General features: G+C 42.5%; 1 protein-coding gene and 1 non-coding gene across 2 annotated transcripts; both read right to left on the reverse strand.

Annotated features, from left to right (window-relative positions):
- Positions 1-33348: 33348 nt before the first annotated feature.
- On the reverse strand, positions 33349-92093 carry LOC145404955 (U-scoloptoxin(11)-Ssd2a-like). The gene is made up of 6 exons (XM_080276460.1): positions 91962-92093; positions 89251-89379; positions 60119-60346; positions 51767-51991; positions 39768-39989; positions 33349-33544 (listed from the first exon to the last, which is right to left on the reverse strand). Exons 1-6 carry the CDS (start codon positions 92091-92093, stop codon positions 33353-33355), a joined length of 1128 nt encoding a protein of 375 aa, XP_080132586.1. The 3' UTR covers positions 33349-33352.
- Positions 41732-41847, reverse strand: LOC145405206 (5S ribosomal RNA). The gene has a single exon (XR_013898306.1). It is a non-coding gene; the product is annotated as a 5S ribosomal RNA (ribosomal RNA).
- Positions 92094-135825: the final 43732 nt, after the last annotated feature.

Here is a 135825-nt window from a genome sequence, read left to right on the forward strand (position 1 = left end):
TGTGGTGTGGTGGTGGTGAGGTATGGTGGTGTGGTGTGGTGTGGTGTGGTGTTGTGTAGTATTTTTTTTTTTTTTATGCGAGGAAGAAGGAACCAAAGGCCATGAGCCCGCAGTAACAGTTCCCTCCAAGAGAAAAACATAATACAATAGAGAGCCAAATTCAAGATCCGATCATTTCGAGATGCCTGGACACACTGCGTTTGAAAGACTGGAGATCATAGGCAGCAGGAAATACAGACAGAGGGAGACAGTTCCAGAGTTGACCTGTTGCATAAATGAAAGACTGGGAGTAACGGTTAACTCTTGCATTAGAGAGTTGGACAGAAAAGAGATGAGAGTTTGCTGCCAGACGGGTGCTACGCGCCCGTCGTAGAGGTGGAGGAATGCAAGCAGACAGTTCAGAAGAGCAGTGACCATTAAAGTAGCGATAGAAAAGAGATAAAGATGCAACAGTGCGGCGAAGAGACAGAGGTTGAAGGAAGTCAGTAAGAGGAGGAGAGTTAATGAGACGAAAAGCCTTTGACTCCACCCTATTGAGAAGAGCTGTATGTGGGGCGCCTCTCCACACATGAGAGTTGTACTCCACACAGGGGCAGATAAAACCCCTGTATAGAGTCAACAATTGTGCAGGGGTAAAGAAAGAGTGGAGTCGGCTTAGCACACCCAATCCCTTGGAAGCAGATTTTACAAGAGATGTAATATGATCTTTCCAAGATAAGTCCCGAATAAATGAAACCCCAAGCATGTTCAAGGATGATGCAGGATTAAGCTGAATATTATTAAACATTAGTGGGTATACCTGTGGAAGATTTTGTCGGGTTGATAGGTGTAAGAACTGAGTCTTGGATGCATTAAAAACAACCAGATTATTTTTACCCCAGTCAGAGATACGAGCCAAGTCAGACATTAGGTGTGCCATAGCCTCATCCCTTGTTTGTTGAAGTAACTATTGAGATGGGCGTTGCAGGAACCGAATGGAAAGGTGAAGGGTGGGGTCATCAGCATATGAGTGGATAGAGTTAGATGTACAGTTTAGAAGATCATTGATGAATAAAAGGAAGAGAGTTGGTGATAGGACAGAGCCCTGAGGAACACCACTGTTTGATAGATCTAGGAGAAGAACGATGGCCGTCTACAACAGTGGCTATAGAACGACCAGAAAGGAAGCTAGTGATGAAGGCACAGACAGAAAGATAGAAACCATAGGAGGGCAGTTTGGAAATTAAAGATTTATGCCAGACTCGATCGAAAACCTTTGAGATGTCAAGTGCAATGGCAAAGCTTTCGCCAAAGTCCCGAAAGGAGGATGACCAGGAGTCTGAAAGGTAGGTGAGAAGATCGCCAGTGGAGCGTCCCTGACGGAACCCGTACTGACGTTCGGAAAGAAGGTTGTGATAGGAAAGATGCCTTAAAATTTTTCTATTGAGAATAGACTCGAAGACTTTTGAAATACAGGATGTTAAAGCAATTGGACGATAGTTGGAGGGTTGGGAGTGGTCACCCTTCTTTGGGACTGGCTGAATGAGAGCAAACTTCCAGCAAGAAGGAAAGGTACAAGTTGACAGACAAAGGCGAAAGAGTTTGCCTAGGCAGGGTGTAAGCACAGAAGCACAGTTCTTGAGAACAACAGGAGGGACCCCATCAGGCCCATATGCCTTGTTAGTACCGAGGCCAGTGATGGCAGAAAATACATCAGCTGAAGAAATTTTAATGTCAGCCATGAGGAAGTCAGAGGGGGGAAGTGATGGAGGAACAGCACCGGAATCGTCTAAGGTGGAATTGGAGGAGAAAGTCTGTGCGAAGAGATCTGCTTTATCAGTAGAAGAAATAGCTACAGAACCATCAGAGTAGAAAAGAGGAGGGAAGGATGATGAGGTAAAGCTGTTAGAAAGGTTTTTGGCAAGGTGCCAGAAGGAGCGGGAAGAATTCGAGTTGGAGAGTTGAGAGCATTTAGTATGGATGAAATTATTTTTAGCAGAGCGAAGAACAGACTTAGCACGATTCCAGGCAGAAACGTAAAGATGATGTGAATCAGGGGTGGGTTGGCTCCGGTACCTTTTGTAGGCCTTCTCCTTGTTGTGGACAGCATTAGAACAAGCGTGATTAAACCAAGGCTTTCTTGTGTTAGTCAAAGGATATGAGAAAGGAATGTATGCTTCCATGCCCAAGAGAATAACCTCCGTAATGTGCAAGGCACACTCAGATGGTCACAGCCATGGAAGCAATAATCATTCCAGGGAAAATCAAAGAAGTACTGCCTGAGGGCCTCCCAGTCCTCGGCTCCAAAATGCCACAGACGACGTTTCCCTGGAGGGTCCATAGGCCGTACCGGAGTGATAGGACAGGTTAAGGTGATAAGGTTGTGATCGGAGGAGCCCAACGGAGAGAAAAGATTAACAGAGTAAGCAGAAGGATTAGTTGTGAGGAAGAGGTCAAGTATGTTGGAGCTCTCTCCAAGGCAGTCAGGGATACAGGTAGGGTGCTGTACAAGCTGCTCTAGGTCATTAAGGATAGAAAAGATGTACGCTTGTTCACCAGGTGGATCAGTGAAAGGAGAGGAGAGCCAAAGGTGGTGGTGAACATTGAAATCTCCTAGAATGGAGATTTCTGAGAAAGGAGAAATGGATAGAATGTGTTCCATCGTAGAAGTAAGATAGTCGAAGAATTTTTGATGGTCAGTAGAATTAGGGGATAAGTAAACAGCACAGATATATTTAGTCAGAGAATGACAGGAAAACCGAAGCCAGAGTGTAGAGAATTCAGAAGAATTGACTTCAGGAACACGAGAGTAAGATAAGTCGTTGCGTATATATACACAACAGCCACCTTTGGCTTTGAAATGAGTATAGAGAAAGTAGGAGGATACAGAAAAGGGTTTGCTGTCAGTTGCCTCAGACAGCTGAGTCTCAGTTAGAAAAAGAAGGTGAGGTTTAGAGGAGGAGAGGTGGTGCTCAACAGAGCGAAAGTTAGAGGAAAGGCCGCGAATGTTGCAGAAATGAAGAAGAAGTGAGTCAGACAGTGGTTCCAGGCACCTCGAGTCGTCACCGGGAGAGGGGCGGATGGTGGGGGCATTTATGGTCCCCCCCCCCCGGGGACTCCGAGGCTTGGTGATGAGACGCCATAATTACATTTTGGAAAAGGAGGTGTAGTGTGTACTGTGCATGTAGTTTGGTGTAGTTAGAGAAATTTGTACTGGAGAGCATGCTGGCCTACTCTCTGTGTAACTGAGACACTAAAAAAGTTCAGCAAAGGGGGATGGTCAGGAACTAGTCCTGAGGGCTGATGAAACGGGAGCTCCAGCACTCCCTGACATCAGCTTTCCATCCACCTCGGGAGTACTGCCCTGCTCGACTGGTGCTACAGTCTACTCCTCACAGTGGTGGTGTGGTGTGGTGTAGCATGGCGGTATGTAGTGGTGTGATGTGGTATGGTATGGTGGTGTGGTGTGGTATGGTGGTGTGGTGTGGTGTGGCTTTGCTAAATCTACGGGTACGCGGCACCTTCCATCCAAAAGTAGTTAGTGAATGACAGGCGGAGTCAACCCAATAAAGATGCCCCCACAACGAAACACGGCCTCTAGTTAATGGCGTAACACTCATAATTAATACTTCTTGCAATGCACGCAACATTTTACAGGAATTGGTGGAAGAGGAAAATTTTATCTTGAAGATTCCTTTCAGGAAATAACCGTGTGAAATTATTATGAGGTCTGGTGAAAATAATAATAAATAAAATAAACCATACTGAGTTAAGACTTTAATCCCTTTCAAAGAATACCCACTGGGACTCAACACACGTAGCCCAGTGGTCCTTTCATTGCTGGAAACATTTCGAAAAGTCTGTTTTTGGGATCGCCATTAAAATCTTTGTCGCAGTTGTCTCTATCTCATTTGTGTCCTCAAATCCCGACCCCTTCAGCAGTATCTTCAGTTTAGGAAGAAGCCAAAGTTCAGAGAGCCGTATCAGGAGAGTAGGGAACCTACAGGACCTGTGTGATCCTGTGTTAGGCAAAAACGAAAAAAATTCTGGATGAGATGGGCGAGTGGGCTGGAGCATTGTTGTGGTGATGCCAATTCTCCACCACACAACTCTCATCTTTTGCAACGCACTGCATTCCGCAGGCGAAGAACTCCCAGGTAGTACTCCTTCTTGACTCTATGGCCTTCTGGAGCGTATGCGTAATGAACAACACCCTGGTAGTCAAAAAAAAAAAAAAAAAAAAAAACATGACCTTCACATTGCTCCGAACCTTCCATGCGTAACATTCACATCTTCATCGCCAAGAACCTGCTGAAGCTTTCTGGTGGTTTCAGATTGCATTTTAGTAAGTTTTTGATAAATTGGATGCAATAACTTTGCGCAGTTCGCTCGGTCATCGCGGCACAAACGAAAATGCGACGAGCAACAACTCGTCCTGAAACACGAGCTGTTCGGAAGTGACTGGGCTGGGCGGCAGCGCCGAACATACGCTAACATGCGCACAGGGATTCAAGGTCACGCTGCACTGAGCCATCCCCTTGCTCCTCCTGGTTTTTGAGAGGGTAAAAGAGAGAGAGAGAGAGAGGGAGAGGGAGAAAATGGTCAGATACATTTCGATCAGACTTCGTAGATCGCTCGAAGAGAGAGAGAGAGAGAGAGAGAGAGAGAGAGGCCAAATCACGCCTTTAATAAACTAGCATCTCTCTCTCTCTCTCTCTCTCTCTCTCTCTCTCTCTCTCTCTCTCTCTCTCTCTCTCTCTCTCTCTCTCTCTCTCTCTCTTCCATGAATACTTAACTAAACGATAAAGCCACACAGAGATACCGGCCGAGCAGCAGCGCTGAAACACAAATTAGGCCGAATTAAACATTCTTATCGCCTTACCAGTCCACACAATTCGCCCGCCAACTGTCCTGGTTAATTCGCCAAACTTTTGCGCTCGGGCTATTTATACTTATCATTTGTCTGGGAAGTACTGTAATTTAACTCTTGGTGGAAGTCTTGTATGGGATCATTGAGAGTCTTTTGTATTTATTTTTTATTATCATTTTTCGTTCCTTATTTAGTTTTGTATCAATATATACTTTTTTCCGAAAACATTTTGATGCAGCTTTTGCGAATGTGCGGCAGGATCGAATTAACTGACAGAAGATCGAGTTAGGTGAATGATACACAAGTGAAGCAACATATGATAAGGTTTCGGTATCCCATTTCAATTTGATAGTAACCGGAATGATTGGCTGGCCGGAAGATGTGAAACGCATTTATTTAAATTAAATAAAATAAAATAAAGAGAACCCAGAGAGGGTAACCTCCACGTCCACCAAATGATGTAAAAGTTCAACATTTGGCTTTACCCCCTGACCTTAACCTTGGATCGACTGCTCTCAAAAGTGAATTACTTCGATCTTGTCTGGCACGTAACACATTCACCTAGTTTGGTCGAAATCATCAAAACTGTGTGAGTTAACCTTGCTTTATGACCTTGGCTTTGACTCTGTAACCTGACTGTTCTAAAAACTGAGTCCCTCAAGTCTTTATTAACCCTGAAAACATTCACAAAATTTGCTGTAAATTGGATACAAACTTCAGGTTGACTCTGCCGTGTGACCTTGGCTTTTGACCTAGTGTTCACAAAAAAAAAGCAAGTCAACTCCTTAGCTAATCCTCAACCCAACCTTCTACCAAGTTTGATCAAAATCAGATCAAAACAGTTTTAGTTAGTTTGTTCACACACAGACACTTGGTTCAAAAATTGACCTAGCTCTGTGACCTTGACCTCTGACATCTTGTTCTCAAAATTGAAACCCGTTGTTTTTGCATTACCCTCAACTCTTCCACTAAACTTGGGCGAAATCATGTGAGGACTATAAGTTGATCTTGCCAGGTCAAACTTTTACCTAACCCTCTGACCTTGACCTTTGACCTATTGTTCTCAGAAACACAAGGTCAGTACCTTGGCTGTCCCTTGGATGGTGGTACAGTAAGTGGTGTTGACCATCATCCACTCACATGATGTAGTGCTGCCAACTTCTTCCATCGCCTTCATCATTCTCTGTCTGTATCTGCCTTCTCGTCCTGTTTCCCTCTTTCCTTTTCTGTCACATTTTATTACTTTTCCTTCTTCTTCAAGAGTCTCTGCACTAACAAGCCCACTGGTTTCCTGTAACCCGGGAAATCATTTACAAAGCTGGGTGGTAACCATATAGCCAAATAACAGGGTAACCCGGAGCCTACTATGGTGCCCCTGTTAACTGGGTACAGACGTCCACCCAGGAACCAAACTTCCACACTAATCCCCGAGCCTCGCTGCGGTGTTGCGTTGACAGCCTCATGGGAACGTCACCGGTTCCCTCCACGGGACGATCCTACAGCGGCGGTTGCTTTCCTGCAGCTGATGGGACTGCTTGGCCAGACAGACTAGGTCTGATCAATAGCAACAACCAAATTTCGTTAAAATAAATAAAAATTATTTGGGTCACTTTATTTACACACACACACACACACACACACACACACACACACACACACACACACACACACAAAGAGATCGTCCAGTCTAAAAACTTAAACGAGTTTAAAGTTAAATTCGACTTATTGAGAAACAGCGACGGAAACCCACGAGCATAGTACATTCCGTGTATATCACAATTAGGTATATTCTTAAATATTTGGAACGACTTAGACAAAGAGGTGGTGCATGAGAAAAACATTCATGTGTGTAAAGGTAGACTTGATAAATGTGGATATGGAGACAGGACAACACGAGCATTGCTCAATTCCTGTATACTACAAATAGGTAAATAGGTAAATACACACACACACACACACACACACACACACACACACACACACACACACACACACACACACGCACGCACGCACGCACGCACGCACGCACGCACGCGCGCGAGCGGCAATCAAACGATAACATGCTGTTGGTTCACAAAGTCGCTGGTGTAATAATACATATTATGTAAATGACCATGGTAATATCAGTATGGTTGTAGGGTGCGCTCCGACAAATGAGGCTCCTGATGAAATGAAGGATGACTTTTATGAGAACCTGCAGGATGCAGTGAATAGAGTGGCAAGACATGATGTGTTAGTTTGCATTGGTGATTTTAATGCGATTGTTGGCAATAGTAGGGATGGCTTTGAAGATTGTATGGGTAAGGAGGGTGTTGGTATAAGAAACGAAAATGGGGTGCGATTTGGAAGCTTTTGTTTGGCAAATGACCTTATAATTGGTGGAACTATCTTTGAGCATAGAAAAATACATAAGACTACTTGGATTTCACCATGTGGTAAATATTGTAATCAGATTGACCACATTGCAATTAACAGAAGGCATAGGAGTTATTTGCAAGATGTCTGTGTAAGGAGGGGGGGCAGATATAGGTAGTGACCATCAACTTTTTGTGTCAAAGATTAAAATAAAACTTAAGAGAAATGTTAATGGTAATTGTACAGGAGGTAATAATTACGATTTTGATGAGCTGAAAAATGATGAGAACACGAAGGAAAAGTTTCGGTTGGAATGTAGGAACAGGTTTCAGTCCTACAGACTTTGATGGAATCTGAAGACAATGATATTAATCAAATGTGGAGAGAGGTAAAAGAGGTTTTGCATGAGAGTGCTAAGGTTACTATTAAGAAAAAGGGAAAAGCGAGAATTACTATTAAGAAAAAGGGAAAAGCGAGAAGGAAAAAGTGGATGTCAGATGAAACATGGAAAGCAATTCAGAAAAGGAAAGAGGCTAAGTTAAGAAATGAAGAACAACTTGTTGATGGCCAGGTAGTTGAAGTACTTAGAGTAAAGTACTGAAGTTTACATTCTGAAGTAAAAAGACTCGTTAGACGTGATGAAAGGAGGTTATATGATGAAAAGGCAACAGAGACAGAAATTAAATTAAGTAAAAATGACGGTCAGAGCACAAGAGCAGCGTATCAGGCCATAAAGGAGTTAACTGGGACTGAAAAGAGAAGGAAGGAAATACTGTACGAGATAGAAATGGTAATTTGATGACTAAAGATTTGGATATAAAAGGAAGGTGGAAAGAGCATTTTGAATCAGTTCTAAACAAACCAATGCCAGCTGAAGAGGACATTTTGCCAGCCGAGAGAGATTTGCAGATAGAAACAGGGGATATAACCTTGGAAGAGGTAGCAAAATCTATAAAGGAGTTAAAGAATTTTAAGGCCCCAGGAGAGGATGGAATATTTCCTAAAATGCTTAAGGTGGAAAATGATGAGTTGATGAATGCACTTTTGAAACTTTTTAATGTGGCTTGAGATAATCGTGCAATTCCGGAAGAGTGGAAAAATGGAGTGATTATAAAAATACCACAAAAGGGAGGTTTAAGTGTGTGTGGCAATTGGAGGGGGATAACTTTGACACCTGTAGTTGCAAAAGTCTTTTCCAAAATCTTGTTGAACAGAATAGAGCCAGTAATTGATAAAATTTTAAGAGAAGAACAAGCGGGATTTAGAAAGGGTCGCGGTTGTAATGATCAGATTTTTATTGTAAGGCATCTAATGCAACAAGCTAATGAGATGAAAATGCCACTTAGGGTGTGTTTTGTGGATTTTGAAAAGGCGTTTGATAGTGTTTCACGTGGAGCTATGTTGAAAATTATGAGATTCTATGGTATACCAGAAAAGTTTGTAAATATTATTAGGAGCCTGCTTGAAGGTACTTTTTGTACGGTAATGGTGGGTGGTTCTTTGAGTGATCCATTTCAAGTTAGGTCAGGAGTGATTCAAGGAGGAGTTCTTTCGCCATTGCTGTTTGTTTTGGTTATGGATTATGTTATGGGAAAAGTTGTAAGGATAACAGGTGCAGGAATTAACTGGAAAGAAAATATGAAGCTGATGGATTTGGACTATGCTGATGATATTGTACTGATTTGTGGAAGTATTTACGAGATGCAGAGGGTGCTTGATTGTCTGGTGGAGGAAGGAGAAAAAGTGGGATTGGTAATAAATTGTGGAAAGACTGAAATTATTAATATGAACGTGGAGAACCAAATCGATTGTGTAATTGGGACTAATGTGGTGAAGAATGTAGAAAATTTTAAATATCTGGGAACGATTGTATCATCTAATGGATCATTAAACAATGAAATTGAGGAGAGGATTAGACAGGCTTGGCGAGCTGTTGGAATGTTGAAATCTGTTTGGAATAATAATATGTTTTCGGTACATACTAAAGTGAAAATTTACAAGTCCATGGTTAGACCAACTTTAATTTATGGGCATGAGTCATGGTACAGTACAATTGCAACAGATCAGAAAGTATTAGGATTTGAGAATAAAATACTGAGAAGGATTCTTGGGGTAAAGTGGCAAGACAGAGTTACAAATGAAAGAGTTAGGGATATTACGAGAGTGGAACCAGTTAACAAATATGTGAGACTGTCTCGCTGGAAGTGGTTGGGGCACATATACAGAAATGAAGACAGTTTAATACAGGATGTGCCAGAGTGGACTGCTAGAGGAAGAAGAGGTAGAGGTAGGCCGAGGGAAACCTGGTTGAGGACAATGAAAAGAGAAGCAGGAGAGGAGTGTTGGTGGGACCTGAAGGAGATGGCAAGAGACAAATATTGGCGGAGAGAGTTCATCGAGGCCCTATGCATCCCGTGGGGTGCCACAGGAAATGATTGATTGATTGACTGATTGATTATGTTTGCGAGGTGGTACCACAATTCCGAGGGCTTAAATGACGTGTGAATGCGTATGTGGCCCATTCCGCTGGGTGTGATGTTGATTGTTCTCTCACCGCCATACGTTCCATTTCATGTCTGGATCCTGCCTCATCACCTGGCTGAAACAAGGGGAGAGATTATCATGACAGATAACGAGGTTTTTGTTATGGTGGTTGCGAGAAGTTGGTAACTGAAGCTTGTTATGACTTTTTCAATGGAAAGCTTTCAGTGTACTTATTGATGAGAAGTTTAAGTTGAGCTTTTGTGGAATTTCGAAAAGTAGTTTATGATGGATTACAGTAGTTTTGTTAAGGGAATTTTTAATATAAGCTCTCAGAAATAATTATGTTGTGCCTTCCTCTTAAGTTATAGGTAGGTTTTTGGAGCAGGATTTGAATGGAAGAGTTTTCATGGATTTTATTTGTCTGGAAAGTTGGTCTTTCATTTCTATGAGAAGTATGTCATGGATGTTATTGAGATTTTTTATTAGAATTTCAATAGGGACTTCATTATAATTTTGAAATGAAGAACTTAAGATGCTAATCTCTGATTCTTTATGACAGCCCACCCCATCTTAACCCTATAGGGACGTGGCGATGGGGGTGGGAGGGGGAAGAGGCTTGGCTACCGTAATCCGGATCATTAAACTCATTGAATCCGGGCGACATCATTCTAAGCTTATATTTGCTGCCACCGGACGATTTATTCACCTTAGTAAAGGCTTCGTATTGAAGGAGTTTATTAAAGCTATAGTCTCTAACCCAATCATTCAGAAAGTCTCTCCAGATCTGGATAAAAATTATGTGGATATATTACCCCAAGTAAGTGTTAAAGATGTGCCCAAAGTCCACTGAGTATCTGAAGACTTTATTGTGGACCAGAATACTAGAGATGAGCCGTTCTTGATGTCTAAGTATGAACTGAGGCGGTTAACCGGCGCGCACCATAGACACGAATCAGCATAACTCTGGTATGGCGCCACATAACTCAGCATACATTCTCTCACGTAGGCCCCTAACGGTTATATATAGTGATACAGGACTATACCTATGCAAGGCTATTCATTATACGTCACATAATACATACGCTAATATTAATCAGTATATAAAGTTAAGTTTATAATAGCTGGTTTATAAGGAATCATCCAATCACCTGCCTGTAACAGATATGCCAAGACTAAAATTAATGGAAGTCCTCGGGAGAGGCGACTGGCATAATTCTCAGGCAGCATTGTACATAGTGATGGTTAGGTACTCTGGCTAATGTGGAAATTAGCAATTGGATTAATAACAGCAGCTAATTCGTACAGAACTCACCTGTAATCCCAAAGAAAGGAAGTTCTTCAGAGCCCTCCAATTACAGACGCATAGTTATCACATCTTCTCTTGATAAACTCTTGAGACTGTCATTAACAAGCACACTGTTAAGCATCTTGAATCAAAAAACGTAATATATGACAGACAGTACGGTTGTCGCCGCGAAAGATCCACCGATGAAATACTTAATCGCTTTGTTCACACAGTCGATCAAACTGCCTATATGGAGAAACCCATGCAGTGGCCCTTGATTTTTCTAAACTACCTTGCCCCCGCCAACCATCTTTTGTCCTCTTGATTTCCTTATATCTTAGCAACAGAAAGATAAAAAGCTAAGGTTGATGATGCATATTCCAATTTCCACTCGGTTAATGCCGGCGTGCCACAACGATCAGTCCTGACTCCAACCCTGCTCCTCATTCATATTAATGATCTCTTGTCTGTCACTCATAATCCCAATCACATATTCAGATGACAACACTTCACAGTTCCTTCACACTTAACCACCCGTTCACAAAGTCTGATATCACTTACTCACAACTAAGCACAGCAATCTCCATAAATCAAGACTTATCTAAGATCACTGAATGGGGACAGAATAGCATTGTCTCATTTAATATTAGGAAAATCAGATATTTCAAGCTTGCTTACAGACAGCTATTGCCTAATTCCTATACTACCTTCAACGCAATCAGTATTCCTCGCTCAAAAAATATTGATATTTTTAATTCTTGTTTAACAGTATCCTTACTTGGAGGTGTCATGTTAAATCACTTGCTAAAATCCCTCAAAGAAACTTGGATTATTATAGAGAATCCTTAACTTCTTCACTGACGAGCAGTTAGCTATAATTTACGTGAATCATGTGCGCCCTCATTGTGAATATTGTTTACCCCCGTCGTGTGGATGTGGGAAGGCTGCACTAAAACAACTGGACAAAATTCAGAACAAACCTATAACAATAATTAACAACCCAGGGTTGCAAATAAACTGCCTTCTCTATAGATATGAAGTGTTGCCTCCCTTGAATTATCTGTCTATCTATCTATCTATCTATCTATCTATCTACCTATCAATATATATATGTAGAGAGAGAGAGAGAGAGAGATTTATAAAAAGGCAGTCATACGCAGAAATTTTATGGAAAGATGAATAGTAGAAAATGATAACCAGTGCCTAGATGGATGGCTAGATAAGTAGATAGATATACCGACTGATATACAGACTGCCTGACGGATGGTTTGACAAAGAGATAGATAGGTAAAGAGAAAGATTAAATATAGAATGATGCATACATGAACTGATAAAGGTAAACGAGTGCATGGAGAAGGAGAGAAAAATTAACATATAGATAATGGAGATAAACTCATTGGCAAAGATAATACAGAACCAAAGAGAACGAAACACACACACACACATTATATATATATATATATATATATATATATATATATATATATATATATATATATATATATATATATATATTGTGGTAGGTGGGGGCGCTCACCATCTACTCACTCGATGTAGTGCTACTCTCGGGTATCTGCCCTTTCCTCTCCTCCATCTTTCTTTCCTTCCATCCTCTTCTTTCTTTCTCTCCTTCATTCTTTCCTCGTCCTTCTGCCTACAGGCGACTTTACACTCCCTCTTCTGTCTTTCTTTCCTTCATTCTTTCCTCTTCCTTCTGCCTGTAAGTTACTCTACACTGAGTGACAAGCCAAATGGTTTCCTGTACAACAGGAAACCATTTACTATGCTGGATAGTAACCATATAACCAAATTTTGGCGCCTGGTGGTTTAGTGCGTAATTACGGAGCTCCAGTCGGATTGAGCAGGTGAAGGTTTATATCCAAGGGTTGGTTGGGGTCTATTGCTAACGTACTGCCACTCAGGGATGAGTGAGGCTGGTCACTCTCATCGTAAATGTCAGGACCAACTTGCCTAGCCCCGGGCTCCCACGCTCCTCATGGGGCAATGTAGGATTGGATGATGGATGAATGAATGAATGAAATTATATATATATATATATATATATATATATATATATATATATATATATATATATATATATATATATATATATATATATATATATATATACGCGTATATGCACGCAGAGAGAGAGAGAGAGAGAGAGAGAGAGAGACCGGAAGAGACATTAAAACGTAGCCGGACAGATATATTAATAATACAAACTTACAAGTAAACACCTAAACTGATAGACAGGTAGACAGAAAGATTAGAAGTGGTTTCTCTTTTAATAGGATGGATTGCCTTGTACACCTGGGGTCAGAGAGAGAGAGAGAGAGAGAGTGGGGGGGAGGGGGCTGATTAAGTAGAGGAAGAGGAGGAGGAGGAGGAGGTATAAAAATAAGACACTGGAAATGAAGGATGATGAAGATGATGGCTAAGCGACTCCTGCATCCATTTATCATCCACTGCTTTATTGCTCCCATCCAGAGCGTAGGGGCCCGTGGCTAGGCTGATTAGGATATTTAAGGGGGGAGTGACATGCAAGTGGCTAATTTGTGTGACATTATGTGAACCCCAACCCTCCCTCGGGTGTAAACTCTTTTGAGGTCATGTCAGGTTGAAGCGCCTTAACCTCAATATCACCAGGCGCCTGTTTCGTGATATGGTTACCACCCAGTGTACCAATTGGTTTCCTCAGTTACAGAAAACGATTTCGTCTAATGTTCGGTGAAGAGTCACGTAAGAATATTATAAAGAGTGGAAAAAGTGTATTAAAAATGCACTTAACTGTTTCCCTACAGTGACCAATTCATTTTCGGAAATTCACCCTGTACCGTTGCGCGAGATTCACCCTGTGTGTGTGTGTGTGTGTGTGTGTGTGTGTGTGTGTGTGTGTGTGTGTGTGTGTGTGTGTGTGTGTGTGTGTGTGTGTGTGTGTGTGTGTGTGTGTGTGGTGTGTGTGTGTGTGTGTGTGTGTGTGTGTGTGTGTGTGTGAGAGAGAGAGAACTCCTCCTAGGTTATTAGATGGATTTGAGTGAAACTTCCCAGGTGAGTTCGTTTGGTTACTCCAAAGGTCTTCCACTACATACAATTTTCCAACCATGAAATATGGGAAGGGTCAGCCCACTCACCAAATTAAAAATTCTCAGAAATAGTGGAAAGAGGGCTTATATGGTTTTGATATCTTGGTACTGTTGTACAATGGACTCTCACTTGTTATGTGATATTTTGGGAGAGTGACCCCGCTCCCCACGATGCTTGGAGGGTCAGCCCCCTCCCAAAAATAAAAACAATCAGAAATTGGAGAAAGTGAGCAGATGGATTTCAACGAAACTTCTCAGGTCTGTTCTTCTGGTTCCTTGATAATGTATTCCACTGATATTTCCTATCACTATTTTTAGGAGGTCAGACCCCCTCCAAAAATTATAAAGAACGCAAAATAGGGGAAGGAAGGCAGATAACACTTTGATATCTTAGTTGTAGAATGACCTCCCATCTGTTAACTACTTCTTTACTACTACTACTACTACTATACTACAACTACTACTACTACTACCACGACCACAATTACTGCTACTGCTACTACTACAACAACTACTACTCCTACTACTCGTACCACTACTACCACTACTGTTTTGTACTTCTTTCAAATCGGTATGCATATCACAAGATTGGGTAGGCAGTTTCCGTGTTTTCTCTGATTGCACAGGAAGAAACTGAACATCTACTTAATCATTTAATTTTGTATATATAGACACTTTTGTTTTATATTCAGACATTTTTATATATTCAGACTTTTTTTATATATTCAGACATTTTTATATATTCAGACATTTTTATATATTCAGACATTTTTATATATTCAGACATTTTTATATATTCAGACACCTTTTTTATATATTTAGACTTTTTTTTATATTTTCAAAAACATTTTTTTATATATTCAGACACTTTTTTTTATATATTCAGACAGTGAGGCGGTTTGTGGAGTGAGGAGGAGATGCAAGGGTGTGCAAGGGACAGCATGGTGGAATGATGAGGTGAAACGAGCTGTGGAACAAAAGAAGAAGGCATATGGTGAATGGCTGGCGAGTAGAGGTAGGGGAGAAGATGAGAGAGAGAAGAGAGAGGTATATGTGAGCAGGAGAAGGGAGGTTAAGAGACTGGTGAAGGAGAGTAAGAAGAAAGTGGATGAAGAGTTTGGGAGGAATCTGAGTGTGAAATGGAGGGAGAGTAAGAAATTGTTTTGGAGGGAGATAAAGAAAGTAAGGCAGTGTGAAAGGGGAAATAGTAGGGGAGTGAAAGATAGGAATAATAGATTGTTGGTGGAGAAGAGAGAGAAATTGAGGAGATGGAAGGAGCACTTTGAGGATTTGTTGAATGTAGAGAGTGAGAGCAGTATGAGTATAAGTGGTTGGGGAATGGCTGGGAGAAGAAGAGATGAGAGGAGGGAGGAAGAGATCAGTAGGTCGGAAGTAGTGGAAGCGATGAAGAAGATTAAGCTGGGAAAGGCCCCAGGAATTGATGGAGTGTGTGGTGAAATGCTTAAGTATGGGGGTGAGATTGTTGTGGAGTGGATATGGAAGTTGTGTAGATTGGCTTGGGAAGAGGGAAGGGTTCCAGAGGACTGGAAATCAGGTATAATTGTTCCTCTGTACAAAGGAAAAGGGGAGAGAGAAGTATGTGGTAACCATAGGGGTATTTGCCTTCTTAGTGTGACTGGTAAAATATATGGTAGAATACTCATTGATAGGGTTAGGCATATGAAAGGAGCTAGTTGGAGAAGAACAAGGGGGATTTAGGAAGGGAAAAGGGTGTGTAGATCAGATATTTGTTCTAAGATGTTTAGTGGAGAAGTATCTAGAGAAGAGAAGGAAAGTGTATGCTGCCTTCATGGACTTGGAGAAAGCTTATGACAGAATAGATAGGCAAGGTATGGAAGGTATTAAGAATGTATGGAGTGGAGGGGAAATTGTTGAGTGCTGTGAAGAGTATGTACGAGGGAGCTAGGGCTACGGTGCGAGTGGATGGTGAGCTGAGTGAGTTCTTTGATCTCAATGTGGGACTGAAACAGGGGTGTGTGATGTCTCCATGGCTGTTTAATATATACATGGATGGGGTTGTAAAGGAGGTGCAAGGTAGGGCAGTGGATGTGGGGGTGGCCCTAATGAATGAGGGTGAGATTTGGAAGCTTCCGGTGTTGCTGTTTGCTGATGATACAGTATTGTTGAGTGAAGATGAATGGGAGTTGCAAGGTTTGGTGAATGAATTTGGGACAGTGTGTAGGAGGAGGAAGCTGAAAGTTAATGTGAACAAAAGTAAAGTTATGGTGTTTGAGAGGAATGAAGTCACAGAGTGTGCAGTGAGGTTGGATGGTGAGGATATGGAGAATGTGAGTCCATGCAAGTACTTGGGTAGTGTGATGAGTAAGGATGGAACTTTGGGGGATGAAGTATGTGAAAGGGTACAGCAGGGAAGAAAGGTTGTTGGTACACTGAAAGCAGTGATGAGAAATAGGGAGGTGAGTATGGAAGTTAAGAAGTCGCTGCATGATGGTATTGTGATCCCTACCCTGACGTATGGAAGCGAGGCGTGGACCTTGCAAGAGGGGAACAAGTCAAGAGTGAGAGCAATGGAAATGAGTTACTTGAGAGGAGCATGTGGAGTGACGTGGAGGAACGGGTTGATGAATGAAGAAGTGAAGGAACGTTGTGGGGTGGATGTGGATGTGGTTGAGAAGATTAGAAGAAATACACTGAGGTGGTTTGGACATGTGGAGAGAATGGAGAATGAAAGACTGACTAAGAGGGTGTATGTAGGTGAGGTGGAGGGAGGGAGAGGGAGGGGTAGACCGAGGATGAGGTGGAGGGATGGAGTTGAGAGGTATATGAGGGAGGGGGGGGTGAGTTGGGGGGAGGGTAGTCAAATGGTGGGTGACAGAGCGACTTGGAGGCGTTTTGTCTGCGGCCACCCTTTGCGGGATTAAGGCGTCGGGCTATAGATAGATAGAGATAGATAGACAGTTTTTTATATATTCAGACAGTTTTTTATATTTTCAGACTTTTTTTAATATATTCAGACACTTTTTTTATATTTTCAGACTTTTTTATATATTCAGACTTTTTTATATATTCAGACACTTTTTTATATATTCAGACACTTTTTAAAATATATTCAGACACTTTTTTATATATTCAGACACTTTTATTCAGCCTGGAAGGACGTTTTCAAATTGTCTATAGCCCCAGCAGTGTGGGAGGTCTTATCTGAGATGGGTAATATTTTCTCAGGCAATAATGGATAAAATAGAAAATGTGAAGCGATGACTGTTTCCGTAAGAGGTAGTAGTAGTAGGAGAGAGAGAGAGAGAGAGAGAGAGAGAGAGAGAGAGAGAGAGAAAGAGAGAGAGTATAAGTGTGATAGTACAGCAAAGGGTTTAGTATATGCCCTGTAACCCCTTGACTACTGCACAATGTTTCTCTCCTATGCTGGTTAAAATTGCCTGCTGTTACCCAGTTAAAGCAAGAGAAGACAAGACCTGACTTCGCCACTCGGTTTTGTTTCTCTCTCTCTCTCTCTCTCTCAAAATAAAAATAAAATATGATCCAAAGGTGTAAAGAAGACCATAATCCTGCAAGAATTTCACCAGAAGTTTTTATCTTTATTTGGCCGGCGGGATGATGCCACGGTGACGTCACAAGGATGCCGATGACGTCAACATGGCTGCTGACGACAACACTACAAATCTCCATGACGCTGAGACTCGTTGTATGTATATCTAACCTTCATTTCCTTATCTGGTATTTTTATATCTTTCTTACGAGTTATACATATGCGCATTCGTCCCTCAAACATGAAATTACGGTCAATAGTATCTTTACGTCGTCTGAATGTTAGAAACCATTGAGACTACTGGAATACTTTACCCTCTCAGTACGAAGGGGTCTTTTTCTAGTTTATTTATGCTATCCCTAGACGATTTTATGCGACAATGGGAAACCTTTTGAACAGGAGGGGTTAACTAGAGTCTTAATCAACCCCTTCACTACTAGAGATTCAAGAAAATAATCGTCTGTGGAGAAGAAGATAAGATTATCGAATACGTCATTGGACTGAAAGGGTTAACAATGGAGTACCAGGCTTGTCCGAATCATGAGAGGGTTAATGGTATCAACACTGACACACTCGTCCTCCTGTGCTAACCTGCAGCTACACATGAATCGCCTGCCACCAGCTGGAATACATTACTGGAGTTACCCCGACCGTAAGAAGGTTAAACTACTCACTGACAAACAGCTTAGAATCTCATTCCTTGTAAATGAACTACAGACCGAAACTATTTATAAATTTTGCGTTGGTCATGTATCTCTTTAAAGATGTGTGGCAGATATTTCCAGGGCGTATGCAGGATTACAGGCGGGGAGGGAGGGGATTTGTGCTGTTTAAACATCCTTGGCCCAGAATGTTGAGAGAGAGGGGAGGGACGGGGTAAAAAACAAAGAGAGGAAAAAACTAAATGAAAATGGTATTATGATCCTGCAGGGACCCTCTCGAAAAATCATTAATACGTGGAATGATTCGTGACGTCGTCTATGCCCTCATTTGTGTGTGGTCCATTGAAGCGGAGGGAAGGGCGGTGCCTGAGGAAAAAAGGTGATACACTGCTGTGGGAAGCTGCTCTGGATACGATTTTTGATATGAAATTTTTTAATCATATATGAGGGGCCACCATTCACTTACTAAATGTAGTTCATCCTTCAGGGATTCTACACTGAATGACGAGGGTAAATTGTGTCCTATTATCCAGGAATTCATTAACTATACTGGACGGTAACCATAGAACCAGACGGACGCTAGGTGGTCTAGTGGGTTAAGGCACCCCACCCGAAAGATGTATATGTAAGTTTCCATCTCTTGGGTGGCTGGGGATTGTTGCTCACATAATGCAACTAAGGGAAGAGCGAGACTGGTCAGCCTGGTCTTAAAAGTTGGGACTGAGTTTCCGCCTCGGAGCCCTGTGCTCCTGATGGGATAAAAGAAACTGGACGATAAATAGATACTGTTGATAGGTAAAACACTGGGAAAGAATTAGATATGATGGAACAGAGAGACCGGCGTTGTGAAAAGTATCAGGGTGGATATAGATGTGGTTGAGAAGATTAGGAGAAATACAATGAGGTGGTTTGGACATGTGAAGAGAATGGAGAATGAAAGACTGACTAAGAGGGTGTATGTAGGTGAGGCGGAGGGAGGGAGAGGGAGAGGTAGACCGAGGATGAGGTGGAGGGATGGAGTTGAGAGGTATATGAGGGAGGGGGGGGTGAGTTGGGGGGAGGGTAGTCAAATGGTGGGTGACAGAGCGACTTGGAGGCGTTTTGTCTGTGGCCACCCTTTGCGGGATTAGGGCGTCGGGCTATAGATAGATAGATAGATAGAAAATCATCCTTACCACACCAAATGCTTGCTGGCGTGGGCGGTAGCTTTGCAACACTGTAACCGATATAGATTTTCGCCCGCACCCACTTGCGTCCAGTGGGGACACCCGCAGCCGCCTGCACCAGTAAGCATTTGGTGTGGACGCAGCCACAGTTCGTGTCATGAAGCAACTGCCAAGGTCAAAAGAAGTAACAGGTTAGTCCACGCGCACCTAGCCGGGCCCGTGATGACGTCACGAGGCCCGTTGATAACTGGTCTCTTTCATTCATTCTCTCTCTCTCTCTCTCTCTCTCTCTCTCTCTCTCTCTCTCTCTCTCTCTCTCTTCCCTGACCCATTCTCCCATACACTTTCCCTCTCTTCTCCCTTCACCTATATCTATGCTCTCTTCATTGTTCATTCCTTTCCCTTACTCTGGTTTCTTCATTCCTTCACATCTCTTCCTTCATTCTCACCTCCCATCTATTCCTTATTCTTCTCTTCTCAGTATTTTCTTATCCTTACTAAAAGTTCTGTGTTTTTAAAATTCTGTTTTGCGAAAAAAAAGTTGGTGTTATTAGTGTTGTCACTGTTAGTGATGTCACTGTTAATGTTGTCAGTGTGTTAGTACCATCAGTTTTATTGCTGTCACTATACTAGCTATTTCAATGTGTTAGTGTTGTCAGTGTGTCATGAGTTGTCAGGGCGTTAGTATTGTCACTTATAGCTGTCACCATGTTGTGCTGATGTTAGGGATGTCAGTGCTACCGTGGTCACTGTTACAGTTCTCAGACGTCTGTGCTGTCACTTAACTAAAGTTGCAAGTGTTAGTGTTGTCAGCGATAGCGCTGTCACTGTTAGTGTTAGTGTGTCAGTAATGTCAGTGTGTTAGTGTTATCGGTGTGTTAGTGTTGTCAGTGTATTAGTGTTGTCAGTGTATTAGTGTTGCCAGTGTTAGTGCTGTCAGTGCGTTAGTATTGTCAGTGTGTTAGTGTTGTCATAGTGTTAGTGTTGTCATAGTGTTAGTGTTTTCAGGGTGTTAATGTTTTCAGGGTGTTAATGTTGTCAGTATGTTAGTGTTGTCAGTATGTTAGTGTTGTCAGTGTGTTAAGTGATGTTAGTGTGTGTGTGCTGTCAGTATGTTGGTGTTGTCAGTATGTTGGTGTTGTCAGTATGTTGGTGTTGTCAGTGTAATAGTGTTATCTGTGTTACTGTTGTCAGTGTGTTATTATTGCTAGTGTGTTAGTGTTGTCAGTGTATTAGTGTTGTCAGTGTATTAGTGTTGTCAGTGTGTTAGTGTTGTCAGTGTGCTAGTGTTGTCAGTGTAAATGTTAGTGTGTTAGTGTTGTTAGTGTGTTAGTGTTGTCAGTGTTAGTGATGCCAGTGTTTTAGTGTTATCAATATGCTGGTGCTGTCAGTGCGTTAGTGTTGCCAATATGCTGGTGCTGTCAGTGCGTTAGTGTTGTCAGTGCGTCAGTTGTCAGTGTTAGTGATGCATTAGTGTGTTAGTTATGTCAGTGTGTTAGTGTTGTTAGTATTAGTGTTGTCAGTGTGTTAGTGTTGTCAACGTGTTAGTGATGCATTAATGTGTTAGTATTGTCAGTGTGTTAGTATTGTCAGTGTGTTAGTATTGTCAGTGTGTTAGTATTGTCAGTGTGTTAGTATTGTCAGTGTGTTAGTGTTGTCAGTGTGTTAGTGTTGTCAGTGTTAATGATGTTAGTGTTAGTGATGTCAGTATGCTAGTGTTGTCAGTGTATTAGTGTTGTCAGTGTTAGTCACGGCGCACGACTCTGAGGTTGTCATTATCGTACCCTGGCACCCTACCATTCAAAAGTGCGTCCGATTTCGTATGTAATACACGAATCATATTATCATACACGAATATATTATACACAAGTATTATTATACACGAATCACATGCATCACATATTATACACGAAATCGGACTCACTGTTGAAGGGTAGGTTTGCCAGGGCACGATAATGCGCCGCGACTATAGTGATGCATCAGTGTGTTAGTGTTGTCAGTGTTAGTGATGTCAGTGTGTCAGCATTGTCAGTGTTATAGTGTCGTCAGTGTTAGTGATCCCAGTGTCTTCATGCTGTCAGTGTCAGTGTTGTTAGTGTGTTGGTGTTGTCAGTGCTAGTGTTAGCAGTATGTTAGTGTTGTCACTGTGTTAGTGTCAGCGTTGGTGTTATCAGGGTTAGTGTTGTCATTGTGTTATCGTTGCCAGTTTAATTGTTTTCATTTTTGGTGGTGTCAGTATTAGTGTTGTCAGTTTTTAATGTCATAGTGCTAGCGTTGTCCCTGTGTTAGTGATGTAAGTGTTAGTGCTGTTTGTGTGTTGCTGTTGTCATTGTGTAAGTGTTGGCAATGTGGTAGTGGTGTCATTGTGTTAGTGTTGCCAGTGTGTTTGAGTTGTTACTGTGTTAAAATTGTCAGTATGGTAACGATGTCGCTGTTTGTGTCATCATTGTGTAAGTGTTGTCAGTGTTTGTGTTGTCAGTGTGTTTCCGTTGTCACCGTGTTAGGGTCGCCAGCGTTGTACTGGTGTCACTGTTAGTGCTGCCCGTAAGTGCCTTCACTGTTCGAATTTGTCAGTGTTAGTGCTGTTACTACTTTAGTGTTGCCTTTGTTAGTGTTGTCAGTGTTAGTGTTGTCAGTGTCGGTGTTGTCAGTGTCGGTGTTGTCAGTGTCGGTGTTGTCAGTGTCGGTGTTGTCAGTGTCAGTGTTGTCAGTGTCAGTGTTGCCAGTGTTAGTGTTGCCATTGTTAGTGTTGCCATTGTTAATGTTGCCATTGTTAGTGTTGTCAGTGTCGGTGTTGTCAGTGTTGGTGTTGTCAGTGTCGGTGTTGTCAGTGTCAGTGTTGTCAGTGTTGCCAGTGTCGGTGTTGCCAGTGTTAGTGTTGCCATTGTTAGTGTTGCCATTGTTAGTGTTGCCATTGTTAGTGTTGCCATTGTTAGTGTTGTCAGTGTCGGTGTTGTCAGTGTCAGTGTTGTCAGTGTCAGTGTTGTCAGTGTTAGTGTTGCCAGTGTTAGTGTTGCCAGTGTTAGTGTTGCCAGTGTTAGTGTTGTCAGTGTTAGTGTTGTCAGTGTTAGTGTTGTCAGTGTTAGTGTTGCCAGTGTTAGTGTTGTCAGTGTTAGTGTTGCCAGTGTTAGTGTTGTCAGTGTTAGTGTTGTCAGTGTTAGTGTGTTCAGTGTTAGTGTTGCCATTGTTAGTGTTGCCAGTGTTAATGTCAGTGTTAGTGTTGCCAGTGTTTGTGTTGCCAGTGTTAGTGTGTTCAGTGTTAGTGTTGCCATTGTTAGTGTTGCCAGTGTTAATGTCAGTGTTAGTGTTGCCAGTGTTAGTGTTGTCAGTGTTCCTGCTGTCTTTGTGTTAGTGTTGTCAGTGTTCCTGCTGTCTTTGTGTTAGTGTTGTCAGTGTTAGAGTTGTCAGTACTGGTGCAGTCACTGCTTTGATGTTGTCCGTACTTGTTTTGTTACCGAGATGATTGTTATTATTAATGTTTCTGCCTGAGTTGTCAATGTGTTGGTGTTAGAGACGTCATTGTGTTAGTGTTGTCAGTGTTTGATTCTTCTGGAAAATATGACACCACAAACAATCCTTTAAAGAGAATGTTGGTGGTTTAAAGAGAATGTTGGTGGTGTCTCCTTACGCACTGACCCCCCCCCCTTCCACCACTCCTCACAAAATCCAGACAACAAATCCGTGCAGTCTTGGCATAGATATTCTGTTACAAAGATGACCCACTGTCTTTCTGAGCTCGTCATCTCGTTGAAATCAAGGTAAAGAATAATACCGTTTATGCGTGTAGGCTAAATCACATTGATAAACTACACACTATTCGTCAGTTCCAGCTCTCAGTAAGGCGACAGTCTGTGCTAAAAACTGAGACAGGCCGCGTGCCGTCATGAGCGGGAAAGTACCAATTTTTTACTCCCCGCGGGCTGACGGGCAGGTTCTATGAGAATGGTGGGCGCGATGAGTGAGAAGTTTGAAAAGCATTCTCTCTCTCTCTCTCTCTCTCTCTCTCTCTCTCTCTCTCTCTCTCTCTCTCTCTCTCTCTCTCTCTCTCTCTCTCTCTCTCCTTATCACGTGCAACTCCTTTTTTTTAGTTTAATGGAGACGTCTGGTAGTGAAGGGGGGGTAATAAGAAGCATACTAACCCTTGTAGCCCGAAAAGTGTCGGTAAACTAAATAAAATCGTCAAAAGCCAGCAAGATCAAAATAGACAGGATGTTCCCTATCAGAAGGGTTAGTAATATATAGCATGAAAGTGAGAATGCAGAAACTGATCCAGACTTTATAATTATGATGGCGGGAAGCAAGCTGTGAGAGTGAATGGTGCAGTGGGTGAGAAATCTCGAATCCTGTATCAAAGATGAGTTGTTCAGGAGGACGTAGCCACCAGAATAGGAAGGGGGTTGTCACTAGGTAAACATCCTAGGTACAGAATGATGATAAGAACGAAAAGGTTGGTGAGGGACAGACAGACAGACAGATAAACAGACAGACAGAAAGACAGAGACTATTACTAGAAAAAAAATATTCTAAAATAATCGTTAAGTTGCACGGATGAAAAAGTGCACAAACAAGAGATGAAAAAAAGGAAAAAAAAAAAAAAACGAGGGAGCATTAAATCTGGGATGGCAGGAGATTCAGGGTTCTAAACCCATTATTACATTCCACAGTGCACACACCTAGCGTTTGTAGCTGGTGGAATGTAATAATGGGGATAGAACACTGAATCTCACCCCATCCCATATGCTCTCTTGTTTCTGTGCTGTTTACTTCTGTTTCTGCATTTTTTCATCCATACATCTTAGCGATCATTCTCGAAAAAAAAAAAAAATGTCGTCCAGTTTCTTATCTTTTCATGGAAGCTAACTACCAGATACATATTATATACTACAATCAGACAAACGCGTCTCCGGCCACACACCCCCAGGCCGCCACCCCCGCCCAGCCATTCCTCTCAGGGGTCTGTTCCTGCCGACAGTGTTCGCCCTTGGGTCTGTTTTCCCCGATGGACCTATTTTACCCATTGACCAATTTTCCCCGCAGGATCTATTTTCTCCCTTCGACCCATTTTCCTCTTGGAACTATTTCCCACTTTCTGTTTTCTGCAAGGAAGAAGGAACCGAAGGCTAGGGGCTGCAAACAGCTCCTTCCAAGAAAAAACAAAAATAAGTTAACTGAGAGCCAAATTCAAGATCCATTAATTTCGAGATGCCTGGACACACTGCGTAGACCGTAGGCAGTAGGAAAAACAGAGGAAGACAGTTCCGGAGTCGACCGTTGCATACATGAAGGATTGGGAGTAGCAGTTAACTCTTGCATTAGAGAGTTGAACAGAAAAGGGATCAGTGTTTGTTGATAGACGGGTGCTACGTGCCCGCCGCAGTGGTGGAAGAATGCAAGCAGACAGTTCAGAGGACCAGTGACCATTGAAGTAGCGACAGAAATGAGATAAAGATGCAACAATGCGGCGAAGAGACAGAGGCCGAAGGGAGCCAATAAAGGAGTAGAGTTAAGAGACGAAAAGTCTTTGACTCCACCCTGTTGAGAAGAGCTGTATGTGGGGAGCCTCCCCACACATGAGAGTGGTACCCTACACAGGGGCGAATAAAACCCGTGTATAAAGTCAACAACTGTGCAGATTTTACGAGGTAATATGTTCTTTCCAACATAAATCCCTAGAGAATGAAACCCCAAGTATATTTAGAGATAATACAGGGTTGAGCTGGATCTTGTTGAAAAGTAGAGGGTACTATTGTGGAAGGGTTTGTTGGATTGATAGATAAAACAACAGAGTTTTGATTCATTAAAAACAACAAAGTTATTTTTATCCCAATCAGAGATATGAGCCAAGTCGGACATTAGATGTGCCATTGTCTCATCCCATATTTGTTGAACCAACTGCTGAGATTACGCTGTGGAAAGCGAATAGAAAGGTGACGGGTGGAGTTATCAGCGTATCAGTGGATAGGATTATCGAGTCATCAGCGTATGAGTGGATAGGATTATTGAGTCATCAGCGTATGAGTGGATAGGATTATTGAGTCATCAGCGTATGAGTGGATAGGATTATTGAGTCATCAGCGTATGAGTGGATAAGATTATTGAGTCATTAGCGTATGAGTGGATAGGATTATTGAGTCATCAGCGTATGAGTGGATAGGATTATTGAGTCATCAGCGTATGAATGGATAGGATTATTGAGTCATCAGCGTATGAATGGATAGGATTATATGTATAACTTCGAAGGTCATTGATGAAAAAAAGGAAGAAAGCTGGTGACAAGACAGAGCCCTGAGGAACACCACTGTTGATAGCTCTAGAAGAACACTGGCCGTCTACAACAGCAGTTATAGAACGACCAGAAAAGAAGCTAGAGATGAAGGCACAGACAGAAGGATAGAAGCCGTAAGAGAATAGTTAGGAAATAAGATTTATGCCAGACTCGATCGAAAGCCTTTGAGATGTCAAGTGCAATGGCAAAGCTTTCGCTAAAGTCTCGAATGGAGGATGGCCAGGAGTCTGAAAGGTAGGTGAGAAGATCACCATTGGAACGTCCCTGGCGGAATCCATAATGACGATCAGAAAAAAAGTTGTGATAGGAAGGGGATGCTTTAAATTTTTTTGTTACGAATAGGCTCGAAAACTTTTGAAATACGGGATGTTAAAGCAGTTGGGCGATACCTAGAGAGCTGGGAATGGTAACCCTTCTTTGGAACTGGCTGATTGAGAGCAAACTTCCAGAAAGAAGGAAAGGTGCAAGTTGATTGATAAAGACGAAAGAATTTACCTGGGCAGGGTGTAAGCACAGAAGCACAGTTCTTGAGGACAACAAGAGGGACCCCGTCAGGTCCATATGCCTTGTTAGTATTGAGGCCAGTGATGGCACAAAATACATCAACTGAAGAAATTTTAATGTCAGCCATGAGGAAGTCAAAGGGGTGAAGAGATGGAGGGACAGCACCGGAATCGTCTAAAGTGGAATTGGAGGAGAGAGTTTGAGCGAAGAGGTATGCCTTATCAGTAGAAGAAATAGATCCAGAGCCATCAGAGTGGAAAAGAGGAGGGAAGGATGATGAGGTAAAGTTGTTAGAAGGGTTTTTGGCAAGGTGCCAGAAGGACCGGGTAGAACTCGAGTTGGAACGTTGAGAACATTTAGTGCGGATGAAATTATTTTTAGCAGAGCGAAGAACAAACAGCATGATGAAGGGCAGAAACTTTGAAGAGATGTGATTCAGGGATGGGTTGGCTCAGGTACCTTCTGTAGGCCTTCTTGTTGTGGACAGCATTAGAATATGTGTGATCAAACTTTTTTTTCTTTAGTCAGTGGATATGAAAAAGGACCTATTTCACTCTTGGACCCACAAGGATCTGTTTTCACCAATAGACCAGTTTTTTCTCCATGGAACAATTTTTCCCAGTGGACATCTTTCACCCATGGACTTATTTTCATTACTGAGCCATTTTCACCCATGGACCTGTCTTCACCATGAACCTCCCCCCTCCCCCCCCCGTGAACCTATTTACCCATGGGCATATTTTCCCTTTGGATCAATTTTCCCCACTGGATCTACTTTTCCCGTGGGTCTATTTCCCATCATGGATCTATGTTCCACAATGAACCACTTTTCCATTCATTGTCGTTAAGTGGAATGAGACGGTATGAATCCGTGGAGTTTTATATACATGAGAACACTTCTTTGTGCTATGGAATGATTCTAGACTGCACCTCGCGTACAGTGGCTCGACCGCTACTTTAGCCTAAATAAGTAAGAAACGTTCTCGCTTGTTACTGAACGTTATGGTGCGTATGACATTCGTTTACTGCTTTTTGTTTTGTAATTATGACTGAAGAAAAAAAAAAAAAAGATATTTTTTAAACCGAAGTTCGCGACTCGTATGAAAGTTAGCGGACTTTGTGAGTAGCTTTGCACATAAATATCGAAGGTTTCTATTAAAGCTGGTCTGCACAAGCGTTTTCGTGCACGGGCCCCTATGCCCTATGTACTCGTACGTAACGTCATCGGAACCTGGGTCAATCCTACATAGTAGGCGTTGCCTTCCTTAATAATATTGATATTCCCTGGGACCTGCGCAATTTTTGGTAATATTTGAAATATATACTGTACATACACAATTTTTCAGTAATAAAAAGTTTTCGTAAGCTGAATAAAAATAGTATGGTGGCAGCAGGAATAAAATAAAAATGAAATCTTTTGACAGAATGAGTTAATCGTAAACCATACTCACATATTTAAATTAAGTAAAGAACTCTTGCTATTTTTATTGCATATGTGCATTTCTGTCAGTCTGGCAGTTCGTCTGATTTGCCACCTTCCTCCCAGCCACATAATAACATTTTAACTTATTCAGGTCGAGGATGTCATTTCTGTATCATTCCTGCTATTTTCAGTCGGTTTAATTCACCATATGAGAGATTTTTCGAGGCTGAGGGATTAGATGCCATCCTCTTTAACACCTTCAGTACCAGCTGTCTTTCCTAAGATCTAATAAAATCGTCTGGAGGAAACGAGACTGAAATAATAATTAAAAATTCTTGTGCTCGTTCTGAATAAAGTGTTGATATGGAAGGATGCGGTACTTAACCTTTTGACTCCGAAGCCGACTAAGATTGTTAGGAAGCAGCAAGAATACAATGGTTGAGAGTTTTGAGGCCATCGGAGGGTAAGGCTGGATTTTAATAATCGTAATGCTATCACTTTACCGTCCTTGTAGCGGGGGCGTCTCCAGGACTGTAAGGGGGGCACTAGATAAACATCCTCCACGTATGATGTTGGGAGGAAGGGGAAGCGAAGAAGTAACAAGAGAAAGAAGGAAATAAAACATTCGTATTATGATTCTCAGGGACATCAGAAAGTCTGATATTTGGCATGATCTGTCACAAAGTATACACTTTTAGCGTTATTTATAGCCACTGAGGAGTAAGGAGAAGGGATTTCCAATGAAGACAAAAAGAAAAGTAAAAAGTGGGTGTTTTAATACACCCGTATGTACTATTTCAGAACTTTAACTTGGTGGTCTATGAATCTGTACAGCGGAACTGCACACCCATTACATTAGGAAGTGCAATTTTTTTCCTTTTTTCTTTCTTTTCTATCTTTTCTCTTTTTTTTTGGGGGGGGGGACTGACATTTTTGTGTAGAAATGCACATTTGGCTTTCCGCTCGGATGATGTATTTTGTGTTTATTCTTGGTGCCATCAGTTCTTTTTCTTCTTCTTCTTCATGCCAGTTTGTATTAGTCATTAAAGTGGGAGTGGATAGAATGCCAGTGGAGAAGACAGACTGCCATGGAATATCAGCTAGATTATTTCTAAATCCATCCCAGTCTGCCCTGTCACAGTGCCATCTGGTCACCCTGACTGGTTCAGAACGGGGAGGATTGGAGCGACTAATGAATGAGGTGGTTTGAAACGACCTACATTATCCCGTTTTCCTACAAGAAACCTGCCGTATGTTGAATGAAATCAGTTGGTGACAGCAAGAGAAAGAAATACTGTATAACCATAATAAAGGGATAAAAACAACCCCTGCTCACAACATGCTGTTTCAGACTTTTTATAGAGAAACTAGCTTTCTACTTAGGCAGTATTCTCCCTGTTGAACACTTGGACTCGTACGACTTCCCTTACCTGAACAGAATCATGTGGTGTCAGCGTGGATGAAAATACTCCGGTGCGTCCATAGCAACACAAAGGTGTGTTGTTTTTTTTTTTTTTTTCTGGCTTCCTCCTGATTATTATATTCTGTTTAGGGTTTGAAGAGCTGTCGAACTGGAAAGGCTACCAACAGCCTCGTTGACTCTTTTCGCTTGTAGTTTTTTTTTTTTATAGTAACATCGTCCGTGGCACTTGAAGTACAGTGAAAAATACGTCATCGTAGTGAACATCCTGAAGTAGTTACTAACTCTGTGATTGTCAAGATTTTCCTCTGCATAAAAAAAAAAAAAAATGCCCTTTGTTAACCAGCATTATAGCGCGTCCTTACCACCGGACCAGTTTTAACCTTTTCACTACCATGACGTATTTTCAGATGTGGGAACACCTCTAGAAGCGGCTGGTCACTGGCGACTCAGTCACGCCTAAGGATTTTCACACTGAAGGTGCTGCTCTTCCTCTACCTAAGGATGTCCACACACTCAGTGCTTCAGGCTAGCAAAGCTCATATGATGCTTCACGTTAGCGAAGCCCCATATAGTTCCGCATCTATCTATGACTTCTGCACTTGCTTATTTGACTCAGCGTACCTCCAGACGATTTTCTTCAAGACAGCGAAGGTTATCTAACAGAGATGGGCTTAATGAAGGTTATATCTATGATCAGTCAAGTCTGAAGTCACTGTTAATATTTTAAAATTTGTCTGGAAGAGGCAAACATATTGTTGGGGACTGCAGTGGTAAATAGAGTAGGGGGAGTGTAGCCTATATTTATTAAGGTTAATAAAAAACACTTATTGTTATCTTCTTTATTGTCATCATCAACAGACCAAATCAGCCGTTCATAGTTGCACAGTACCCCTTGACTTCAGTACAGTTTCCCTTCAGTTCTGTACCCGTGGCTCATTTTCTATTAATTTGTCCAGTATCCCTTCAGTCTGTCCTTCCGTTTTCAGTCTGGTACAATCACTATACTCTTTATTCAGTCTCCATCTAAATCTACAGTTAGTTTAGTTTCCCTCTTAAGCTTGAGTTTTGTTCCCATGGCTCTCATTTTTCTATCAGTTCTGTATCCAGTTTATCCAGGTTCCCTTAAACTGTTTTATTCGTTTTCAAACAGACTTTCCATTCTCTGTTGTCTCTAAATCCATTTTTAGGTCCGTTTCCCTGTAACGTATATTACCTTGTATATCTTCGATTTTCTTATATTACCTTGTATATCTTCGATTTTCTTATATTACCTTGTATATATTCGATTTTCTGTTATATCCATTGATTTCAATCTCTTAAAAACATTTAATTTGTAATCGTATTGCACATTTCCGCCTAACATACATCATTCACATCGCACAGTGTCCCGTTTGAGTTTTGGTTACATTGCGCATCACCCCTTTAAATTTAATTTCAGTTTAAATTTTAACGTGGTACATTTTCTCCGTTATGTAGGTCCACGTTCTGCATCATCGTTTGAGCCCGCAGTATGCAGGAGCCATCCACTTTTACAATCTCTGGGTCGAAATCACCAGATTTTCTTTCCGATCTATAGCCAGGGTTGCCTATCAGGCTCTAAAGATACACAACTGCAATATTTTCTAAGCAGTACGAAAACATCCAGACAATGAGATATTCCCTACAATCAAGAATATCAGTCAGACCTCCCTGAAAATCCATAAATATTCTTAAAAATCAAAATCCCTGACCCTGGACTCGCGCCATCTGGTATGGTACATAGCTTATAAACGTTGTCAAGCTAATTTTGTGCCAACAGTTTCATACAGTGCGCTCTTGAACCCTTAGTGACGTCACTGACATATAGAACCTTCTTGAAGCTTTCTGTCCTCCAAGCCTCTAATCTGGTTTGTTTTTCCCAGTTTCCTTACTCTAACATAAACTTGAATCGTCACATAAATTTCTTTATACACTTCAAAAGCAGCGATTTGTACAGCAAATTTTCATAACTAACCGTCGATTATTATGCTTTGGGATATGTATACCAAGTTTTCAAAACCCATGTTGTATTTTGGATTTTGGATTATTGTTGTGCAATATAAACATTATCTCTGAATATTACCATTGAGTATAAAATAAGGTAAATACACACACAAGCATCTAAGGATCAAAACTCATTCATTATTTTTTTCATTCTGTATCATAAAACCTTAGATTCTTTCAGCATTAATATAGCTTTCCTCTTAGTAGAGATATGAACCATCTCACTAGACATATAAGCAAGCTAAGATACAGCAAGAGTTGTCGAAAACAAAGGAAGTGCATTCTTTCGAAATTGTGGTGTTTGATCCGTCCGCCTAAAGTAACTTCAGACGAAGCTTCTGTTGTTGAAAAATGAATACAGAGGAAGAAAAATGTTCCAGCCTCTTGTTTAAAATGAGAGAGAGAGAGAGAGAGAGAGAGAGAGAGAGAGAGAGAGAGAGAGAGAGAGAGAGAGAGAGATTGATCCCAGTGATAGGTTCAGTGTTGGCTGCCAAGACATTCAGTCTGGCACTAATTTCCCATCGTTTCATCGCTTAATTTTTATATCGACTGGCTCTCATTACCATATTTCTGATTGAATTTATCAGTAGGAATGACAGTAGTTATAAAACATGCCTCAGATTAGATCAGAAACAAGAACTTAAAAGTGAAAATATGTTTGTTTATGGTTTGCGTCTGAGATAATCAGTCATCGTACTGTGCGATGCTCGCATATCCACCTCCCAGTTCAATAAAGGTGGTGCAATGACTCTCTCGAAACAGAACAGTATGAAGGAAACGTCGAAGGTTTGAATACGCAGGTTTCGTGAATAACCGAATAGTGTTTGTACCTTTTTTTTTTTTTTTTTTGTACAAATGCAAAAGTGGAAAAAATAAAGAAAAACTAACCAATTGTTCGGTTCTCCTTAACCTTACCACCTCCAAAGCAACACAATGGAATAAACCAGTCATAATGAGATGTGCAGACAAATGTGGGCAGAAAAAGACAAATAGATACCAGTTGGTGTTCTTTGGTTTGGGGTTTCTTTTGATGGGAAGTGTTGGGCTGAAGTGCATGTTATTCTTGGATAATGAAGGTTTTTGCTGTATGTGATGAAGGAGGGAGGCAGAGAGAAGAGTGACAGGGAGGATGGAGACTGAGGATGGGGGAGGGAAGGAAGGAGGGAGAGGGGTGGAACAAGGAGAGAAGGAGGGAAAGAAGGAATGGGAATGAATGGAGGAAGGGAGGAAGGTAAAGAAGGGAATTAAGGAAAGGAGGACGGCACTTGAAGGAAGAGGGAAAGAGGAGATAGGAGGGGGAAAGGTGGAGGAAGCAAAAGGAAACTGGAAGAATGGAGTGATGAAAGAAGGAGGATGGAAAGGGAAAAGAAAAGGGAATGGAAGGAGGAGGGAAGGGCTTGGTAGGGAACTGGGCATGTGAGTGCACTGAGCGGGATTGTGAGCGCACTGGGCGGGATTGGGAGTGGACTGGGAGGAACTGGGTGTGAACTGGAAGGGACTGTGTGTGAAATGAGCGGGACTGACAATGAACTGGGAGGAAGTGGGAGTAAACTGGGAGTGAACTGGGGGGTTGGGAGTAAACTAGGAATGATTGGCGTGAACTGGATGGGACTTGGCCTTAACTGGGCGGGACTGGGAGGGAACTATGAGGGGTTAGAAGTGATGTGGGCGGGACTGAGCGTAAACTGATGGAAATATAGCAGAAACTAGCAAATGTTGGCTTGACACGGAGACATGGGATTAAAACCAGGTGCTGGGCGGGATTTTTAAAGAGGAATGGGCGTGGTTTTGAGTGTTAGTGGCTGGGGTCAAGGTAGGAGTTTTGGTGGGGCGGGATCAGAAGTGGGTGGATTGGGTGGAGTTTGGACTGAATTAGGTGTGGCTTGGACAGAACTGGGCAGGGCTTAGATAGGATAGGAGGAGCCTACACGAGGATTAAATAAAATGGGGTGAAGTTTAGGGCTGGGTTTAGCTTTTAAAAGGATTGGTCAGGCCACAGACGGGGTTCAGACATGACAGACTGTGGCTTAGGCAGAACCGGGTTGGGCTTAAGCAGAATAGTACGGGGCACAGACAGGGCTTGAATATGACTCAGTGTGGCTTAGGCAGGACTGGGTTGGGCTTGGACAGGATAGAGATTAGTAGAGACTAAACGGTACTGGGCTTAGATTTGGGCGAGGGAGGAGGATTGGATAGGATTAGGCATGGTATTGGACCTGGACTTTGGCATGGGAAAAGGATTATGTGGAACTGGGCTTGGGGCTGGGAGTATGGGACACTAATACTGAGGGAGGCAGTGCACGGAGTATGCTGCCCCACGCGGGTATGTGTTGGAGTGGGGCGTGGGTGCGGGCGTGAGGGTGGGGCAGGAGGCGTGGGCAGGGCAGCGACACTTCTGGTGCACAAGAGCCGTGCCGCCCGCACCCACACTCACCTCCTTGCACGGCATACCTTCCACGCACGCCGGCAGCTGTGGACGGAAAGACAGTGTTATATATCATACATGTCTTGCCGGTCTTCCTGCGCCACACAGCCTCTACGCATCCCAGCAATTGTGGAGGAAAAGAGAGAGTATTACATCTTATTCAGATCTTACGAGCCCTCATGGATGCCGATAGCTGTGGGAGGAAGTGAAAGAGAGATTGTTACATATACAGATCTCACGAGCTTTCTTGCACGGCCCTCTCTCCATGCACGCCGGCAGCTGTGGAGGAGAACTGGATAAGTTCCATAACATGGTAAACGAGCGGGAGAAAGGAAGGGAGAAAGTGAGAGGAAAGAGACAACACGAAGAGACCAAACTCATCAATGTTTTCGTTGCAGAAAATCCACCCTAGCAATGTTTAGTACAGAGCTACATGTTGGATATATAAGGAATGTCCAGGAAGGAACGATAAAAACTTCTGTAAATTATAGATGAGGGTATTCCAGACAAAAATATTCCATGAACAACATGCTCAGTCCACAACGGTTATCGAGCACAGGCATTTTACAGCTTAGCGCGGCAGTTCCGTGTTATGTTATTTTCATGACGTGTCGGTGGGGCCATAGGAAAGTGTAGTGTACATGGTGACATCGAATTTGTACCCCAGAACTGCTGCTTGCGACAACTTTGATTAAACTCAGGTTCACAGTTCTCAGCCCACAAGTTTGTCCACTTCACATGTGTAGTGTGTATATGGTGTGACAGGGAGTGACGTGGCAATGTGGTTTGGTGTGTGGTGTGGCAGTGTGGTTTGGTGTGTGGTGTGGCAGTATGGTTAGGTGTGTGGTGTGGCAGTGTGGTTTGGTGTGTGGTGTGGCAGTGTGGTTTGGTGTGTGGTGTGGCAGTGTGGTTGGTGTGTGGTGTGGCAATGTGGTTTGGTGTGTGGTGTGGCAGTGTGGTTGGTGTGTGGTGTGGCAATGTGGTTTGGTGTGTGGTGTGGCAGTGTGGTTGGTGTGTGGTGTGGCAGTGTGGTTTGGTGTGTGGTGTGGCAGTATGGTTTGGTGTGTGGTGTGGCAGTATGGTTTGGTGTGTGGTGTGGCAGTATGGTTTGGTGTGTGGTGTGGCAGTATGGTTTGGTGTGTGGTGTGGCAGTATGGTTTGGTGTGTGGTGTGGCAGTGTGGTTTGGTGTGGCAATGTGTGATTTGACGTTGTGTGGTGTGGCAATGTGAGGTGTGGCAGTATATGGTGTGCCAGTGTGCGATGTGGCAATGTGCGGTGTGGCAGTGTGTGGTGTGGCAGTGTGTGGTGTGGCAATGTGTGGTTTGGCAGTGTGTCGTGTGGCAGTATATGGTGTGGCAACGTGTGGTGTGGCAGTCTGTGGTGTGGCAGTGAGAGGTATGATAGTGTGTAGTCTGCCAGTGCGTAGTGTTGCAGGGTGTGGTGTGGCAGTGTTTTTGTGGCAGTGTGTGGTGTGGCAATGTGAGGTGTGGCAATGTGAGGTGTGGCAGTGTGTTGTGAGGCAGAGTGTAGTGAGGCAGTGTGTCGTGTGGCAAGAGGTGGTGTGACGGTGTGAAGTATGGCAGTGTGTGGTGTTGCAGTGTTTGGTGTGGCAGTTGTGCTGTGGTAGTGCAGTGTTGCGGTAGCCGTGTGAGCTGTGGCAGTGTGAGGTGCGGCAGTGTCTGATGTAGTAGTGGACAGTGGACCAGTGTGAGGTGTAGCAGGATGCTTTGTGATATTGTGTAATGTGGCAGTGTGTAGTGTGGTAGTGTGCAGTGTGACAAGGTGACGTACGACAGGTGTGGCCCTGAGTGGTGTTGGCAATGGGAGGTATGGCAGTGTGTGATACGGCAGTGTGTGGTGTGTCCATGTATGTCCAGACTTGTGTAGTGTGGTAATGTAAGTGTGGCAGAGTGTGGTGTGGAGTGTGTACCGCGGTTATATGCAGCGTGACAGAGTGAAGTGTGACAGCATGCATTGTGATTATGTGTGTTAGTGCACTGTGTTCTGTGGTAGAATGTAGTGCGCCAATGTGTGGTGCAGCAGTGTGTGGTGTGGCATTGTGAAAAGTAGTAGTGTGTGTTGTGGCAGTATGAGGTGTGGCAGTGTGTGATGTAGTAAAGTGTATTTTAACAGAGCGCAATGTGGCCAGAGTCACGTGTGGCAGTGGGCAGCGTGACACTGGGATGAGGCAGTGTGTAGTGCAATGATGTGTGGTATGACAAAATGAGGATTGGCAGTGTGTGATGCAGCACTGTGTGGTCTCGTAGCGTGTGGCATAGCAGCGTGATGTATGACAGTGTAACATGACAGTGTGTGATATGGCAGTGTGAGGCACGCCAATGCCAAACTGCAATGTGTGTATGGGGGGGTGGGGTAGGTGTCACAAGTCAGTCACATCAACAAATCATCGTACCTTTGTACTCACGGTGTGACAGGTGTGCATAACAGCAATGATCAATTCTGTGTCTTCGAGCACTTCCCCTTTGTAGTGTGTTGGATGGCAGATGCCGGTATGGTGATGGGCAGAGGAAATGTGTGTCATGTGGCGCGGTGTGAGATATGGCAAAAGTGTAATGTATCAGTGTGAAATGTATGATAACTGTGTCAGTCAGGGGTATGGCAGTGAGGTGCGGTAGTGTTCTTTCTTTTTTTATGTGAAGAAGAAGGAACCAAAGGCCATGAGCCCGCCAAACTGTTCCTTCCAAGAGAAAAACAAAATACAAGAGAGAGCCAAATTCAAGATTCATTCATTTCGAGATGCCTGGACACACTGCGTTTGAAAGACTGGAGATCATAGGAAGCAGGAAATACAGACAGAGGGAGCCAGTTCCAGAGTTGACCTGTTGCATAAATGAAGGACTGGAAGTAACGGTTAACTCTTGCATTAGAGAGTTGGACAGAAAAGGGGTGAGAGTTTGCTGCTAGACGGGTGCTACGCGCCCGTTGTAAAAGTGTAGGAATGCATGCAGACAGTTCAGAGGAACAGTGACCATTGAAGTAGCGATAGAAAAGAGATAAAGATGCAACACTGCGGCGAAGAGACAGAGGTTGAAGGGAGTCAGAAAGAGGGGGAGAGTTAATGAGACGAAAAGCCTTTGACTCCACCCTATTAAGAAGAGCTGTATGTGGGGAGCCTCCCCACACATGAAAGTTGTACTCCACACAGGGGAGGATAAAACCCCTGTATAGAGTCAACAATTGTGCAGGGGCAAAGAAGGAACGGCGTCGGCTTAGCACACCCAATCGCATGGAAGCAGATTGTACAAGAGATGTAATATGATCTTTCCAAGACAAGTCCCGAGCAAATGAAACCCCAAGCATGTTCAAGGATGATGCAGGATTAAGTTGAGTATTATTAAACATAAGTGGGTATACCTGTGGAAGATTTTGTCGGGTTGATAGGTGCAAAAACTGAGTCTTTGATGCATTAAAAACAACCAGATTATTTTTACCCCAGTCAGAGATACGAGCCAAGTCAGACATTAGATGTGCCATAGCCTCATCCCTTGCCTGTTGAAGTAACTGCTGAGATGGACGTTGTGGGAATCGAATGGAAAGGTGAAGGGTGGAGTCATCAGCGTTTGAATGTACAGCTTAGAACGTCATTGATGAATAAAAGGATGAGAGTTGGTGATAGGACAGAGCCCTGAGGAACACCACTGTTAATAGATCTAGGAGATGAACGATAGCCGTCTACAACAGCGGCTATAGAACGACCAGAAAGAAAGCTATAGATGAAGGCATAGAAAGAAGGATAGAAACCGTAAGAGGGCAGTTTGGAAATTAAAGATTTATGCCAGACTCGATCGAAAGCCTTTGAGATGTCAAGTGCAATGGCAAAGCTTTCGCCAAAGTCCCGAAAGGAGGATGACCAGGAGTCTGAAAGGTAGGTGAGAAGGTCGCCAGTGGAGCGTCCCTGACTGAACCCATACTGACGATCAGAAAGAAGGTTGTGATAGGAAAGATGCTTTAAAATTTTTCTATTAAGAATAGACTCAAAAACTTTTGAGATACAGGATGTTAAAGCAATTGGGCGATAGTTAGAGGGTTGGGAGTGGTCACCCTTCTTTGGGACTGGCTGAATGAGAGCAAACTTCCAGCAAGAAGGAAAGGTACAAGATGACAGACAAAGGCGAAAGAGTTTGCCTAGGCAGGGTGTAAGCACAGAAGCACAGTTCTTGAGGACAACAGGATGGACTCCATCAGGCCCATATGCCTTATTAGTACTGAGGCCAGCAATGGCAGAAAATACATCAGCTGAAGAAATTTTAATGTTAGCCATGAGGAAGTCTGAGGGGAGAAGTGATGGAGGAACAACACCGGAATCGTCTAAGGTGGAATTGGAGGAGAAAGTCTGAGCGAAGAGATCTGCTTTATCAGTAGAAGAAATAGCTACAGAGCCATCAGAGTAAAAAAAGAGGAGGGAAGGATGATGAGGTAAAGTTGTTAGAAAGGTTTTTGGCAAGGTGCCAGAAGGAGCGGGAAGAGTTCGAGTTGGAGAGTTGAGAGCATTTTGTACGGATGAAATTATTTTTAGCAGAGCGAAGAACAGACTTAGCACGATTCCGGGCAGAAATGTTTAAAAGATGTGATTCAGGGGTGGGTTGGCTCCGGTACCTTTTATAGGCCCTCTCCTTGTTGCGGACAGCATTAGAACTAGCGTGATTAAACCAAGGCTTTCTTGTGTTAGTCAAAGGATATGAGAAAGGAATGTATGCTTCCATGCCCGAGAGACTAACCTCCGTAATGCACAAGGCACACCCAGATGGCTCCCGGCCATGAAAGCAATAATCATTCCAGGGAAAATCAAAGAAGTACTGCCTGAGGGCTTCCCAATCCGCAGCTCCAAAGTGCCAGAGACGACGTTTTTTTGGAGGGTCCGCAGGCCGTACTGGAGCGATAGGACAGGTTAAGGTGATAAGGTTATGATCGGAGGAGCCCAACGGAGAGAAAAGATTAACAGTGTAAGCAGAAGGATTAGTTGTAAGGAAGAGATCAAGTATGTTGGAGCTCTCTCCAAGGCAGTCAGGGATACGGGTAGGGTGCTGTACAAGCTACCCTAGGTCATTAAGGATAGAAAAGCTGTAGGCTTGTTCACCAGGTGGATCAGTGAAAGGAGAGGAGAGCCAAAGGTGGTGGTGAACATTGAAATCTCCAAGAATGGAGATTTCAGAGAAACGAGAGATGAATAGAATGTGTTCCATCGTAGAAGTAAGATAGTCAAAGAATTTTTGATAGTCAGTAGAATTAGGGGATAAGTAAACAGCACAGATATATCTAGTCAGAGAATGACAGGAAAGCCGAAGCCAGAGTGTAAAGAATTCAGAAGAATCGAGTGCAGGAACACGAGAGCAAGATAAGTTGTTGAGTATATATACACAACAGCCACCTTTGGCTTTGAAATGAGTATAGAGAAAGTAGGAGGATACAGAAAAGGGTTTGCTGTCAGTTGCCTCAGACAGCTGAGTCTCAGTTAGGAAAAGAAGGTGAGGTTTAGAGAAGGAGAGGTGGTGCTCAACAGAGCGAAAGTTGGAGGAAAGGCCACGAATGTTGCAGAAATGAAGAAGAAGAGAGTCAGACAGTGGTTCCAGGCACCTTGAGTCGTCACCGGGAGAGGGGCTGAAGGTGGGGGCATTTATGGTTCCCCCCCCCTGGGGACTCCGAGGCTATGTTATTCGACGCCATTATGAAAATTTTGAAAAGGAAGTGTGGTGTGTACTGTGCATGTAGTTTGATGTTGATGGTTGGAGAAACTTTTATTGGAGAGCATGCTGGTCTACTCTCTGTGTTACTGAGACACTGAAAAAGTTCAGCAAAGGGGGATGGTCGGGACCTAGTCCCGAGGGCTGATGAAACGGGAGCTCCAGCTCTCCCTGTCATCAGCTTTCCATCCACCTTGGGAGTACTGCCCTCCTCGACTGGTGCTACAGTCTACTCCTCTAGAGGTGTGATGTATGCCATTGTGAAGTGTGGCACTGTGGCATGGATGTATGAGGCATGCTAGTTTAATCTGTAGCAAAACATCCACTCTTACAAAATATCCCAACCCCTTTTACTCACAGCCTGACAGATGTGGCAGAGTGAGATGTGTACGTGTGCATGAGGTGTGGCAGTGTGAGATGAGTACGTGTGCATGAGGCATGGCAGTATGAGATGTGTACGTGTGCGTGAGGTGTGGCAATGTGATGTACGGCAGAATACAGCATAGTCGTGTTAAGTGTAGCAAACCACCCACACCAACGAAACATTTCAACCCGTGCTACTCACTGCCTGACAGGTGTGCACAGTAGCCATGACCAGTTCTGTGTCCTCGAGCACTTCTTCCTGCAGCGTGTCGGATCGCAGGTGTCGGCGTGGCGGTGGGCAGAGGCAGTGCAGGAGGTGGCGCTCCCCCGTCAGGCTGAAGGTGGACTTGTGGAAGAGGTAGGCGGCCGTGTATGCTGGCTCGTCCACGCCACACACGCGGAGGGCAGGAGGGGGGCCGCAGTACTGTGGTGGGCGGGGGGAATGGGGAGGTAGAATGGTTCACAGATTCGTATTCTACATGGTTCTGGATATTTTGTAACACCTCTTCCTTAGCGATTTACTGTGGACATTAAATCTTAATATTCTCTTATATGCTACTGATGCAAAAGTATATTAAAGCTAATAAATCGGCAAGGAAGAGGTGCTACGAAATCTCCAAAATCACTTACAACAGAGCCTTTGGTTCATTATCACTCTATCGAGGCCAGAAGTCTATTTCATTCTCGCCACCAACAGGCGACTGTATTCATCCTGAGAGTGGATTATCGATGTCCAGGATTAAAACAGTCTCGGGAAACTCCATCAACGTGGACAACAATATACGTGTTGGCTGCTGTTTTCTTGGTACCGTCAGATAATTTGAATCAGCTGAGAAGTGGTCACCCAACGTGTCAGTATTACCACCCATGGCTCCTGTGACTCACGTTCAGTTGAATATAATGGGCTGACGTTAACTGCAATAATATACAAGTACAGGAGTTGTTCCCACCATGTGAGGGAGAGTGGTAGCCTACCATTAATTAAATAAATTGATCATGGAAGCGCAACAACAGAGGTCATTTTCGCCGTTGGGCAAAAAGGAAAGCAAAAACACATACAAATGCACATTGACAGACAATGGTAGTATGTCCCTTCATACACTGTAACCTTGTTGATTCACATCGATGATATATCTGCTCTGACACACATAAAGGCGGCAGAACAGTCCCACTTGTACGATCACTACCTTCATTACAGACACGCATTCTCCATTAGTACTAGATTAACATGACAAAGGCTTTATTACACCACCAGAGAGAGAGAGAGAGAGAGAGAGAGAAGCTTGGCAAACGTCGCTTCCACATTAAATGCTGGCGCGGGAGGTGGTTCTGCTTCACTGTCATCCGTAGCAGTTCTGGTCCGCAACTGCCCTGGATGGGTTACAGTGATGGAACTCTCTCCCGCAACCGCTTGTGTCAACAAGCATTTGGTACGGACGCTGCCTAAGTTACGCTGTAGTAGCCTATTAGTGATTTGTTCATATTTGTATCATTAATTCCACCTACGATACATTAGTTTAAGTTAAAGTAGCCTAGGTTGTGTGTGTTGTGTGTGTGTGTGTGTGTGTGTGTGTGTTTGTGTGTGTCTGTGTGTGTGTGTACGCGCGCGCTTGTGCTTGTGCGTGTGCGCGTGTGCGTGCGTGTGTGTAACTCACCGGGTCACCGGGTCGGTTAGGATCACTTGATGGTCGTGATCGTCAGCTTTTACCCTCCCGGAAGGGAGCTGAGAGCTCATATAGTCCGATCTAAGGGCAAGGCTGTGACCTTCACACACGCACACACCCGTCCCCTTGCTCAAGGGGGACAGTAACCACCCACTTCGTCAGTGAAACTTTTCGCAACCTGAGCGAGGCGCGAACTCCCGTCCACCAGTTGGCAAGCGAGAACGTTACCACTGCACCAGTGAGCGGTGTGTGTGTGTGTGTGTGTGTGTGTGTGTGTGTGTGTGTGTGTGTGAGAGAGAGAGAGAGAGAGAGAGAGAGAGAGAGAGAGAGAGAGAGAGAGAGATGTAAAAGGTACAAAAAAGTACAGCGCAAAATAAATATTTTCATTCATTCATTGCCAGACGCCATGTATCCCAAACGGGGTGGCCAATGGCTTAGGGTTAATTGTTTTACAGGGAGGGGCACTAATCCTCCACCAACCCCACTTGACACATAGGGATGCGAACAGCATCTGGTGTTCCCAGGCGGTCACCCATCCAAGTACTAACCAGACCCAACGTTGCTTAACTTCGCTGATCGGACGGGAAGCGGTGTACTCAACGTGGTATGGCCGGAACTAATGCCCTTTCGAGGTTGTTTGTTACAGGGAACGCGAAAATAATTTGTAAGTTGAAGGTATGGGTTTTAAAGCAAGATCCTCACCCATTAATCCCGCTAACCGAGGCCGGCAGAACAAAGTGAGGACAACCGTGCAGTATACTCCTGGAAATATCAGAGGAAAGAATAAATGGAAAACTATAGAAATGGGTTAACCTATTTGTGCCTAGCGTCCTAAATATAGAACGGTGGTGGGTATTTTCAAAAACTGATAAAGGGGGGGACCCCGGGGTAAGGGCCTGTGAGTTTCGCGACTATAAATCGATAGGCGGAGGGTGGTACGCTTAGCACCCTTCCAACACAAACCTTCACACAGGAGTCTCAGGCACAAATGGGTTCTGCAAGGGAAAAGTTCAAGTAACTGCTTGACGATGTTCAGCTGTTGCCTATTCTCCCTGATATGGTATAAAGGATAAAATTTATTGTATTTGTTTGGCAAAGAGCGTGCTTAGCTGGGCGTTAGAAGTTTGATGCCTAGCCAGACTACTTTTAAATGTTGCCACTTTATCACAGTCTACCACATAGTCAGGCATTATGCATCGAAGTTCCAATTCTGTTAAAGAAAAGATGCTTTGCATTATCTAACAGGAAACGCTAGCCAATAATTGAAACTATTACCTCGTGTTTAATTCAGCCGGTTTAATATGAAGTATTTATCGACTGCTGTCATAATAGCCTCTAAAAATCTTATACAAATGAACCAGACCTCTTTGTAGTCTGAGATTTTGACATGTTAAAGATATATAGCACGTCTATACTTTACTCGCATGATTTGTTACTCAATCGGGGTCTCATTTTTGTCACCCTTTATTACACTGTCTCCAGAGTCTCCTTTTTTTTTCGAAATATGGTGATCAAAACTGAACACACTACTAGAGATGTGAGTGCACTAAGGAACTACACATTGAGAGTGTATTCTCCGATTTTAATACGAGTCCTTTACGGTACCTATTGATCCAAATAACTTGTTAGATATCTACGAGTATACTGTTTCTATGCACTGTAGACTGTTTTAAATCGCTGTAACAATTATTCTTAAATATTTCTCGGTTTATATTCTCGAGCATTATTCACTGAGTAGTCATAGCCTTCAATTTCGCTCCCAGTATTTCGTACTGTAACTTATCGGTACAGTATTAAAATCCATTTCCCATGTTTGAGCCCAGATGAACAGATTATCAAGAATTCATCACTTCTTCGTTTGTTAGGTGCCATCCTCAACATCAGTGATTTAGATTCGAAACAGAATGAGCGAACTGAATCCTTGCTGCACTGCACTGGTAACATTCGCCTGGCCTGACTCCTCGTTAATTACAACTCTTAGTTACATTCCTTGAGCCAGTTATCAGTCCATTTTAGCACATTCCCATTCAAACTATGGATTTGAAGTGTCTTGAGAACTTTTTCATGGGGAACTTTATCGAACGCGTTTTGGAAATCGAGATAGATGACATCGACGGGTTTAGGAGACTGAGAAGACAAGACTGATAGTTCCAGAGAGAGAGAGAGAGAGAGAGATGGGAGGGGAGAGGGAACTTTGAGATTAGAGGGAGGGAGAGAGGAAGAAATGACTGAGAGAGAAACCTTATAATTCTGGTAGTCTCTCCAGTTTAATGAGGTGCTGGCGGCTGTGGTAGTAGGTAATTATGGTAGTTGTGCTAGTTTTGATGGGGCGGTGGTAGGTGTGGTTGTAGTTAACGTAGTGGTGGTAGCTGTGGTTGTGGTGGTAGTTGTGGTTGGGGGGGTAAGTGTGGTTGTGATGATAAATGTGGTTGTGGTGATGGCAGTTTTGGTGGTGATGGTGAATGTGGTAATGGTAGTAGCCGTAGTAGCTTTATGGTGTCAGCTGTGGTAGTGGCAAGGGTTGTGATGAGAGTGGTGATGATGGCGACAGTTGTGGTGTGATGGTGGTTATGTTGGGGTAATGATGATGGTAGCTGTGTGGTAGTAATACTTGTAGTTGTGATGGAAGTATTATTGTGGTGGCGATAGTTGTAGTCGTGGTGATATATTACAGTGGTAGTTGTGGTGCCAGCGGTAGTAGTAGTTGGGGCGGTGGTGGTGGTGATTGTAGTTGTGGTGCCAGCGGTAGTAGTAGTTGGGGCGGTGGTGGTGGTGATTGTAGTTGTGGTGATGGTGGTGGAGGTGGTCGTAGTTCTAGTGATGGTGGTGGTGGTGGTAGTCGTGAAGGTGGTGGCGGTGGTGGTATATGGGTGGTGGTGGAAGATGTAATGGGGGGGATAGTTGGGGTAGTGATGGTGGTAGTTGTGATGATAGTGGTAGTGGCGGCTGAGGATGGTGGTGGTGATGATTACAGACAGCACAAGTACCGTCCCAACCACCACCTCGATTATTTCAGTCTGCACCGCCACTGCATCACCCACCACCACAACAATCACTAGTACAATCACCACCACAACAACAAATATATCTACCACCACAAATAGCACCTCCCCCATAACTACCACTATTGCCACAATTACCACCACAATTATTACTTCGGCCATCGCAGAACAGCTACCACACCAGCTACAAATACAACTGCCACTACAACTGCCGTCATTACTCACACTGCCACAAATATCAACAAAACTACAGCCTCCACCACTACAACTACCACCATCACCACTACTACCACCATCCCACACCGTTCATCACAGTCGCCACAGCGTGTCCACTTCTATAGAATCTTTGATTAATCTTCACACCTCCCTCCCACTCTCTCACTACCCCGATTTCTCTTTCACCTCCCTCCCTCCCTCCCTCCCTTCCTCTAAACTCTACGGCTTCTCTCACCAATAACAAGGCTTATCTCTCTCCGTCTCTCCCCTTCTTTCCTCTTCCTCTCTCTCTCTCCTCCTTCCATATCCGGAGAGGCATTGAGGCAGTTCAGACTCCATCTTGCTCCGCCCACTTAACTCCATTCTCATTATTTTTAAGCCTGTCATGCTATTTTTAACTGTATCAAAATAACCCATTATAACTACTGAGCAGCATCTAACGCAAAATGTTAGCCAGTTAATGGGAGCCACACAAATTTACATATAGATTGGAGAATCGTTTTCTATAATAAGTTAAATTATGCGGTACAAAAATCGGGAAGTTTAGAGGGGTGGTTTTAGCAAAGAGCACAGGGTTATGGACGCGTTAACTCCACCCTCCAACACCTTACTGATAAAGGCGTATCCAGGACTGACAGTATTTCAGATTAATTCCTTGTCGTAATTAAGAGTTTTTACTGCAGGAGGAACAAATGGACTTTTATTTTTTCAGCTGGTTAACCTTTCGACTGCATACAGGTCGTTAAAACAAATAACTGTGAGTGTCAGAAGGGGAGGTTCTACGATCCGCACTTCCCTTGCCCTTATTTCGCACTTTCCTTGTTCTTCCTGCAAAAAAAAATCTTAGTTACAGTAGGTGACTGGTCGTACCTCTGTTTGTGAATTCGTGCCCGGGATTACAGGTGTAAGAGAGAGAGAGAGAGAGAGAGGGAAGAAGAAGAAGAAGAAAAAAAAAATATATCATGATTATATAGTGTGTTCACTCATTACAAATATTTCTGCCTTTGAGACTACACTTAGCGACTAGCCATTTACATACAACCAGATGACGCCTGGTGGTTTAGTGGGTTAATGTGTCGCAACCACGTGGAGCCTGTAATAAGTTATACCCGAAGGTTGGCTGGCGTTTAGGCTACTGATCACACAGTGCCGCTAAGAGGCTTGTGAAACCGGCCACCCTCGTTTTAAAATGTCGAGACTGAGTAGCCTAGCCCTGGGGCCCTACGCTTGTGATGGGACAAAAAAGCACCTTATGAGGAATGATGCCGATGTTGCTGCAGGATTCTCTCTAAAAAAAAAAAAAAAAAAATGTGTAGATATTTGGAATGAACTGATGGACGGTAAAATCAGGGTAATGGTGAGAGGATCTGCTGGCTGGCCAATGGTGTGCAGTAGAGAATGGCCTTGTGGTGTGTGCAGGAAGGGTGTTGGTAGTTACTCAGTTCTGCACACTGGCCGTAACAGACAGGTGCACGATAGGCGCAGTGGTGTGCAGAGCAGATTGCAGAATGATATGAACACTACAAAGTGAATCATGTAAATGCCGTTAGGAGGGATGGTGTAAACTTAAATGGTGTTTCTCTGCAGTGTATGAAAGTATTCTGATATTTGGGGCATATGTTGATTGGTACTTTTTTGCCGAGGCTAGTTCTACTGTCAGAATAAGAAGTGTCTGGAAGGAGTTTAGAGAACTGCTATTTCACCTGACGGTGAGAGAACCCTTACTTAGCACGAAGAGGGAAAGGGTATGGTGCCTGTCTGAGAAGTGGGATGCTGTATAGCAGCAAAACATGTCCAGTTAGAGTTTGTTAGGTTGAAGTGAATTGAACTGAGGTGAATCAATGACTTCCTGAAAGACAGGTTGGATGGAACAGCACTGAGGAAACGATTTGGTTCAAAGTATATTAATGACGTGATTTGGAGTATGGAGAGAATGGAAGAGGCTAACTGTGACAGAGAATAATAGATATGAATGCTGAGGCAAAATGGTAAGGGGGTAGAGGAAAAAAAACTTACAGTGAGGACTTAATGTAAAGACATCAAGATAATGGAATGCTACAAAAGATAGAACAGCCTAAAGGGCAGCCATCAGATACCAAAGCCTACAAATGCTAGAATTTCCAAATCCTATAAAAATGTATGTGATCTCCACCGAGGAGGCTGGAAGAATGGTTTCCAGGAAGGAAAAGAAAAACTAGATACATTCATAACTACAGTCCCTGGCCTCCCTCTGACGGCAGGAAGGAACATGTGGCCAGGAATGGGATGAAAGTTGTCCTATACAAGCTTGTGACGTTGCATAGCTAAGTTATAGGTGGCAAAATGGTAGCGATATATAATTCTACACGTTTACGATTACACAAGGCATCGCTGAGGCAGGAGTGTAAATATTACCATTCGAAATGAAATGAAATATCATCTAAGACAGAGATTTATTGGTCGCTTCCCGACATTTTCCGGCGCCAAAATTCGGATGCTGTTATGGTTGATATTATTGTTATTACTATTGTGTGTGTGTGTGTGTGTGTGTGTGTGTGTGTGTGTGTGTGTGTGTTACCCTGTGCGAACTGTAACCCTATCAGCTAGGATTTCTTTCAGCTAAACAATCGTATGGTATTAGCCTAAATATGACCCCTAGATCCCGTACAAGCAGTGAAACATTACTCAAGATGGGTTTTGAAGGCTCTGACTGCTAGAATTTTTCTCAGCTGAATAAAAAAAAAAAATAGACCGTTAGCCTGAGTAAAATATCTACGTGTACCAATCGCAGGGAAAGGACTAAGCAGCAGCATATTCTGAATACTGATACACACTGATATTTTTATAGGCTAGTAATCGGATAATTTCAAGGATTATAGACGAAACTGATAGAACCTTTTGGCTGTGATACAAGATGGATGATGCCCAGCGTTTCTGAGGCGCCAGAATCAGAAGTAAACTTTGCGAACATTTCAACATTTCACTCTCCAAACACAGATTTCTTTTTGTAGGAGGAACAAGGGACATGGAAGGCTTTTGCACACACCACTTCCTGTCACTCCTACTAAAACAAATCCTTAACACGATAAGTTTCCCCCAAGATTTGTATTACAGGAAAGGCAGGGAAAGGAGAGGACTGAATCTTGCTCTCTCGGCAAGAGAGAGAGAGAGAGAGAGAGAGAGACAGACACACACACACACACACACACACACACACGAAGACAAACAGACAGACAGAGACAGAGACAGACATTCAGACAAAAAATGTTTAAGAAACGAGAGGGAACTGATCGTGTCTGTTAGTGAGTTTGGGCTCACGTAATTTGTGCCTTCATTCCTCTCAAGCCTAGTGCACTTGTTGACTAATTCATGTGCTGAGCTGCTTACGTGTGTCTAGGGCTTATCTCTCTCTCTCTCTCTCTCTCTCTCTCTCTCTCTCTCTCTCTCTCTCTCTCTCTCTCTCTCTCTCTCTCTCTCTCTCTCTCTCTCACGCACAAACATGCACATACTCTACATTGAGCTACAAGGTGTGATCAAAAAGTTCTGATAATGGTCTAACATATATATATATTTATTTATTCTGTATATATAGCATATATCCCATTGGAGCCCAGTGTCCGGAATACTGGACAGAACTGGAATATTTCAAGTCTATATAAAGCACGGAGCCCCCAGGCAGGGACCTATGAGCTTCGCGACTATGAGCCGATAGGCGGAGGGCGGTACGCTTAGTACCCACCTAGTGCCATGCCTCGCCCAGCACCCCTGGGATCCAATGGGATATATATATCTATCTATATATATATAGATATATATATATATATATATATATATATATATATATATATGTATGTATGTATTTATGTATGTATGTGTGTGTGTGTGTGTGTGTGTGTGTGTGTGTGTGTGTGTGTGTGTGTGTGTGTGTCCTAATACTCAGTATTTCAGAGACCTTTATGACAAATTCCATACATGATCTGTTTTCCTACTTCACAAATGATATATGCAAGATTACCCACTGCATTTCACAGTTGTTCAGTCAATGCCTCGTGCAACAGGACACCATTAAAGGCGAGCTGTTGTTTATCTTTGGAACTACAGTTACCAATTATCTTCTAGCATAATTGTTGTGATGCCTTGTATCAACATGCAGTATTTGTGTGTGTGTGTGTGTGTGTGTGTGTGTGTGTGTGTGTGTGTGTGTGTGTGTGTGTGTGTGTGTGTGTGTGTGTGTGTGTTTATACTTGCAAGCCATCCTGCTGGAGGTCAAAGCTTGTTGTCCTGGTGAGTAGGTTGGTGGGTTTTGTGGGTAAGATGGGCTTGTGAGTGGGTGGGTGGAAGGGCTGTTGTGTGGGGTGGGGTGGGTAGAGTAGGTGGGCGAGTGGGTGGGTGGAGTGGGATAGACAGGGTGGGCAGGATGAGTACTGCCACTAGGCAGGGAGGGTAGGTGGGGTGGGTAGGATGGGAGGGTGGGTGGCTGAGTGGACAGGTAAGGTAGGCAGAGTGGGTGGGGTGGAGTGAGTGTGTGGGATGGGTATTTGGGCAAGCTGGGTGAGCCGGTGGGCAGGGTGGGCGAACGGGGTGGATGGGTGGGTGGTCAGGCTGAACAGGCTTTATGAATGGAAGGGTGGGCTTTGTGGGTGGGTGGATGGGTCAGCTCTGTGGGTGGATGGATGTGTGACTTCCCGGAGGACAAGGCAGGGAACAAGCTTAATAAAAGTGCATTGGGTGAGTGGGTTGGTGAGTGGGTGGGTGGATGGGGGAAAATAAGTCCATGTGGGGATAGGTCCATGGGGTACGTGGGTCCACGGTCTGGTCAGCGTGAGAAGATAAGGCCATGAGAGAACAAAACCTTGAGAGAAATGAGACCAAGTGAAAACAGATCCAATGCAAAAAACAGGCTCATGGGGAAAACAGGTCTTCAGAGAAAATTGGTCTATTGGGAAAGCAGGTCCATGGGTAGAAAATAAGTCGATGAAAGATTGGTCCATGACGAAGATAGATCCATGGGGGGAATAGATCCATGAGGAATATAGGTCCATGTGGGGAAATAAGTCAATGGGGGAAAAACAGGTCCATAGGAAAAAACAAGTTCATGGGGAAAACAGGTTCATAGGGAAAACTGGCTCATGGAGAGAACGGGTTCATGGGGAAAACAGGTTCATGGGGAAAATAGGTTCAAGGGGAAAACAGGTTCAAGGGGAAAACAGGTTCAAGGGGAAAACAGGTTCATGGGGGAAACAGATTCACAAGGGAAAACAGGTTCATGGGGAAAAAAGGTGCACGAGGAAAACAGGTTCATGGGGGAAACAAGTTCATTGGGAAAACAGGTTCATGAGGGACGACAAGTTCATGGGGAAAACAGTTCCATAGGACAAAAATACATCTCAGGGGCAAAAGAAATTGGCCATAGGAGAAGCAGGTTCACGGGGGAAGCCATGTTTACGGGGGAAAACACACTTTTGGTGAAAAGGGGTCCATGGGGGAAATAGGGAAATAGGGGAAAACAGATTCAGAGGGGTTAATTGGTCCTTGTGGGAAGACTGTTCCAAGAGTGAAAATAAATTCATGGTGGATAATGGGTCCACGGGGTGAACACGGGTCCAGGGGTGAAAATAGGTGGGTGGGGTATAGCCTGAGACAATTCATTTAAGATGAGTCTACCAACCACTGTCAGTACTTTCTGTGCATTACAGCCAGGATGACACTTTTTCATTCATGCCTCAGTCCATCCATGTGCTCTCTAGTGGCCACAGTTATGGACCAGTTTTGACAACTGATGTGCCAAATGAATCCTCTCCACCTGATGGTGTGCCATGGTAGGAGTGGTCAATATGCCCAGAGCAACCCTACGGTCACAAAAACAAAAATGTCTTTAATTACATGAGTAAAGGAATAACACTGACATCATTGGAAAGGGTGTTCAAGACGCTGTATTTTATGTCATCACAATTTTGATACAACCCAACAGAAGCTGGCAAATTGTATATCACTAAATAGACCTCTGTCATTAACTTAGGTGGCGGAGGCAGGCAAGGAGGTAAGTAGTTAGTTAAGCAGAGAGGTGTGCAGGTAGGCAGATGGGTAGATAGGAAGGTGGGTAGGATGGTAGGCAGACAGTTAAGTAGGCAGGTAGGTAGTTAAGGAGTGGGTAGGGAAGTTGAGAGGGAGATCGGCAGGGAGGATGTCGGCTGGCAGGGAAGCTGGTGTGACTCGGCTGGGCAAGTAGGTGGGTAGGCAGAAAAGCAGGCTGAGGTAGGGGTGGAGAGGTATGCAGTGAAGTAGCCAGGTAGGTAGAGAGGTAGGCAGGCGAGTAGGTGAGGCAGGAAGGTATGTAGGTAGGTATAGGTAGCTCAGTAGATAAAAACGACAAGCGGGTCAGTCTTTTATATGCTAAGTTTTTTTTTTTTTTTTTTTTTTAAATAACAGAACGGAGGAAGGAAAAACAAATGGAGAAAAAAAATAATCCATACACCAGATTACTGGTGTCCTCTGTTCATAAAATATCTGTAACAGTTAGACTTGAACAGTTGTAGGTTGAAATTTGGAGGAAAACAACTCTGGGGAAGCGAGTTCCAGAGAGATGCAGTTCGGGGAATGAAAGAATTCTGATAGGCAGAAGTTCTGCAATATGGTTGAGTGACATTCCAGTCATGAGCGCTACCAGATGCCCGTGTAGCACGAGGGAAGGCATGGGGAGGTGGCATCATGGACGCAACTTCGTCTGAGCATTTGCCAAAAAAATATCTGTAAAATAATGCAAGGGAGGCAACATTCCTTCTTACTTGCAGGGGAGGTAGTTTATATGTAATGGCAGGGTTGTTAATGATTCTAACAGCTTTATTCTGAATTTTGTCTAGTTGTCTTAATGCAACCTCTCCACAACCATTCCACAAGGGTGAGCAATATTCAAGCTGAGAGCGCACATGACTCTTATAAATTATAGCTAACTGCTCATCGGCGAAGAAGTTACGGATTCTGTACAATAATCCAAGTTTCTTTGAGGCGGTTGATTTGCAGCTTAATACCCCCCCCCCTCCGATTAAAGGATGGCATTGTCTAACTGGGAGGCTTAAAAATGTCTCCATATCGCATGACGACTCTACTGGACACGGCAAGGATTAGATCTATGCGAGACTTTATCCCCAGGACAGCATGGTGACACATAACTACCTGTAGAATAACCAGTTTTCAATCCGTCACTCACAATATCATTTTCACACAAAGCAAGTCTCTCTCTCTCTCTCTCTCTCTCTCTCTCTCTCTCTCTCTCTCTCTCTCTCTCTCTCTCTCTCTCTCTCTCTCTCTCTCTCTCTCTCTCTCTCCCTCTGGTTACCCACCTTGAACTGCTGAGATCCCATGGTGACGGAGCGGCCATCTTCGGGGTCCCAATGCAGGCTACATCCACCCTGCCGCCCCCCGCCCATGGCCCGCTCCAGCCCGCCCCCACCCCCGTCCCCGCCGCCACACCTGCAGAACTGGCGGCTGTTCACCCCAAATGCATTCACCTGCAGGTACCCACAGGCAGACCCGGCACGGCACCTCGGCAGCTCAGGGGCTTCCTGCTGTGAAGAGAAAAGGATTGAACGCTATACAATACTCATTTTTATTCTGAATTGGCTGAACATTGATATATCACTGTCTTGAATGTTGAACTGTAACAATAGATTGCATATGATGCTAGTCATGATGAAATGTTGTATAGAGGAACGTAGACCAGCAGTATTCCTTTTTTGCTATGGAGCTACGTGAATAAAGTTGTAAAAGGACGAAAATCTAGAACAAGTTAGGTGAAAGGAGTATTGGCTAATTGTGATAACAATGTAAACAGTGAGGAGAAAACCTGATAAAAGATAATGTCCTCTGGTGGTACTGTCAATGATGGCGGGCAATGGAATATCAACAGCTGCCAGATGGTGGTGTTCCCGGTGACTGTGTAAACAATGCCAGGAAATCGACTAATAACTGTTGACAGAGTTGATGTGCTCCAGTGACATTGTGTTGGATGGTAAGATGCAGATAGAAGTGAGTAAATTTGGACAATGTATAATGTAGGAAACATATCTACAGTGTGGAAGTTGTGTTAATTGAGGAGATACAACAACTTCCACCTGACTTACCCCCCACCACCCTTCAAGAATGAATAGAAATGGAACGTGTGAGTGTCATTTTATAATTATGGTGTGTTGGGTGTGTGTGTGTGTGTGTGTGTGTGTGTGTGTGTGTGTGTGTGTGTGTGTGTGTGTGTGTGTGTGTGTGTGTGTGTGAGAGAGAGAGAGAGAGAGAGAGAGATACAGAACTGGTGGGGGAAGCAAATGAGTTAGGATACAAGGTGGCAGTATGACTTAGGCAAAAAATGGAGTGACAACCGCTAACAAAGGACCTCCCCCGCTACCCACAGACAACAGGCCAGCTAGGGGTGTCCTGTCGGGGCATAAGGCGGCGAGTGTGTTAGTTCTAAGGTGCCAGCAGTGTAAGTAAGTGGTGGCAGGAAGTGAACTGATAATGGGCGTTGACAAAAGAAGCTCTCCACCGCAATGGGCGCCACGGCGAATATAAAGAAGTACAGTCACGGACGGTAATATGGATCCACTGTAGTCTAACCATTATGAAAACTGCATCACTGAATTTCGAAAGTCATTGTTCACTGTCTCGCTATTCATCCTACTGAAGTAAATAAATAGTAAGTCTGCAACTGTACTGTGTTTCTCTTTTTTTAGGTTCGGCTGAAGCCATGACAAGAAGTGAAGTGACAACAGGTGGCAAAAGAAATTCTGTTGTAGCAGCATAGACGGTTATGGAAAAAAAAAATGTGATTGATGAAATTTGAAGTTACTGACAAAGAAGGTAATATAAGTTAGGCTTCCCTGGTGTCAGCTTTAACACTGTTCGTAAGCTGGCGGTTAAAGATGACTAAGGACGTCAAACACTCATCACCATCATCATATCGACACCATTACCGTTACCACTATCATCACTATCAACATCATGAAGGTCATCATCACCACCACCATAATGATCACCATCACATTGCCATCATCATCATCATCGTCATCATGTACATCACTAATACTTATGGTGACAGGAATCCAGAAACAGAAATATAAATGACGATAACAAAAAGTAACAAAAGATTTACAAAAAGTTTATTTCTGATGGCCAACGAATGTGGTTCATCTTGCACCTCTCCATATATCATCTTGCGAGGGATACCAGACCCTGGCTGAACAACCATGATCTTTGACTGGCGTGGAGTCAGAGAGATACCGGGTGTGGGGGGGTGGGGGTCCTGGCTGTAGCATCTGGTATTAAGGTCGTATACTGTGGGAAGCAAATGCAATTTTCTTCCTCACTGACACTGCTGCAGTCGCTAGGCATGAATCTTAGCCTTCTTCTTCCTAGAATGGCTTTTTAGTTATGCTACTGTAGTATGTGTTTATGATTGTCCCGCATCATCAAAATACTGTCAAAGTATGTTGCCCAACATGCCGAAACTTGTTCCGTCTCCTGAAACTTACTTCTTCGTCATCTGCTTTTTAGATACGGAAGCGTTTCTAGGAATAGTCCGGTAAGTCAGCCACCGAGAATTTTCAAATGCAAGCTGATTCACTTCAGCAAAGTCCCCTATGATGCTATGCTCTGCCTCCCAAATGTTTTTCACACGCAAAGTGTTTAACCCTGGCAAAAATCCATACGCTCCCGCATCTACCTAGTACTTCCGTATACAACTGCATAAAAACCCATACGCTCCCGCATCTACCTACTATTTCCGTATGCAACTGCATAAAACACAGCTATACGTCTACCGACTCCTAGAACCTGCCTTATACTTTGTCCCCTTACGTCTAAGAACCCATTATCTAGTCTATTCTTGCAGGTTTCGGACAATACTGAGCCTTGCTGAGCTACTTGGTAGTGGCAGGGTTCATGAAAACTAAACCAAACACCTCCAGTCAGAAAGATTTCTCCTAAGCTGCATAACATCATCCAGTGGTAGCAAAATCAGGTAAAAAACGCGTCATCGTACAGAAAGGATTAAGATAGAGGCACTCTCTGTCTCTCTCTGTCTCTGTCTCTCTCTCTCTCTCTCTCTCTCTCTCTCTCTCTCTCTCTCTTTCTGTTATACCAGAGAGAGAGAGAGAGAGAATTTTAATATCCATTTGCAATATTTTACATCAATGAATGGTTTGTGTGTGTGTGTGTGTGTGTGTGTGTGTGTGTGTGTGAGAGATAGACAGACAGACAGACAGAGACATGACACAGACAGACAGACAGACAGACAGACAGACAAAGTTATGGCCCAGCCTCCACTGACATTTCCTCTTACTGCCTTGAGAGATAATCTGGATTTAATTATAAAGTTAATAGAGCTAGTTCTAATGTGGTAGTGCCTTACTGGTGGCTGCATGGGTCTCTCTCACCCGAGAGGGAGAGAGAGAGAGAGAGAGAGAGACAGACAGACAGACAGACAGACAGACAGACAGACAGAGACAGAGACAGACAGACAGACAGACAGAAAATTAATAACCATTACCAAAATACTAAATGTCACTTAATAACTATCATTACTGCAATTAAGGTCACTGCCACAACTATCACAATCACCACTACTACTCCCTCTATAACAGCCATACTCACTACTACCAGTATAAGCACATTCATCACCATCACTGTCATCACTACCACTATCGTCAGTACTACTATGACTACTGCTACTTCTATAGCTACGTTCTGCTACATTTACCACTGTCATCACTACCATCATCATCATTCTCAATTATACCATTTCAACACTGCCAAAACCTTACCTACTACTACTACTACTACTACTACCGTAATAACCACCATTTTCATCACTACCACAGCCATGACCATCACTACCATTACCATCATCAGTCTTTCCATTACTACCTTTACCACACTACCACCATTATCATCACTACCGTCAACACTGTCTTCACTACTACTACTACTTCTACTTTTAAAATCACCACTGTCATCACTCATCATCATTCTCACGTCGTCATCATCACTACCACTACCATCACCATCATCATTACCACTTCAACCCTCCAAATCCTTATCACAACATCATCATAATCATTATCATAACTACCATCACTATCACCGCTGCCACCATCCTAATCATCACATCAACCATCACGACTTTTATCCCCACCGCTGTCACCACTACCATTCCTACCATCATCACCACACCCACAGCTACTAACACACACACACACACACACACACACACACACACACACACACACACACACACACACACACACACACACACACACACACACACACACACTCCTCGTCGTCCAGTAATCTCTATGTACAGGAAATTCTCTCTCTCTCTCTCTCTCTCTCTCTCTCTCTCTCTCTCTCTCTCTCTCTCTCTCTCTCTCTCTCTCTCTCTCTCTCTCTCTCTCTCTCTCTCTCTCAGGTTTGGGGTCAGGGGTGGCTCTACAAACGGACTTTACGACCTCTTCCCTGTCGCCGCTAACATTTGTATTCCCAAGAAGAACGAGGAAACGAGGCCCTGGAATCTCAACGTGTCTCTTGTTCCACCTGTAAAAATAATCCTAGATACGGCGGTGCGCGTGAGAGAGAGAGAGGGGGGGGGGACCGTATTCTCGTCACCTTAGGAAGTTTTTAGCACATTTTCCTTTTTGCGTTGCCATCCTTTCCTTTACCTGCCGGAATATCATCTCATGGACATAGTCTCCTCTGTAACAAACAGTTCATAAAAGGAACATAAGCTTTGTTACTTCGCCCGGGACGGAGTCCGGCGAGGTATTGTTTTTGGTAATGTTTTTGGTTGAGTTTTTATGTTTGTTTCTTTGTTTCTTTGTTTGTTAGCAACATTACGGAAAAACAGCCCATTGAAATTAAATGAAGCTTTCAGGATAGATGGGCACTGGTCTCAAAAGGGTGTGATTAAATTTTGGAGGTAATCGAGTGACCCTAAAAGGTCAAAATCAAGATCACGGAATTTCAGAGGGCTATAACTTGAAACCGGCTGAAGATAATTATTTACTATTATTACATACAGGAATTCCTATATGGGCTTTCATGTGGTACCAAGACCTTTCACCTTGAGTGACCTTGGAAGGTCAAACTCAAGGTCAGGGATATTCTAGGGGCTTTAACTTGAAACTGGTTGCAGATAGATAGTTACTATTAACATATAGGAAGTCGCATATGGGCTTTTAATTGATACCATAACCTTTGACCTTTAATGACCTTGAAAGGTCAAACTTAAGGTCACAGATATTCAGGGAGCTATAACTCGAAACTGGTTGAAGATAGAGAGAGATATACCATTATCAACATATAGGGAGTTCCGAGTCAGTATTTAAGAGCAATAAAATAACTGCTGTTGGGCGAGGTTTATTGTGCCTGGCACCACTTGTTACTGTTTACTTTCCTTTGAACCCTGTGTTATCAAGTATACATCCGTATCTAATATTCTTGTACGTTGGTTATGCAGTCTGTGTAGAAAGAAAAATATAAACAAGAAGGTGCACTCAGAGACTACAACACCCGTGCGTCCACCAGTTGGTCTACGGGCCAATCATCTGACTTTGCCCTGTGGCCTTGACCGTCGGCGATTGCCATCAAAATGGAATTCCTTCGTCCTTACTTTACCTTTAACCTTTTCACAAAGTTTGATCGAAATAAGATCCAAACTGTTAAAGTTGACCTTACCATATGACCTTGTCTATTAACCTCTTGCTGCAATCTTGGCATTTATTGACCTTGACATATATTTGACTTACACCCACACACACACCCACACACACACACGCACACACATATATATATATATATATATATATATATATATATATATATATATATATATAGAGAGAGAGAGAGAGAGAGAGAGAGAGTGCTGCCTGCTTCTTCCTTAGCCTTTATCATTCTTTTTCTGTGTCTCCCCTCCTCTCCTCCTATTTCTCCCATCTTTCCTGCCACTTCTTATTGCTTTTCTTTCCTTTACAGGTGGTTTTACATTGAGTGACAAGCCAAATGGTTTCCTGTAAGCCAAGAAACCATTTACGACGCTGGGTGGTAACCATGTAACCAAACCATACGTGCTCCCTACGTGTCAACAAGTGGGTTGGTGGAGGGTTAGTGCCCCTCCCAGTAAAACAAATAACTCAAAGTCAAATGGCCACCCCTTACGGGATTATGGCGTCTGGCATGGCAATATATATATATATATATATATATATATATATATATATATATAATCTCATCACATCAGCCGTTTGAGTGTCCACTGCAGGACCGGTCTATCCCGACCGAAGTGGGGACGATACAGCCAATGTATCTCTACCAAGTGGCTTAGGCTGTCTGGTAGAGATTGTATGTAGGGTGAGAAGTGCTTGTAAGTGTATTGTAGTGTTGGAATGGCTTTGGATGTGTGTGTAGTCTGTGAACCAAGTGTAATAAGCCAGCGCAAGCCGACTGGGTGCAAGCATACTTTATAGTGTGCGACACTGGTTCAACCACAGCACCCCTGATGTCCGCCAATGCAGTACGTGGGCAGAAGAACGCTCGCAAAGTTTATTACCCTGGCTGGGCGCGAACCCTTGTTCTTCAGTGTACGAAGTCGCACACTTTACCACTGTACCACAGAGGCTCCATATATATATATATATATATATATATATATATATATATATATATATATATATATATATATATATATATATATATATATATATATACAGTGGTGGCCAAGTGAGTAGTCCATGGGCACTCATTTAGCTTAATTTGGTAGCACGCTCGTAACATACGTACTGATAAAAACATAGGTAGGCAGACAGAGACAGACAGATGTCAAGATCCAGACAGACAGACAGACAGAGACAGAGAGAGAGCCATGAGGGGGAGGGGGTTGAGGGTTCAATGTTTTCTGGTTGATGCGTGACCAGGCAGGATGGGCTGCAGAGGGATGGGAAATACAGCCCTGTTAGCCCTGACCTTCGTGAGATGTTATTCGATGGAAGGCTAACTCTCTCTCTCTCTCTCTCTCTCTCTCTCTCTCTCTCTCTCTCTCTCTCTCTCTCTCTCTCTCTCTCTCATTCCATAATTGTGGTTCTATAAATCATCATGAACAATTTCCCTGGCGACAGTAGGACATCGGGGTCTTTAACAGCGATCTCCAGTCTTAGATGAAGGTGGTGGTGTGTAGTAATTTTGGTGGTGGTGGCGGTGGTGGTGGGTGTGATGTGTGGAAGTGTGGAGGTGGTGGTGATGGGTGTATGGGTGTAGTAACTGAGGTGGTGTTGTGGTTGTGGTTGTGGTAGGTGCTAGAATGCCAGGGATTTCGTGATGGTGGTGGTGGTGGTCGTAGCGGGTGTGTGAATATGTGGATTTTTAATGGTGGTAGCCTTACTGGTGATGATGATGGTAATGACCCTGACACTGTGTATGATTCTGTGACTGTGGTGGTTGTGGTAGTGGGTGTGGCATTTTGATGGTCTGGTGGATGTGGTAGTGGTTGTGTTTGTAGTGGGTATGGGAATCTTTGCGACGTGGTGGGTGTGGGAATCATTGTGGGCTGCTGAGCTGGTGGTGTTAATGCTATGGTAGCTTTGGTGGTTGTTGTGGTAGCAGCTGTAGTTGTGTTGATAGTGACTGTATGGTGATGTCTATAGTTTGTTACGGCACTGGTGATAATGCAGTTTTATGACTGTAATGGCCATGGAAAAGTGCTAGTGTGGCTGTGGTAGTTGTGGTAGTGATAGCTGTGGCAGATGTGTCTGTGTAGTACCTGTGGGACTGTGGAAGCTGCTGTTATAGTGGTAATTGATGTTTCTTGATGTTGCTTAACCCTGGTCCGCCTGACCAAGCAAACCCGTCGACCACAGATAAGCAACCGCCCCTATAGGGTTGTCCCATAGGTTCCCTACACCGTTTATGTCGTGTCTTTGACATACAGTAGTATGTGCTGTGCAGTGGCCCATTATGTATGTTATGCTGTGTAGGCCTATTCTACAAGCGGGGCTTCTGTCGTCTATAATTCCACACAGCCCAAATTTAAGCTGAGAACTCAGGAGGGCTAGGTGACGTCCCAGTCTAAACCTAGTTAGGTGAACTCAGACAGTTCTGTTTAAGAATGCCTCTGATGGGTGGACGTCAGGAGGGCTGGCTTGTGGCATAGTGTTCTGATCGAAGTGTTCTATTGCCCTGTGCGTGAACTAGATATGTAGGTGTTCCTTCATTGTTGATGTAGGAATGTTGGGAGGTGGGATGTTGTTCTAGAGGGTCTGATAATGGTTGTGTGGTGATGGTTTTGTCAAGTTGTGTGGTGTTGTGTGGCATTGTCATACAATTACAAGGATTTCGTGTGTTCGCAAAGGCTGGCACATATTATGTGTTTGTGTCTCTTATTTCAAGATATTCTCCAGCAGAGTGGAAATTAGTGTCAAAGTGTAACTGAGCTGTGAAAGGTGTATTGGTGCAGCCAGTGATGATACGTTGACTGTTGTACTGTGTGGTCTACAACACGTTGTGATAGGTGTTATATAAGACGGGAGTCCATACCAGGGAACCATACGACACCACTGATCAGTTATACTGTGTTTAGAGTAAGGAAAAGTCTCCTTTTGTTGCCCATAGTCTGTCCCTCTAAGTGCCGTAAGTGTGTTTAGTTCGGAGGTGCATCTCACATTTATGTCTTCTTTGCGGTCCTTGAAGGTGTGTCCAATGTCATATGTCACTCCAAGGTTCTTTGTGAAGAGGGTGTGTGGCACAGATATATCATTAAGTGTCACATCAGGGGTGTATCTGTGCTCGTGACTGTCACTGGTGATAAGTGTGGTGATGGATCTGGCAGGGGCAATCCTTTGCTTGTTGCCCTCGAACCGTGTTTGAAGACTGCTGAGATAATCTAGTTGCTGTGATCAGGCTGTATCTGCAGTGTGGTGTGTAGTTATTGTAGTAATATCATCTGCATACGAGACAATGTTTGTGGCAGTTGCGGTGTGAGAATATCATGCAAGTATAGTGATAGTTGGTGGTGGTAGAAGCTGTGACTGTGTGATGGTAATAGATATGGTAGACGTGACTGTGATGACCGTGTGTGTGACAATGTATGATGGTAGATATATTACTGTGGTTGTAACAGTAGTGGCTGTGTGGTGGCGGTGCGAGAGTTGTGATTGTGGTGATAGCTGTGGGCTGGTAGTAGTGGCTGCGTGATGGTAGGAGCAGTTGCGGTTGTGTGATGGCGATGGTGGTGGTGGTGGTATGATAGTTGTGGCTGTAGTGGTAGCTGTGGTAGATGTAGTGAAGTGGTGGTGGCAACTGTAATTGTGTGGCAGTGTGGTGGTGATGGTATAGGTGGTGATGGTGAGGAAGTGTTGTAGTGTAATCAGAGTGGCTCAGAGGTAGCGCATTCGCCTTACGTTACGAGTGTGCCAAGAGTATGAGTAAAAAATTCAAGCCTTGACGGACATTTAAAGTGGGTGTTGACAGTAAGTTCTTTCATGTTTACAACCTGTCACATCACACTGATGACATATGCAAAATCTGACACGCACAAGCAGTCAGTATAGCACTCTCAGTTTCTCATACATCCCTGTCACTTCAGACGTCCTCTCCAAATTCGTACGAGACTAGCATGAGCAAGTGTTATTTCTGGCAATCACTCTCCCTCCGAGTAGAAAGTCCTGTCCCCCAGTGGACCTCATACAGGACAGATAAAAATGCAAGGAATGGGGTGAATGTGTGGAAGTGATTGTGGTGTGAATGGTGATGGGATTGTGTGTGTGTGTATGGGGGGGTATTCAACCCTGAACGTAAGCTACGAAAACTATTACTGGGCCCAGCCATGCTCACACACACACACACACACACACACACACACACACACACACACACACACACACACACACACACACACACACACACACACACACACACACACACACACACACACACACAAATACACACACACACACACACACACACACACACACACACACACACACACACACACACACACACACACACACACACACACACACACACACACACACACACACATCACCACTCGGGCACTAATACAGCGCCCTTTTATATGGTGATCTGCAAGGGCCATCTCATTCAGGGCTGGTGTGATGGCGTACGTACTAACAAACACACATGCAGGGCCGGGCAGTTTTTATGATTCATCGGTGTCTTGTTGTTGTTGTTGTTTTTCAGATGATGTGGTAAACAAAGCGGATGGAGTGTAATTTGTGGCCAGCGAAAAAACAAAAAAATTATTGTTAGTGTTGATTGCTGCCCAAACTTTTAGGATTGTTGTTGTTGCTGCTGTTATTATTATTGTTGTTGTCAGATTAGGTGATAAACAAGACGATGGCTAATGGTGTTTTTGACGGCTGATGTCATTGTTATTAGTGTTATTGTTTTTTTTGTTTTTTTTTCATTGTTGTTGCTCCTGAAAATTTTACCATATTATCAATGTTGCGATTGATAATGTAGCAGCTGTTGTTGTTGTTGTTGTTGTTGTTCAGAATCTTATTGTTGTTGTTGTTATTGATGGTAGTGGGGGGGGGGAGTAGCGTTAATGCGAGTGATGCAGTGAGTTGGACTATGATATTAAAACAGGAGAATGAAATGGCTGGGGTACTGACTCTCTCTCTCTCTCTCTCTCTCTCTCTCTCTCTCTCTCTCTCTCTCTCTCTCTCTCTTAAATAAAAGAAAGCATGCATTTTCTCACGCACATGTACATTCCCACACAAACTCTCGTCTCTCTCTCACAAGCATGCACTCTCTCACGCACACAGTCGTAAATACATACATACATACACACAGATACACACATGTATACACACGGAAGACACTTATAAACAGAGACATTAACATACACATATACATAAAAACACACAAAATAAATCATATACGGTATACAAACAGACACATGCATCTCTCTCTCTCTCTCTCTCTCTCTCTCTCTCTCTCTCTCTCTCTCTCTCACACACACACACACACACACATTCTCTCTCTCTCTCTCTCTCTCTCTCTCTCTCAACAAAGATTTATTAAGGGTAATAAACATAATACCGTGTGAAAGAAACGAAGGAAGTCAAGAATCTCTCTCTCTCTCTCTCTCTCTCTCTCTCTCTCTCTCTCTCTCTCTCTCTCTCTCTCTCTCTCAATACATGATTGCCCTATTATATTACACAAGGTTTATATTTTCCTGTTTTAACCCCTTCATTTTCAGAGCACCATCATTAATTTTACAAAGCCACCTTCTGACAGCAGCAATATAATTCACAAACCATCGCCGCTGGTCAAGGGATGGATGGCGGTTGTTTATCTTCCCTTCAATGACTTCCTTTTCCATCTGAACTGCATCGTCATCATCAGCGTATTGAAAAGATTTACCCCTCCGGCACGATGGTCTCATTCTGTACACTGCTTCCCGCCTCCACACGTACACTCAGCTTAGCAAATGTGTCAGGCAGTGATGGAGTTGGTAAAGGCTGCATGAAAGTCTTGTCATTTGAAGTCTCTCTTAGCCTGAATGTAATCACCCCTCAGTAGCAAGGATAATATGGGAAATGATGTCCTCGTCCTGAAAAGATTAAGATGCTAATGCACGATCATTTTCTTTTGACTGACTTTAGGAGGTGTTTAAGTCTTTTCCTTATCAAGGCTTAATGTAACTGATTATATATGAATATTTTAGTGGGAATTTGGAATACGATGATCATGGTGGTGATGATGATGATGAGGAGGAGGAGGTGGAGGAGGAGGAGGAAGATAATAATAATGATGATGATGATGATGAGTTAATCCTTTGCTAACGAGTGACCATCCCCTAAGTTGAATAAAATCTGTCATTAGCACGAATGAAATGGGTAACACTTGTTATGGCCTGGAAGCATTACTGGACACTGTTCACCGAGAGTAGACCATCCACGGCTAGAGGAGGTAGGGCACGACTGTGGGTGAGATTCATTAACAAACATAAGGCCAACTCCCTCTTGTAATTCTGCAACATTTTTGCACGAAGGACAAGAAGAGTATTGATTCTTTTCATGTCTCTAGTTTTTCCTGAAAAAATAACTCTGAGTTACAAGGAGTTGACCGTAACTTTTCTCGTGAATCTTCCCCCTGGTGGGCTCGCTCACAGCAGGCCTACACGCACCATCGTGCCTCATACCGTCACTCAGTCGACGACAGGTATACATGTTCCCCTCACGCGCCTAAGGTCTGGGGTCACTGAATCTATTGTCATCAATACCACTATGACCATCACCACCAACAACTTTACAACTTAATACTCTCACCACTATCTCTAAACACTGTCATTGCTACCAGTCATCATAACCACCACTACCACTGTCATTTCGGTCTTTACTAAAATTATCACTGCTGTCATAGTTACCACAATTACTACAGTCACCACCATCATTACCAATATCATCGCTACAACTGTCATCATTACTCTCATCACTACCACTCTCTTCACAACCAGTCATCATTACATCATTCCTATCTTCACAGTTAGTCATCATTGCTATCAACACTACCACTTTCATCACTACAACTGTCATCACTATCGCTGTGATCGCTGCCATCACCAAAACTGTATCATGACTACCACTGTTATTATCACCACTACCACACCCATGACCGTCACCGTTACCACCACTGTCTCTGCCACACACGCCAACATCATTGGCATTGCCATCAAATGCAAATGGTCAGCAACTGAGAACTGCACTCGAAAGAGCAGAGACCGGCGGACAAACAGACGAGCAGTACACCCACACACACACACGCATGTGTGTGTGTGTGTGTGTGTGTGTGTGTGTGTGTGTGTGTGTGTGTGTGTTTGTGTGTGTGTGTGTGTGTGTGTGTGTGTGTGTGTGTACTGCTTGTAAACGGACAAACAGACAGGATATATTCAGTATGAAATGTGGTGTACCTGACAGTGTACGTACCAGAGGTCGGGCATCTACAGTTGAGCTCCAACACTTGTTCCTACTTTTGAAATTTACTTCGTCAGCTAATTCTTCTTCCCTTTCCTTTTTTCCAACTTTACTATAAACCCCACATTATTGGCACTTTCCCTGGCAGTCATTCAACAGAGACAGCATTCTATTCTTACTCGGGTCAGCCTTGCCCATCTGAGCTCTGCTTTCCACGCTGCACCGTCTCCTGCGGCAGTTTGGTCAATTCAGTTAACCCTGAGGTCTCTTCTTAGATCCCACGTTTTCATTGATCTGCCCAAAGGGCTTCTCACTTTCTCGTTCGGGTCAGTGCAGAGCATTATCCAATTGCTCACACACATTCTCTCTACTGTATATATCCAAAAACACACTACCCAGTTGTTCGCACATTCATTCTATACGTCCAGCCACGCTACCCACTTGCTCTCGCACACTATTTCTAAATCACACTACCCAATTGCTGTCACACATTCTCTTTGTATATCCCAAACACGCTACCCTGTTGCTCTCACACATTCTCTCTAAATGTCCAGACCACACTACCCAGCTGCCCTCACACATTCTCTCTATATGTCCAGACCACCTCAACCTAAATTCGTGCATCACCTCTAATACTCCCAGTGGCCAAGTGTCCCCTTCATTCTGCACACATTGTTGTTCCTCGCTGTAACACTGCACGTTCATGTTTCCATTCCCATTTCAACACGCTTAAATATGCGACTGTCCTCCTTTACTACCCATATTTCACTACCACACAGCATTACACTTTTCGTACACAAACACATAGTCCTCCTTTCGTACGGAGTGAGCGTTCGTTCACTCCTGATAGAGTCTCTTAATTTTCTTCCATGATACATTTTGCAACTAACTAGCTCATGCACCGCACCTCCCCTTATTCTTATCTCTCAAGTAGAATAACCCATCGACACATTCAGTTCAACTGTTCATCGACCATTATCTCCCATACGTATGATAAACTCACAACTACTTATATGACGTCATACACTTTTCACACCGCTGTACCCCTTACCCTCCTTTGAAAGCTCCCATGCAAGATAAAATCATAAAACATCCGCTTTCCTGCACAAGGCACAAGACCACTGGCCACTTCCACATAAGTTCGTCCATCCAGCCCACTAACCGTCACCTTTGTCTCCTCCAGATTCTCTTAATCCCTTGCAGTGCTTCATAGTTTCTCCACAACCCTGTCCTTGCCATCGACAGGCAGAACAGATCGTTTGCATACACCAGCTTCCACGGCAACCCAGTCCCGCAATCCTACAACAGTTCAAGCACCGGGACAAACAAAAGGTGACCAAAGACAGACCCCTAGTACACATCCACCTTCACTGTCAGCCACTCTTCTTTACCATCGAGTCTTAAAAATGTTCTTGAACCATTATATGCTTTCATTACCACAAGAGCCACCTACTCTTCTATTTTCAGCCTTATTATCCACAGTGTGATGTCTTTGGGCAGCACCTTATTAGATCTCTCCTCAGTGTCCACAAAAGCTAGTTTAAAGTTCTATTTTTTTCCCGAGAACTTGTACAATTACCTGGCTATACAGATAGTATCGTAACTGTACTCCTAATTACCTCCGCCAGCGAAGCTGGGAGGAGGTTATGCATTCACTCCTGTTTGTCTGTTTATTTGTTCACACGATATTCCAAAAATTATTAATGGCTTTCAGTTCAATTTTGTGGGTATGCGGGTCATGGGCCAAGGAAGAGATTATTAAACTTTGGTGGTGATCTGGGCGACGGCGGAGGCATGCGCTCTCTGATTGCTATCTACTTGTACCTCATCAACTTCTACGCTCTCCCTAACCATAATCTCACAGACCCCTCTCAGCAGCCTTCATGTAATAACTTCAGATACGAGTAGATAGATAGATGGATAGACAGACATACAGATTGATTGATAGATAATTATGGTGGCGATAATGATGATAATTTCACTTACCTGTGGTAGTATACACACTACTTCATATCCTCTCGTCAAACACCAGTGTGCTTTAAACTAAATCATTTGATGTTATGAAGAAAAAAATCAAAGAAGGAAGGAGCACCCAGAGAGTAAAACACCCGAGCCCACCAACTGGTCTAAGTGCCGAATATTTGATTTTGCCATGTGACATCCTTCGACAAATTATTCTCTAAATCGAATTACTTCCTTCTTGCTTAATCCTTAACACTTCCACCAACTTTGGTTCAAACCAGATCTAAACCGGTTGAACTGTTATTGCCCAGTGGCCCTGACCTTTTCACTTTCTCTGTGGCCTTGACCTTTGATCCTTTGATTGAGTGTCCTTACAATTGAATCTCTTAATCTTTCTTTTAATCTGAGTCCTTCCACAAAGTTTAGTCTACATCAGTTAAAAACTATCTAAGTCCACTTTGCCAGGTGACCTTGAATTTTGACCTATTGTTCTCAGTAACAGTAGGTTATCCCCTTGGGTGATCCTCAACTCCTCCACCATGTTACATCCACGTCAGTTCAAAAGTGTTCACACACTGATACACGGACAGCACCTTGCCCTGTGATCACAACATCTGGCTGATTGTTCTTGAAGTTGAATCCTTTTCGTTCTTATCTTCCCTGATCCTTAACCCTTCCATCAAGCATTGTTCAAATCAGATCAAAATTGACTTGCCTTGTCCTTGTGATTTTGACCTCTGATTGGTTGACCTCAAAATTGAATTCCTTTATCCTTGCCTTACCCTCAACACTTCCACAAAGGTTGATTTAAATCGGATATAAACTTGAGGTTGGCTTTGCCCTGTGACATTGACCTCTGCCTGATTGTCCTGAAAACTCTCAAACCCTCAACCCCCAAACCCTCAAACCCTCAAACCCTCAAACCCCCAAACCCTCAAACCCTCAAACCCCCAAACCCTCAAACCCTCAAACCCTCAAACCCTCAAACCCTCAAACCCCCAACCCTCAAACCCTCAAACCCTCAAACCATCAAACCCTCAAACCCCAAAACCCTCAAACCCTCAAACTCCCAAACCCTCAAACTCCCAAACCCTCAAACTCCCAAACCCTCAAACTCCCAAACCCTCAAACTCCCAAACCCTCAAACTCCCAAACCCTCAAACCCCCAAACCCTCAAACCATCAAATCATCAAACCCTCAAACCCCCAAACCATCAAACCATCAAACCCTCAATCCATCCTCCAAGTTTGGTCAGATCTGGGTAAAAACTGTCTGTTTATTGTTGACATGATGTTCTAAAAGTCAATAGAATTTCCCATCGGCTGTCCCTCAACCCTTCCACCAAGTTTGGATAAAATCGAATAAAAACTGTTTGAGCTATATGTTAGCACACACACACACACACACACACACACACACACACACACACACACACACACACACACACACACACGGCGATCAAAACATTACATCCGCTGTCGCCTTGCGTGCGTGGGTGTGAAGATGTCATCAAAGTGTGTGTGTGTGTGTGTGTGTGTGTGTGTGTGTGTGTGTGTGTGTGTGATTCAAAATGGGTTTCAGAAGGCGAATGGAATCGTGGGTCGTTAGTTAGAATAAAACAGCTCAATGAGTGGACGGCCTGAAGGAGCCATTGGCCTAAATGAGATGCGGTACAGGGCTTGGGCGTGTCCATATCAGTTACCGATAGCCAAGCCACTCACTCAGACTCCTACCTTTACAACTTTTATGGGGGAGAATGGGCATCACCTCCATCCATTTGGGAATTATATTGTGAAGATCAAAACCACCCTTGATAATACAGTTCACCAACTGGAGTTGTAATGTGAAGGTTAACGAAAACCTTTATATTACAATCCGCTGGCCCCAAACACGCCAACCACTTTGGGTACCAACCACATACTGCTAATTTTATTACTTTATCTTTTTTTTCATTAACATTACGCTATAAACTAGAAGGCACTCAGCGAGCGCATACCTCCGCCAGTGCAACTGCCATTAAGAAGAATCCGGATTCAGATCCGTGGAGATATTATGTGGAAAACATGGGATCTGGGTCCGCCCCCAAATTTAGTCAATTGTTCCTTGACCCATGGCCCACCCTTGCACAAAACTTTACTGAAATTCATGGAGAACTTTTGGAGATATTGTGCGGGATACTCCAGATCCGGATCCGGATCAGCCCCAAAATTTTATCAATCCTTTCTTGGCCAATGGCCCACCCTTCCACCAAATTTCATGGAAATTCATTGAGAGCTTTTGGAGATATCGTATGGACAAACAAACAAATGAAACTACCATAGGCAAAGCGCCTGCCGGATGGATCCAATTGTGTCTGCTTAGCTTTCACCGGCATGTAGGCAGTCATTTGGCGAAATTTTTCACACGTCATTGCGAAACACAGGATGGATATAGGAAGCTAAAAATTTCATTATCAGGTGCCTCAGACGTTTCTCTTCAATTTGAAAAGAAAAAATCGATTTTCGAATTTTGAAAAAAAAAAAAAAAAATGGCGCCTGGGCCGGCAACTGGGTCCCGACGATTTCCGGACCAACGGCCATTTGAGGGGTTTCAACCCCTGACGCAGCCCAGGGCCTTTGATCAGTTTTGATGAAAAACAATAGGCTTCCAGGATTTGTGGATTTCTACCTTCTGGGTTTTTTTCAGAACGATTGGCACAAAATTGTGACCTGTGGCGTGTAGACAAACAAACAGGCAGACGGACAAACATAAGGAACTGACCCACACGCTTGCCGAATCTTTCTATTCCGGCAAGCAACAAACATAGCTGAATACAGAACCTCCTCCAACTTCGTTGGCAGAGGTAATAAACACATTAATCTTCTGAAGTCACTGGTCTATGCGACTCTCGACTACGGTAGCTTCGTAATCCATACCCGCCAGAGACAGGCCTTTACTACTGATACTGATGATGATAGTACTACTACTACTACTGCTACTTCTTCTACTACTACTACTGCTGCTGCTGCTGCTGCTGCTGCTGCTGCTACTACTGCTTCTACTACTACTACTACTACTACTACTACTACTGCTGCTGCTGCTGCTGCTACCACCGCCAGTACGACTAAGAAGAAGAAAAAAGAATACGACTACTAATAATACGGTAATTAGAATAATAATGATAATAATAATAAGAAAAATACGACTAATAATGATAATTATAATAATAATGTTCGCTTTGTTCGCTTTTTTAGTTAGTTCTTTTTACGGGGTGGGGCACTAACCCACCACCAACCCTTTTAGTCGCCTCGTACGACAAGCAGGGATACTGGGGGAGTATTCTTCAAACCCCCCTACCCCCAGGGGGGATCATCATCATCATTGTCAGCCATTGAGGTCCACTGCAGGACCGGCCTATCCCTACCGAAGCAGGGACGATACAGCCATTGTATCTCTACCCAGTAGCTTAGGCTGTCTGGTAGAGACTGTATACAGGGTGAGAAGTGCTTGTAATTGTAATTGTAGTGTTGAAGTGGCTTTGGACGTGTGTGTAGTGTGTGAACCAAGTGTAATCGGCCCGCCTTAAGCCGACTGAGTGCAAGCATACAAGTATGCGACACTGGTTCAACCACAGCACCCATTATGTCCCCCAAAGTAGCAAGTGGCTCGGTGAACGATTCTCAAAGTTTTTACAACTCTGGCGGGATGGAGTTGAGAGGTATATGAGGGAGGGGGGGGTGAGTTGGGGGGAGGGTAGTCAAATGGTGGGTGACAGAGCGACGTGGAGGCGTTTTGTCTGCGGCCACCCTTTGCGGGATTAGGGCGTCGGGCTATAGATAGATAGATAGATAGATAATAATAATGATAATAATAATAACGACTAATAATAATAGTGATAATAATAATAACTGTTTTCGTTGTTGTTGTTGGTGGTGGTGGTGTTGTTGTTGTTATTATTATTATTATTATTATTATTATTATTAGAAGAAGAAGAAGAAAGAATACGGCTATTAATAATAATTAGAATAATAATGATAATAATAATAAATAAGAAGAAAAAAGAATACGACTAAAATTAATTATAATAATAATGATAATAATAATAATAACAATAATGATAATAGTGATAATAATAACTGTTGTTGTTGTTATTATTATTGTTGTTGTTGTTGTTGTTGTTGTTGTTATCATCATTATGATATTTATAGCAGAATTACTACACTTGGAGGCGGTGGCTCAATCGGTAGAGAAGTGGTCTGCAGTCCTTAACGGACCCAGGTTCAAATCCCTGATGGGGCAAGGAAGTTTAAGGATTTGAATTTCATTAAATCAGGCTTTACTGATCTACCAGAAGACCCGCCGACATGTCATAAAAATATCCCCTCTAATACCAATGCACCAGTCCTGTATGAGACAGCCCTAGCATCTATTCAGTATGGACGGTGGGTGTTAGCGCCGAAGTGGTGACATGTGGAGGTGTATGGTATGTAGGAGGACTGCTGGGTCCTGATAGCAGGCTGTGAAGCCTACAGTATGCCCAGAGTCGGACACATGAAAAAAAAAAAAATACACTGCTCTTACTTCTAGTATCATTATTAGTCCTGCAGCTGCTGTTTCTGCTGTTACTACTAGTGCTGCTGCTGCTACATAAATATTTCTACTTTTTCCTTTAATATGAAAATAAATGAGAGCCCCATCTAATGCGCACTCCTGTGTTCCTAGCAGCCAGGGACACTAGGTTCATTCTACGATATTTCCATTTCCATCTCCTCGTTATTGTTCGTTTACACCGTGTGCTGACAAAAAATATCAGTTTCTGTATCATAGGCACACTTCGTTCACTCTGATTGGCGGAGCTTTGTGTCAGTTTTGCAGCTTTATTCACGTAACTCAGTGATTGAATAAAAGAGTGTTATTGTCCTGCATCCTTTCCATAGCACTTCTTCATGACTAGCACCATATTGTACTGATAAACCCTTGTTTCAGCTCAGCAAGGATGAAGTGATGGCAGTTTCAGGCTAAGCTAAATCAGACAGTATGCTGGTAGGTCAGGTGAGCCACGTGTGTATTCTGTTTCTACAACACTTGCCTCACAGTCAATGTCCGTGTCTGTGAGGGCTGTCTGTGTGGGGGAGGATGATCGTGTTCTCTTAACCACTTCACCCAGAACGTATTATTCATTTTACTCCTGCTACTCTCAGTGGATTGGTGTTCAGCTTAAGTATGGCTCTTCATTAATTCACTGAACACGAGAAGTCTTTCCTAAGTCGAATACAATGGACTATATGTATCAAAAATAAAACATTATTTGTCCTTGTATTGAAGGAGTGAAGGCAGGGTAGGACAGAATTGGGCTGTGGAAAGGCTAGGCAGCACTTCATCCAGGCCACGACGTAGCTCCTGGCTCTCTGTTTCTTTACTGCTAATACTTCTGGCATCCGGCAGAGAAGCATACTGTGCCTAGGCCCATCCCACCCGATGTCAAACACGGAGAAATTAACCTGCCTTAGTTTTTTTTTTTTTATCCTTCTTTTTTTTTTAGTTCTTGCCCTGTCAGCTGTGATATTGGATCACATCTTCCTTAACTAGTTTATTACTGCATACGACTGACCATTATTCCCATTTACATTATAAATGAAGAACATATATATTGTAAATTTATATAAATATTTCACAAGAAAAAGTTTATGTGTGGTATTCCAATTCAACCGCTAAGGATTTGATGTTAGAAAAATTCCCAAATTCCACAAGAAATCGGCTCTTGCCATTTTTTCTTTTGTGGTGCGTGGTTTCCGGTGGCATTTTGTGATGACTTGCAGCCATTGGGTCGTGTATTCAGATGCCCATAAGGCCATCCACGCTCCGGAAAATGTGTTGATCGTGAGGGACCGTAGTGATAAAGGATCTTAGCACACACAGACTAAGTGCATACAGGACAGCGCATCAGGAACACTGTTATCTTGCGTGGTTCCCTCTTATGTTTTCTCTTCTATGGACTTGATTTAATATGTGTGGTTCTGATGGGTTTGATACGTATTTTCAAGTACTGAGATGAGCTAGCATATTTCATTTTGTTGTATACACTGTACTGTTGCGCTTGACTGAAATGTACTGAATCTGTGAGAACCATTTTCATCACTTTATCTTGTTTCTCCCACATAACAGTTTTTTACTCGTTTTTTTACACTCTAACTCTAAGCATCATCACGTAGCCTAATACTAGAGGCACTACAACAACAACGGCAACTACTACTACTACTACTACTACTACTACTACTCCTGCTGTTGTTGCTGCTACTACTACTACTACTACTACTACTACTGTCATTACCAGTATTTTTGCTGCTGCTGCTACCACTAATACCACTTCAGCCGATAATACTAGTGTCATTATCACAATCACATTGGTGTCGCTCGGGCACCCCCATCCGCTTGAGAACTTTACCCTCGTGGCGAAATAATACAACACACCCGTGCAATATACATTACCAAGATTAACCCACTGGCTCCCAGAGTTCCTGAGCGAGGGATTTTGCTGAAAGGGCACTTAACGTACCGCCCTCCACCTATCGGCTCATAGTCACGAAGCTGATTGGTCCCTACCCCGGGGTTCCCTTCTTTATTAAATTTTGAAAATGCTCAGCTACGTCCTGTATCGCGGACACTGGGCGCAGATGAGTTAAGCCTAATATTGGTTAAGGTGGTAACTGGTGGCGACCATCATCCACTCATTTAATGTAGTGCTACCTACTTCTTCCTTCACCTTTCATTCTTTTTCTGTGTCTGCCCTCATCTCTTTCTCTCTCTCTCCCATCTTTCCTGTTACTTGTTATTACTCTTCTTTCCTTTTCAGGTGGCTTTGCATTGAGTGACAAGCATAATGGATTCCTGTAAGCCAGGAAGACATTTACAACGCTGGGTGGTAACCATATAACCAACCCACACGTGTTCCCTGCGTGTCAACAAGTGGGTTGGCAGAGGGTTAGTGACCCTTCCCGTGAAACAACTAACTCAGACAAACGGCCACTCTTTACGGGATTATGGCGTCAGGCTATAGACTGACAGACTGACAGTATAAACAGCATCTTTAAGATTTAAAATATTTCTAAACAGAGTGAACCGGGATTCAGGTGTGGTAAGTGGGGGCGCTCACCATCCACTCACTCGATATAGTGCTGCTCTCGGGTGTCTGACCTTTCTTCTCCTCCTTCCTTCTTTCCTACCTTCCTCTTCTGTCTTTTTCACTTCATTCTTTCCTCGTCCTTCTGCCTACGGATGACTTTACACCCCTTCTTCTGTCTTTCTTTCCTTCATTCTCTCCTCTTCCTTCTGCCTATGGGTGACTCTACACTGAGTGACTGAGTGACAAGCTAAATGGTTTCCTGTACATCAGGAAACCATTTGCTTCGCTGGGTGGTAACCATATAACCAGATTATGGAGCCTAGTGGTATAGTGGGCAATTACGGCGCTCCAGTCGGATTGAGCCGGTGAAGGTTTATATCCAAGGGATGGTTGGAGTTCATTGCACACGTAATGCCACTAAGGGATGAGTGAGGCTGATCACTCTCATCTTAAATGTCAAGACCAACTCGCCTAGCCCCGGGCTCCTACGTTCCTCATGGGGCAACGTAAGATTGGATTATGGATGGATGGATGGAAATAATATTCAACGAAAATCTATCTTTTGCCAAAAATATATTTAGGGTATGAGATTATTCCAGCCACATTATTTTCCAGCAGAAATTATTCCCCAAGTCCTTTAAAGCTAATAGCGTGACTATTTTTCAAAGCGGTAATTGTACTTCTGGGTCGTCAGCGTGTATCTCGCCATATATGTGCGGGACTCAGATTCTTTATTATACTGCATAACACTGTCAGGCTCCTGTGACTCACTCTCAACTGAATGAAATTGGCATTATCTTGAAAAGACCACAAGACTTTAAAACGTTATTGATAAAAATATTTACACTCTCAGACTTCAAACCTCGCTATCAGCTAAATATATGAGGATGACGTTGACTAAAATAGAATGCTAAAGCTGTTCTGAACATGAAGGGCAAAATAATACAACAAAAGGTAATAAATAAATGGCCAGTCATAATCTATCACTGGTTATTAGTTCCCTATCAATCAAACCGGTATGGGGACTCTACAGTAGGTTTGCGCGGTTCCGTCAGTGTGTCAGCACGTATGTCAGTCCGTCAACAATGTCGTGTCCGCTTTGTAATTTCCACATGCATGGTATGTTCCCATACCAGGACGGTGTGTCGCGCGCAACAATCAGCCATCTACTCTCAAGGTCAAGGTCCTACTTGGGGCTCAAACAAGGTCGGGTGCTGTCATACTCAACAGCCATACCAACATTCGTATCCCCTCTGTGTGTTGTCTGGGGAGATCATTGAACGGCTGTACGTACGTGTCTCTGTCATACCCACATTGTATACACAGTACATATGTATGGTTATCCGGTAGGGGACTTCGTACTGCATGGCAATACTTGGCAGGGACTTGTTAGTACTGTAGTCATCATTATTAACAGTACAATTTAAGTTTACATTACCTGTCGTGTGTGTGTGTGTGTGTGTGTGTGTGTGTGTGTGTGTGTCTATATACAGTATAAGCATCGACCCTCTCATGAATATTGCACTTAAATCTTCCACCTTCCTTTATTGCTCTCTCTCTCTCTCTCTCTCTCTCTCTCTCTCTCTCTCTCTTTCCACCTGGTCATGATTTTTTCTTAACTTGTTACCCGCCCCTGCCCCCAAGGGGCTCTGGGACGGGTATTGTTTTCACTCGGTTTGTCTGTCTGTTTGTTTGTCCGTCTGTCTGTTTGTCTGTTAACAACTTTACAATAAAACTACCGGTGCGATTTTCACTAAAATTACAGGGATGATGGACTATGACCTTCTGATCACCTGATTAAATTTTGGGAAAACTGGGCCAAGGCCCAGGTTGTAGTCCCTCATTATATATATATATATATATATATATATATATATATATATATATATATATATATATATATATATATATATATTGTTTTCTCGCCATAACTCCTTTCAACTTCTTCATATCGACATGAAACCAAAACCTAAAGTTGCATCTTTCAAATCTGCGTCTTATAACATGCCTCATTACATCAGGGGGGATCACCCCACAGTTAGCGGTAGGGGGTCAATGTCAGGTGAGTCAGGCCTAAAATTTCAAAAGGGCATAAAATCGTCAATATTCACCCGATTTACTCCAAATATGATATATGATATCTTTGACTAGATATCCTGTTGCATTTATACGTCAGCACTGAAATGACTGCCGCGGACGGGTTTGCTGTACATTGGCACTGCTTCCTGTTCCTGGCTGCACCATGAGGGAGAAAAGAGATATATGTGAAATACAGGAGAGAGAGAGAGAGCATTAACCCCACACTACATATTCAACCAGCCTGGCATGCCGTGCTAATAGCTACGTCATAAATAATCATAAGTGTTAAGTGATACCCTTTTTACAACGGCAGGTCTAAGTGAAAAGGTAATCCCGCTAATACACACTGAAGGCTCTCTCTCTCTCTCTCTCTCTCTCTCTCTCTCTCTCTCTCTCTCTATATATATATATATATATATATATATATATATATATATATATATATATATATATATATATATATATATTTTTTTATTTATTTTTATTTATTTTTATTTTTATTTTTATTTATTTATTCATTTCTATATAGACAGATAGATAGATAGATATAGGTAGATAGATAGATATAAAGTCCAATTAAAAATGAAAATAGTGTTCTTGTGGTGGGACATGTAGTTTAAGATATGTACACAAACTGGAGTGTTCAACATGAGATCCAGCATAATGCTGACACGTGTACCAAATATGTATTATGAATAAAATGTATTTATCAAATGAAGATAGCCATTAAAAAGTAAGGTTACCTATAAAATCTTTTATTTATCAAATGTTTAGCTAAAATGCATTTTTCCATTATTCTGGATCTTCACTTATAAAATATTTCTACAGCGGTTACGGGAAGACGTGTGTTTCCTGTAACTAATGCATGGCCACTGCTACCGGAAGCACACCTCTTCGCATGGCCTCTATACATTTTATTTCTCAAGGTCGAGATGACTGGGGAAATGTATCTACAGCTAAACTTTAATTAATAGATAATATGATAGGTGTCCTTAGTTTTTTCATTGCTATCTTCATATGAGAAATACTTTTTATATATAATGCACGCGTCTCCTTTTACGTGTGCATTTTGTTGGTTCTCATGTATAACACTTCAATCTGCATACATGTTTATAATGTATATATATCAGTTATCTAGCTATCCCTCCTTTATAATTATGCTCTCTTTATCCGTTATGTCACATCTCTCTCTCTCTCTCTCTCTCTCTCTCTCTCTCTCTCTCTCTCGCAACTTTTCACATTTGCTCCAGCGCAGCCTACCCCTGGGAGTACCATCAAACTTCAGACACGAGCTAATCGCGTCGCAACAAACATCATCTCTCCAACGACCTGATTAGTGACTGCAACAACCAGCCCGGATTTAAAAAAAAAAAAAAAAAAAAGGCAAGAACAAGTTAGGGCATCTTTCAAGCTCGTTGGCACCTCTTCCTTGGCGACACAGGCTCGTATAGTCTTGAATATTTCGTGACACATTCTCCTTTTCGATTAGTTCTGGACAATACATCTCGGTACCGTCTCCCACTGTAGTTGATGCAAATTATGTCGATACTGAGAGGATATAAAGACAATGTATAGGTGTCACATGAAAAATTAATCGCCAAGGAAATGGCGCTGCCAATAATTCTCAAGCCATTTATAAAACAATTCTTATTCCCTCATCACATTCAGCCGCCTTCCGTCCGATGCCTTTTTCTTTTAGTATGTTCTTGCGACTGCCAGACGCTTTTTATTCTGCTTAAGAAGAGGTCCCGAGAAGTGGAGGAGATAATGAAATCTGTATCAAACCCTTCCAACTGGAAGAATCTCTCCTAGCCTGCGTCAAATCGTCTGATACAGCAAGAACAAATAGACTACGTCACCAGACGCAATGCTCCTAAACCCCTTCTCAAGAGAATAAAATAATATTGAGTTGACCAGAATAAAATCCGAGAGTTGCTTGACGCATTAGAGGATTAATGGCAGCAGTATCTGGCGCAAGCAGAAGCAGAATATTGGAGCTGCCCCTTTCAAGAGAAGATTAATGATGACAGTACTACCTCTCGGGCTCCCATGCCACCCTCTCCCCTGAATAAAATCGTCCTGCGTTAACTGGAATAAATTATGATAAATGAGGGGGTTAGGACCTGTCTGTGTTTTATTTACAATGTCAGTACTGTCGCCATTAACCCCTTCACGGTCGGGACAAGTGTAGCATTCAAAGCCAGCTAACGCCATGTGATTTTATTTAATTAAGGGAGGCTCACTGGTGGCTCGGAGTTAACAAAGTGCCAAACAGAAGCTGGAGCCTTTGTCAAAGAAAATGGCTGTCTGACAAATTTTAGAGGAAATCATGTATATAAACAAACAGGCAATCCATATAGTAAAGTGCAATCCACGCTCACCTACTTGTCTGTGAAGCTGCACCCCCTCAGCCGCCATTCAGGACCCATGGAAGGTCAGTGTGAAATTTACGGATAAATATGAAAGTATGAGTATTGCATGACATAGATCACCATTTCATCACAAGGAAGGATATTACTTTCAACAATTACAGGCGAACGTTAGGAGACGGTGTGAACCTACGGAGTAATTGCTTCCCCAAGCATGCTTGCAAGGTGGTGCCCAGGATTTATGTTCGGGGCAGGATACTAACCGACCATTAGCCAGACTGGGGTGAGGGGGATTGGCGCAGGAAGTAGGAGAGGGGAGGAGAGGGATTAGAGAGAGAGGGGGGGGCAGGGGAGGAAGGGTGGAAGTGGTGTGTGGGGGAATGCGACACGACTATTAGTTAGATCTCCCCCTCCTCACGCCTGCTGTTTGTGAGAGCTTATTAATCTACAGAGATGATGTACAATACGTGTGTACCAATTATGTCTCTGTGCAGTTGTATAAGCAGGCGGTCTTCATCCATCATCATCGGCCTGAACCAGTACACTGCAAGACAAAGGCCCCTTCTATTTTTTTCCACTCTGACCTATTGCTGTTAGCCTGTTCCATCCAGTCTCATCGAATCTGGGAGTTTCATCTCACTATCTCGTTCTCTGTCTGTCTCTTCCTCTCACTTCATCTCCGGGCTACCATCGTTACCATGGTTGTCCATCTGTTATCTGTACTACGAAGGACCTGGCCTGTCCACATCCATTGATGCTTTTTGAATGTAATGACTATATTCTCCACTGTCGTCTGCTTCCTTATCCTGGAAGCTCTCTTTTTATCTCCATGTAGTCTCTAACATAATCCTTTCCATTCCTCTCTGAACACTCCTAAGTTTACGTTCCAAGGATTTTGTTAACCTCCACGTTTCTGATCCATAAGTTAGATCAGGACAGGATCACTGATTATATAACCTTTCCTTTTGGCATAATGGTAATTGCTTATCTTTCATGTAGTTACTTAGTTTGCCAAAAGCCCTTCGTCCCATTCCTATTCTCCGTTTGATTTCATTGCCATGGACTGGGTCTGCCTGAACTGCCTGCCATAGGTATATGCATTCCTTAACGCATTCTAGTTCATCTCCTATTTTTACTGGACTGGAACAAAAATGGTTGTCAAACATAATCTTCATCTTCTTCATATTCACTTCCAAACCCACCTTCAGACTCTCAATATTCAGGCCACCTATAATTTTTTGTAGTTCCTCTCCTGATTCATTGAAAGGGACTATGTGGTCTGCAAATCTAAGAACGTGAAATTGCTCTCCATCCATGTTAATTCCTTTGCTCTCCCAATCTCAGTTTCTAAAAACGTCTTCTAGGCATACCGTGAAAAACTTGGGTGGAAATGTGTCTCCTTGTCCAACACCTTTCTTTATTGGAATGTTCTGGCTGTCCTTATGGAGTTTCGTGATGGTCATCTCTTTAATTTTCTCCTAGTATTTTAACATTAGTTTCTTCTACACCTTGTCCTCGAATTGCTGTCATCAATGCAGCCGTTTCAGCTAAACCAAATGCTTCTCATAATCAATAAATGCCATGCAAAAGGTTTCTCAAATTATCCTTCCTCTTCCCTTGGCTGGTTTGCTTCCAAAGTTGGACTACTTCGATTCGTCAGGACTTTTGTGAAGTTTAAGTACAACAGACAGATGATTAATTGGACGGTAACTCTTTTAGCTCTTTCAGCCTTTGATATCATCTATTTGTGAAGCAGGATAAGACACTTTTCCAAGACTTGGGTACAGCTTTGACTACTGAACATTTCGTAAATAGCTTTGCTAGTTCATTTACTGCAAAGGTACCTGCGTCCTTAATAAGATCAGCAATGATACCATCATCACCTGCTGCTATACCCGTCATTAATCCTCTCAAAGCAGCTGACGTCATTTAATGTAACGCTACGAATGACTGTGTCTGATGTTTCCCTAACATGAACTGACTCTTCGACCATGATACTGCCGCTGTAAAGTTTTGTATTAAACCCTTCAATCTCCTGTTGTATTATTCATTGCAATCCTCTCATCTCCAGGTATTTTATTTTGTTTAGGGAGAGACACGGGCGATATCATGACGTTGTTGTTGTGGCCTAGGCTTGTCTGAACGTGAGCCCGTGTAATTCAGGCTGAACCTGACCTCCTGCAGACGAAGCTAAATAAGAAGTAATTAAATTTCAGCAAATTATGCACTGAAAATTAATGCGAGGAGCAACAGATTATGTATCATCAGTAAGAAACGTACTGACAATCTAGGGCACCGCAACTTCCATAACAGTAACAAAAAGATGGAACAGACTCTTATAAACATCTAGTATTCCGAAAGCCCGTCCCATCACAGGCTTGGGATCAATAGTTTACCTGATAATGGCCTGTGATGGGCCGAGAATTCGGAATACAAGATTTTCATAACACTTTGTTCCATCCATTCATCCAGAGAGAGAGAGAGAGAGAGAGAGAGAGAGAGAGAGAGAGAGAGAGAGAGAGACAGGAGTAATGAAACATGGGTTGTAATGCCCGTGGAATTTTGAGGAAAAAAAAAAAAAAAAAAAAAAAAAAAGATCCATAACGAGTTATAAAGACGCTAGAAACAGGAACAAGAGTGCAGCGTTACCAACACTTATTTTACACAATGAAGCCTTGGAGTCATGCATATCAGTTGCACTAGACTTATAAACCCAGGTAATCAACAGGTCATCCATTTTTCCCTTGACACAGTCTTCCTTCTACAACCGTCACTGTTATACCAAGGTCCCTATCTGTATGATTAGCTGAAGAGGGACTACAGGAGAACACCCAACTTGACCGGCACGCGACTCGAACTGCGATTTTTCCAGCTGGGGGGTTGGAAGTGCTAACCAATACCCGTCCAGGTGGCCCAGTGTGAGGGTGATATATTACAGTCATTCAGGGCAGTTACCATGAACTTGACGGTAATGAGCCTGATTTGCATGCAGGGGCTTGTGCTCTCTCTCTCTCTCTCTCTCTCTCTCTCTCTCTCTCTCTCTCTTAGCAAGCAAAGCAGCAGTATAAGTGTTGACTAATTGAACAGGTGACGTATTTTTCTGTTGTATTCTTGCCATTACGAGACGATTTTTAAGGAGCCCGGGTGAGTCCCTGGGGCAGAAGGGTTAATGAAGGCAATTTGTAACGCCTCCAGTTCAGAAAGTCTACTCTAAGTGGGAAACAAATCGTCTGGGGATGAAAATATTAAAATGAAATGCTGTACGTCTTCTGGCAGAAAGGCATAAAATGAGTGTGTGTGTGTGTATGTGTGTGTGTGTGTGTGTGTGTGTGTGTGTGTGTGTGTGTGTGTGTGTGTGTGTGTGTGTGTGTGTGTGTGTGTGTGTGTGTGTGTGTGTGTGTGTGTGTAACTGGCCATAGAATAGCCAGTCCTTTCCCATTGGCCCAACAGACACACACGGCGACATACATCCCAGCCTGTCACCACTTGGCCACGGATATCGCCCCATCAATACTGAGGCACGCTAGATCTCTCTCATTCAGGACTGGTGTGATGGTATGAGCGCTGCGTCGTGTGGAAACTCTGTGAAATCTGTTTTAACCCCTTCACTGTGGCGACATAACTTACAGTCTGGCTGTCAACTGACGATTATGAATAGCTTAGGAAAAACCTGTAGCAGTGACGGGGTTAACGAAAACTATCTGACGCCCTACAGTAAGAAGCCTCACCTACTTGAAGACATTCGCCTAAAGATGGCAAGGATGATAAATCTTGCTACCAATGGACCAGTAAATACACACATATGTATTGTGTAGATAGATACACACACACACACACACACACACACATATATATATATATATATATATATATATATATATATATATATATATACATATACGTCTTTATCTAATCTTCAGTCGATCATGCCCGAGGGCGACGTTATTAGGTACGACTCAAGATTTCAAGTAAATGAGAGACAACGCAAGATTATTATTTTCTTGCTCTTGTTCATGCTGTTGGAGGCAACATTGAAATGAACCAGTGCTGCCCTCATGATGAATGTCACAGCACCCATTATCAAAGGGTGTGCTGTCATGGCCCCTCCCCACACCCACAGCATTCCAGCTCATCCCACCTATTCCTTTGTTCCTTACGTCCATTTTTTTACACCCTGACATTTTCATTCTTGAAGGGTGTTTTGAGATAAATCATCACTGCGAACAAAACACTAAAAATGAATCAGTCATTTTCATACTGAATACTTTCCTGTCCCAGTCCCACCTTTCACTAAAAATCCAGGCCATCCCACCCACTCCTTTGCCTGCCATGTCTCTTTCTACCCCGCTCCCTCTTACACGATTTCATGGCCCGGCGCAGGTCACGCAGTCAAGAAAAGCGGCTGTATTTTATTCATGTTACCCAGGTGACACTGTCCAGGCCTTTCTAAACTGTAGGATTCAGATATAGTTTTCGTTAACTCTTTCACTAATAGGGTGCTGTCTTATGCTACTGTAAGTGAAATCGTCTGGAAGAAGTGGGGATAACTAGAATAAGACTTCCTCACAGTGAAGGGGTTTATTCATAAAGCCCCGGTCACACACAAGCGACTCAAGGTCTGACCGCCATGCAACTCAAGGTCGTGTCTTACTTGGCTCCCACGCCTCCCGACTGGCCCCAAATCTGCTCTGCTCACGACTGCCTAACGACCGGTCGTGACGTCCTCAAGAACTCAACAAGTTCACGAGGCAACCGTGAGGCGATGGAGCCACGAGTCTTCAAAATTTAAATTTAATGAATTTTTGTCAGCCACGACCGTGACACGAGGGCCCACAAACGCAAGACGACTGCATGACGCATTTGGGGAATGCACCCCGACCCCCCCACGACACCCCCACGACCGACCCATGGGGCGGGGCATCACACCTAGACCACCAGTGACACCCAGCGCATCACCATGGACCTCTCCTGTATCCCACTCATTGTCAAAAACAGTCGACTACTCACGACACGCAGCCGTAACGGTTTTTTTTTGCAGGCAACAGCATCAGAACATGCACCAACCACCTCACGATGCATCCGATTGAGCTAAGACTGCTTCACGACCGATGTACGACACTCCCAACTGCGATGGAACTGTGACACGACTTTTGGCAAGTCATGAGGTGGCCACGATATTTTAACACAAACGTTAAAAAAATCGTGAGGCCCGACGAGTCGTCCCAGCAGCTCACGAGCACCCAAAAGAGTCTGGGCTTTGCCAATGAATCAAGGGACAATTGATGAAAAAATGCATTACAACCATGACTCGTCCGGCGGTTGGACCTTGAGTCACTTGTATGTGACCGGGGCTTAAGAGGACGAGAGGTCTTACCCAAACTGAATGAAAGAATCTGGCGGTAGCAAGAATAAACTGGTTTGGATATGTCATGGTCTGGATGGGATAAGAAATCGTCTGAGCAAGGAAGATAAATCCCTCAAGACCTCTTACATTTCCTGTGAACAAAAATCACCTTTGCCCCTTCAGTATGATGACGTCTTATTTTTTAATTCTTCCTCCCATCAAACAATTTTATTCAGCTCAGGGGAAACCATTTGAACTGTAAGGTCAGATGCTTCGTTCACTAACTCCGTAAGTACTAAAAGTAGTTTGCAAGTCGAATAAAATTGCTTGGAGGTGCAATAATTAACCAGAACTCAGTAACTGTCCTGTGGACAGTCACTAGTTTCCACCTACTGTTTCTTACATAGACCTTGACCCAATCTGGGAGATTTGGATGTTTTAAATAAAACGAAATAAACTCTTAGGAATCGGTCCGCCAAGTTTCATTTTCAAATTACTTGCTCAGGTTCCGTTGAAGTCTCCAGTAGACAAGACCACCTTATCTCGTCTGCTCATATTGCTGATATGAATCTTTCTGTCACTACACGTAAAGGATTTTAACTTGTTTTTTCTATCATCAATGGCCCATGCCAGGACACAAAACCTGGGACCTTCAGATTCCTTCCGCAGCCTGCAGTTTTCCTGGAATCGTCTCGAGACTCTGAGGCCGGAATAATAATAACACCATTAAATACAGTAGTCTCCAACCTGGTAATAGGTGGAGACTAATTATAAACGACGACAACGTACCATCGCACTGAAGGAGTTCATCTCTTTGAGAGCAATGACCCTTCCTGTATTTTATTCTTTCTGTCTGCATACGATTTTTAGTTTCCGAACTGGAGGAGTCAGATGCAGCTTTCATCAACCCTTTCAGAACATGATAACTTTTACCTGTTATACTCGTCCTTTATTCCCGCCGCAACTAGACTATTATATCCACCACAGAAGTGACGCCTCTTCGTCTGTGGGTTTAAAAGAACAGTTTCTAGTAAGTCTCTTAGGACGCGAGATGTATTAACCTTGTTTCGTTACCAACAGACTATTTTATCCTCTTCAGACGGAGGATGTAATTCATAATTTGTTGCTGCTGCTACCAGACAGATTTATTCAGCAAGGACATAGCAAGATCTGAGTGGCAAAGATGTTGTGGTGGTGAAGGAGATAAGCTCAGGAGTAGCATCTCGTCGTCCGCGGTAGATATCTTCTACTTTCACTATTAGGGGATTCTCCCGACCTGCATTAAGTCGTCTGGCAAAGTCTTCCTCATCCTGAAGTGGTTAAACCTGTCACTGGTATGAATGCGCTTAGGTAGTTCATTTTGGCCGACACCAAGCAACATTCTTCAGCTGAGGGAAAGCCTACCAATCAAAGAGTTAAACGATTTAAGTCTAGTTAAATAACGTGATTTATGATTATGATCAGAAAGGTTTTTTTTATCTATAAAGTCTAACACGCGATTGGTCTTTATTCAATAATGTATTGCCACTTGGCACGTGAGATCGTCAGCTGTCATAATGTATTCGTTGTGAAGATATCTGGTTTACATTATTCTTGCCACCCCAGCATGATATTCGGCTTGGAAGAGGCCCCGTCCAAATGAAAGAGAAACAACGTCAGTTTATCCCTTCGCTGCCAAAATGTTTTCCTAAGAAGAATAAAACCATCTGGTGGATGTAATAATATAAAAAATATGTCATTGTACCGCAAGCTCAAACCTTCTAGACTCCTTTAGCCTAGTCTCAGATCCTTACGCCTCTCACGAGGTAACATCAAACAGTTATTGGCCATTATTTACGTTTGAAATCTTAACCACTTACCCTCACTAACGCCAGATTATTTTATTCATAGTACCAGTTATAGTCTCTAACTACTGCTTTAGTACGAGGACGCTTTTTTAATAGTTCATTTTGCTACCTACAGATCACTTTAAGCACCTTGGAAAAAAAAAATTCTTTTATCAGCCTTCCACGAAAAATAGAATATCCTGACGGCAGCAAGCAGGAATATAATGTCAGGAACGTCATCGTACTGAAGAGTTTAATGGCGATTGCTTTGACCCTTCCTGTACAACGGAGCTTTTTTTTTTTTAACTCTGCTTTTGGTTACCGTTAAATGTTAAATTCAGTTTATGAAAGATATGGCATGTGGATGGGATTATAAACTGCCTTCGCGAACTGTTTCATTGTTAGCAATCGTAGCGAAAGATTCACGAAGAGTGTACTGACGCATGTATGTATGTATAAACACAGTGCCTATGTATGGCTGTATGTACTTCATGCATTTCCAGTACCTATGTATTTATGTATGTATGTTTGTATGTAATGCTGGAAGAATGGATGTACAATTTTTGGTAAATATTGCAGGTATGCATACATATATAGATGGATAGATTAACTGATTGATTGATTGATTAATTGATTGATTGATTGATTGATAGATAGACAGATTGATTGACTGATTGATTGATTGATAGATAGATAGAGATAGATAGATAGATAGATAGATAGACAGATAGATACAGTAGATAGAGACAGACAGACAGACAGATAGACAGATATATTTAGACAGATAAAAACACAGATATACAGATACAGATATACAGGTAGAAAGAGAAATAGATGAATGTCTATAATTAGTGTGTGTATAGGATGTACGCACCCGCCTGACAAGTACGAGCAAAGCCACAAAGCATATTGAGAGACTGCTTGTGTACTGGGCTGGCAGAGAGCCGGGAATAGAGTAGTGCTGAATGATGATGATGATGATGATGACGATGATGATGATGATGATGATGATGATGATGATGATGACGATGATGATGATGATGACGATGATGATGATGATGACGATGATGACGATGATGATGATGATGATGGGTGAGTGGGGTTAGGTACAATTAATCAGGGGCACTTTGGTGATGAGATGCTGCCGACGCGGGGGAGGATGGAGAAGGTATGAGTGACTGACAGAGTGCATGTAGGTGGCAGAAGAAGGAGGGGAGGACCGAGAATGAAGACGAAAGTTTTACGAAAATAGACTAAATCCATGAGAATGAGATGTTTGAGAGGAAAGGGACAGGCAGGACGAGAACGAAGCAGAGAATAAATTATATGAATGTAGAGTACAGAAGAGTGAGGTCGATGGAACAAAAAAGAGAAGGAGCCTAAGAAAGAGGCGGAAAGCATATGAATGGAGAGTGTATGGGAGTGAGGTGGTTGGGCAAAATGAGACTGAGGCGCTTGGGTGGACAACGAGAGCGAGGTGGAGAGATATGATGAGAGTATATGAATGGAAAATGAGTGATGGACGGGTAGACTAGCGGAAAAGATAGGTTGCTGGAAGAAAAGGGATAAGGAGACTAGGACGAGGAGGAGATATAAGAGTGAGAGAGTGATGAGGAGAGTGTATGAGAGTAAGGTGGTTGAACGGGAGGGTGCATGAGAGTGGGAAGACAAGAGGAAACAAAGAACCACGTGAAAGGTACATAAATGCATAACGTATGAGAATGATGTGTTTGGGAAGAAAGAGAAGTAAAACAAGGTAAAAAGTGAGAGACTAAGTAGGAGGGAAAAAGAAATTAGAGAACGAGCTAGAAAGTATGTGAATGAGGAGTGAGAGATTGACGAGGACAATTACTGAGTGTGAGGTGGTTGGGAGGAGAAGGAGAGCAAGACCAAGAGGAGATGAAAGATGCAGGAATACGTAATGGAGGGTGGTGTGTGATGGGAATGAGTCGTTTCTAAATAAGGACAGAAACGCGTCAGTAACTTATCGAAGCCACCTCTCACATGATGCACCGCCATGGTATAAATAAACAGACAGAATTTGATGGCATCTCTCCTATTTCTGGATTTTCATTTTCCTATTGCTGGATCCTACCCACCCCATATGTAACTTCAAAAACAAATGTGGTGGTGGTGATGATGATGATGATGACTCCCTTACTACACGAAGTCCTTCCTAAGCTCCAAGAAAATCACTTGGGAGTGGCAAGAATGTATAAAAATGTCATCATCGTTGTTCAGGGATTAATGATAACTCAGTATAACGTCTTCTGTAAAGTCTTCTCTAAGAAAGGTCTTCCCAAAAACTAAATATTGTTGCCTTGCAGTGGCATGAATAGAAATCGTCATTGCAGTGCAGAAGCAAAGAGAATAAGAAAACAACAAAGAGAATACTGCAGGGGAGTTGAGAGAGAGAGAGAGAGAGAGAGACGCAGACTGGTTGGTTCCGTGAGGGTTCATGAGGTAAGGCGGTTTGGACCGGTGAGAGGCAGTGGGGAGGAGTGAAGAAGGGAGGGAGGAGCGTGGAGTGGAGTTTGGTCAGGGCCATCGTGGATAAGTTACAGAATTAAGAACTTGGCAATGGGCGTAATGGAAATCAGTCTGAGGCAATAATACTTCCCAACACTTACACATAAATTTGCTCACGCCAAAAACTACTTATGGTAAAAAGAAAATCATAATACACTTATACTGTATAGTATATGCATCTGCCATAAATTACTTGCGGTCAAAACACGGTACTCGGCACACACACACACACACACACACACACACACACACACACACACACACACACACACACACACACACACACACACACGCTTTCACCCTCTGGCTGCGTCGGTTTCCTCTGTGTTGATTAAATTTAGTGGGGGTTAACATTAGTGAAAAAAAAAAAAAAAAAAGAGAGAGCCCTTCCATCTACGTCAGAGACTATGGAGATCATTTGAAACCCGCTGAGAATGTGTGGCTTCACCCTGCTGAATAAAATTCTTTCCTTTATGTGAGAATTAAATATCAACTCTAAACATGACAGTGGAAACGTAAACAACAACAATAACAACAACAGCAAGATATAACTTCGATTTAAAAGACCTTCTCCTCTCAAAGGGATACAAAAGATATCCTTTAACTCCTTCACTGCCAGATATCTGCCCTGAGCTACAGTACCGTGCCTCAGCTGGCGCCGGGAATAATAAAATATAAAAGGAAACATCGTAAAGAAGATCTTAAGGCCAATAGCTTTGTTAATTAAACTAATAAACCTGGGATGTCTTGTTACCTCTAACAACAAAGTCAGACTGAGGTTATGTATTCACCTGAATCTGTTTGTCTGTTTGTGTACGATATCTCAAAAACTTGTTATCGGATTTCACTGAATTCTGGAGGACAGGTGAAAAGTGGCTCAAGGAAGAGTTTATTACATTTTGAGGTGGATCTGGAACAGGGTTCAGGATTGAATCATAAGTCTGATTGGCGTGACGAATGGCATGCCCTCTCTGTGTAACACAGCAGACTAAGACAATAGAGTTAACGGACTATTGGAGACAGTAAAAGTATTCGTCTTGTAGGAAACAAGAATTACACCAGTAAATCATAGATTTAATTGGCGTTGGCAGAAATATGCACTCTGAATGCTTTCTACTTTATTTTAGTCTTGCCCTCTCCTGACGACTTTATTAATCAAATAATAGAATTTTAGAGCTGGAGAGGTTAGATACAACCTTAATAAACCCCTCCAGTACGAGAGGCCTTTCCCAAGCTGAATAAAATAAAATGGTGACAGCAGAAGTTAACTAAAAAGACGCCAGACGGAATCAGTGAATTGATATGTATATCCAGTTCACTGTCTTGCCGCATCCTGTAACAAGTAATAGGCGCCATCACCTTCCCGAAAAGGATAGGAAGATAGCTTTCAAGGTTAATGACTATTGCCTGTCCATCTATTTCCTTACGTCACAGCCTGTGAGGAGTGGTATGACTCAGTACATCTTCAGGCGCTTCTGTCCTTCCTTACTCAATAACGACCCCTCCTCCCAGGACACACCATTAACCGCAACAGTGTAATTATCTCATTTGTATTCATTTCTTGCCACTACCTGTTGAGTCTTTCAGCTTAGGAGACTTTTCTTGTGGTAAAAGAGTTAATGCAACCTAATTCTAAATCCCACGAACTCGCAGTCTCCCCTAAACTGAATGCAGTCATCCAGTAGCAGCAAGAACACTGAAAAGGCGTCGCCGTACTGAACTGGCTGTTTGGTGGCATCCTGGTTGGCGATATGCACAGGATCGTTTAGAATCTGAGATGAATTAGGTGAACCATATATCATTATCGGTGTTCGGCTCGTACCAAAGCAGCCATTAACCACAAGAGGTAATAACCATATAATCAACAAACCGTCGCCCGTTGGCCTTTTGGGTTAGGGTACTGTAAACCTATGTGGCCAACAAGATGTAAATTCTGAGGGGTGGCTGGGGTTGATTACCCACAGAATGCCACTAAGGGACGAGCGACTGGTCACACTCCTTAAATGCCTTTACTGAGCAGCCTAACTCAGAATCTTACTGTCAGGCCGAGGCAATGCAGGATTTGATCGTGGGTGAATGAATGGTTGAATCCTAAATTATTAGTTATCAGAACCTTAGAAAATGTACACACCGAATGACCAACCTTTTTTTTTTGTTTAGTTTGTAACCGGGTTATAATACTCGTAAAATACTCACATAATGTGTCGTCAACTAACTTTTTTCAAGGTTTTGATTTTCTTACTGGACTATAATCTACAAGTCTTAAAAACTTATACTGAATGAACTAACAATGTTTTTAAGTTACATGTCTCCAAATGGAAGACGAGTCGGAAAAAGCTCGTATCATCGCACTGCATCAAAATCCGCTTTCTTAAAATTAGATATTTATATTTCAACCGGGTTATGTACGAGTCGTAAAAACTACAGATGAGATACACTGACTGAACAATCTTTTTCAAGTTAGAAATATGAATCCCCCAATGGTTCAAGGGTCCTACACAAGAGTGTAGGAGGGTGGTTTGGGGGTTTTCTTTACATTGTTGGCCCAGGAAGGGAAGGGGAGGGGATAAAAAGAGAGAGAAAAAAAAAAGAAACAACACAGAAAAGAAAAAAAATGATACTCCAGGGCCCCTCTTGAAAACTGTGTTATCTGGATTGATGCATCAAAAAATGTACAGCAATAACTGAATGTTATGCTACTGCATGTAGGGATATCCAGGCTAAAAGAAAGAGAAGATATAAAAAGTCCCTGGGACCATAGGCATTGTAAGTTTTAGCAGAGAGAGAGAGAGAGAGAGAGAGATTTTTTATGCATACTCTCCCTCTAGGCTTATTCATCTTTTAACTCCATGACTATAAAGACGTAACTCATCACCTGTATTATTCTTGTGACCACTGAAATGATATATATTTAGCTTAGGAGAGACGTCGTGCAGTGAAGGGGTTGATGAAGGCTCTACTTAACACCTCTTGTTCGAAAAGTTCATCTTACGGGGAATGAAATTGCTTAGAGATCATCATCATCATCATCCACACGTCTAAAACAGAACTTTTCGTCTTAGAACTGCAAGGGTTAATCTACGGTGCCAAAATTTACCTGTCAGGCCTACATACTGTATATTTCAGATATGGTCTTAGGTCTCACACAGGTTATAAAACTCGTTAAATCAAATATAACTGAAACTAACCCATTTACTGCTGTGACGTTTTTTCTATCCTCATGTGATGTTTTTCACCTCGGGAGACTATTCGAACTGAAGGGGTACGACAGTCTTCATTAACCCCGTCACCACCAGAGATACTTCCTAAGTTATGAAAAATAGCCTGAAGGCAGCAAGAATAAACTAAGACGCCGTCGTAATGAAGGTGCTTATCTCTTGCGACAACTCCTTCAGCCCGAGGACGTATCTTCTATTTCATTCTTGCTACCATCATACGATTCTAGTCAACTTCGGAGAGATTTTGCAACCTGGAGAGATTAGACGTAGCCTTTATGAACACCTTCAGAACAGAGCATCGCCAATACTGAATAACATTGTCTAGGATTGACGGAACTGAAAAAGACATCACTGACTGAAGGTTTCAAGTCAGAATTTATTCTTCACACAATATTATAACCAAACTGCATCCCACTGTCTGCCAAGATTCATCATACATATTTTCGCGTGTAGGTTCCATCAACATTCTATGAACTCAAGAACCTCAGATAATGTGTTTAAAGTTAGTCGTCTTCCACTGGAATATATATATATATATATATATATATATATATATATATATATATATATATATATATATATATATATATATATATATATATATATATATATATATATAATTAACAGACTGCAGATGGTCCGTTAGTCGTCCATACAGCATCAGCAAAATTTACTTACACCTACATCATTAACAACTTTTATCGACTGGATACACCTTTAAAGTATTTACCTCCTGCAAACATAGTTTGCACAGTTTATCAAATGTATAAAACACACACACACACACACACACACACACACACACACACACACACACACACACACACACACACACACACACACACACACACACTCACAACACACACACACTCACAACACACACACACATTAATCATCTCGATCATCTTTAAAACCATTAAGCTTTCAAAAATCATAAAAGTCATATACCAACTGCATTGATTATTTACTGTTATACTGTTATACTTTCACCTTCGCCGTGTCTACACTAAACCAGAATTTACCATAATTATGTTCATTTCATTAACACGACCCACCGTTGACCACAACAGAACAGTCACACTAATTGCACATGAATCTCTATACTATCTCGCCTCAACTGGTATCTCGTGTCTCACCTGCATGGGGGCGTCGATGATCTCGTTGGTGTCGATGTTTCCAGAGACCAGGTGCGAGAGCAGGGCGTCAGGGAGGAGGAGCAAGACGAGGCCAAACAGGACGGCCACAGCCACCCTTGACCCTGCCGCCATCTTGTCTGTTTACTTCTGATTAGCCGAGATTTGGCGCGGGCGAAAAATGTAAACAAGAGAGCGACTTGTGGCCTTAGGTGGGTCTTGGAGCAGTGAAGTCGAAGGGTTAGCAAGACTGGAAAGACATTATGACCTGCTTTCTCCTACTTTCGATCCCGTGAAGGATGAATACTCTTGTTCAATTGGAATATGATGATTAAAGTTTTGTAGGTATATAATTAGACGTGTTAATACCCCCCGCGACTACCCCAGTCAAGAAACGTGCAGGATTGCGTACTAGAGATACCCCTCGGACCAGCGCGGGAGTTATTATAGAAGTTAAGTGAACACCGCGCGGTTTATATACTCTCTTGTCTCCGCCCACCGCCTATCTCACGCTGCGCAACCACGCCTACTTCCACCCCCGCCCACACCACTAACCAGCACGCAAGCCTGGTTGTAGTGGTCGTGGTGGTGGTAGTGGTGATAATGGTCGTGTTGACGAGAGGTAAGAGTGGTTGTGGGGATGATGGTGAGATTGGTGGTCGTGGGAATGATGGTGTTGGTTGTGGTGCTGGTGGTAGTTGTGGTTGTGGTGATGGGCAACTGCGATTGTGGTGATGATAGTAGGTGTGGTTATGGTTATGGTGGTGTTGAAAGTAGTGGTGGGTGTGGTCATTATGATGGCGATGGTGGTGGTGTTGACAATGGCCAGAATGATGGAAGAAGGGGTGGCTGTGGTAATGTTAGTAGCCTACTGGTGGATGTGGTTACGGTGGTGCTAGTAGTGGTTGTAGTGATGGTAGTTATAATGATTGTGGTGGTGGGTTGTGGCTATTGTGGTATTGGTGATGGTTGAAATGATAGTAATGGTGGTGTTGGTAATGGCTGAAATGATGGTAGTAGTAGTTGTGTTCATGGTGGTAGTCGTGGTTATGGTGATAATGATACAGCTGTGGTGGTAGTGATGGTTATAGCTGGTTTTGTGGAGTTGGTTGGGTTGGAGGTTTTGGTGGCTGTGGTAGCTGTTCTTTTGGTGTTGGCAACGGTACTGAAAGTGTTGGTTATAGTTATGGTTGCAGTGATAACGGTGCAGACAGCACGGTAGTGTTGGTAATGATAATTTTGGTCTTGGTTGTAGTGGTTCTAGTGTTGGCAGCCGTGGTGGATGTGATAGGTATACTTGTGATGGTTCTGGTGTTGGTGGTAATAGTACTAGTTGTATTTTGGTAGTAGTGTTGGTTGCGACAGCTGTAGTTTTTTTTTTTTTTTTTTTTTTTTTTGAATGTGTCCGACTCTGGGCATAGGCTTCACAGCCTGCTCTCAAGGCCCAGTAGTCCTCCTACATACCATACGCCTCCACATGTCACCACTTCGGCCCTAACACCTACCGTCCATATTGAATACATGCTAGGGCTGTCTCATACAGGACTGGTGTATTGGTATTAGCTGGGGTATTTTTACGACGTCGGCGGGTCTTCTGGTAGATCAATAAAGTCTGATTTTATTCAATTCAGATCCATAAACTGTTCCCTGCCCCTGCGGGGATTTGAACCTGGGTCCGGTAGGACTGCAGGCCACCTCTCTACCGGTCGAGCCAAATTGTGGTAATGGTTATAATTTTGGCCGTGATGGTTTGGACGGTAAAGTCGTGATACACTGAAACAAATCACTGAACCACAGTTACATCACCGTAAGAAAAATAACATCATCTCATGCACGGTGACGTCATAGTATAATCCATTCTTACTAACCCCAGACACTTTTATTCTATCCAGGGAAGACCTGTCATGAGGGAAGGTTTAATGAAGACTTTTTTCAGCCCTTTCAGTTCGAGAAGCCCCCTGAAGTTAAATGAAATCGTCTGGAGGAAAAGATGTCATCGTACTAAAGGGGTAAAGGAAGGCTATCTAACCTTCCAGTTCGAAGTTTCCCTCAGTATAAGTGGTCCCAAAACTGGGGGTCGTGGAGTAATCTTAAGTATTGGAAGTCGCTGGTGATACAGCTCTATAATAATTTTCCAAAGGAAAAAATATTGTGAAATCTTTTTCGGTCAAATATCTTGTGTAGAGCATACTTATAAGCAATGCTAGAGCAACTCCTTATACGTAGATGCGATTCATTTGCCATAAACTCGTTCGTGAAAAACAGCTTAACGGAGTTTGGAGTAAGAATGGGACGCTACCCTCATACCAACAAATTGGCTGTTTGGGTGTTTCTTTCGTCCCTTCTACCTTTCTCTGGGAAACGTTTTTTCAAATGCTTTAACTATCAGGCTGAAAAAGAATAATCCGTTCTGTCTGGAAGGTGGTCTGTTCTGTGCCCTCTCCGTGTCTGAGCCACTGATACCCCACTTGGTAGCAGAAATGCAGTTTCAACCGTATCACTAAGTTTTCAATTCACTGTTTAAGTTTTCTTCTATGTGCATGCACCGCATCTTTACTTTTCATCACTAGAGTTGTAATTTGCACCAAATATGCTCATTCAAGTAATGTGACTTTGTCTCTTCAAATGAAGATACAGATAGGGAGCCACACATATTATTGCATTAAGTCCAGGGGGCACTGATGCTATACTTAGTCGGGGGTGGGGAACACAGAACATAAACGTTTAGGAACCACTGCTCATCTGGAGGTAGCAAGAACAAAAATCGGTGTCCGGGTACTGAAGGGATAAAACAAAGCCCCATTCATCCCCATTATACTCCCTCACCAGGCATTGAGGCCCTAGGCTAGGCTAACGTAATCCACTACATTCAACCCCTTCACTACAAAAGACGTGGTTCTGGGCTGGATAAGATCGTCTAACTGTAGAGAACAAAATATGAACAGCGTCATCAGGCTCAAGGGATTAATGGGGACTGCCAATAAGGGGTAATGAAAACTGTTTATAAAGAGTTTATGGAGACTGATAGGGTTCGCATGGGAGTCTTAAGGATTACTTGAGAAAAAAAAAGTAACATTTTAACCCATGGAATATAAGTACTAACATGCGGTAAAAGTTAGTGTTTGCATTACTTCTCAGCAGCACAAGAGTACTGTTATTGCCTGAACATATACCCCTCTGAGGGTCTGTTTATAAAGGTTAACGGTCACTAGTTATAAGGGTTAATGGACACTAGTTATAAGGGTTAATGGACACTAGTTATAAGGGTTAATGGACACTAGTTATAAGGGTTAATGGTCACTGTTATAAGGGTTAATGGACACTAGTTATAAGGGTTAATGGTCACTAGTTATAAGGGTTAATGGACACTAGTTATAAGGGTTAATGGACACTAGTTATAAGGGTTAATGGACACTAGTTATAAGGGTTAATGGTCACTAGTTATAAGGGTTAACGGTCTCTAGTTATAAGGGTTAATGGACACTGTTATAAGGGTTAATGGACACTAGTTATAAGGGTTAATGGACACTGTTATAAGGGTTAATGGACACTAGTTATAAGGGTTAATGGACACTAGTTATAAGGGTTAATGGACACTAGTTATAAGGGTTAATGGACACTGTTTATAATGATTAATGGACACTAATTACAAGGATCAGTGTAGACCATAAAGGTTAACAGAGACTCTTTTTAACGGTTATTGGAAACTACTCATCAGGATTAATGGAGACTCATTTTAAGGGTTAATGGAGACTTTATAAGGCTTAATGGAGACATCATAAAGCTTAATGGAGACTAAAAGGGTTAATGGAGACTTATAAGGGTTAATAAGGAAGTTATACGGGTTAACGAAGACTATAAGGTTAATGAAGACTTTATAACAGATATTTTATAAGGGTAAATGTAAACTTGCTAATAGGTCAATGGGCTTTTTATAAGTGATGACGGAGACAGGCTGTAACCCAATCACTACAAGAATTCTTTCTCCTCACTCCCAGACGCGCCTCTTACACTGAACAGAATCCAGAATCGTTTCGTAGCAGCAAAAATGAAATTAAAAAGGTGACGTCCTGGGGCTGAAGCAGTGAGGACAGGTAACCTCTTCAGTACGATGACCTGCTTTTATTCCTACTCCTGCTACTTCCAGACGATTTTATTCAACTTTGGGGCGACGCAGCGAAGGAGATAATGGAGGTTACATAAAATACCCCCAATACGAAAAGTGTCCCCCCTGAGCTGCATCAAACCGGCTGGTGGTAGGAAGATGACAGTGAAAATTAGCGTCCTCGGTGTGAAGGGAGATACTATTCAGTCCGTTGACCTATTTCATATTTCATTCTTGCTGCCTCTAAATGGTTTTATCCAGTTCAGGAGACTTCTGGGATCATAGTGTTTAGATGCAGCTTTTAATGGCCTCTTCAGTAGAAAAGGTCTCCTATGATGAATGAAATGGCCTGGAGATAGCAAGGATAATTATTCACCACCACCTGACTTGAAATTAATTGATAAAAAAAATGCAACCGCCTGTTGGTGACTCGAATCTGCACTTGTCCTTCATTCAGACTAACTCTATTATTCTATTCCAGCCATCGATAGACACATTCATTATTCAGCTGATGGTCACAAGAGCCTGAGTTTGTACCGCCACCATTAACCCTATCATGGCTGTAACAAACCTAGTGTTCTATACCAGATAACACCAGGAGATTATTTTCCCACCTACGAGTGAGTCATAGGAGCCTGAGAGTGGTGATCCTGTTACCAAAGACGTTTCCAAGACCGAAATAGCCATAGTATTTTTCCAGCTAACATCATACGATGTAATTCAGCAAAGAGCTTGGAAGTGTTAACCCCTACACTCCTAAGACGTAGTCAAAACCGCTCTCACTGGAAATTTAGTTTCCTTGACGTGTGTGTGGGGGAAGGGGACAGATTATCTCAGCTTTCACGATATACTAATTAAACTTGGTGGAGGGAAACAGAGACAGTTGAAAGTTTCACCTGCACGGTCAGCTTAGGCAGTTTTTATCCGATTTAAACCAAACTTAGTTGAAGGGTTGAAGTGAGGCAAGAACGAAGTGGATCAATTTGAGAACATTTAAACAAAGGTATGAAGAATCTTTACGTGTTGTTACATGTGTCAGCCAAGATGTAAATGATGGCTATGGGCTCCAGATGGCGGATAAGTAGAAGTTAGGCTGGAATTTGTCTTCGACTTGATTGGTGAATATGGTAACAAGCTACCCATGTCAAACATTATACCTCCCCCCCCCGCCTCTCTCTCTCTCTCTCTCTCTCTCTCTCTCTCTCTCTCTCTCTCTCTCTGTCCTCTGTGTTGGACAGAAAGGGATGATTGTTTGATAACGCAGGGTACTGGCTAAAAAAAAAGTCATAATTTACGCAAGAAAACGAAAGGCCCTTGATTAGGTACTGTGCCGCAGTTCCTCCGAAAGGAGGGTGGTGGACTGTGGGACAAGAGTAACATCGGTCTGCACTCCACCAAGCACACTTTGTTATAATAATGATTATCATCATCATCATCATCATCATCATCCGGACCTCCTTTCCCACCCTAGGGCAGGATGAGGAGTAGCAACGTCCAGACAGCCCAATTTTGCCCAGTCCAGTAGGCCACGCTTCCATTCATTCATCATTCAAGCCCCGGAATCCTGGCTCTAGCTGATACTCCAAAAAATTTTCACTACATTCTGTAGCTTCACATAAACGTATCCGATAGAGTCAGTCCGAACGCTGTCACGTTAAAAAGGGGTGCCAAATCCCTGATCATGCACTTTATTCTCACATCATTCATCCAGCCAGCTCTATCTCTTGTCAGGTCCCTAGCCTCACCGACTTCCATACCTCTCTTCCTCACTTCATTCATCTACCAACCATATACCTCCACCTTCTCCTTGGCCTATGTCGCCTCCTCAATCCTTCAAATTCGCTCAGATATACCTTTTTCACCACTATTGCTGTCCATTCTCTCCACATCACCATACCATCTCAGTACACTCTCTTCGATTCTGGTGTCCACAGACATCCTCACTCCACATCTTTCACGAATCACATCATTTCGTATCCTATCCACTCTCTATACTCCACATACAGTATATTCCTCAGCAGTCCCATCTCCACTGCTCTCACTCTTGACTTTTTATTTTCATGCCACACCATAGTCTCACACCCATATGTTAGAGATGGCACTAACACTTCTTCATGTATTCCTTGCGCAGCTGCAACACTCAAACCTCTGTTTCTTTTTAGGGCCTTCATAGCACCAGTTACTTTCCTTCCCTGTGTCACTCTACTGTTCACTTCTTTTGCACATTTTCCTCTCTTTTCTATCACTGTACCCATGTATTTGAACTCTGTCACCATTTCCAGTCTTTCTCCATTCACTGTAACATCACACTGGAAGTCACCTTTCTCGATTATCATCACCTTACTCTTTTCTACATTTACTCTCAAGGCACGATGCTCACAGACATCAGCAAAACTCCGCACTAGTCTACCAAGTTCTTGTCTGGTATTTGCTAGTAGTACTGCATCATCAGCATAAAACAAATTTGAGATATTCCATCCATCACCAACGCCATCCCTCTCTCCATTACTCTTGTTATTATTCTCTCATCACCCCATCCATATGAAATATATATATATATATATATATATATATATATATATATATATATATGAGCCTCTGTGGTACAGTAGTAAAGTGTGCGTTTTCGTACACTGAAGAATGAGGGTTCGCGCCCCACCAGGGTAAAAAACTTTGGGAGCGTTCTTCTGGCCATGTACTGCATTGGCGGACACTAGGGGTGCTGTGGTTGAACTAGTGTCGCATACTGTAAAGTATGCTTGCACCCAGTCGGCTTGCCGGGCCGAGTACACTTGGTTCACAGACTACACACACATCCAAAGCCATTCCAGCACAACAATTACACTTACAAGCACTTCTCACCCTACATACAATCTCTACTAGACAGCCTAAGCCACTTGGTAGGGATACATTGGCTGTATCGTCCCCACTCCGGTAGGGATAGGCCGGTCCTGCAGTGGACACTCAAACGGCTGATGATATATATATATATATATATATATATATATATATATATATATATATATATATATATATATATATATATATATATATTGAACAACTATGGGGACACAGCACAACCTTGTCGCACGCCCACAACGATCGTGAACCATTCACATAGATGCCCATTTACCCTTACACATGCCACACTACAATCATAAAAACTCTTGACGGCACCTAGAAGCTTACTATCTACATCGTACATGCGCAAAACCTTCCACAATCCTTCTCTGTCTACTCTGTCGCATGTTTTTTCCAGATTCATGAATGCCATAAACACCTTATGGTCCTTCTCACAAGCCTTCTGCACTATGTCTCACTACAAATATTTGATCCACACATCCTCTACCACTCCTAAAGCCACCCTATTCATCACTCACTTGGACTTCTGATATCTCTCTGACTGTCTCTGTAATAATTCTTCCATATGCCTTCCCTACAACACTCTATAAACTTACGTCACGATAATTCTTGCACTCACTTCGCTAACCTTTATTTTTGTACAGGGGTACAATCACAGCCTTTTTCCACTCTGCTGGCACAGTTACACTCATCCATGCCTTCTTACAAATCCCTAACAAGCACTTCATTCCTCTCTCTCCACTACACTTCATCATCTATGCATACACTTCATCAACCCCAGTTGCTTTCCCATTTCTCAGCCGCATCACAGCGTTCTTCACCTGTGCAAGTGTCACGTTTTCTGGCACTGCATTCCTTTTCTGTTCACCCCCAAAATCAGTCAAGTTTACAGCCGCTCTGCTCACTCTATTCCCATTCATCAGGCTTTCAAAATATTCTTTCCATCTGGTCCTTACTTCATCCCCATGGTCAATAATCTACTACTTACATCCTTCACACTTTCACATTTCTTTCTGCTGTCACTTCTACATTTCTGCACCTCTTTCCAGAATAATTTCCTATATTCAGAGTAATTTGCATTCATTTTTCTTCCTAGATCATCATTTACCTCCTTTTTCCTCTTCACTAGCCTCTTGACGTGCTTCTTGCTCTTGATATATTCAGTTCTTATTTCAATTGAACCCCTGTCCTGTAACCACTCTAGCCACTTCCTCCTCTTTTCCTCCACTGCTCTCTTAACCTCTTCATCCCACCAAGCCGTACCTATCCTCTTTGTTGTTACTCTTGCCACACCACACACCGCTTTAGCATTCCTAACAAAGCAGTCCCCATATGCATTCCACAGGCTGTCCAGATCCATTTCATTCCAAACCACTGATTCCAACTCCTCCCCTACTTTGGTTGTGTATTCATCTGTCATTTCTTTGATCCTCAGCGTCTCGACATTCAGTCTTTCTCCCATACTGCTCCTTTCTCTCCTGGTCCACATCACTCCTCTCAGCTTGATCTTGCTGACCACAATATAATGATAAACATGTAATAGGCGTCCACGCTGAAAGTGTGGAACGTGTTCGAGCGAGCGAGAGAGCAATTCAGGCGGTGCTGATTATTGTCTCATGTGGCTCATCATCTTCCTCTGATTTCCCGACATGAAAATACTAAAAAGGACATATTAGATTACACCAAAAATATTCCCTAACACTTCCTAAAACCAATACTCCTTTTGTATTAATTTTCGGTCTAAGGCTTGGGACCTAACAGGTTTATAATGAGTGCTCTGTGCTCACTCACAAAAATTACTTTCACCAAATCTCTCGGTGCTCTCCAGTTCGAATCAGAAATTAGAAATTTAGAGTTTCTTTCACCAATCAGGGTATTGTATTAGTCTGACTCGAATTCAGTCAAAAATTCTCCCCCCCACCCCAAAAAAAAAGGAGGTATTATATGTTTTGAAAAGGTAAAACCTGGTTGCTCTCAGCAATCGTCGGCAAATACTGCAGCGCTACTTACACAACCTTAGAAAATGATGGACTTGATTGCTGCTTGGGGAATCATTCCATTTGATGACAGCGTTCTCCATTAAATTTCTAATAGGGAAAAGGAATATATAACTGAGCAAGAGTTCATCATTGTTCTTTATAAAATGCCCCCAGCCTAGAATGCATCTTTGCTATCACACCTTACTTTGAGGCAAGAGGGTGAGGCATAGACCCACTATCCCCAACAGAAATCTGTGGTTTTACGTTCAGCCTACTAAGTAACGATAGCTGAAGCATTTGAGGCGTTTTCTCAGCAGGTTCATTACTACATTCGTTGCTGTGTTCCCTATGGCCATCTCGGGGCCAGCTATTATAGACTGAACCATGCCAAGCCACGCAGCTGGGATTCCCCTAGGTCCTGTGACATAACCAATAAACCATGGAGTCATCGCCGAACATTGTCCTGGAACTTCTCTTTCTGTTTCACAGTTCAGTTTTAAAAACTCAATAGTATAACGGGCTTGAACTCAGTACCCTAGCACTGACATACCGCAGTCATACCCACAATACCACAGAGACAGTTGATTAATTCGGTGCATGCAGGCAAGCCGGAGGTGACGTCATTAGCTAGGGGGGTATGTCAACACATTAATTTCTGTAAACATAAACGTATACATGACCCTGTCGCTTGACAGCGCGATCGTGTTTCTTGTCTATGTGAGGTTATTCTGATGTGACAGGACTCGTTTATGAATTACTGTATAATGTTCATCTTTTCACCACTGGGTTTTAATTTCAGCACACGGTCAGAGGATAAGAGCATATGCCTTCGTTTACGCTGGGATATTGTTCTTGAATCTGGCCTGAATTCAACTGTCGGCCACGGTATTCTTAAGCTTCTCTGACTGTCGACTAACATCGAAGTCCAAAAGCGGAGACCATGTCTTCAGTACGATGAGTGAGCTAGGATACCTCTCTTTGTGGATAACGTGGTTATAGTAATTATAGTAATCGGTAAGCATTCTGTATGCGTTAGTATTGATATTCTGATAGAAATCGAGATCCAGATCTATTTCAGGGTAACTATCACTATTCAGGAAAGCGCTGGCTTTGGTGATGCTATAGTGATCAGATGTTGCCGTATTTAACTTTTGATAGTTCTGGTTATCCACCTGAAATCAAGAATGACATATCTTGGTTCTTCTGCTCCGACTGTGATGTTTAACCTCCACTCAAACTGTGTTTGTCCGACACTGACCTCAGTGATTTCGCATTGTCTGTTGAGAGAACTAATGTCTGTGTCGGCTTTATTTACTATGGTTTTAGCCCACTCAATCTTGTACTTATCCGTTAACTGTACTTCTGGAATTCGCCAACTTATTTTCGATAGAGTGATTTTTTCATTGCCAACATCATCTGTACCGCTGTCCAGAACGCTAGATTTAAAGACAGCATTGTGATGGCAGCTCTCACTTCGTAGCATAAATTGGTGTTTGATGCCATACAGCACCTTATCATAGGTCTCGCAGAATCCAAACAGGTGAGTAAGAGGAATGGCACAACTGAAACTCTCCATACGGGGATAGGCGTGCTTTATCAGGTAGTTGTATCACTCTGTAAATAGTTTGTTTTCGGCATTTGTCGAACCTTCATTCGTGTCTGGATGATACACAGAGCTCATTCCCTCAGGAAAATCTCTCTGATAGGTTATGAGGGCTTTCATGGTGGAAGCCTGTCCAGAACAAGAGAAGCCTTCAATGGTTTCGTTTCCCAATTTGTATTCAATCCCGTTGAAGAGATACACGAGACCGTTATTGATGAGAGAGACCTCCATTATTTAGACCACATGTATTTCCATCTTCTTTCGTTAATCTACCCTCATTATAGAGGTGACTTCTTGATGGGAGAAGGAATAGGTCCTGGTTTGGGGTGACAATATAAATGACATCTGATTCATTCAACTCAGATGTCATCTACTTCCAATCGTTGACGCCAGTTGAGATATTCCATAATAATTTTATTTATGGGGAAAAAGTTGATCTCAAATGCATTCGAAGGGTTACTCTTTCACCGCGTAGATTAAGAGATTTGTGATTCTGATCCGTTAACCATACGTGAATGGAGTTCATCACAGAAAGAGTAATAGGTAGGAAAATAATGGAAATAGTTTATTCACTGATTTTATAGCCAGGAAGGCCATCGGGGAAGAAGTGTAGAGAACAGGACATAGCGACCCATTCACATAGGACCCCTCAGTGATATCACAGTTGACAGGATATAGTTCACAGGTACAGTAGGATGAAGATATCCACCAAGTTCTCTCCCTCATGTTCACCAACGCCATCAATAGAACATCTCCAAACCCAAGGAGGTGTCTTATTGCGCGAGGTCGATCAAAGAATATTTTGACGTGGGGTTTCTTAATGTGAATTATACGTACCAGGAAAGTGATATTCGCTATGATTTCAGATGCATCTTCATGACCGTTGAGGGAAGCTTGGTTTTGTTCCGTATCATTAATAGTCTGAATCTCAAAAGCTCCAGTTGGAAAGGTGATAGTAAACTCTTCACTCCTGTACTCAGAGATCCACTGCTTGTTGGAATCGTCATGTTCGGAACCGAGTGGCACATATCTAAGCTGAAAAGTGCGATTCCATGCTTTCTATGACCATCAAGGTGAATGGATGGATACATGTCACACTTGAGGTTGAACGTAGTGATGGTCAACTCGATACTTGTGGACCTTACTCTCATTTTTTATAGGAATAAAATCCATATCTTAACCTAGAGTCAGTTTGCTTACCTTAATGCATGCACTTTTTTTAGGGGTTAGTAGAACAGTCACACTCACCCAGTTAAGGACGGGGTTAGTGGAACAGTCACACTCACCCAGTTAAGGACGGGGTTAGTGGAACAGTCACACTCACCCAGTTAAGGACGGGGTTAGTGGAACAGTCACACTCACCCAGTTAAGGACGTGGTTAGTGGAACAGTCACACTCACCCAGTTAAGGACAGCAGTCTGGGTCAGCAAGTGTTAGTAACCCTAACCTAGAGTTAGTTAGCTTCACTCAATTGCATGCACTTTTTTTTTATGGATTAGCCATCTTAACCCACTCACTCCTTCCCTTATACTGACCGAGAACTAATGTCTCCATATGGTCATTCAGGACGTAGTGCTGATCGTCTTTTCCACATAATGCCACTTAACTGATCTGAGTCGTGTAGATCTCACGGCGTTTATGCGGGATTAAGTTCACTGAGCGGTTGAACACCATACCTTCAAAGAGGGTTTTTCTCGTAATCTGCAAATGTCAGAAACTGCCTAATGATCTGCTACTTTGCCACTTTCGCCTACTTCTCTTTCTCCTCACAACCTAAAGTTTGGAAAGCATATAGTTGCGCCCTTAAGCCAATGAATTCCACAATCGGTTTCCCAGCTGTTTCACCCTTCATTTTCCTTAACGTCTTATTCTGATCTGAGAAGAGACTGTGATATTTGGGACAGTAGGAGGTATCGAAGAGGTCTATTCGTCTTTCCATGTCGTTGTACAGGTTATTCGTTTAGACAGGGTAGCTTAGGGATCCGTAGACGTGAATAAATGCTGTGCTCTTTCACGATAATGACTTTTTTCAATGCACCCGTAGTGAAAATCGTGCATCAAGGTTTTCTCAGCTCCAAGGTGGACATTCCCACATAAAGGGTTGATTGAAAGTAAGCCTCCTCTTTTTCTTTGGAGGGTTATCAGATTCTCTGTGAAGAGAATTTTGGGAGTCCAGCTCGACCCCCGTGTGTCTGAGCAAAGTTTTTTTTTTTTTTATGCGAGGAAGAAGGAACCAAAGGCCATGAGCCCGCAATAAGAGTTCCCTCCAAGAGAAAAACAAAATACAAGAGAGAGCCAAATTCAAGATCCATTCATTTCGAAATGCCTGGACACACTGCGTTTGAGAGACTGGAGATCATAGGCAGCAGGAAATAGAGACAGAGGGAGACAGTTCCAGAGTTGACCTGTTGCATAAATGAAGGACTGGGAGTAACGGTTAACTCTTGCATGACAGCCCCGAAGAGGTAAAATAGTGAGCGGGATCCAACTTATAGGTCTTTAGGCAAGTACTGTAGCTCTAAAGCTCTCAGATATATCCACGAGTAGCAGAGTATCTGTCACTAGATAGGGCCCATGATAATTTTTAATGTTGTACACTGTAATGTTTTCCACACCCGCTGGGCGTGCTCATAGTCCTCATCAAAGATATCTTCATTGTTGAGAGTTCTACGAAAATCCCTTTTCACCAGTAGCTGCTCCTGTTTGAACTTTTTCTCATAATCCATCCAATTATAATGATATACACCCTTTCATCGTACGAGCTTGAGCTCCTCCGCTTTCGAGAAGCATTTTCTCAGGGTCTTAAGAGGTCTCCGAGGTTGGAAGCTAGCTTTGCAAGGGAAAAGGACATGAATCTCAAACTATCGATGACCCTTAATTCTATATCCCCATTAATCTGTTAGCTGAAGATTATGTAGATCTTATCCGTCTTTGGTGTAGGTTTCAGTTGCCCCTCCACTCGCCCAAACTCCTTCATCAATAAGTGGGCATCGTACTTGGAGAGGTTATGCATGACCACAGGAGCGAACTTCGGGTTGCTAATATTCAGATTGCAGCTGTTATGTGCAGAGCCTCTGTATTCATCGAAGAGATGGTTATGATCTCTTTCCTATTCATCATCCTCAGAGAATCAACCACTGCAAACGTAGCACTTGCTCGCTTCCCTGTGATGGATCGCTCTGCTTCTTTAAAGCCATGGGTGTGTTCTGTTTCGCTGATTCACAGATTCTCTTACTCTCCAGTGAGGTAATCCATGAAAATTTTTGAAGCATCGGGTGCATCTCAAGTTTCGAATATTTATCACTTCCATTGCATTTCGTATCACAGCACCTGCTGTTGGGTGATACATTTGCACGTTCATGGTGTAGGAGTTCTTTGGATCAGGCTGAAATGAGTTTGTCTTTTTTAGGGTACTTTCAAAGTCGATATAGATAACAAATGGATGTAGAGCTTGTTTATGATGGCCCTGGAACTTTACTTAGCTAACTCCAGCTTCGCTGGTGTATAGACCATACAGTCTGGTTTGTGCTTTTCTAGCAACTCCCGCCTGTAGAAACTGTGTAGGCAGTAAGGACACTGATAAGTTCTGTGCTTATGGCTTTGGTTGATGAACGGGCTTAAATCCTGCATTAGGATATAGTGACTTGTTTCATGGTTAGATATGAGAAGCATGTTCACGTTTCTCTTCACTTCAAGCTTAGTGACTCTCTGTGGATACAACACTTCATCATTATCTAAGCCGTACACATTGACTGACACGTCATTCTGTCCCCCAAATCTATGAATGTGTTTTCTCAGCTGGGAAGGGTATGTTACTCCAGTCGTACTTCTCCCCTCTTCCTGTACCCTGCTTGAGATCCTGTGAGGATTCTCGATTCAGGCAGCCTGCACGAGCAGTGCACCATTTAAAGCACTCCAGATCATTGTTTTGTAGGTTAATGAGTTTAAAATCAGAATTCTGATATTTCTAAGGTGTTGAAATGTACAATGATGCTTTTAGCGGCTCATGCCGAGCAACTTTGATTTCAAGTCCGAGCTTATTTCTTAAGCTTTCGACAGAGTATGGCACCGTTCCCTGCTGTCCAAACTCCCTTTCTATGGACTAACGTCTTTTGTTCCTTTGATCTCCTCATATCTCAGTGGCAGGAAAATACGAGTAAAAGTAGATGATGTATATTCCAATTTCCACTCAATTAACCCCGGTGTGCTGCAGGGATCAGTTTTGGCCCCAATCCTGTTCCTGGTTCATATTAATGATCTCTTATCTGTCACCCACAATCCCATCCACTCATATGCAGATGACTCAACACAACATAGTTCATTCACGCTCAGACACCTATTTACAAAGTCTAATACCTCTACCTCTCAACTCAGTACAGCCGTCTCCATAAATCAAGACCTATCTACGATCAGTGAATGGGAACAAAACAACCTTGTCTCATTTAATGCTAGTAAAACTAAATATATACAGTTTACTGATAGACAGATATTGCCTGATTCGTATATTACCATCAGTACTACTATTATTCCCATCTCCAAAAGTATTGAAATTCTCTGTGTCTCACTTAACAATGCCCTCAGCTGGACCTCTCATGTTAGATCACTTGCCAAAACCGCCTCAAAGAAACTTGGATTAATGTACAGAGTCCGTAACGTCTTCACTGATGAGCAGTTAGCTATAATTTATAAGAGTCATGTGCGCTCTCAGCTTGACTATTGCTCACCCTTGTGGAATGGATGTGGAGAGGTTGCACAAAAACAACTAGGCAAAATTCAGAACATGGATGTTAGAATTATTTACAACCCTGCCATTACAAATAAACTACAAACCTACAAGTAAGAAGAAATGTTGCCTCCCTTGAAATATTTTACAGATATTTTTATGGCAAATGCTCAGACGAAGTTGCGTCCATGGTGCCACGTCTCCATGCCTTCCCTCGTGCTACACGGGCATCTGGTAGCGCTCATGACTGGCGGGTCATTCAGCCATACTGCAGAACTTTTGCCTATCAGAATTCTTTCATTCCCCGTACTGCATCTCTTTGGAACTCGCTTCCCCAGAGTTGTTTCCCTCCAAACTTCAACCCACAGCTGTTCAAGTCTATTGTTACAGATATTTTATGAACAGAGGACACCAGTAATCTGGTATATGGATTATTTTTTTATTCACTTGTTTTCCTTCCTCTGTTCTGTCATTAAAAAAAAAAAATCCACCCTGGCTCGTCATGTGTGAACTTTGCTATTTTCTCATCAGCTCTGAGCCAAGCCTCGTGTTGAGATTGGTGTGTTATCGGTGTCATAGACCCACCTCGAACCAGTATGATATAATATTTGCTTCCTTCCGCCTAGTACCTTCATTTAGAACCCGACGTGGAGCCAGATGGAAAGCTTTAAGTTCCTCCATTTCTGCTCTTTCACTTGATGAATGATCTCTGTCATCGTATTCTTGGTGATGAAAATCTTTGGATCTACTACTTTAATGCTGTTCTAGCAGTATGCCTTAAAGGCATCATCGACACCATGTCTCAGTTTTTTAAACCTACATTGTTGAAGTTTCTTAGCTTTCTCGTGAACTTTGAGACTGTAGACACTCGCTCTGCATAGCATTCATTCTTGCTTCATGCGCCTTATCTTATCAGAGCAGTCGGGACGTAGGAGAAATTCAGTTGTATTCTTTCTGTGCTTCGCTGATCTTGCATGAACGCTGAGCTTCTTGACAGTATTTTGACATATGTTACAGTCAGCCATGGTGTTATATATTACAGGGAAAATGTTACTATTTGATAGTAAATTCATATTACTCTCCGAGCAACTTTGAGGCTCCGGCTAACAATTTTCTGGAGAAAAATAATCACTGTTAAATATTTTACTTTTTCCCCGAAGGAAACATACTAAAAGACTCTTTTTTTTTTTTTTCCTTGCAATGTCGAAGGTCAATGTCACATGGCAGTGTCAACTTACGAGGCACTACCTCTCAGTCCTATCGGGCATACGAGTATATTTTGATTTCCAATTATTTCTCCGACAAATTATTTGCCAAAGACATTCAGCCTCTTTCATCTTGGCATCGCACGGAATCTTAAAGTCGGAAATACAACATTCCACACCGCATAACTGAACCAACTTAAACAATTTAAGAGATTTATTTCGATTGTCTTCCTTCATCCTCCATAAGCTCCTTCAAACTAATCGTTCAGGATAATGAATTCATCTACATTATTCTGTACACAAGGCCAGTCATTATACTTTGTTCACTTACTTAGTAAGTATATTCTTGGAGATTACGTGAAACAGTAATAATCTGCATCTTGAGAATCGATGAACTGATGGGGTGGGAAGTAGTTAAGGTCTACCATTTTACAAGAGTTGCAAACTCCTAAACTATACAGCTCCACAAAGTCGTGTAAGCATTCCATTAATTTAAGGAAAGAAAAATATACTGGTCAACCGGCCGTGTCAAGAAGCCAAATCACTCCCACCACACAACCACCCATCCACTACTGCCCAAAACAACGCATCCCCACAGTAGTAGGCAAAACGCCGGGTAGAACCCACCCCACACTGCACGCATTTTCGATGCCAGCACCCTGACGGGCAACTACAACCAACAGCATGAGTGGTATGGAAGACAAGGGCATGAGCCCTCCCCGACCGACGGGAGAGTAGTAGTAGTAGCAGCATTAATAGTAGTAGTCAATCAATCAATCAATCAATCAATCGTCTTTATTTCGTATCTCGTGATACATAAAATATAATACATTTCATCATCATAAATACTATAGATACTCCTTTACAATTGAATTTAATAAAATATTTACAATAAATAAATCCTTAACAATCAGATCGAGGAGTTGATCCAATTTCATTAATTAAAAAAAAAAAATAAATAAATAAATTCAATATATACAATTTGCATACCAACACATTCAGTATCAACTGTTATACATCTTTTTCGAAATTTACATTAACTCCACACCACTTATTTCCTCATGGTTCTGCACCCACTGAATTCTGGCATTTATAATGTCCACAGAGTTATCCAATATATCTATCTCATATTTATCATAAAAATATTTCAATAAATGAGGAACATGGTGGCCAGAGGACTGATAAAATAACCTAAAAACCGCATTATTCTTTCTACTTAGGGCTTTACAATACCTAGCTTGCACTAGGGCAACATGGTGTCTAAGTAAAAGTAGTCCTGCTGCCTTAGATATACTATGATTACTTATTAATCTTGGGACATTATATATTTTCTTAAGAGCATTTGCAAATGCACTTTCAAAGCTTCTGAATACATTGCTTTTAAGCATATCTTTCATATTCCAAATACTTAAACCATAGTCAGGGACACAGTATGCTTTAAACAAATACAGTAACGTCTGTGCATTAACGTTCTTAAATTTTCTAATTACTGAATTAAATTTAGCATAAAATGAGTTCAATCTGAAATAAATATCTTGATTATCAGAAAAGTTGTCTTGAATTACATGGCCTAAATATTTGTATTCATTTACCACTTCATAACAATTTAAATAACGGATACCTTGTGCCTGTTTCTTATTATGTTGAAATATAACAATTTTTGATTTATCATTGTTAATTCTTAAATTAAGACTATTAATATTCTGTTCAAATATGTCACACAAATATAGAATATGCTATATCATCAGCATATGCAATTGCATTCAATCTAACAACCCCAAGGCAGCAACCCACATCTGTTTCCATCAGGGTTTTTAAAACATTATCTATGTACAGTTTAAAAAGTAAAGGAGAAAGAACTCCTCCCTGCCTCACTCCTTTATTAATTATATGATACATTCCTTTACTCCCATTCCATGTAATTCTTGCTAACTGGTTTCTTAAATATCTCATTAAAGTTAATGTTAAGTCAGGGGGAACTCCTTTATCCAGTAAAATATGACCCAATTTAAAATGATCAACATTATCAAAGGCCTTTGATAGATCCATAAAAGCTATGTATGATTTTCTGCCTCCTTTTGTATATGACCTAATGGTTTCTTTTAATAAAAACAAGCATCTCTTGTAGACATTCCATTACAGAAGCCAAATTGTTTGGAATCAAAAAATACACTCTCACTTAAAATATTTAAAAAATGAAGTTCTAAAATTTTTAAAAGACAAGATGAAACCATTACTGGTCTATAGTTAGCAGAGTCCGCTGCATTACCCTTCTGATCTTTCACTATGGGAGTGATATCACCCTTTAACATTTCAACAGGTATGTAACAATGAGTAAAACAACTGTTGATAAAATGTGTTAAAATATTTAAAAACTCCACTGAAGCATGCTTTAGTAAAAAGAATGTAATCCATCATGCCCTATTCCATCATTCAATGACTTAATTAACACAGAAAGTCTTTCAACTGATATGCATATATGAAACTTTCTTTTAATTTTCCACCTTTCTTTTCAATACTGTGAGAAAGGAGTCCTCTTCATCACCACTACTAACATCTCCAACTCCTCTGAGCATTCTTCCATTAAAAATGTTTATTATTTCCTTATCATTACTGGTCCCATCAACTACTTTTGATGACCTTATTTTATTACTTTGTTTCTTGATTTCTTTCCAAAAGGCTGTCATATTCTTATTTAAGAATTTTTCTTCCACAGCCTTTGATCTTTCATTAATTTCTTCCTTCTTGCACTTAGAGAGTGCTAATTTAAATTCTTTCCTACTACCAACCATCTTCATGTACTCCTTTGAATTTCTTTTTTTCCCTTTTTCAACCATTCCATGTAGTCACAGCGTGATCTCTCATACAGTGTTTTAACATTTCTATTCCAACCAGGAATAATTCTGTGTTTATTTTTTCTTACCCTCATACCCTTATATTTCTTAGTACGAGATGATAATGAAGAAATCAGTTGCTCATAAAAAATATCAAGTTCTTGTATATGCTGCTTACGTTGGCATCCAGTAACCTGGCAACTTAATGTTTCAAGAGCAATTAACCTTGTCAAATCATTATTAACATCTTTTTCTATTGTTTTAATATCATCAGCACTTAGGCTGTTCCAATTTAAAAAGTCCTCACTAACACTTGTTTCTCCCTGGCAAAATGTACCAAGGCATTCTTCAGGGCAATTTATGTACATACATACAACCATTGGTAAATGGTCTGATCCAATAAAAGAATATAACACCTGTATATTAGAAATTATAACATTTTTGGAATCTCTACCTATAATATGGTCTAACCATTTTGTGTAGGAGTTGTTGTAAGGAATAAATGTAAATGTGTTAATATCAAGCATATCATAATCAAAACATTTCAGGTCATTTCTCCTAATAAAATTGCTGAGATTATTCCATGCTCTACCTATAAATGGGTCTGCATTAAAATCTCCTAAAAATACACATTATCATAGCTATAATTAATTAAAACCTGTCTCCAACTTACTCAGTGACTCCAAATAAAGTTCAAGGGTGACATCCTCCCAAACATCACTTTTTACATATACATTTACCAGTAATACTGTGAAACCTCTCACTGACAATTCCAAAATTATCATATTTGCTTCAAGAGATACAACTTTAACTTGAAAGGAAGCATTCTTTTCCACAGACAAACAAGCCCTCCCTCACATCTTCCTCTAAATGATTTAACTGATTTCTCTGAATAGCCAGCAGCAGATCCCACACCCATATACCTTTCATCAATAAAAGCAATATCTCCTAGCCTATCTTCTTTAAGAAATGATTCTTGCAAAAAAATAACATCATAACTTCCATCTGCAAGTGAGCGCACCACATCTATGTTTTTCCTTAATGAACAACAGTTGTAAGTACAAATAGTAATATCCATAATGATGTAGGGTACAGTATTATGCTTCTCTATACTACAATATTAAAAATGCACAGAAAAAAAAAAATACAGACAATGAAGCTTAAAAGTACCAGAAAAAAGTCCAGTAAAAAAATAAAAAAATAAACTCCTATCTAAAATTATCTATGAAAGAAAAAATATAAAAAAGAAAGGTTCAATATAGGATGATAAAAAACTGAAGCAAAAGGAGGCAGATAGTGAAAAAAAAAATACATATACATATATACATATATATATACACATACATAGACACATACATACATATACATATACACACATACATATACATATACATACACATATACATACATATACATACACACACACACATATATATGTATATAAAACTCCAATAATAAAATACCAAAAGATTAAAAAATATGCAATAAAATAATAAAGTCTAAGATATTCTGTAACCATAAAATACCCACAGTATAACAGAATGCAAAAGTACACAGTAATGTTAAAAATACTATACACAGTAGTCAGTAAATCAACTGAAGACAAAAGTCAAGATAATAAAAAATATTAAAAGTTGTAGACAGTAAAAAAAATATCTATATATAAGTATCTAAATCGAATCTTTGTTTAAGGTCCCCCTAGACTTATTATAAAACTTATCTAAAACAATGTCCTCTGGCCATAAATCTCCGTTAAATAATTTATCTCTATCTGTAGCTCGTACAGTAATCTTATAAGCATGGAACTCCTCTGATCTAATTTGCAGTTTCTCAATGTTTATTACAGAAATATTAAAAACACTATAAATAAAATTCTTTATACTGTCAACAGAGACTTGTTTATCTACCCTCCCCAAGAATACATCCAAAGTTTTTTTCACTGCTTTAATATCATGCCCACCACTCTTCATTGAGCCTGTTACACCTCTAAACTGAGGTCTTTTCATTCTAGGTCTTCTTCTCTCAACAAGCTGCCACTCACCAAGTTTATCATCACTGGTATTATTCATGGTCTGCTTTTGAAATTGCTTTGCTTCCTGTCCAGTAACATTATTATCACTCTCTTTTCTCAGTTGTGATCTCTTTATTTTGGTAGTAGTAGTAGTAGTAGTAGTAGTAGTAGTATGAGTAAGAGTAATAATAATTTTTAAATAATAATAATAATAACAATAATTATAATGATAATAATAATAATAATAATAATAATAATAACAACTATCTATCTATTGCCAGACGCCTCAATCCCGTAAGGGATGGCAGCAAACAAATCGCCTCCTTGGCCATTTCACTGACCTGCTCCAAGCTCATACACACTTCTCTTATATACCTCTCCACTCCATCCCTCCATCTCATCCTCGCCCCCCCTCCCCCCTCCACCTCACTCGCATACACTCTCCTCGTCAGTCTCTAGCTCTCCATCCTCTCCGCATGGCCAAACCACCTCAGTGTATTTTCCTTAGCGCATTCTATCACATCCACAACCATACCACAACACTCTTTCACTCCCTCATTTGTCAGTCTGTCTCTCCACGTAACTCCACATGCACCTCTCATATAACTCATTTCCACTGCTCTCACTCTTGACTTGTATCCTTCCAACAAGGTCCAAGCTTCACTTCCATACGTTAGGGTGGGTATCACAATACTGTCATGCAGCGACCTTTTTACTTCCATGCTCACTTCCCTGTTCCGTATCACTTTCAAAGAACCAGCAGCTTTCTTTCCCTGTTGTACTCTTTCAGGCACTTCACCCTATAAACTTCCATCCTTACTCATCACATTACCCAAGTATTTAAAAGCAGTCACATTTTCCATTGCCTCCTCATCCAGTATCTCTGTACATTCAGTGGCTTCATATCTCTAGAAGACCATAATTTTACTCTTCCCTACATTCGCCTTTAGATTCCGTTTCTTACACACTCTCCCAAACTCATTCACCAAGTCTTGCAGTTTCCCTCCATCTTCACTGAACAATACAGCTTCATCTGCAAACAACAGTATAGAGAGTTTCCTAACGCTGCCCTCTCTCATTAGGGTCGCTCCAACATCCTCTGCCCTACCTTGTATCTTTTTTATAACCCCATCCATATACAGATTGAACAGTCATGGGGACATGACACATCCCTGTTTCCAGTGTTGTAGTCAAGACCAGGCACCTCGAGACCAAGACCAAGACCAGACCCTCCGAGACTAAGGCCAAAACCAAGACCACGTCAAACGGGACCAAGATCAAGACCAAGACCACATCAAACTGGTCTCGCGACCTACAACACTGCCTGTTTCTGTCCAACCTTCAAATAGAAAAATTCACTCAGTTCACTATCCACACGCACTGCAGCCTTAGTACCCTCATACATATTCTTCACGGCATTCAACAACTTCCCATTTACTCCATATATTCTTAATACTTTTCACATTCCCTGTCCATCCACCATGTCATACTTTCTCTAAATCAATGAAGGCAGCATACAACTTCTTTCCCTTCTCTAGAAACTTTCCACTAAAGAGCTAAGAATGAACATCTGATCTACACAACCTCTTCCCTTCCTAAAACCTCCCTGTTCTTCTCCAACTAATTCCTCTGTTATTTCCCTAACCCTGTCAATAAGTATCCTACCATATACTTTTCCCATTACACTAAGAAGACAAGTATCCCCATGATTACCACACACTTCTTTTTCCCCTTTTCCTTTGTACAGGGGAATAATTATACCTGACTTCCAATCCTCCGGACTTCCTCCCAGGCCAGTGTGCACATCTTCCACATCCATTCTACTACTGTCTCTCTCCCATGCTTCAGCATATCACCACACAATCAGACAATCAATCAATCATTTCCTGTGGCACCCCACGGGTTGCATAGGGCCTCGATGAACTCTCACCACCAATATTTTTCTCTTGTCATCTCCTTCAGGTCCCACCAACACTCCTCTCCTGCTTCTCTTTTCATTGTCCTCAACCAGGTTTCCCTCGGCCTACCTCTGCCTCTTCTTCCTCTAGCAGTCCACTCTGGCACATCCTGTATTAAACTGATTTCTTTTCTATATAAGTGCCCCAACCACTTCCAGCGAGACACTCTCACATATTCATCAACTGGTTCCACTCTCGTAATATCCCTTACTCATTCATTTGTAACTCTGTCTTGCCACATTACCCCAAGAATCCTTCTCAGTATTTTATTCTCAGATCCTAATATTTTCTGATCTGTTGCAATTGTACTGTACCATGACTCATGCCCATAAATTAAAATTGGTCTAACCATGGACTTGTAAATTTTTACTTTAGTATGTACCGAAAGCATATTACTATTCCAAGCAGATTTCAACATTCCAACAGCTCGCCAAGCCTGTCTAATCCTCTCCTCAATTTCATTGTTTAATGATCCATTAGATGATACAATCGTTCCCAGATATTTAAAATTTTCTACATTCTTCACCACATTAGTTCCAATTACACAATCGATTTGGTTCTCCACGTTCATATTAATAATTTCAGTCCCTCCACAGTTTATTACCAATCCCACTTTTTCTCCTTCCTCCACCAGACAATCAAGCACCCTCTGCATCTCGTAAATACTTCCACAGATCAGTACATTATCATCAGCATAGTCCAAATCCATCAGCTTCTTATTTTCTTTCCAGTTAATTCCTGCACCTGTTCTCCTTACAACCTTTCTCATAACATGATCCATAACCAAAACAAACAGCAATGGCGAAAGAACTCCTCCTTGAATCGCTCCTGACCTAACGTCAAATGGATCACTCAAAGATCCACCCACCATTACCTTACAAAAAGTAACTTCGTGCGGGCTTCTGATAATATTTACAAACTTTTCTGGTATACCATAGAATATCATAATTTTCAACATACCTCCACGTGGAACACTGTCAAACCCCTTTTCAAAATCCACAAAACACATACTAAGTGGCATTTTCATCTCATTAGCTTGTTGCATTAGATGCCTTACGATAAAAATCTGATCATTACAACCGCGACCCTTTCAAGATCCCTCTTGTTCTTCTCTTAAGATTTTATCAAGTACTGGCTCTATTCTGTTCAACAAGATTTTGGAAAAGACTTACAACTACCGGTGTCAGAGTTATCCCCCTCCACTTGCCACACACACTTATATCTCCCTTTTTTGGTATTTTTATAATCACTCCATTTTTCCACTCTTCTGGAATTCCACCATTATCCCAAGCCACACTAAAAAGTTTCAAAAGCGCATTCATCAACTCATCATTTTCCACCTTAAGCATTTCAGGATATAGTCCATCCTCTTCTGGGGCCTTAAAATTCTTTAACTCCTTTATAGATTTTGCTACCTCTTCCAAGGTTATATCCCCTGTTTCTATCTGCAGATCTCTCTCGGCTGGCAAAATGTCCTCTTCAGCTGGGATTGGTCTATTTAGAACAGATTCAAAATGTTCTTTCCACCTTCCTTTTATATCCAAATCTTTAGTCATCAAGTTACCATTTCTATCTCGTACAGGTATTTCCTTCCTCTCTTTTCAGTCCCAGTTAACTCCTTTATAGCCTGATACGCTGCTCTAATGGTCTGATCGTCATTTTTACTTAATTTAATTTCTGTCTCTGTTGCCTTTTCATCATATAGCCTCCTCTTATCACGTCTAACGAGTCTTTTTACTTCAAAATGTAAGCTCCAGTACTTTGCTCTAAGTACTTCAACTACCTGGCCATCATCATGTTGTTCTTCATTTCTTAACTTCGTCTCTTTCCTTTTCTGAATTGCACTCCATGTTTCATCTGACTTCCATTTTTTCCGTCTCGCTTTTCCCTTTTTCTTAATAGTAACCTTAGCACTCTCATGCAAAACCTCTTTTACCTCTCTCCACATTTGATTAATATCATTGTCTTCAGATTTCATCAAAGTCTGCAGGACCAGAAACCTGTTCCTACATTCCCACCGAAACTTTTCCTTCGTGTTCTCATCATTTCTCAGCTCATCAAAATCATACTTATCACCTCCTGTACAATTACCATCAACATTTCTCTTAAGTTTTATTTTAATCCTTGACACAATAAGTTGATGATCACTACCTATATCTGCTCCCCTCCTTACGCAGACATCTTGCAGATAACTCTTATACCTTCTGCTAACTGCAATATGGTCAGTCTGATTACATATTTTACCACATGGTGAAATACAAGTAGTTTTATGTATTTTTCTATGCTCAAAGATAGTTCCACCAATCGTAAGGTCATTTGCCAAACAAAAGCTTCCAAATCGCACCCCATTTTCGTTTCTTATACCAGCACCCTCCTTACCCATACAATCTTCAAAGCCATCCCTACTACTGCCATCAATCGCATTAAAATCACCAGTGCAAACTAACACATCATGTCTTGCCACTCTGTTCACTACATCCTGCAGGTTCTCATAAAAGTCATCCTTCATTTCATCAGCAGCCTCATTTGTCGGAGCGTATCCTACAACCATACTGATATTACCATGGTCAGATTTTAAACGAGCATAAAGCAAGCGCTCATTAATTGGCTCAAACTCACATAGTGCCTTACAAGCATTTTTACTCAGCAGTAGGCCTACTTCTTGGTTATGATTTCCATCACTCCTACCAGAAACCAACAAAGTAATACCATCTTCCAAATTCATTTTATCAACACCAAGCAACCTCGTTTCTGTAAGAGCACAAATATCTATATTGTATTCCTTGAACACTGAAATAAGTTCTTCCATTTTACCAGCCTGATTGAGAGTTCGAACATTCCAATTTCCTATTCTTAAGGTTCTTTTTGGATGAATAAACTTATTCCTACACCGTGGGATTCTTAGCACCCCTGCCCACTTAAGGGCCGGACGGAACTGTAGCACCAGTCGAGCAGGGCAGTACTCCCGAGGTGGATGGAAAGCTGATGACAGGGAGTGCTGGAGCTCCAGTTTCATCAGCCCTCAGGACTAGTTCCTGACCATCCACCTTTGCTGAACCTTTTCAGTGTCTCAGTTACACAGAGAGTAGGCCAGCATGCTCTCCAGTACAAATTTCTCTAACTATCTTCACCAAACTACATGCACAGTACACACTACACTTCCTATTCAAAATTTACCCAAAATGGAGTCGTTTTACCAAGCCTCGGAGTCCCCAGGGGGGGGGGGAACATAAATGCCCCCACCATCTGCCCCTCTCCCGGTGACGACTCAAGATGCCTGGAACCACTGTCTGACTCTCTTCTTCTTCATTTCTGCAACATTCGCAGCCTTTCCTCTAACTTTCGCTCTGTTGAGCACCACCTCTCCTCCTCTAAACCTCACCTTCTTTTTCTAATGGAGACTCAGCTGTCTGAGGCAACTGACAGCAAACCCTTTTCTGTATCCTCCTACTTTCTCTATACTCATTTCAAAGCCAAAGGTGGCTGTTGTGTATATATACGCAACGACTTATCTTGCTCACGTGTTCCTGAACTTGATTCTTCTGAATTCTCCACACTCTGGCTTCGGCTTTCCTGTCATTCTCTGACTAAATATATCTGTGCTGTTTACTTATCCCCTAATTCTACTGACTATCAAAAATTCTTCGACTATCTTACTTCTACGATGGAACACATTCTATCCATTTCTCCTTTCTCTGAAATCTCCATTCTTGGAGATTTCAATGTTCACCACCACCTTTGGCTCTCCTCTCCTTTCACGGATCCACCTGGTGAACAAGCCTACATCTTTTCTATCCTTAATGACCTAGAGCAGCTTGTACAGCACCCTACCCGTATCCCTGACCGCCTTGGAGAGAGCTCCAACATACTTGACCTCTTCCTCACAACTAATCCTTCTGCTTACTCTGTTAATCTTTTCTCTCCGTTGGGCTCCTCCGATCACAACCTTATTACCTTAACCTGTCCTATCACTCCGGTACGGCCTGTGGACCCTCCAGGGAAACGTCGTCTGTGGCATTTTGGAGCCACAGACTGGGAGGCCCTCAGGCAGTACTTCTTTGATTTTCCCTGGAATGATTATTGCTTCCATGGCCGTGAGCCATCTGAGTGTGCCTTGCGCATTACGGAGGTTATTCTCTCGGGCATGGAAGCATACATTCCTTTCTCATATCCTTTGACTAATGCAAGAAAGCCTTGGTTTAATCACGCTTGTTCTAATGCTGTCCGCAACAAGGAGAGGGCCTACAAAAGGTACTGGAGCCAACCCACCCCTGAATCACATCATCTTTACGTTTCTGCCCGGAATCGTGCTAAGTCTGTTCTTCGCTCTACTAAAAATAATTTCATCCATACTAAATGCTCTCAACTCTCCAACTCGAATTCTTCCCACTCCTTCTGGCATCTTGCCAAAAATCTTTCTAACAACTTTACCTCATCATCCTTCCCTCCTCTTTTCTACTCTGATGGTTCTGTAGCTATTTCTTCTACTGATAAAGCAGATCTCTTCGCACAGACTTTCTCCTCCAATTCTACCTTAGACGATTCCGGTGCTGTTCCTCCATCACTTCCCCCCCTCTGACTTCCTCATGGCTGACATTAAAATTTCTTCAGTTGATGTATTTTCTGCCATCACTGGCCTCAGTACTAACAAGGCATATGGGCCTGATGGGGTCCCTCCTGTTGTTCTCAAGAACTGTGCTTCTGTGCTTACACCCTGCCTAGGCAAACTCTTTCGTCTTTGTCTGTCAACCTGTACCTTTCCTTCTTGCTGGAAGTTTGCTCTCATTCAGCCAGTCCCAAAGAAGGGTGACCACTCCCAACCCTCCAACTATCGTCCAATTGCTTTAACGTCCTGTATTTCAAAAGTTTTCGAGTCAATTCTTAATAGAAAAATTTTAAGGCATCTTTCCTATCACAACCTTCTTTCCGATCGTCAGTATGGGTTCCGTCAGGGACGCTCCACTGGCGATCTTCTCACCTACCTTTCAGACTCCTGGTCATCCTCCTTTCGGGACTTTGGCGAAAGCTTTGCCATTGCACTTGACATCTCAAAGGCTTTCGATCGAGTCTGGCATAAATCTTTAATTTCCAAACTGCCCTCCTACGGTTTCTATCCTTCTATCTGTGCCTTCATCGCTAGCTTCCTTTCTGGTCGTTCTATAGCCGCTGTTATAGACGGCCATCGTTCTTCTCCTAGATCTATCAACAGTGGTGTTCCTCAGGGCTCTGTCCTATCACCAACTCTCTTCCTTTTATTCATCAATGATTTTCTAAGCTGTACATCTAACCCTATCCACTCATATGCTGATGACTCCACCCTTCACCTTTCCATTCGGTTCCCGCAACGCCCATCTCAACAGTTACTTCAACAAACAAGGGATGAGGCTATGGCACACCTAATGTCTGACTTAGCTCGTATCTCTGACTGGGGTAAAAATAATATGGTTGTCTTTAATGCATCTAAGACTCAGTTCTTACACCTTTCAACCCGACAAAATCTTCCACAGGTATACCCACTAATGTTTAATTATATTCAGCTTAATCCTACATCATCCTTGAACATGCTTGGGGTTTCATTTACTCGGGACTTATCTTGGAAAGATCATATTACATCTCTTGTAAAATCTGCTTCCAAGAGATTGGGTGTGCTAAGCCGACTCCGCTCTTTCTTTACCCCTGCGCAATTGTTGACTCTATACAGGGGTTTTATCCGCCCCTGTGTGAAGTACAACTCTCATGTGTGGGGAGGCTCCCCTCATACAGCTCTTCTCAATAGGGTGGAGTCAAAGGCTTTTCGTCTCATTAACTCTCCTCCTCTTACTGACTCCCTTCAACCTCTGTCTCTTCACCGCACTGTTGCATCTTTATCTCTTTTCTATCGCTACTTTAATGGTCACTGCTCCTCTGAACTGTCTGCTTGCATTCCTCCACCTCTACGACGGGCGCGTAGCACCCGTCTGGCAGCAGACTCTCATCCTTTTTCTGTCCAACTCTCTAATGCAAGAATTAACCGTTACTCCCAGTCTTTCATTTATGCAACAGGTCAACTCTGGAACTGTCTCCCTCTGTCTGTATTTCCTGCTGCCTATGATCTCCAGTCTTTCAAACGCAGTGTGTCCAGGCATCTCAAAATGATCGGATCTTGAATTTGGCTCTATATTGTATTTTGTTTTTCTCTTGGAGGGAACTGTTACTGCGGGCTCATGGCCTTTGGTTCCTTCTTCCTCGCATAAAAAAAAAAAAAAAAAAAAAACAGTTCATCAAGATTTCTTAGGCAGAAAAATATTTTACCCTGGAGCCAATGCCAGTGACTCGCAGGAACCAGAGAGTGGAGAGAGGAAATTAACTAATGGAAAGTAAAATGCAGAGGGTTTGGACAGACAAAGTGCAAGGGAAAGAAAGAGAGCAAAAAGAATGTAGATAAAAATGTCCTTTTTAGTCGCCTCTTACGAGAAGCAGGGAATACTGGGGAAGTATTCTATTCCCCCTCCATCAATTCCTGGGGCTTTTCTCATCTTAACTTTCTTCATTGCTTCCACTACTTCCATCCTTCTGATTTCCTCTCTTCTCACCTCCCTCCTTCTCCCAGCCATTCCCCAGCCACTTATACTCGCATTACTTTCATTCTCTATATGTTCAACAATTCCTTAAAGTGTTCTCTCCATCTGCTCACTTTTTCCCCCTTCTCCACTAGCAATCTACCATTTTTACATTTCGCTCCCCGACTTGCATCTCTATCACCCTTTCTAACTCTGTTTACCTCTTTCTAGAACATTTTCTTACATTCCCTCCGCTTTACACTCAAATTCCTTCCAAATTCTTCATCCACTCTCTTCTTACTCTCTCTTTTACTAATCGTTTCACCTCTCCCTTCCTCTCTACATATAACATTCTCTTCCACCTTCAACTTCCTCATCCACTCACTGTATGCTTTCGTCTTTTACGCCACAGCCTGTCTCACCTCTTCATTCCACCATGCTGTTCATTGCACCCCCTTTCATCTTCTCTTCACCCTACACACCACTTAAACAACAACAACAACAATAATAATAATAATTATAATAATAATAATAATAATAATAATAATAATAATAATAACTAGAGCACTGTAAAATTGTTCATGGACAACTTTGATGGAAAAAAAAAAAAAAAAAACTTCCCACTGCCATTGCCTACTAGAAGCCGAGCTATAAAGGGACCTTGAGGTAAAGGTCACTGATCTGGTGCATGTCACTTTAGGTCATCACAGTCTATAAGTACACCAAATTTTGTGGCTCCAGCTTTAATCCTTCATGGATAATCAGGTGACATCTAGAATATCTAGAAAAGTCCCAACTTTTGACCCCGGCAATCACACAGAATAATCAGCCGATTAGAACCACTCCTTTCAGCACTGCATCTGCCTTAATTTTATATTGTAGTAAAATTTCAGTTTCCTAGCTTAAACGATTCTTAATATAGCGTGGCTGACTCACTTTCCTGTGTTCTGGATGATAACCCGAGATCCGGTTGGAGGATTGACGCCATATTTGGCCAAAAGAAGCAGACAGCTTTCCGACTAAATTGATCAAGTTTGAATGATCAAGGCCAAATTGCCTCTGATATCTAGTAATTTTAAAATTTGCAAGAATGATGACAGTACTGATAAGAATAATAAAGCCGCCTACAAGGGTGTGAGAATTTCGAATAATAACTAGAATTCTATAAAACTGTCCATGGACAATTTTGATAAAGAAAAACTTCCCACAGCCATTGCCTACTAGAATCCGAACTATAAAGTGACCTTGAGGTCAAGGTCACTGATCTTGTGAATGTCACCTTCGGTCATCACGGTCTATAAGTCCACTAAGCCTGGTGGCTCTAGCTTTAATCCTTCATGGATAATTAAGTGACATCTGGAATATCCGGAAAAATCCCAACTTTTGACCCTCGGCAAACTCAGAGAATAATCAACCGATTAGAACCATACCCGCACTGCGTCCTCCTTGGCTATATTGCAGTAAATTTCAGCTTCCTAGCTTAAGCGGTTCTTGAGATGGCGTGGCTGACTCACTTTTCTGTGTTCTGGATAATATCCGGAGATCACGTTAACGGATTGTCACTATATTTGGCCAAAAGAAGCGAACAGCTGTCCGACTAAGTTAATCAAGTTTGAAGGCGCTAGGCCAAATCGCCTTTGAAATGCTGCAGTTTTCAAATGTATAATAATAGTAATAATAATAATAATAATAATAATAATAATAATAGTAATAATAATAATATCTATGACAAAAAAGAGAAAACTTCCCATAGGGATGTGTGAAGTTTTATTATTAATAATAATAATGATAATATTGATGATAATAATAATAATAATAATAATAACTAGAATTCTGAAATTGCTGAAGTAGTATTCAAAGACTCCACATTCCATATGAAAATGCATTTATCACTGTAGACCTAATGTTAAGGAACTTCTGGTATGAAACAAAATTTTTTACGGATTTTGACCTGTGACCTTGAGATCAAAGGCAAGGTCATTCATACTAAGCAAATCATGTTTACTCATGACTCATTACAATTCCACAGAGTTGGGTCAAAATCGGCGAAATACTTTCCGATTTAGCACGTTCAGGCATGAGGTGGCCATTTTGATTTACCTCAATATCTAGAAAAATTTTTGTTGGATCTCAGTATCAGTACCCAAGTACACTCCAATATATTGACGACTACTTACTGGAGCATTTGCAAGGCAATCGATTCAGCAGTTTTTGCTGAATGGGAGAGCAAAAATTGAAAGAATGACAGAGGGCGCTAGTGTGGCGCTATTGCTAGAGGAAAAACGTTGCACCAAAAGAAACCTACAACCAAGATACATCATTCCTGAGAATTTCAAGTCTCTATCTCGAAAGGTCTTGGAATGACAACCTTCTAGATAACCCCCACCCCTCAATAAAATAATATCTACAATATCAATAAGAGCTCCACAGACTGTGGAGTTCTTGATAATAATAATAATAATAATAATAATAATAATAATAATAATAGTGATGCTAGAGACGGCGATTCTAATCGTGCGCTAATGAAACTTTTATATTAAGAAATAGACTATTACACACAACAAAGGAAAGCCACTAAAAGTATTAGCCTGAACTGTAATCTCCTCCAAACCTATAAACTCTTGCCTTCCAATACGTTGGCACCCATTCCTCCACCACAGCCAGTCACCTACACCGTCACACCCATCCCCTCACCCTCTCGCGTCGAAATGTTTCGAAACCCGCACACTGGAGTTTGATTTCTTACCTCGGGGAGAGAGAGGATTGACAACGCTAGTGATGAACTCAAGAGTAGGGCCTAGTCGACCTGGTCATGGACTTTGTTGTAGTGCATTGGGTGTCTGCCCTTTCCTCTCTTCCTTCCTTCCTCTTCTGTTTTTCTTTCCTTCACTCTTTCCTCTTCCTTCTGCCTATGGGTGACTTTACGCTCCCTCATCTGCACTGCTTTCCTTTATCTTTCCTCTTCCTCCCTCCTGTGCGTGACTCAACATTGAGTGACAAGCCAAATGATTTCCTGTACACCGGAAAACCATTTACAACGCTGGGTGGTAACCATATAACCAAATTATATCGCCTGGTGGTTTAGTGGGTAGTTAAGGCGCTCCAATCGGATTGAGCCGGTGTAGGTTTATATCCAAGGGATGGTTGAGGTTTATTGCTCACGTAAGGCCACCCAGGGATGAGTGAGTCTGGTCATTTATCTTATATTCAGGACCACCTTGCCTGGCCCCGGGCTCCTATGCTCCTCATGGGGCAACATAGGACTGGATGATGGGTGATTATTATTATTATTATTATTATTATTATTATTATTATTATTATTTTATTATTATTATTATTACTCTACGAGCACCTTCATAAACTTTTTGCATGCAGTCACATTTTTTGAAGCAACCATCAAACTGCGATGACTTCTCTAACCGCTCGAGCTACAGATAATTTGATTCTGCTTAAGAAGTGCCTCTCAGACTCTTTATTATCTGACCCTAATAGTTTAAATATCGTTCCTGATCTATAGAAAATCATCTGGAGATAGCAAGGATGAAAATACAAGAAAAGTCATCTCAGTTAAGGTGTAATTATTGGCTGTTCAATCCCTCTATTGCCAGATACACTATTCAGACGCTTTTATTCAATTTGGTAAAGGTCTCTCATATTTCAAGGGTTAATGAAGACATTATCCAACCCATATCACAATATCGTCTGGAAATCGCACGAATATATTACAGAAAAATAATAATAATAATAATAATAATAACCTCTATCTATATACCTAGGCTGCTTCCCCCAAGGAAAGGGAGGTAGCCGAGACAGGACGACACACTCCCCATTTACTCATCCATTCAAACACATTCATTCGCATCTTAGCCCCAAAGGGGAGAACGGATAGATCCTCACCGCACCACACCGCACAAGGGCCAACTGTGCAATGCAATCAGTGACATCCACAGCAGGGCCCGACGGCAGAGCTGGTTTACCCCTGGCACATCATAACAGACTCATCCCCTTATCCGCACCTGACCTGAAATAGCTGATCAGACCAAATGCGGGAGAATATCCCCTCAGGGCTGCGTCATCACTTATTCAGTCACAATTTCTCTCCATTTATTTCTGTCATCCACAGCCACTCTTCCTTGCTCAACAGACATCCCTCTCGCATCCAGCGGTCTCTTCACACTGTCCATCCATCCTATTCGTGGTCTTCCTCTCAGCCTTACACCTCTCACATCAGATCTAGTTATCTTTTTCACCAATCGCTCATTATCCATTCTCTCCATATGCCTAAACCATCGCAACACCCTCTGCTCAACTCTACCAGCCATCTCCCGAACAACTCCAGTTCTCCTTCGCACTTCATCATTCCGCACCCGATCCATACGCGTCATTCCACACATACTCCTCAGACACCTCATATCCATTACATTCGAACTTTTCCTCTCTGCTACACCCATATTCCATGTTTCAGCCCCATATAATGCAGTCGATACCACAACACCCTCATACAGCCTTCTCTTTACATCCATTCTAAGCGAACGACATCTAAACGCATTTTCATTCCTCCCAGCACCTTTCCTACTTCATTTATTCTGAACTTCACTTCTGCATCTATTCTTCCATCCACAGCAACATGTGACCCTAGATATTTAAAACACTCTACCTCCTCAAGCAACTTGCCATTCAAAACTATATTCATCCCCCTACCATCTACCAACCTCGTACACTTCATCACTTTACTCTTATTCTCATTTACTTTCAATTTCCTCCTTTCACACACCCTTCCAAACTCCTCTACCAACTGTCTCAATCTCTCCTCTGAATAAGCCACCAGTGCAGTATCATCTGCAAACAGCAGCTGCTTCAGATTCCACTCTCCACCATCAACATTCACCAGACTCAGACCTCCACCTAAAACTCTTGCATTCACCTCCCTTACAACACCATCCATGTAAATATTAAACAACCAAGGCGACATCACACATCCCTGTCGCAGCCCCACTCTCACAGGAAACCAATCACTCACAGCATTTCCCACCCTTACACACGCTCTACCATTTACATAAAAACTTTTCACCCCTTTTAGTAACCTACCATCAAGTCCATACAATCCTAAAACAGTCCACAAAGTCTCTCTATCAATTCTATCATACGCTTTCTCTAAATCCATAAATGCCCAAAACACATCCTTGCCTTTCGCTAAATACTTTTCACACACTTGTCTCACCGCAAACACCTGATCCACGCATCCCCTCCCTCTCCTAAAGCCACACTGCTCATCACCAATCACTCCCTCTGTACCCTCTCTAACTCTCATAATTAACACTCTACCATACACCTTACCTACAACACTCAACAGACTTATACCCCTAAAGCTAGTACATTCATACATATCACCCTTGCCTTTATACAACGGGACCACACAACCACCCAGTCAACTGGCAATAATAATAATAATCATAGTGCGGGTGTTAATATCGGCGTTTGAACCCTCCCTCTCCAAGTTCACCATTTTGCTTCGAATCCTCCGAACCCCTGCAGCCTCCTGATCCGTCTTATTCATTTCAGCATCAGAGTATTCATTTCAGCATCAGAGTAATCACCCCTGTGAAGCAGGATGATGTAATTTTCGGCAGTGCGCCCTATACCGCTGCGCTAGACTATAATGTGTGTGTGTGTGTGTGTGTGTGTGTGTGTGTGTGTGTGTGTGTGTGTGTCTGTCTGTCTGTCTGTCTGTGTCTGTGCCTGTGTGTGTGTGTGTGTGTGTGTGTGTGTGTGTGCATGATTGAGGGAGAGAACAAAAATAAAGTTTTTGTATAATTTTGGCCAGACATGATGGAACTGTTGAGAAGGAGCGAATGAGCAAACTTCTTTTTTTAGAACAATAAGTCAAAGGTCATGGTCATACGGCTAGATCAAACACTGACCTATTAAATCAATTGAAACAGGTTTTACACAGCTTACATTAAGTTTGGGGAAGAAGAGAGGGTAAGACAATTAGACTAAGTTTGGGGAAAGGATTGAAGGGAAGGCAAGAAAGAAGTGATTTAATTGTGAGAACATGCAGAGTTCAAGAGCACATGGCAAGGTCAAAGTTCGACAGGTACCTGGCTTTATTAGCAAAATATCTCAGCGGTTTCTATCCAGTTTTAACGAAACGTGATGAAGGGGTTGAGTCAATCATGGAGTCCATCTTTTGTTTTTGAGAACAAAAGATCATAGGTCAAGGTCACAGGGCAAAGTCATCTTAAACAGTATTTTCCTGATTTAAACCAAACAGTGTGGAAATGTTGGGGGTAATGCTTGGCAAAAGTTAAATGATTAAATTTTTAGAACGATCAGTCAAATGTCAAGGTAACAAGAAAAGGTTAAAGGACCAGGTTGTCTGATATTTTGGTCTGACCTGAACCACTCCAGGTGGCAAGAACAAAGGGATTAAGTTTTAAGAACAATCAGTCGAAGGTCAAGATCACAGGGCATAGTCAGTTTATGGCCCATGTGTTTGTGTGTGAGCAAAACTAAAACAGTTTTCATCCAGTGTGGATTAAACTTGGTGGACGAGTCTCAGCGACTGATCTATTTTCTTAGAACAATGGGTTAAAAGTAAAGGTCACATGGTGACGTCAATTTAAACCGTTTTTATCTGATGTAGACTAATCTTTGGTGGAGGAATTAATGCTAAAAAATGATAGAGATTCGATTCGGGGAATAATCAGTGAAAGGTCAAAGTCATTAGGATAGGCTAAAGGTCAACGCCACTCAGTAAAGTCAACTAAAAAAGTTTTGGTCTAATTTGAACCAAAGTTGTGGAATGGTTATGGGTTAGACAAAATTGAAGTAATCCGATTTTGACAAGATTCTGTCGAAGGTCAAGGTAACAGGACAAAAGTCAATTATTAGGCCCGGGGACCAATTGGTGGGTGTGGGTGTTAAACTATCAGAGAGCTCCTCCTTATTATTATAATATTACTGAACAAGTAATTACCCTACACACCATCCCCCTTTGCTGAACTTTTTCAGTGTCTCAGGTACACAGAGAGTAGGCCAGCATGCTCTCCAGTACAAATTTCTCTAACTATCTTCACCAAACTGCACAGTACACACTACACTTTCTATTCAAAATTTACCAAAATGGCGTCGTCTTATCAAGCCTTGGAGTCCCCAGGGGGGGGGGACCATAAATGCCCCCACCATCTGCCCGTCTCCCGGTGACGACTCAAGGTGCCTGGAACCACGGTCTGACTCTCTTCTTCTTCATTTCTGCAACATTCGCGGCCTTTCCTCTAACTTTCGCTCTGTTGAGCACCACCTCTCCTCCTCTAAACCTCACCTTCTTTTTCTAACGGAGACTCAGCTGTCTGAGGCAACTGACAGCAAACCCTTTTCTGTATCCTCCTACTTCCTCTATACTCATTTCAAAGCCAAAGGTGGCTGTTGTGTATATATACGCAACGACTTATCTTGCTCTCGTGTTCCTGAACTTGATTCTTCTGAATTCTCCACACTCTGGCTTCGGCTTTCCTGTCATTCTCTGACTAAATATATCTGTGCTGTTTACTTATCCCCTAATTCTACTGACTATCAAAAATTCTTCGAATATCTTACTTCTACAATGGAACACATTCTATCCATTTCTCCTTTCTCTGAAATCTCCATTCTTGGAGATTTCAATGTTCACCACCACCTTTGGCTCTCCTCTCCTTTCACGGATCCACCTGGTGAACAAGCCTACATCTTTTCTATCCTTAATGACCTAGAGCAGCTTGTACAGCACCCTACCCGTATCCCTGACCGCCTTGGAGAGAGCTCCAACATACTTGACCTCTTCCTCGCAACTAATCCTTCTGCTTACTCTGTTAATCTTTTCTCTCCGTTGGGCTCCTCCGATCACAACCTTATTACCTTAACCTGTCCTATCACTCCGGTACGGCCTGTGGACCCTCCAGTGAAACGTCGTCTGTGGCATTTTGGAGCCGCGGACTGGGAGGCCCTCAGGCAGTACTTCTTTGATTTTCCCCGGAATGATTATTGCTTCCGTGGCCGGGAGCCATCTGAGTGTGCCTTGCGCATTACGGAGGTTATTCTCTCGGGCATGGAAGCATACATTCCTTTCTCATATCCTTTGACTAATGCAAGAAAGCCTTGGTTTAATCACGCTTGTTCTAATGCTGTCCACAACAAGGAGAGGGCCTACAAAAGGTACCGGAGCCAACCCACCCCTGAATCACATCATCTTTACGTTTCTGCCCGGAATCGTGCTAAGTCTGTTCTTCCCTCTACCAAAAATAATTTCATCCATACTAAATGCTCTCAACTCTCCGACTCGAATTCTTCCCGCTCCTTCTGGCATCTTGCCAAAAATCTTTCTAACAACTTTACCTCATCATCCTTCCCTCCTCTTTTCTACTCTGATGGTTCTGTAGCTATTTCTTCTACTGATAAAGCAGATCTCTTCGCACAGACTTTCTCCTCCAATTCTACCTTAGACGATTCCGGTGCTGTTCCTCCATCACTTCCCCCCTCTGACTTCCTCATGGCTGACATTAAAATTTCTTCAGTTGATGTATTTTCTACCATCACTGGCCTCAGTACTAACAAGGCATATGGGCCTGATGGGGTCCCTCCTGTTGTTCTCAAGAACTGTGCTTCTGTGCTTACACCCTGCCTAGGCAAACTCTTTCGTCTTTCTGTCAACTTGTACCTTTCCTTCTTGCTGGAAGTTTGCTCTCATTCAGCCAGTCCCAAAGAAGGGTGACCACTCCCAACCCTCCAACTATCGTCCAATTGCTTTAACGTCCTGTATTTCAAAAGTTTTCGAGTCAATTCTTAATAGAAAAATTTTAAGGCATCTTTCCTATCACAACCTTCTTTCCGAGCGTCAGTATGGGTTCCGTCAGGGACGCTCCACTGGCGATCTTCTCACCTACCTTTCAGACTCCTGGTCATCCTCCTTTCGGGACTTTGGCGAAAGCTTTGCCATTGCACTTGACATCTCAAAGGCTTTCGATCGAGTCTGGCATAAATCTTTAATTTCCAAACTGCCCTCCTACGGTTTCTATCCTTCTATCTGTGCCTTCATCGCTAGCTTCCTTTCTGGTCGTTCTATAGCCGCTGTTGTAGACGGCCATCGTTCTTCTCCTAGATCTATCAACAGTGGTGTTCCTCAGGGCTCTGTCCTATCACCAACTCTCTTCCTTTTATTCATCAATGATCTTCTAAGCTGTACATCTAACCCTATCCACTCATACGCTGACGACTCCACCCTTCACCTTTCCATTCGGTTCCCGCAACGCCCATCTCAACAGTTACTTCAACACGCAAGGGATGAGGCTGTAGCACACCTGATGTCTGATTTGGCTCGTATCTCTGACTGGGGTAAAAATAATATGGTTGTCTTTCATGCATCTAAGACTCAGTTCTTACACCTATCAACCCGACAAAATCTTCCACAGGTATACCCACTAATGTTTAATAATATTCAGCTTAATCCTGCATCATCCTTGAACATGCTTGGGGTTTCATTTACTCGGGACTTATCTTGGAAAGATCATATTGCATCTCTTGTAAAATCTGCTTCCAAGAGATTGGGTGTGCTAAGCCGACTCCGCTCTTTCTTTACCCCTGCACAATTGTTGACTCTATACAGGGGTTTTATCCGCCCCTGTGTGGAGTACAACTCTCATGTGTGGGGAGGCTCCCCTCATACAGCTCTTCTCAATAGGGTGGAGTCAAAGGCTTTTCGTCTCATTAACTCTCCTCCTCTTACTGACTCCCTTCAACCTCTGTCTCCTCGCCGCACTGTTGCATCTTTATCTCTTTTCTATCGCTACTTTGGTGATCACTGCTCCTCTGAACTGTCTGCTTGCATTCCTCCACCTCTACGACGGGCGCGTAGCACCCGTCTGGCAGCAGACTCTCATCCTTTTTCTGTCCAACTCTCTAATGCAAGAGTTAACCGTTACTCCCAGTCTTTCATTTATGCAACAGGTCAGCTCTGGAACTGTCTCCCTCTGTCTGTATTTCCTGCTGCCTGTGATCTCCAGTCTTTCAGACGCAGTGTGTCCAGGCATCTCGAAATGATTGGATCTTGAATTTGGCTCTATATTGTATTTTGTTTTTCTCTTGGAGGGAACTGTTACTACGGGCTCATGGCCTTTGGTTCCTTCTTCCTCGCATAAAAAAAAAAAACACACAAAACAAAGAGGTAATGTTGGCAAGGAGGAGAGGTTGGCGGGAAGGGGGGAACCTAAGAAGTAAAATCTTCAGAACTGGGTCCTAAGTTTTTTTTTTTTTTTTTTATGCAAGGAAGAAGGAACCAAAAGCCAGGAACCAGGAAGATTGTTCCCTTCAAGAAGAAACAAAAACAAGATAACAGACTTTATCCGCACGTAAACGATGGTGTATTTGATATTATGGGGATAGCTAATTCCTTCCTTTCACATATATAACCTTCTTCCCCCTACCCTTCACCCCTTGACCCCCCCCCTCCATAATTTCTGAACCTTCCTAACTGCTCTCTCCCGATCGAAAAGGAGTCGACCAATGCGGGGTTCACATTGAGGAAGAAAGGACAACGCTGACTGTAACAGGTGAAGTGCTCGCTGGTATTAAGAAGCTATTATTAACGTGTGAGAGTAAACCGGTTCAGTATGGCAATGTCTTCATATTTCCTAGTGGAAATACAGGCACAGTGGGTTGTTTATTTTGGAATTTAATGAGATTTTTTTGATGCAGAACTGTACACTATTATTTTGACATTTTTCTCTATGAAATACTTAACTTCATAGTTCACATGGAAATTTGTATTTCTTTTTCACTACTGTTCTCATCTAATCTTGTGATTTCTCAATATATCAGAATATTTTGTTGTATGTTAGTATTAATAAATGTGTTATTTCATATACTGGGACTGCTTATTCTCAGAACAGGGCAACTTCGAGTATTAAATTTTCAGGGCAAACTTCTCCCCCTCCATCCACCCGCAGTGCCTTCCCGTACACTTAGGCTTCATACACACACACACACACACACACACACACACACACACACACACACACAATGGCTGCATAAAGAATATATTCCTGCCAGCAATGATAAATATTACCATAAAATAACTAAAAGTTATATATATATATATATATATATATATATATATATATATATATATATATATATATATATATATATATTAGGGGGAGGCGGTGGCTCAGTCCTTAAAGAGGTGGCCTGCGGTACTACCGGACCCAGGTTCAAATCTCCGCTGATCTACCAGAAGACCCGCCGACATGTCGTAAAAATACCCCCGCTAATACTAATACACCAGTCCTGTATGAGACAGCCCTAGCATGTATTCAGTATGGACGGTGGGTATTAGCGCCGAAGTGGTGACATGTAGAGAGGTGTATGGGATGTAGGAAGACTGCTGGGCCTTGAGAGCAGGCTGTGAAGCCTATGCCCAGTCTCGGACACACACACACACACACACACACACACACATATATATATATATATATATATATATATATATATATATATATATATATATATATATATAAGCCGTTTGAGTATCCAATGCAGGACCGGCCTATCCCGACCGAAGTCGGGACGTTACAGCCAATGTATCTCTACCAAGTGACTTAGGCTGTCTGGTAGAGATTGTATGTAGGGTAAGAAGTGCTTGTAAGTGTAATTGTAGTGTTGGAGTGGGACGATACAGCCAATGTATCTCTACCAAGTGACTTAGGCTGTCTGGTAGAGATTGTATGTAGGGTAAGAAGTGCTTGTAAGTGTAATTGTAGTGTTGGAGTGGCTTTGGATGTGTGTGTAGTCTGTGAACCAAGTGTAATTGGCCCGTGCAAGCCAATTGGGTGCAAGCATACTTTATAGTACGACACTGGTTCAACCACAGCACCCCTTGTGTCCGCCAATGCAGTACGTGGCCGGGTGAACATTCCCAAAGTTTATTACCCTGGTGGGGCTCGAACCCTGGTTCACCCGTGTACGAAACGCACACTCTACCACACACACACACACACACACACACACACACACACACACACACACACACACACACACACACATATATATATATATATATATATATATATATATATATATATATATATATATATATATATATATATATATATATATATATATATAAATGGCTGGTTAAGGTCATTATGACCATGTATGTGGGTGCTCACACCCAGGTAAGGGTGAATGGAGGATTTGAGTGATGAGTTTTCCGTGAATGTCGGTGTGCATCAGGGGTCACTCTTGCGCCCCTTGTTGTTTATCATGGTGCTTGAAACCCTCTCACGTGACTTCAGAAATGGACTCCCGTGGGAGATGTTGTGTGCTGATGATTTAGTGTTGGTTGCAGAAAATGAAAGGGAGGCGGAGGAAAGATTTAGGAAGTAGAGAAAAATAATGGGACGCGAGGGCATAAGAGTACATGCAGATAAAACAAAAGTGATGGTATCTAGGGCTGGGGGTGGTACTGTCAAAGAAGAGGGAAAGTGGCGATGTGCGATTTGTCACAAGGACGTGGGAAGTAATCCCATCTTGCGCAGTGTTTGTGATGTAGTGGTATTAGAGGTAGGCTGCGAGATAATGCTGATTTCATGTGTGCGGTGTGTTGGGGAAAGCATGTGGATATTGCCAGGCATGAGAGGATCGAACTTCCTGGTGAGTCTCTTGAGTGTGTGGAAGAGTTTTGTTATTTGGGAGACATGTTATGTGCTGGAGGCGGGACAGGATCTAGCTCTATGGCTAGAGTGAGGAGTGTTTGGAAGAAGTTCAGGGAGCTGTTGCCTCTCCTGACACCGAGTGGTCTCACCCTCCGTGCTAAGGGATCTTTGTATGTGGCATGTGTCAAGAAGAGGATATTCTCACGCTCAGACGTACAGAAATGGCAATGATTACCTGGATGAGCAGTGCGTTCTTGAGTGCAATGGGGGGTACTAGGTTTACAATGGAGGAGTTGAGAGGTAGGATGGGACTGGAGTGAATTGATGTTGTGATGAGGAGAGGTAGATTGAGATGGTTTGGGCATGTGAAGAGGACGGGGGATGATAACTGGGTGCAGAAAGTAAGATGTGTTAATGTTAGGGGTCGGGTAGTGAAAAAGACCTGGGACGAGGTCACTGAGTGTGACCTCAGGGTTAAGGGACTAAATAGGGAAGCTGCCAGAGACTGAGCAGCATGGAGAGCCGCCATTACGTGACCAAGGCCGACGCTTGCAAGCATGTGGGAGCCTTAAAAAACGAAACGAAACGAAACAACATTTATATATACAGTATAAATATATATATAAATATATATATATATAAATATATATATATATATATATATATATATATATATATATATATATATATATATATATATATACGGTATATGTTATGCTAGGTGTTTTTAAGTCGACTTCTCGTCCTAAGAACCCTAGCTACTGAGCCGGGGTTCTCTTTCGACACCGGAAGTAGAATACACAACAAGAGAAACAGGGCATAAAAATTAGGCTGACCAACCATACATGTATATTGCCTTAATTACAATCTTTACAATATACAACAATGACATACATATACAGGTTAAGGGGGGATACTGTCAGGCTGACACAAAAGACCTGGGCCCGGGCTGCTGGGGGCTGGGCTGCTTACAGATGGCGCCCGGGCGTGGGAGATAGTTCGTCAGGCGCGCCTTCCCGCAGGAGACACGGGGCTACTACAGGGGGTGGCATCATCCGGATGGGGCTGCTGGTCGGCGTGGAGGGAGGCCCTTTTCTGGTGGGGTCTCGATCTCTAAAGTGGCCTCTGGACTGAGGCCAAACAGGGCCAACAGGCGTGCTTGCCTCTGCCTGCTCCTGAAGGAGGGTTGTCTGCTGGTGGGGCTGGGGAGGTCCCGCCTCAGGGTTCTGAGGGTGCCCCTGGGTGTCTGGGGGCTGCAGTCTCCACAGGGTTGGTTCATTGTCAAGAGCTGCCTGCAGGGTCCTGTCCACATGGAGTCTGTCAGCGATGGGCGTCGTCCAGGGTGGCCTGCAGAGCATGGAT

Source organism: Coenobita brevimanus, chromosome 65, assembly GCF_032717465.1.
Source record: "Coenobita brevimanus isolate Jiangsu-jjx chromosome 65, ASM3271746v2, whole genome shotgun sequence".
In the NCBI taxonomy this organism is placed as follows: Eukaryota; Metazoa; Arthropoda; class Malacostraca; order Decapoda; family Coenobitidae; genus Coenobita; species Coenobita brevimanus.

Coding starts and splice junctions, on each gene's coding strand:
- LOC145404955 (XM_080276460.1), bottom strand. CDS start 92,093: ATGGCGGCAGGGTCAAGGGTGGCTGTGGCCGTCCTGTTTGGCCTCGTC. Junction 89,380..91,961: donor TCATCGACGCCCCCATGCAG/GTGAGACACGAG, acceptor AATTCATCTCAG/ATTCTAAACGATCCTGTGCA. Junction 51,992..60,118: donor ACCGCAAAGAAGACATAAAT/GTGAGATGCACC, acceptor TTCTCTTCACAG/CAGGAAGCCCCTGAGCTGCC.